The sequence below is a fragment of the Delphinapterus leucas genome, chromosome X (genome assembly GCF_059928025.1).
Source record: "Delphinapterus leucas isolate spDelLeu-1000000601 "Yukka" chromosome X, BTC_Dleu_Yukka2, whole genome shotgun sequence".
Classification (NCBI taxonomy): Eukaryota; Metazoa; Chordata; class Mammalia; order Artiodactyla; family Monodontidae; genus Delphinapterus; species Delphinapterus leucas.
Window position 1 is genome coordinate 65,329,339 of NC_143150.1, and position 144,179 is coordinate 65,473,517.

General features: G+C 36.2%; 1 protein-coding gene across 6 annotated transcripts; it reads right to left on the reverse strand.

Moving 5' to 3' along the window:
* Positions 1–43,761: 43,761 nt before the first annotated feature.
* GPR174 (G protein-coupled receptor 174) lies at positions 43,762–84,512 on the reverse strand. 6 transcript variants are annotated; one of them, XM_022580830.3, is made up of 4 exons: positions 83,856–84,512; positions 71,690–71,782; positions 65,532–65,597; positions 43,762–52,415 (listed from the first exon to the last, which is right to left on the reverse strand). In XM_022580830.3, the coding sequence occupies exon 4, from the start codon at positions 51,879–51,881 to the stop codon at positions 50,880–50,882; it is 1,002 nt and encodes a 333-aa protein (XP_022436538.1). In that variant the 5' UTR covers positions 51,882–52,415; positions 65,532–65,597; positions 71,690–71,782; positions 83,856–84,512; the 3' UTR covers positions 43,762–50,879. The 6 variants fall into 6 exon arrangements, with proteins under 6 accessions (XP_022436538.1, XP_022436537.1, XP_022436541.1 ...); XM_022580829.3 differs by having other exon boundaries at positions 43,762–52,441; XM_022580833.3 differs by lacking the exon at positions 65,532–65,597.
* Positions 84,513–144,179: the final 59,667 nt, after the last annotated feature.

Consider the following 144,179-nt stretch of genomic DNA (forward strand, 5'->3'; position numbering starts at 1 on the left):
AAGAAATAAAAGGAATCCAAATCAGAAAAGAAGAAGTAAAGCTGTCACTGTTTGCAGATGACATTATACTATACATAGAGAATCCCAAAGATGCTACCAGAAAACTACAGGAGGTAATCAATGAATTTGGTTAAGTAGCAGGATAAAAAATTAATGCACAGAAATCTCTGGCATTCCTATACACTAATGATGAAAAATATGAAAGTGATATCAAGAAAACACTCCCATTTACCATTGCAACAAAAAGAATACAATATCTAGGAATAAACCTACCTAAGGAGAAAAAAGACCTGTATGCAGAAACCTATAAGAAACTGATGAAAGAAACTAAAGATGATACAAAGAGATGGAGATATATACCATATTCTTGGATTGGAAGAATCAATATTGTGGAAATGACTCTACTACCCAAAGCAATATACAGATTCAATGAAATCCCTATCAAACTGCCACTGGCATTTTTCACAGAGCTAGAACAAAAACTTTCACAATTTGTATGGAAACACAAAAGACCCTGAATAGTGAAAGCAATCTTGAGAACGAAAAATGGAGCTGGAGGAATCAGGCTCTCTGACTTCAAACTATACTACAAAGCTACAGTAATCACGACAGTATGGTACTGGCACAAACACAGAAATATAGATCAATGGAACAGGATCGAAAGCCAGGAGACAAACCCACGCACATATAGTCACCTTATCTTTGATAAAGGAGGCAAGAATATACAGTGGAGAAAAGATAGCCTCTTCAATTAATGGTGATAGGAAAACTGGATAAGTACATGTAGAAGTATGAGATTACAACACTCCCTAACAACATACATTAAAATAAGCTCAAACTGTATTAAAGATCTAAATGTAAGGCCAGAAACTATCAAACTCTTAGAGGAAAACATAGGCAGAACACTCTATGGCATAAATCACAGCAAGATCCTTTTTGACCCACCTCCTAGAGAAATGGAAATAAAAACAAAAATAAACAAATGGGACCTAATGAAATTTAAATGCTTTTGCACAGCAAAGGAGACCATAAACCAGACCAAAATACAACCCTCAGAATGGGAGAAAATATTTGCAAATGAAGCAACTGACAAACAATTAATCTCCAAATTTTAGAAGCATCTCATGCAGCTCAATAACAAAAAAGCAAACAACCCAATCAATAAATGGGTAGAAGACCTAAATAGACATTTCTCCAAAGAAGTTATACAGATTGCCAACAAACACATGAAAGAATGCTCAACATCACTAATCATTAGAGAAATGCAAATCAAAACTACAATGAGATATTATCTCATACCACTCAGAATGGCCATCATCAAAAAATTTAGAAACAATAAATGCTGGAAAGGGTGTGGAGAAAAGGGAATTCTTTTGCACCGCTGATGGGAATGTAAATTGATACAGCCAGTATGGAGAATAGTATGGAGCTTCCTTAGAAAACTACAAATCGAACTACCATATGACCCAGTAATCCCACTACTGGGCATATACCCTGAGAAAAACATAATTGAAAAAGAGTCATGTACCAAAATGTTCATTTCAGCTCCATTTACAATAGCCAAGTGATGGAAGCAACCTAAGTGTCCATCATTGGATGAACATATAAAGAAGATGTGGCACATATATACAATGGAATATTACTCAGTCAGAGGGAGAAACGAAATTGAGTTATTTGTAGCGAGTTGGATGGACCTAGAGTCTGTCATACAGAGTGAAGTAAGTCAGAAAGAGAAAAACAAATACCGTATGCTAACACATACATATGAAATGTAAGGAAAAAAAAATGTCATGAAGAACCTAGGGGTAAGACGGGAATAACGTCACACACCTACTAGAGAATGTACTTGAGGATATGGGGAGGGGGAAGCGTAAGCTCTGACAAAGTGAGAGAGTGGCATGGACATATATACACTACTGAACGTAAGATAGATAGCTAGTGGGAAGCAGCCACATAGCACAGGGAGATCAGCTCCGTGCTTCGTGATCACCTAGAGGGCTGGGATAAGGACGGTGTGAGGGAGGGAGATGCAAGAGTGAAGAGATATGGGAACGTATATATATGTATAACTGATTCACTTTGTTATAAAGCAGAAACTAACACACCATTGTAAAGCAATTTTACTCCAATAAAGATGTTAAAATATATATGTATATATAATAAAAGACTAAATAAATAAATAAATAAAATGGAATATAATAGAAAGCCCAGGTATAAACCTATCCACTTAAAATTAATTCATCTATGACAAAGGATTGAAGAATATAAAATGGAGAAAAGACCGTCTCTTCAGTATGTGGTGCTTGGTAAATTGAACAGCCACATGTAAAAGAATGAAATTAGGACATTCCCTACCACCATATACAAAAGTTAACTCAAAATGGATTAAAGATCGAAATGTAATACTGGAAACTGTAGATCTCCTAGAAGAAATTATAGGCAGAACACCCTTTTACCTAAATTGTACCAATATATTTTCCAATTGTTTTCCTAAAGCAAAGGAAATAACTGCAAAAATAAACAAATGGGACATAATTAAAAGCATTTGAAAAGCAAAGGAAATAACTGCAAAAATAAACAAATGGGACATAATTAAGAGCTTTTGAAAAGCAAAGGAAACCATAGACTAAATGAAAAGACAACCTACTGAATGGGAGAAGATATTTCTATATGTGACCAAGAAGGAATTAATATCCGGATATATATACAGCTAATCAACTCAACATAAAAAAGATAAAAGAATTAAAAAATTGACAGAAGTCCTGAATAGACATTTTTCCAAAGAAGACATACAGATGGCCAACAGGCACATGGAAAGATGCTATACTTTGTTAATCAGTGGAGAAGTGTAAGTTAAAATCCCAATGAGATATTACCTTACACCTGTCGGAATGGCTATCATCAAAAAGAACACAAATAACAAATGTTGGTGAGAATGTGGAGAAAAGGGAATCTTCATACACTGTTGGTAAGAATGTAAATTAGTGCAACCACTGTGGAAAACATTATGGAGGTTTCTCAAGAAACTAAAAATAGAACTACCATATGACCCAGCAATTCATTCCAGTCCTGGGTATCCATGAGAAAGACCAGAAACACTGATTGGAAAAGATACATGCACCTCACTGTTCATAGCAGCATTATTTTCAATCGCAGAGATATGTAAGTAACCTAACTGTCACTTATGCAACAATATGACTGGACTTGGAGCATGTTATGCTTAGTGAAATAAATCAGAGGAAGATGATTACTATATGAAATCACTTATATGTAGAATCTAATAAACAAAACAAACTAGTGGATCTATAAAAACGGAACAGACACACAGATATAGAGAACAAACTAGTGGTTACTAGTGGGGAGAGGGAAGGGCAAGGGGCAAGATAAGGATAGGGGATTAATAGTTACAAACCACTATGTATAACATAAGCTACAAGGATGTGTTGTATAACACAGGGAATAAAGCCAACATTTCATAATAATTATAAAGGGAATGTAACTGTTGGAAGCTGTGAATCACTATGTTGTATATCTGAAATTTAAATAATATTTTACTTCTACTATACCTCAATAAGACAAACAGAAAACAACACACACACACACACACAGAAAGAAACTGTTTCCTAATACAAAGTGAAAAAGATTTACTTCTGGGCTTCCCTGGTGGTGCAGTGGTTGAGAATCCGCCTGCCGATGCAGGGGGCACGGGTTCGTGCCCCAATGCGGGAGGATCCCACATGCTGTGGAGCGGCTAGGCCCGTGAGCCATGGCCGCTGAGCCTGCACGTCTGGAACCTGTGCTCTGCAACGGGGGAGGCCACAACAGTGAGAGGCCCGCGTACCGCAAAAAGAAAGAAAAAAAAATTACTTCTATCTTTTGTTATAAGAGTTTTATAATTTTAGCTCTTACATGTAAGTATTTAATCCATTTTAAAATAATTTTTGTATTTGTTATAAGGAATAGGTTCAACTGTGTTCTTTTGAATGTGGATATTCAATTGTCCTAGCATCATTATTTTGAAAATACTGTTTTTCCTCTATTGAATTGTCTTGTCACGCTTTTTGAAAATAAATTTACCACAAAGTTGTAGGATTATTTCTATTCTCAATACTAATCTGTCGATCTATATATGTATCTTCATGCCTGCATCACACATTCTTTATTACTATAGGCATGTATTAAGTTTTGAAATCATAAAGTATGAGACTTTCACCTTGTTATTCTTTCTCAAGATTGTTTTAGATTCATTTTAGGATAAGCTTAACATTTTATTAAAAAAATGGAATTTTGATAAGCATTGTGTTGAATTTGTAGATAAATTTTGGGAGTATTGCCATCCTGATAGTATTACATTTTGCAATTTAAGATCATGGAATATTTTTCCACTTATGTAGGTATTAATTCTTTCAATGACTTTTTTTAGTTTTGGGGGTACAAATCTCACAATTCTTTTGCTAAATATATATCTAAATATTTCTTCTTGATGATCTATGAATTGTTTTCTAATTGTTTTCAGGTTTTTCATTGCTAGTGTATAGAAAGAAAATTAAAATTTACACATATGTATTGTATTCCACAACTGGGCCGAATATCTTATTTACTCTAATAAATTCTTTTTTATTCTTTGGGATTTTCTACATACAAGATAATGTTATCCACAAGGAGAGAGATTTTTACTTATTCTTGTCCTATATGGATGACTTTCTTTTCTTTTCTTTTCTTTTTTTTGCTTGCTTAATTACCCTGCTTAGAACCTCTAGTACAATGTTTTGTTGTTGATGGGTTTTTCAGTTTTACTGAGGTATAATTGATAAATGAAATTGTAAGATATTTAGATGTACAATGTGACGATTCAATATATGTATACATTGTGAAAGGATTACCCACATTGAGATCAAGATATTCACCTCACATATTATTTTACTGACAACATTTAAGTTCTACATTTTTATCAAATTTAAACTTAGACAGTTTTATCAAGTATAACTGTCATGTTATATATTAGCTCCTCAGATTTCATTAATCTTATAACTGAAAGTTTGGAAATTTTTACTAAACTCTTCTAATTTCCCCCACTCCCCAGCCCCAGCATCTACCTTTCTACTGCCTTTTTCTATGAGTTTGACTTTTTTATAGATTTCATATAAAATAATACCATGCATTATTTGACTCAGTGTAATGCCTCCCATTTTCATCCATGTTGTCTCAAATGGCAAAATTTCCCTCTTTTTTATATTTTATTGAAGAATAGTTGATTTACAATGTTGTGTTAATAAGACGTCCCTCTTTTTTAAAGAATGAGTAATATTCTACTCTGTATATATACCACATTTTCTTTATCTATTCATTCATTGACAGACGGGTTGCTTCCCTACTTTGGATAGGGTGAATAATGCTGCAATGAACATGAGAGTACACTTCAAAATAATGATTTTGATTCCTTTGTATATACCCAGAAGTGTGACTGCTAGATCACATGCTTCTATTTTTAAGTTTCTGAGGAACCTCCATACTGTTTTCCATAATGGCTACACCAATTTACATTCCTTTTGTGGGTCTTTTTTGATAGTAACCATTTTAAGAGGTGTAAAGTAATATTTCATTGTGGTTTTGATTTGCATGTTCCTGATCACTAGTGAAGCTGAGCACCTTTTCATATATCTGCTGACCATCTGTATACCTTCTTTGGAGAAATGACAATTCAGGTATTATGTCCATTTTTAAATTGGGTTATTTTCTTTCCCACTGCTGTGTATAGGAGTTGCTGTATATTTTGGATATTAACCTCTTACCAGATATATGATTTCTCAATATTTTCTCCCATTCCACAGATTGCCATTATATTTTTAATTGTTTCCTTTCACATGTAGAAGCCCTTTGTTTTATACAGTCCCACTTGTTAATTTTTGCTTTCATTGCCTGTGCTTTTGGTGTCATATCTAAAAAATCTTTGCCAAGTTCAGTGTCTAAAATCTTCTCTATGTTTTCTCCTAAGAGTTTTAGTGTCTCAGTCCTTACAATCAAGTCTTTTTGCCATTTTGAGTTGATTTTTTTCTGTATGGTATAAGGGTCCAATTTCATTAGTTTGCATGTGGATATCCAGTTTTCCCCAACACTGGTTAAAGAAGAAACTATTTTTCCCCATTGTTATTCTGGCACCCATGCCAAAAATCAGTTAACTATATATGCATGGCTTTATTTCTGGTCTGTCTATGCTGTTCCTTTTGCATATATGTCTGTTTTTAGGCCAACATCATACTCTTTTGATTATTGTGTCTTTTTATTATATTTTGATATCAGCAGACTGATACCTTTAGCTTTGCTTTTCTTGCACAAGATTGTGTTGGATATCCGTGGTCTTTTGTGGCTCCAAATGAATTTTAGAATTATTTTTCTTAAATGTAATTGAAATTTTAAAAGGGATTGGATTAAATCTGGAGATTTCTTTTGAGTATTACAGGCAATTTAACAATATTATTTTTTCCAGACCACAAATAAAGGATGCACTTCAATTTATTTGTGTCTTCTTCTTTTTTTTTTTTTTGTTTGCAGTACGCGGGCCTCTCACTGCTGTGGCCTCTCCCGTTGTGGAGCACAGGCTCCGGACATGCAGGCTCAGCAGCCATGGCTCATGGGCCCAGCCACTCCGCGGCATGTGGGATCCTCCCAGACCAGGGCACGAACCTGTGTCCCCTGCATTGGCAGGAGGACTCTCAACCACTGCGTCACCAGGGAAGCCCTATTTGTGTCTTCTTTAATTTATTTTATCACCATTTTACAGTTTTCAGTGTATAAGAAGTTCACCTCCTGGGTTAAATTTATCCCTTATACTTTATTCTTTTTGATGCTATTGTTAGTGGGATTGTTTTCTTAATTTTTTTCCAGATAGGTCATTGTTATTTTATTGAAATGCAACTGAGTGTTTTATATTGGTTTGGTATCCTGCAACATTACTGAATTTGTGGCTTAGTACATAAAGGTTTTTTGGGGTTTTTTTAATTTTGTTTTTGTTTTTTTGTGGTATGCAGGCCTCTCACTGTTGTGGCCTCTCCCATTGCAGAGCACAGGATCCAGACGCACAGGCTCAGTGGCCATGGCACATGGGCCCAGCTGCTCCGCGGCATGTAGGATCTTACTGGACCTGGGCATGAACCCGTGTCCCCTGCATCAGCAGGCGGACTCTCAACCACTGCCCCACCAGGGAAGCCCCATAAAGGTTTTTTTTTGGTGGAGGTTTTAGGATTTTCCACTACATGATCATGTAGTGGGTAAGCAGAGATAACTTTGTGTCTTCCTTTTCAATTTGGATGTCTTTATTTTTCTTACTTAATTTCCCTAATAGATCTTCCAGAACTATGTTGACTAAAAGTGACAAGAGTGGGCATCCTTGACTTTTAATGGATCTTAGAGGAAAAGCTTCCAGCTTTTCATCATTGAGTATGATGTTAGATGTGGGCTTTGAGAAATAGTCTTTATTGTACTGAAGTAGGTTCCTTCTATATCTAATTTGTTGAGCCTTTTTTTTTATTAAATTTTGTTGGATTTGGTCAAATGCTCTTTATACATCTATTGAGATGATTATGTAATTTTTGTATTTCATTATGTTAATGTGGTGTATACCACTGATTGATTCCTTTATATTGAAAATACCTTGCATCCCAGGGATAATCCTACTTGATCATGGTGTATGAACTTTTAAATGTGCTGTTGAATGTGGTTTGCTAGTGTTTCATTAGTGATTGCATCTATTTTCATCAGGAATATTGGCCTGTAGGTTATTTGTCCTTTGTTGCTTTTTTCTGGCTTTGGTATCAAGGTGATACTGGCCTCTTAGAATGTTTGCAAGGCTTCTCTCTTCTTCAGTTTTTCAAAGAGTTTGAGAAAGCTTGGAATTGATGCTTCTTTAAATGTTTGGTAAAATTCACCAACAAAGCCATCTGACCCTGTGCTTTTTTTGTTGGGAGGTTTTTTATTAATGCTTCAATATCCTTATTCATTATTTGTCTGTTCAGGTTTTCTATTTCTTATTGATTCAGTCTTGATAGGTTGTATGTTTCTAGGAATTTATCAATTTCTTATAAATTGTTTGATTTCTTGGTGTATAATTATTTACAATAGTCCCTAATGTTCCTTTTTATTTTTGTGATATCAGTTATGTCTCTTATTTCATTTCTGAATTCATTTATTTGAGTCCTTTTTTCTTATTCTAGCTGTGGAATTTTGAAGTTGTGTTTGTTTTTTCAAAAAACTCTTAGTTTTGTCAATTTATCTATTTTTCTATAATATTTTCTATTTCATTTATTTCTACTTTCATCCTTATCATTCCCTTCCTTCTTTTGATTTAGGTCATAGTTTGTTCCTTTTCTTAGTTTCTTGGGGTATAAATTTAGGTTGTTTATTTGAAACCTCTATTCTTTTTTAACATAGGCATTCAACATTATAAACTTTCATTTTAGCACTGCTTTTGCTGAATCTCATAAGTTTTACCATGTTGTGTTACCATTTTCATTTCTCTTGATATATTACCTAACTTCCCTTTTGATTTCTTTGATCAAATGGTTTTATGAGTGTGTTGTTTAATTTCCAATTCTTTGGGAATTTCCCCATTTCTATTATTGATTTCTAGTTTCATTGCACTATGATTGGAAAACATATTTGAAATGATTTCAACCTTTTAAGATTTGTTAAGACTTGTTTTGTGTCCTAGCATGTGATCTATACTGGAGAATGTTCCATAGACGAGTGAATATTCTGCTGCTGTTGGTTGGAATGTTCTGTATATTTCTTTAGGTTCATTTGGTTTATAGTGTTGTTGAGTTCTGCTGTTTTCTTTCTGTCTGGATGATGTATTCATTACTGATAACGGGGTATTGAAGTCTCCAAATTTTATTGTATTGATGTCTATTTCTCCCTTCAGATATGTCAATGTTTGTTTTATATAAATTAGGTGCTTTGATGTTGAAAGCATATCTGTTAAATTCTTCCTATTTAAATGACCCTTTTATGATTAAATAGTGACCTTTGTCTCTAGAGACATTTTTACTTGAAGTCTACTTTATTTGATATGAGTATAGCAACTACTGCTCTCATTTGGTTATCATTTTCATGAAATTCCTTTTTCTATCCCTCAACTTTCAGTCTATGTGTATTCCTAATCCTGAAGTGAGTCTCTTATAGATAGTATATAGCTGTTTCTTGTTTTTTTCTCTATTCAGCCACTCTTTTTTCAATCGACATATAATTGACATGTGACATTATATTAGTTTCATGTGTACAATATAAAGATTCAATATTTGTAGATATTGAAAAATGATACCAAAATATGTCTAGTTAACATACATCACCATACACTGTTAAAACACTTTTTCTTGTGATGAGAACTTTTAAGATCTATTCTCTCAGCAACTTTGAAGCATGCAAGAGTATTATTAACTATAGTCACCATGGTGTACATTAGATCTCCAGAGCTAATTTATTTTATAATTGGAAGTTTATAATTTTTGACCCCGTTTACCCATTTTCCCCATTGTCTACCCCTGCCTCTGGCAACCACCAATCTTTTCTTTGTATCTATAAGCTTATTTTTTGTTTGGTTTTGTTTTAAATTCCACTTATGTGTGTGAGCATATGGTATTTGTTTTTCTCTGTCTGATGTATTTCACTTAGCATAATGCCCTCAAGGCCCATCTATGTTGTCCCAAACTCTATGTCTTTTGATTGGATAATTTTATCCAATTATATTTAATGTAATTACTGATTGATAAGAACTTACTATTGCCATTTTGTTAATTGTTTTCTGACTGATGTTTAGTTCCTTTGTTCCTCTCTTGGTGTCTTCCTTTGTGATTTGATGATTTTCTGTAGTGGTACATTTTGTGTATCTACTATAGGCTTCTGCTTTATCTTTATATTTTTATCTTTTCTCTTTATCTTTTGTGTATCTGCTATAGGCTTTTGCTTTGCATTTACCATGAGGCTTACATAAAACATATTATAGTTATAACAGTCTTTTTAAGCTGATAACAACTAAACGTTGATCACATACAAAAACTGTACATGTTTATTCCTCTCCCCACATTTTATGTTCTGATGTCACAATTTATTTATTTTTATGCCAATGTATACATTCACAAATTATTGTAGCAATATTTCCTTTTAATACTTTTGTCCTTTAACCTTTATACTAGAGGTGAAACTACCTACAAATCATCACTACACTATGGATATTATGAATTTGACAATATACTTTCCTTTACCAATGAGTTTTTTTTTTTTTTGCAGTACGCAGGCCTCTCACTGCTGTGGCCTCTCCCGTTGCCAAGCACAGGCTCTGGACGCGCAGGCTCTGCCACTCCACGGCATGTGGGATCCTCCTGGACCGGGGCATGAACCCACGTCCCCTGCATCGGCAGGCAGACTCTCAACCACTGCACCACCAGGGAAGCCCTACCAATGAGTTTTATACTTACATATGTTTTCTTGTTACTATTTAGCAGCCTTTCATATCAGCTTGAAGAACTCTCTCTTCTCTCTCCTGGCTGTGAGGTTTCTGCTGGGAAGCCCATTGATAATCTTCTTTTTCGTCTTCTAGTCTTATCGAGATATAATTGACATACAGCCCTGTATAAGTTTAAGGTGTATAGCATAATGATTTTACTTACATATATCATGAAATGATTACCACAATAAGTTTAGTGAACATCCATCATCTCATATAGATGCAAAATGAAAGAAAAAAGTTCTTTATGATGAGAACTCAGGACTTACTCTCTTAACTATCATATATAACATAGAACAGTGTTAATTATATTAATCATGCTGTACACTATAATTATATCTTATTTGTCTTATAAGTGGAAGTTTGTACCTTTTGACCACCTTCATCCAATTCCCCCTTCCCCCAACCCCTGCCTCTGGTAACCAGAAATATGATCTCTTTTTCTATGAGTTTGCTTGTTTTTTGAAGTATAATTGACCTACAACACTATGCTAGTTCCAGGTACACAACAAAGTGATTTTACATTTCTATACATTACAAATAATCCCTACTGATAATTTTACGGGGCATTCCCTTGTATTTGGCAATTTTATTTTTTTCACTGCTTTCAAAATTCTCTCATTGTCTTTGATTTTCGTCAGTTTAATTATAATGTGCCTCAATGAAGTCTTTCTTGGGTTCAATATTTTTGGAGATTTTGAGCTTTGTGTTCCTGGATGTCCATATCTCTCCACAGATTTGGGAATTTTTCAGCCATTATTTCTTCTTTTTATTTAACTGCAGTATAGTTGACTTACAATATTATATTAGTTTCCTGTGTATAACATAGTAATTTGATATTTTTATAGATTATACTCCATATAAAATTATTACAAAATATTGGCTATATTCCCTGTGCTGTACATTACATTCTTATTTCATTTTGCCCCTTTCTCTTTCTCTTTTCCTTCTGGGACACCCATAATGCTTATATTATTTGCTTTGATAGTTTCCCATAAGTCTTATATGTTTTCTTAATTCCTTTTCATTCTTTTTCTCCTCTGATTAGATAATTTCAAATGACCTTCTTGGAGTTTTCAGATTCTTTCTTCTGCTTGATCAAATCTGTGTTGATGCCCTCTATTGCATTTTTTAAAAATTTTCATTGATTGTATTTTTCAGCTCCAGAATTGATGTTTGATTTTTTAAAATAATTTCTATCACTTTATTGAACTTCTTGTTTTGTTCATGTGTTGTTTTTCTAATTTCGTTGAGTTGTCCATCTGTGTTCTCCTATAGCTTGTTGAGCTTCCTTAAGATAAATATTTTTTTTTTTTTTGGTCAGGCAACTTGTAGATTTTAATTTCTTTTGAATTTGTTACTGCAGCTTTGTTAGTTTCCTTTGGGTATGTCATGTTTGCCTAATTCTTCATCATTTGTGTAGCCTTGTATTGATTTTTGTGCATTTGAAGAGATAAACACCTCTTCCTGTCCTTACAGACTCAATTATGCAGGTAAAGGCCTTCTCCTGCTGAGTTCTGGACTTCCTCTGTTATCACAATCAAGTGGGGTGGGAGCCAAGCCACATGGCTTTTACTAGCTTTATAATTGAGTCCACTGTTGGTAGGCCTGTTACCAGGGTGAAAAGTGGATGTGGTTCCTGCCAGATCCCCAGATCATGGGTTCCTGCCTCCATGGTTGAATAGAGCTGTGGCCAGGACGTGGGGTCTTTTCAGGCATCACAGTTGAGTCTGCACACTGTGGACCTGTTATTGTTGTAGATGGATATGGCTTACACCAGGTCCCTGTGCAGGGTCCCTGGTGGACAAGACTGTCTCCAGTATCACAGCAGAATGGAGGTGGAGCTGAATCATAGGGCTGCTTCATGGTATGCAACCAGAACCAAGGTCAGTGGGCCTGCCACTGAGTGCTTGGTCAGTGGTGCTGCCCACCAGTTCCGTGGGTAGGCAGGACTTCCCTTGGACTGCAGCAAAGCAGGGCTCTAACCAAGTCTTAGGGTCACTTCAGCATTCATTGCCAGGACTAACTTCAGGGTCCACAGCTTAGACTGGGTTTGGCAGGCCTCCTACCAGGTGCATGGGCATCAATGAGTCCCTGGGAAGGGAGACTGACAGCAGGACTGCAGCCAGGTCATAGGACTACTTTAGGATTCACAGTCAGAAACAAGTTTGGTGGGCTTGACACTGAGGGCATGTATGAGCATTTATCTTACCAGGTCCCTATGCAGGCACACTGACTCTGTACTGGTAATAGATTTGCCTGGAGCTAAGTCACAGGTTGCTTCCTGATCTATAATTGAGTATGTGTCTGATGGGCCTATTACCAAGGATATAGATGTGTGTGGCTCCTCATGATTCCCTTGGCAAGTAGGGCTGCTTGTAGGATGATGGCCAAGTGCTACTAGAGTCAAGTCCATAGGGGAACGAGACTGCTTTCTGTCTGCATGTGGGACTATGCTTGGCAAGACTGCCACCAGTGCGTGGGCTTGCCTTAGCAGCTATCCTTGGTCTTGGGCTTTACTGTGGTTTTGAAATCTTCTATCTGGATCTCAAAGCTCCCACAAAGACACTTTTGTCTATGGATGGCTACCAGATTGTTGTTTGTGTGGGGGTAGTAAGCTGGGAACCTTCTATTCCACCATCTTGCTGATGTCACATCTGCATCATCTCATTTAATCTCATGACAGCCCTTTTAGACTTTCTTGTAAGGAAAGTTCACTAGCAACACACTCGTATAGCTTTTCTTTATTGGAGAATGTCATGAATTCTTTTTTTGAAGGATAGTTTTGCTTTTTTAGTTATAGAATTCTTGCTTAACAGGCTTTTTTTCCTCTTTCAGTACTTTGAATATGTAATCTGAGTGCCTTTTGGCTTTCTTGGTTTCTGGTGAGAAACCAGCTAGTAATTTTATTCGAGAGATTTGTATATGATAACTTACTTCTCTCTTGCTGCTTTCAAGTTTCTGTCCTTGACTTTGTCTTTTGTAGGTTTGATTATGATATGTCCCAGTGTGAATCTCTTTGATTTTCATCCTACTTGGAGTTCATTGAATTTCTTGGTTAGGTTGGGTCATGCCTTCAACACTCAAACAGGCAGTTTATACCTCTGCCTTAGCCTTTACTTTCTGCTTCTGAATAGCCCGAAAATGTGTCAAAGATGAGAGTTTAGGGCCTTCTCCAGTCTTTCTTGGGTATACACACATCACTGGACATGTGTACACTCCTACACATGCACATGGACTTTGTTTGAGCTTGTTAGAAACATCTTTATTACTAGGCTTGTTAAATGCTCCACCACATGCATTACAGAATGCGGGTCACTTACACTCACTGAAAGACACTGTACTGAAAGTAGCTTGAAATTAGCTTGTTAGAAATGTATCATCGCTAGTGCTCTTAAACATTTTATTGTGTGTATTACAGAATGGGTATCACTTCCATTTACTGAAATAACACTAGTACATGGAATTTTAGATTCCCAAGAATATGTCCAAGTGTTGAAAAGGCTCTTTTGGTCATCTTATTTCCCAGATTTTTCTTTTACACTTTTGATAAGCTTGCTGTTTCACTCAACTGTTATCTCTGCCCCAGGTAGCTGCATTGTTACACAGTTGCCAGTGATTACTTTCAACAGATGCCACTGGAAATAAGTTTGTATGCGCCCAGAGAGCTCTGAGCCAGGTCAAAAAAGACAAGCCTTGCAAGTGGGCTTTCCAGGGAACTGCAAGACAGGTCAAATAATGACAATTTTCTGAAAATAGGGCTTTGAGAGAGCTCCAACTCCTTTCTGACCCCTCTTGTGGCAGCCAGGTTACTGGTTTTCACCATAATTTCAGGCAGTTGGTTTTCATGGCTACCATGAACTTGAGTAGATGGGGATAGACATAGGGCCACAAAGCTCACTGTTCTGATTCAGCTATTTTTCATAAATAAATGTAACTGAAATTATTGCAAGTCTTTTGTTAACTTTCAGAGTTCTGGAAAATTAATTGTGACAATATTTGCCAGTGTTACCATTGTTTTTATGGAGAGGATTTTCAGAGGTACTTACTCTGCTTTTCGCTCTGACATTACACCTATTATGATACATTTGATAAGATAAAGAGGATGAAGATACTAATCCATGATAGTGGAGATGATGGGAGCAGAGGTAGAAAAAGTCAGAGATATTTTAGTGATAATGAAGGGTGAGTAGACTAGTTTAGCAAAATTACACTAAAAGATTGGAAATAAACTTATGGGGGGGGTTAAGAAGTTAGAACTATATTCTATCAGATGTAGGAAGTTGTGGCAAAATTTTGAGGAGGAGATAATAAGAACACTGCAGATTTTACTTCATAAACAGGCTCTACAAAGCCCTGAATGAGTTGATTTGGCTTTAAGTCACATTTTGAAGATCTGCAGGGGGAGAGTAGGTTATATTTAAATTAACTATTTCAGAATTATTTACTAAGATCAATAAAATGACAGAGTCACAATTTTGATTTGGTGAACCTACATAAGACCAGCAACCGTCAGAATTGTAGGGTCCCCAAGCTTATTTAGTCCTTACCCCTTATCTTATGAATGGTAACACTGAGGTCCAGAGAGGGGAAAGAGCTTTCATAAGACCACTTAGTGAGACAATGACAAAAAAATACAAAAAAACCCAAAACAACAACAACAACAAAACAAACCTTGATGACTTTGAAGTCTCTAAGGCAGAAAAATATCGCTGTTCCTGTTATTTAATTTTCAGACTCAAAATCCACTTTGGCTTATGTTCTGCTGCATTGAAAACTGGGCATCACAGGTATGGTATGTGAGTGGTATTTAAAATGAAACTTGTAACTACCCATGTTTTCTGAGACTCCGCCATAATTCCAGCCCTAGTACTTTTTTGCTTCCATTTCAGGATGGCAGCATAACACAGCTCTCGAAACATCTCTGTGCTCTGGCATGTGACCTCAAGCCCCAGGTGGACATGCACAGGGTTTGCATGTTTCTCTGGTTCAAGTGCTTGTGAAGGAATTGATTATGAAAGCATGGAAAACAGAGCTGAATATCCATATTTGGGATTATATAGTTTACCAAGAATATGGATGACTATAGATACTGCTGGGTGAGAGAGGCAAATGGACGCTGGATGGGGGGGATGACTGTATAGCCCTGGCACTCTCAGCGTTCCCCAACTCATGAAAAAATTCTAAAAGAATTCAGGCTTGAGGTCAGGGCTTACCTCCAATATTCCCTTTATACCCCTCTCATGATAAGAAAGAGTGGTCTGATAAACTCAGTTACTCTGATGCATTTTTCCTCCAGGTGACTAAACTTGCAAAGAGGCATCTGGGCAAAGGCAAGAGGTAACTCAATGAAATGGCTCTCTAAAGTGCATTTTAGGTACTATGGAGTGAGGTGTTTGGAGGCAGGGAGATCTTTTCTTTGAATCTTAAATTGATTTTGACAAGATGCAAAACCAGTTATGTTTGGTATAACCTTCAGAGTCAGTATGTTCCAGGGAGGGGAGATAGTGTCATGTTCCCAACCTTATGCCATTTTTTTCTATTACCATTGCACTTCCTACTTTGTCTCCTGACACCTCTGCCCCAAATGCTGAGGGAATATAAGAGGAAGAAGTCCTCTTGCCTGGTGGTTATAGGAATGCAATCACAGTGTAGGCTGATGAAAATGTTTGCTGTAAATGCTAGGACACCGTAATAGGATTGCCAAGTACTTTGTGCTGAATCAGTCTTTTCTTTCGGTTTTCTGTAGAGTAAAACAAAACATCCTTAAGTGTTATTTTAATTATTGTAATTTCATATTTTCTTAAATGGCATGAAAAAAATTAAGATTTAGTTTTTCCTATTGTCAAGTATTTGATAATCTATAAAAAAGAATTTGAGAAGGTGCTACTTAAAGGGATACAGGGATATATTTGTATTGTGATAGAATCATTCTTCCTTCTAGCATCTACCTGCCATTAAAATGCTCAGCTACTAAAATTAACTGTTCAATTTAAAACCTATGGAGGTGGTCAGTGGAGGTATATTTCTGCTTAAATATTTGTTTCTTCTACTCTGCTCTAGTGGCCTAGTATTTTTGTGATAGTCCTATAAGCTGCGACCTTTCTGCTCCATGAAATGGTATAATTGAAGTGTTTGTAGTTCCTCTTGACTTTATTTTCCATCTTGAAAATATTGGAAGTTTTGCACACTGGAAAGACAGACAGTAAAGTGAACTTATGCTTTCCAATGTAAATAAAATGATAGAGTTAGGCTTAGGTAATGGCTTAGGTAATGATGGTTGGTGTTTTGTTATAAAAATAGCAAAAACAAAAATCTACCTTTTTGCTATCTTGCCTATTAGAAACATCATAATGTAAAATCCGCAGAAATGAAGTTTTGGGGTTTCCTGTTTACTCCTGAAACCTCACTATCTACAGTAGTGCTAAGCTGAGAATAAGCATGCACTCAATAAATATTTATTGACTGAATATTGAAGAGGTGGTCACTTTAGGCTTTTGGGAAAATTTTAAATAAGAATATAATCAATTATAGCATAAATAATTTAGTTACAAATATTATTTTCCTCTCCTGGGTCTCAGGTTCCCCATTTAAGGCATGTTGGGTGGAACTAGTTGATCTCTACAACTCTGACATTCTGTGGCTTTCTGAGTCTGTAACACTTTCAGACCAGAGACAGTAGAGTATAAAGCAGGGGTCATTCTCTGTGAAATGTGGTGAAGGTTGAGGGATGAGTCCTAGGAGTACTTCTAATTCAGCTATCAGCATTCCCCTAGTGTGTTTAGAAAAGAAAGTGAGGTCAAAATTTGTAGGAAAACTATTTTCCAAGTCAAAATATCCTAATGTGAACATCAATGTCCTAGACTGACACCTGAGAGTAACACCTCCTGCTTGTAATGCATTGATCAATTTTGCACTATAGGATCCACTTTGGATCTTCAAAACATTTTAATAAAGGGGAGAGGAGCAGTAGTGTAGTGGGGGACACACATTAGGAAGTGTTTTTCAAGGAGTATAGTCCAAATTAGGAGTTTACAACATATTTTGATCATATATCTCTATCAGTTAAAAAAAAATGAGCAAGAGGAAATGAAGATGCCCATTAGGTACATGAAAAGATGCTCAACATCTGTAATCATCAGGTAAATGTAAATCAAAACCATAATGGGATATTAACTCACACCTGTCAGAATGGCTATCAGCAAAAAGCCACAAATAACAAGTGTTGGTAAGGATGTGGAGAAAAGGGAACCCTTGTACACTCTTGATGAGAGTGTAAATTGGTGCAGTCACTGTGGAAAACAGTATGAAGATTTTTCAAAAACACTAAAAATGGAACTATCATATAACCCAGCAATTCCACTCCTGGGTATATATCCCCCCACAATAAAAACAAAAACACTGGGCTTCCCTGGTGGAGCAGTGGTTGAGAGTCCACCTGCCGATGCAGGGGACATGGGTTCGTGCCCCAGTCCAGGAAGATCCCACATGACACGGAGCAGCTAGGTCCGTGAGCTGTGGCCACTGAACCTGCGTGTCCAGAGCCTGTGCTCTGCAACGGGAGAGGCCACAACAGTGAGAGGCCTGTGTACCGCAAAAAAAAAAAAACAAACCACTAATTCAAAAAGATACATACACCCCAATGCTCATAGCAGAATTATTTACAGTTGTCAAGATATGGAAGCAACCTAAGTGTCCATCAAAAGACAAAGGGATAAAGGAGATGTGATTGATATATATATATATATATATATATATACACACACACACACACACAAAATGGAACAATGAAATACTACTCAGCCATAAAAAAGGAATAAAATTTTGCCATTTGCAACAACATGGATGGACTTTGAGGGTATTATGCTAAGGGAAATAAGTCAGAGGAAGATAAATACGGTATATCACTTTTATGTGGAATCTAAGAAATACAACAAACTAGTGAATATAACAAAAAAGAAACAGACTCACAGATATAGAGAACAAACTAGTGGTTACCAGTGGGGAGAGGGGAGGGGCAATATGGGGGTAAGGGACTTGGAGGTACAAACTGTTATGTGTAAAATAAGCTACAAGTATATATTGTACAATACAGAGACTATAGCCAATATTTTATAATAACTATAAATAGAATATAACCTTTAAAAATTGTGAATCACTATATTGTACACCTGTAACATATAATATTGTACATGAACTATACTTCAATTTAAAAAACATTGGAACATTTACCCTTATAGGATTATATTTATTTATAATACATATAATCTTGCTAATTCCTATATTAAATATAATTAAAGTTTATTTTCTTTATTATTTTTAAATAAAAATAAATACATATAGAAATTCTAATATTTTCTTCCCATTCCCAAAAGACCATCATATGTATTCCCCCTGGGTGTATATCCCCCACTTTGAAGATCTGTGATTTAAAGGACATGCTCAGAATCCATCCTTCTAGATATCTTAAACTTTACCTCTACATAAAATAAGATATTTGAAAGTTGCACATCTGATATGAATTTCTATGCCCTATTCTCATAATTTATCCATTACACAATTATAAGTTGCCATTGTGTTCCAACAAGCTCCGAGCTCATATTTGTCCAGCTTCAGGTGTAGAGGAAAGTTTCAACAACGTCAGTATTAAATCTCATTGGTATGGCTTGTTAATGTAACTACTCTGAATTAAACGCCGCAGCCTGGGGATAGAATAAACTGATTGACCAAAATTGGATTCGTGCTCTCTCCTGAAAATAGTGAGAGGCTGGCAGCCACACTCAAAACACAGAATAAGAATGGAAGGGTGTTTTCCAAAATAACAATCAGAGTATTCTTACATTAAAAAGAGCAGTGGTGCTAGGGTTTTAAAAATGCCCACCAACATTTGGTTTGGTTATTTTTTTTTACAAAGGAGCTATAGAACCCATCATATTTCACCTTTTGCCTTGATTGGAAGAAAGCTGAGGACAGGTTCTGTGCTATAACTCAAAACTTAGCCTAGATTTTCTGGCAGTTCTTCTTCCCTTTTACCTTCCTGAGCAAGCCATTCACACATTCCTGCCATACCCACACACTAACCTATTGTCTTTTGACTAGTGATTTTGTAGTGTCTTGTTTTATGGTGTCCATTTTATTTTAAGCTGCCTTAGTGTCTTTGACAACTAAATGACTTATTAATAAATAACAAATAATATTGCTACATGATCTGTTACTACATTTACCTAACCAAAGAAGAGAACAAGCCTAGGTCAACGAGAGGAATACAAAATGCTGAGTTGCAGAATTTAGAGACTCAAATTATTATCCCTAAGTCAAGTATTAAGGTGCCCCTTAACTCTTTCAGGTTCCTAACTTTGGATATTACCTCAGTTTGCAAGAATATTCTATTCTTTGTTATAAAAGTTGTTTTGTCTCTTCCTTAATGAGAACCAAAGTTCAAGTATTCTGAAAGGAAGCTGTGCATGGGAAGGGCAGGCACTGAACATGGACAGCATAGGTTGCCTTTAACATAATGGATTTGAGTGACACTAAACAAGGGCATCTTGCATACACAAGGAGCTTGCATTCTCTTGAAATTATAAGAGTGCCATGTTTCCTCCAGTGTTCACAAGTAACAATCTCCTTTGTCTTACTGTTGCCTGAAATGTTATCATTAGTCAGTTATAAATGTGTGTTAAGCATTAGCCCCTCTTTGACATCCTCTTAAATGCAAACAACCTTGAAGGTTAGTTCTGGGTTTTTTTTTTCCCCCTTAGCCTTAACACAAAGTAGTTTAGTGCATGTTTCTTTTCCCTCTGGCAGGAGGGAATTAATGTCCTTCACTGTATATTCCCTTTAAAACCCTGCTTGTTAGCTTAGCAATACTCAACAGGACCTATCCAAAAGAAATAATTGGTAAATGCTCAGTGTCCATGACCAGAGTTCTGAATCATCCCTCTTGGCTTCTTTTCTTACTGTCTCACTTTACTTTGCATGCTTTCTTACTGCCAGAGATGGACCAAGTCTGTATGAAAACATGTAGGTAACTGACGCAGATTAATATCAGCTTTTCAAAATAACACTCTATGTGTTTCAATATGTTTAATGGTGATGTGCTTTGCATGGGGGAATGTGAAGGAGGACAATTATGAATACCTCTTCCCCTCTCCTCTACCATTTAAAATAATTCAGCTCTTGTCCCAAACTTGCAAATACTATTCAGCAAAGCAACAGACCTGCAGTTAACAAGTCCCATAATGACAGAGACGTTAGTGCTCACTAAATATTCAATCTATTTCCCTATATTTCTCAGTTCCCCTAGTTATTATGTTGGGCTATGTGACTAGTTCTGGACAACTGACTCTGACTAGAGTTTATAATTTTTACTTCTGAGTTGAGGCAGTTAAGGACCAGTGTGTCTAGTCCATCCTGACCTCTTCTTTCTGTGGTGACCTTAGAGGTGAAAAGCCCCAGAGGGTGCAGCTACATGGTGGCAGAAACTTCATCAGGCCAGGTCCCTGACTTTATGGAGCATAACCTTTCCACCCCACCATCACTGCCAACCCACATTAGCCACTTAATGTGGGCATAAATAGCTGTTACTGTGTTAATACATTCACCTTCCTCAGAAGACAGTTTACAGCCATCTTCTGTTATTTAAACTTGCCCCTTGATAAAGGTCTTTCTGCTCAAAAATACCTCATTATTAGCTCACCACATATATCTCATATTACAGACTTTCCTTAGATATATATTTAATTTTAAGGCATTGTGTTATGTGGCTCATTATGTATTAACTGAATTCATTTATCTGGTTAAGCCATTGGCTACTACTATTTCTCCAGGGAAAACAAAAGAAAGGGCCCTGAGGAAAACAAACTTAAAAGGGACAAACTTTGTTGGGAGTGGATGTGAGAGAAAACTCTAGAGCATGGTGTAGGACAGAAATGTAGTGGGTAAGAATATTATAGCTGGAGGCTCTGGATACTCTGGGGTCAGTATGAGGGGGAACACTTACTGAAAATGAGAGCAAGTGTTGGGTTTTTATGTGTACATTGGCTTGAGTCCCCATTTCCTATTTTCCCTTTCCTTTCACCCTGACACCTTCATACTTCCTTCCTAATTTCATAGGTTACTAAAAGTGCTCTGAGGAATGTTTGACCTGAGTGGGGATTGGGTTACTTTCTATGTGTCCTAGAAACCATGAATTTTATAATAGAGGAGACTTCCTCCTCTGGCCACCACAGGATATGGGTACTATAAGGGAGGAACTAGCCCTCTGTCATAAAAAATAAAGGGTAAAGTGACTGAAATGTGGACAGGTAAGTTTCATTTATTATTTTAATATGAGTGAACATTGTCAAAAGCAACATAAAATGAGCTTTGTAGGAGTAACCAGAAAGTCTGAAATCTATAAGTTATCTATGGAGTAGCCAATGTGAAGGTGAGGAAGTACATGTTTTTCCTATAATAAGGAAATTCTTGCAGGGAACCTGGGATTCAAAAGAGGGGATGAGGAAATTGGAATCTAAAGCTGTAGATGCCAGGGGCCCCTCAGACAGTCAGCTAGCCCAGGCTGGCCAAACAAAGTAATGTATCTGATATCTTTGTTCTCAACAATATGATTCTATTCTCTGTAGTATCTGTATAGTACCTCTGGGTTACTAGACTTTTAGTGGTGACAGGTATTATCTACAAGGTAAAGTCTTTAGCCTGGCATAAAGTCCTTCACAGTCTGGCTCCAGTTGACCATTCCATTCTCATCTACTGTCACTCTTCTCTACACCCAGAACTCAAGCCAGGCAGAACTTATAGTTACTTTAACATGTGTTGGATATATTATATTTGTCTCTCAAAATTCAATCTCCATTCTTCTCCACCATGATTTTTGCTAACAGACCCTTTATGGAGTACATTGATGGGCATTCTTACCCTTGACTTCCTGTTGGGTTTAGCCAGTGGGAGGAATCAGCAGATCAGGAGTAGGAGAGAGATTGAGATCAGGATATATATTCTTCTATCTCTTTTCTTATTCGTTAGCTCTTTCTGTATAACAAACCACCCCAAAACGCAGTGGCTTAAATGGCTTACATATCTGCATGGTTCAGTTTACTTGGACTGACAGTAGCTTGGTGGATATGTTTTTCATTGCAGATTTGTGAATCATCACCTAAGAGAGTTATTACTATTTTCATTTGATGAATGAGGGCTCTAAAGACACTGCTAATAAGTGTGAATGATAAGATTCAAACCCACTCAGCCTTACTCCAAATTCACTGATATTTTGTCTATACAATATGTTATTTTCAATTTGTGCTCAAAACTTAGAAAGCAAATTTCTTCTGGGCGCTGAACCTAGGCTTGTGCGTTCATGATAATTTGCAAGAGCAAATAGTCAGTCATGAGTACCATCACTACTCTACTTGAAACCTGAAAATAGAATCACTTCTTTTAGGCCTATGGAACAGTAGTTCTCAAATACCAATTGACAATAACATTTTTAGAAAAGGGAAAATATAAATAATACAGTGCATTTTCAGAAGGCTAAATGTATTCTACTTAAATAAATAAATAAATCTTTTATTCTGGGTTTATGCTTTTTCTTTAGAGGAGGTTGGGAGATTAAAATGTCCTTTTTAAAATAGAAATATTAGGGGAGTTCCCTGGTGGCCTAGTGTAGGATTCTGGTTTTTCACTACTGTGGCCCAGGTTCAGTTCCTGGTCGGGGAATTGAGATCCTGCAAGCTGCTCAGCGTGGCTAACAAACAAACCAATAATAAAAAAAGCAGTTCCTTTAAAAATAAATAAATAAGTAAAATTGAAATAGTGGTAATAGTATGTGTAATTGGTTGGTGATTTGCTTTAATGTACTTGGCAAAACACAACCTTTGTCAGTCCCACCTACGTTTTACTTTATGGAATATTTTCTGGACTGTGAAATCCAAGTCTGGGACACCCTTGCTGTGGTGACCCATGAAAATTTGCCTGAATACTTTCTAGGGATTGAGAACCCTTAACTGAGAAGGAAATCAAAGATGAACATAATAGCTCTTTGCATTTTTTCTTTCTAAACTGTTAGTGGTGGTTACCCATTGTATCATAAAGTGCTAATCATGACATAAAATACTAAACTCTGAAATGCCTGTCTTGTGAGCTTTGCCTGCACTGCCAAACTTTGCACTGGTATTTTACAATCTAGAGTAACTGTGGTATCCTAAAGACAGGGATATTTTTACCTTCATACATCATGGTATAAAGACCTTCAGTAACATTTCTAACTTTACAGGCGATATAGATAATTTCATAAAATTACAAAACTTTAATACTGGAAGGGTCCTTAGAAGTCATAGTCTAATAACCTGAGTTTACACATTAAGAAACTGAGGTCTCAAAGACAGAGAGTTGAGTTTTTTAAGGCTATAGTATAAAGCTATTGACTGTAATAATAGCAGTTTGGAAACATTAATTTATTTGTCCAAGGACAAATATTATATCAAAGATAACCAAACTGTAGACGATAATTTAAAGGCTTTCCTGAATTTTACTTTGCTTTCCTGTAAAAGAGTGATGGTAAGAAAAAAAAAAAAAGGCCTTAACCTAATTTGTTCATATAAGCTTGTTTATTACTACAGTGATCCAGCTAACTGGTATAAATCTCCATTTTTGCTCAGACACATGCCTAGAAGAATACAGAGAATGAGCTTTTACTCCTAATGAAACTTACCCTCAGGATCAGAGACTCAGTAACCCACTTCAATGATATCTTTTTAAACTCTTTTTAGACTCATGTTTCTCTTTAATAAACAAACAAAAGCAGACTCATGCTCTTTAATGTTATTTAAAGTTTAAAATACATTAAATATTATTACTAGAAATGAATAAAAGCAATAGTGATTTTAGAATAAAATGTATTTTACTTCAAAAACTAAACATAGAATTATATCTATAAATATAAGTAATTGTGACCACAAGTTATCTAGATGGTAATCTCACAGTACCCAAATAGTACCTGGCACTAGTTGGTGCTCAAAAAAATATTTGTTAATGGATGGATAAATAATAAAACAGTGATAGAATAAACCAGATGAAGATGGTCTGAGAGGCAAATGGAAGGTAAAAAAGTTGAGACCATCCATTAAGCTAACCTATTGTTATTTTCTTCATATCCCTAGTGCCTAACACGAATCATGTTACATGTTATACATTCAATGTTTAACTGCTTAATTACTGCAAGTATTAAGACAAGTGGATTTACAAAACTTTTCTATCCTAGCTAATGTTGAAGCTACAGCAAAAGCACATTGTAGATCACCTTACTTATCTAGTCTACTAATTTGTTTTATTTTCATAGCCATAAAAAGAAAAAAAAACACCTTTGCAAATTATTTATATTAAATATATTATATTATTAGAAATCACTTTTCCAAATACATATGCTTCTTCAACAGTTCTAATGATCCTTACTTCCCCTCTTGCCTCCCAAACCCATATTTCTTCCCCTACCTCTTCATCCTTACGACAGTGATTTTAGAGGAAACTGTTTATTCATTCCCAGAAGTATCTGCAACTAAAAGATCTAAAACATAGTCAATGACACAGTTGTGATGAGTCTAACCAGCAGTCAAGGAAGAAACTCAAAAGGGCTCAACCCACAGTCCCATCTCTTATTCTGGCTACATTTTCTTTCCCAAGCCTCTCTTTAGGTATGAACTCTTTCATCATACTGCTAAGTAAAATCCAAATTATACTTCCAAGACTATTATATACAAGCTACTGATTTGGAGTAAACAATCTCAGTTTAGATGATTTGTTAGCAAATAATTGTCTTGCTTAACTTAGAGCCTGAGTTGGGCAGTGGCAGGGGTACTGATGGGAATTTCCCTACTGCTACTGTAACAGGGAAGAGCCAAATCTGACTACATGACGGATCTGTTTCTTTTACTTTAACCTTTGCTTCCCGTTGCTTTTGTTCAATAAAAGGATACTGTCTATACACAATGACCTACCTCAGGGAACACTGGCCCTCTGCCTGAATGTTAAACCAAACTGCCTTTGTTCAGGGAAACATCCTGACCCTGTCCACCTGCAAGAGAGGTGGCTTGCAGGATGGCTGCAAGAAAGAAGAAATTAACACATCACTTCCCTGAGGCCGGCCATTCCAGAGGACATTTGCAAATCTTATGGCCTTTTTACTTTCTCATCTCTTCCCCCTATCTATTCTATAAAAGAAACTGGCATCCAAACCCCGATACGATGGTTTTTTGGAGATATTAGTCTGCCATTTTCTCAGTCTGCTGGCTTGTCGGCAGCGAGCAGAGTGACCTTGGACTCGGTAACACTACCAGGTCACGTTCAGGCCGCAAATCCTGAGCACAATACACTTTGTATTCGATGAGAACAAGGGAAAATTGTGGAGTATTTTATACGTATTCAGAAATGATTGGTTAGAATTATAGTTGGTAAAGAAAGAGCTAAAATTTTCCATGATCCTTACCTTAAGACCAGCATTGACTGTTGTTGGGTTTTTTTTAATGGTTTTTAAATGCCTCTGGCAAGGTCCCATGGGAGCACTTATCAGGTTGGATGGATTAGAAGAGGACTAGTAAATTTCCCTCCCAGGCAACATTTTTGGGGAAGCACATCCTCTCTTTTTGTTTGAGTTTCTGTTTAATATTGGTAGATACATTTGTGATGCTCTTCTTGGCCTCATTCTCTAGAACACATTTTGCCTCAGGTGTGGGCTTTACTGAAGCTATGCTTAAACAGATTTGGAATACAACCAAATAGGACAGCTTAAAACTAAGACAAAGGGCTTGTTTTCAATGAGAAGATATTAAGTTTTTGAAGTATGCATAATTCAAGTATCACCCTCCTTTGTAAGACTAATATTTTGATCCAGAGCTGTGCTTATTTCAAGGAAGCAAATTTGGATTTTTAAATACCACTGGATCACCTGGTAGTTTTAGTTAAACTACTGGTTACTGGTGAAACTACTGGCTTCATTTTCTTTTTATTTTATTTATTATATCCATTGACTTGACTAATTACTGGCAATGATCAAATCAACTGGATCTTTTAATTTTTGCTCTTTGCATTAGAAGGACAATTTGTCTAAGAATATAGCAATTGTTCTAACAAGCTGTCTGCTAGCTGTCACAAATAAGTTAATAGGGATGGTCTCACTATTGAAAGTCCTATGTGATTGAGAGTGAAAATATAACGATATCAAGATTTCCAGTATTGCTCTGACACCAATTTTCTGACACCAACAAGTTATCCTACTATTCAATTCAATTCTGACACTACATGGAGTTAACAGAGATCCCACAAGAGCAAGTCTTCATAAGACTGCCACCACTTCAGGGGCCAACCACAAGTTTCAGATATGCCCAAGGCATCCCCACTTCTGTCCGCTGGCTACAAATTTGGGGCTTCCAACAATGCCCTTAGGCTAAATAATTCACTAGAATGACTCACAGAACTCAGGAAAGTTCTATGCTTACAATTGTCATTTTATTATAATAGATACTTATGTATATCCAGATGGAGATACATAGGGCAAGTTCTGGGAGGGTCCTGCGTGCAAGAGCTTCTGTTCAAGTGGAGTTAGGGAGTACCAGTATCTTAATATGTTTACCAACAAGGAATCTCCTCTGAACTTCAATGTCCATAGATATTTTTTCCAGTTTTCATTATGAAGGTGTGTCTGAATAAATCATTGGTCATATGATTGAACTCAATCTGCAGCCCCTCTTCCTTCTCTGGACAATAGGCTGGCTCAGAATTCCAACTTTCTAACCATATCATTGGTCTTTCTGTTGACCCACCCCCCATTATGAAGCTCTCTAGGGACTCCTCCATGAGTTACCTCAACAGCATAACAAATATACTTGTATCACACAGGAAATTCCAAGGGTATTTGAAGTTCTGTGCAAGGAACAAGGAGCAAAAACCAGATATATTATTTTTATATCACACCAACACAAGGAAGTGTACAAAATACGAAAAAATAAGATGAATGTGTTTCCTCTTAAATGATTTTGATGGCACCTGAAGATCTTGTATTGTTTAGGTTAAACAATAAATCTGAACTGTTATTGTATGCTATAAAGCAAAAATTGTCAATTGATATAGAATTCCAAACAGTAGAATACTGGATAACAGTGTTCAATTTATTTACCCTCATTGTTTCTTCATCCTTTCAAAATATATATTTTTATTGATGTATATCTGACATATAACACTGTGTAAATTTAAAGTGTACAACATAGTGATTCGATACATTAAATTGCAATATAATTGCCAGTAGCATTAACTAAAACCTCTATTGCATCACATGATTAACATTTCTTCTTGTGGTAAGAACAACTAAGATGTAATCTCCTAGGAAGTTTAATGTTTTTAATACATTTTTGTTGTCTCTAATCACTATACTGTGTATAGGTCTCCAGGACTTACTTATCTACTAGTTGCAAGTGTGTACCTTTAAACAACATCTCTCCCTTTTCCCCACCTCTCAGCTCCTGGTTCCACCATTTTACTCTCTGACTTTATGATTTTAGTTTTCAGTTATCTTACATTCTACATACAAGAGATGTCATATAGTATTTGTCTTCCTCTGTGTTACTTATCTCACTTAACATAATGTCTTCAAGGTCCATCCATGTTGTTGTAAATGGCAGAATTTCCATTTTAATGGCTGAATAGAATTATATATATATACATATATATATGTATATATATATGTGTATATATATATGTATATATGTATATATATATATATATATATATATATATACTGCATCCTCTTTATTCATTCAGTTGTTGACAGACACATGTTGTTTCCGTATCTAGGCTATAGTGAATTATGCTGCAATAAACATAGGATTGCATATGTCTCTTTGATAACCAGTTTTCATTTAATTGGGGTATATACCCAGAAGTGGGCTTGATGTATTATATGGTAGTTCTGTTTTTAATTTTTACAGTGTGGAAATATGTATTCCACACTATGGAGAGTTTCCACTATGGAAACTCTCTGTAGTGGCTGAATCAGTTTACAATCCCAACAACTGTGCACAAGGATTTCCTTTTCTCCACATCCTCACCAACCCTTATCTCTTGTCTTTGTGATGATTGCTATTCTTACAGGTCAGAGGTGATATCTCATCCTGGTTTTCATTTGCATTTCTCTCATTATTAGCAAAATTAAGTACTTTTTCATGTACTTGCTGACCATTTGGATGTCTTCTTTGGATAAAAGTCTATTTAGTTCCTCTGCCTATTTCTTAATCAGATTTTTTTGATATTGAGCTGTATGAGTTTTTATAAATTTTGGATATTAACCCCTGATTCAATACATAGTCTGTAAAAATTTTCTCCAATTCTGTAAGTTGCCTTTTCATTTTGTTGATCGTTTCTTCTGTTTTGCAGAATTTTTTTTTATGTCGTCCCAATTTTTTTTCTTTTGTTTGTGTTTTTTGATGTCATATTCAAAAAAGCATTGCCAAGACCAATGTCAAGGAGCATCTTACCTGTTTTTCTTCTAGAATTTTTACAGTTTCAGGTCTTACGTTTAAATCTTTGATCCATTTAGAGTTAAGATTTGTGAATGATGTTAGATAGGGTCTCAAATTCATTTTTTCTTTCTGTGGTTAGCCAGTTTTCCCACCACCATTTCTTGAAGAGACTGTCTTTTCCCCACTAGGTGTTCCTGGCTTCCTTATCAAATATTAGTTGACCATATATGTAGGGGTCTAATTCTGGGCTTTTCTGTTCCATTGATTTATGTGTATATATATATATTTTTTGCCAGTACCATATGACTTTAGTATTTTGAAATCAGGCTGTATGGTGACACTGGTTTTCTTATTCTTTCTTATGATTGCTTTGGCTATTCACGATATTCTGTGGTTCCATACAGAATTTAGAATTGCTTTTCTATTTCTATTAAAAACATCATTGGGATTTTGATAGGGATTGCATTAAATCTATAGATGGCTTTGGTAGCATGGACATTTTGAACAATATTAACTCTTCCAATCCATGAAAACAGAATATGCTTCCATTTGTTTGTGTCTTCTTCAATTTTTCTCAGCAAGGTCTCAAACTTTTTATTGTACAGATGTTTCACTTCCTTAGATAAATTTACTCCTAAGTGTTTTATGTTGTTTGATGCTATTTTGAATTGGATATTTTTTAAAAATTTCTTTTTCATATGTTTTATTGATAGTGTATAGAATATCACCTAATTTCTGTGTATTGATTTTACATCCTGCAAATTTTCAAAATCCATTGATTAGATCCAACATTTTTTTAGTTGAGACTTTGGGATTTCAACATAAGATCATATCATTAGCAAATAGTGATAATTTTACTTCTTCCTTTCCAGTTTGAATGCCTTTTATTTATTAATCTTACCTGATTGCTCTAGCAAGGATTTCTAGTACTATGTTGAATAAGAATGGAGAGAGGGTACCCTTGTCTTGCTCCTGATCTTAGAGAAAATGCTTTCAATTTTTCTCCATTGAATATAATGTTAGCTATCGGTTTGTTGTATTCAGCCTTTGTTATGTTGGGGTGTGTTCTTTCTATACCCAATCTGTTGAGAATATTTATCATAAAAGAATGGTGTATGCTGTCAAATTATTTTTCTGCATCTATTGAGAAGATCATATATATTTTGTCTTTCATTCTATTGATGTGGTGTATCACATTTACTCTTAGTCATGGTGTATAATTTTTAATCAGTTCTTGAATTTGGTTTACTGATATTTTATTGAGATTTTTTTCATCTACGTTTATCACTAGTGTTGCTCTATAGTTTTCTTTTCTTGTAGTGTCATTATCTGGCTTGGTTATCAGGGTATTACTGGTCCCATAGAATGAGTTTGGAGGTGTTCCCGCCTCTTCAGTTTTTTGGAAGAATTTGAAAGATAATATCATTAATTTTTTATATATATATAAAACAACTTTATCAGTACATCCATCAATGGACACTTAGGTAATTTCCACATCTTGGTTAATGTAAGTAATGCTGCTATGAACATTAGAGTGCAGATATCTTTTTGAGATACTGTTTTTATTTTCTTTGGATATATTCCAAGAAATAGACTTACCAGATCATATCATAGTTCTATTTTCATTTTTCTGAGGATCCTCCATATTGTTTTCTATAGTGGCTGCACCAATCTACAATTTCACTAATAGTGCACAAGTGTTCCTTTTTCACCACATCCATGTCAGCATTTGTTTTGTCTTTTTAATGAAGGCCATTCTAAGAGACATGAGGTGATATCTCATTGTGGTTTTAATTTGCATTTTCCTAATGACTAGTGATGTTGAGCGTTTTTTTTTGTTTGTTTGTTTGTTTTATGTACCTGATAGCCTTTCATATACCTTCTTTGGAGAAATATCTATTCAGGTCCTTTGTCCTATTTTTTTTAAAACTGGGATGGGCTTTTGTTTGTCTTTTTTTTATTGTTGTTGAGTTGTATGCATTCTTTATATATTTTGGTTATTAACCCCTCATCAGATATATGGTTTGCAAATATTTTTTCCCATTCTGCAGAGTTTGTTTTTTTTTTTTCATTTTTTTGATGGTCTATTTTGCTGTGCAGAATCTTTTTAGTTTGATGTAGTCCCACTTGTTTATTTTTATTTTGCTGCTTCTGCTCTAGGTGTCATAAAAAAAAATTACAAAGACCCAGGCCAAAGAGCTTTATTCCTGTGTTTTCTTCTAGAAGTTTCATGGTTTCATGTCTTACATTTAATTCTTTTATACAATTTTAGTTATTTTTTGCAAGTAGTGTAAGATATTGGTCCAGTTTCATTCTTATACATATGAATATCCAATTATCCCAGCAACAATTATTGAAAAGACTGTTTTTTCTCCATTGAGTATTCTCAGCTCTCTTGTCAAATATTAGTTGACTATATATGCTTGGGTTTATTACTGTGGTCTTGATTCTGTTCCTTTCATCTATTTGTCTGTTTTATAACAGCACTGTACTGTTTTGATGACTCTGTATTTATAGTATAGCTCCAAATCTGGAAGTGTGATGCCTCCTGCCTTGTTCTTATTTTTTTCTCAGTATTTCCTTGGCTATTCAGGGATTTTTGTGGTTTCACATACATTTTGGGAGTGTTTTTTTCTACTTCTATAAATATTCCATTGGAAACTTGATAATGATTGCATTGAATCATAGATGGCTTTTGATAGTATAGACATTTTAACAATATTAATTCCTCCATTCCCTGAACCTGGGTACCTTTCCCTTTCTTTTTGTCTTCTTCAATGTCTTGCAGTTTTTAGAATAGAGATCTTTTACCTCCTTGGATAAATTTATTCCTGAGAATTCTTGGTGCTGTTGTAAATGTGATTAATTTCTTTATTTCTTTATTCAGAAAATTCATTTTTGGTATATAGAAATGCTACTGACTTTTGTATGTTAATTGTGTATCCTGAAACTTTACTGAATTGATTAGTTGGATCTAACAGGTTTTTTCTGGTGGAGTCTTTAGAATGTTCTATATATATAAATCATGTCATCTGCAAATAAATTCTATTTTACTTCTTTCCTTCCAATTTTGATGCCTTTTATTTCTTTTTCCCTGTGTGATTGTTCCAGCTAGGACTTCTAGTACTGGGTTGAATAGGAGTGGTGAGAATATGCACCATTTTCTTGTACTTGATCTTGGAGGAAAAGCTTTCAATCTTTCACCATTGAGCATGATGTTAACTGTGCACTTGTCATATATGGCTTTTATTATGTTGAGATATGCTCTTTCTATGCCTAATTTTTAAAAAGTTTTTATTATGAATGGATGTTAAATTCTATTGAATGCTTTTTTCTGCATCTATTGCAATGATCATACAATTCTCTACTTTAATTCTGTTAAAGTGGTGTATTGATCGATTTGCATATGTTGAATCATCCTTGCATCTCAGGGATAAGTCCCACTTGATCATGGTGAATGATCCTTTTAATGTACTGCTGAATTCAATCTACTAGTATTTTATTGAAAAATTTTCCACTGGTATTCTTCAGGGATATTGGCCTATAATTTTTGTTTCTAGTAGTGTCCTGGTTTTGGTATCAGGATAATGTTGGACTCATAAAATGAGTTTGGGAGTGTTCCATTCTCTTTGATTTTTTGGAAGAGTTTAAGAAATATTGGTGCTAATTTTTCTTTAAATGCTTGGTAAAATTCATCATTGAAGCCATATGGCCCTGTTCTTTTCTGGGACACTTGTTTACTGATTCAACCTTCTTAGTAGTAAATGGTCAATTCAGATTTTCTATTTCTCACTGATTCAGTCTTGTAAGTTGTATGTTTTTAAGAAGGTTTCCATTTCTCTTAGGTGGTCCTGTTTGTTCTCAAATTGTTGTTCATGTTTCAAGGTTTTTGATTTCTTCTATGTTATCTACTTTGTTGGCATATAACTTTTTGTAGTGGTCTCTTATAAGCCTATGTATTTCGTTAATGTTAGTTATTGTTTCTCCTCTTTTATATCTAATTGCATTGATTTGAGTCTTCCCTCTTTTTTTCTTAGCATCACTAAAGGTTTGTTGATTTTATTATCTATTTGAAAAATCTGCTTTTAGTTTCATTGATCATTCTTCTTTTTTTCTGATATCTATTTTATTAATTTTCACAGTGATCTTTACTATTTCCTTAGGTCTCCAAACTTTGAGCTAACTTTGCTCTTATTTGATTAGTTCTTTAAGGTGTAATGTAAGGTTGTTTATTTGAAATCTTTCTAATTTCTTAATATATGCATTTACCACTATAAACTTTCCTCTCGGAACTGTTTTAGCAGTGTCCCATAGGCTGCGGTGATTTGTGTTTTTATTTTCAGGTGGTTTTAGATATTCTTTGATTTTCATTTTAATTTTTTCTTTGACACATTGGTTGCTCAGGAATGTGTTGTTACATTTCCACATATTTGTAGATTTTCCAGTTTTCCCATTGATTTCTGGTTTCATACCAGAAATATGTGGTCAAAAGAGATACCTAGTATTATTGTGGTCAAAAGATATATGAGGAGTTGAAGAAGATGGCAGAAGAGTAAGAAGCAGAGATCACCTTCCTCCCAACAGATACACCAGAAATACATCAGCACGTGGAACTGCTCCTATAGAACACACACTGAACGCTGGCAGAAGACCTCAGACCTCCCAAAAGGCAAGAAACTCTCCACGTACCTGGGTAGGGCAAAAGAAAAAAGAATAAACAGAGACAAAAGAATAGGGACGGGATCTGCACCAGTGGGAGGGAGCTTTGAAGGCGGAAATGTTTCCACACACTAGGAAGCCCATTCGCGGGTGGAGACTGCGGGTGGTGGAGGGGGGAAGCTTCGGAGCCGTGGAGGAGAGTGCAGCAATAGGGGTGCAGAGGGCAAAGTGGAGAGGATCGGTGCCGCACAGAGGATCGGTGCCGACCAGCAATCACCAGCAAGAGAGGCTTGTCTGCTCACCCGCTGGGGCGGGCGGGGGCTGGGAGCTGAGGCTCAGGCTTTGGTTGGATCCCAGGGAGAGGATTGGGATTGGCTGCGTGAACACAGCCTGAAGTGTTTAGTGCACCACGGCTAGCTGGGAGTTAGTCCAGGAAAAAGTCTGGATCTGCCGTAGAGGCAAGAGACATTTTCTTGCCCGTTTGTTTCCTGGTGCATGAGGAGAGGGGATAAAGAACGCTGCTTAAAGGAGCTCCAGAGATGGGCATGAGCCACGGCTAACAGTGCGGACCCCGGAGACAGGCATGAGACACTAAGGTTGCTGCCGCCGCCACCAAGAAGCCTGTGTGCAAGCCCAGGTCACTCTCCACACCTCCCCTCCCGGGAGCCTGTGCAGCCCGCCAGTGCCAGGGTCCCGTGATCCAGGGACAACTTCCCCGGGAGAATGAACGGGGCATGCCTCGGGCTGCTGCAACATCACACTGGCCTCTGCCGCCGCAGACTTGTCCCGCATTTGTACCCCTCGCATCTCCGGCCTGAGTGAGCCAGAGCCCCTGAATCAGCTTCTCCTTTAACACTGACCTGTCTGAGTGAGGAACAGACGTCCTCAGGCGAGTTAAAGGCAGAGGAGGGGCCAAATCCAAAGCTGAACACCAGGAGCTGTGAGAACAAATAAGAGAAAGGGACAGGCCTCCCTGCAGCCTTAGGAGCAGTGGATTAAATCTCCACAATCAACTTGATGCACCCTACAACTGTGGAATACCTGAATAAACAAAAAATCATCCCAAATTGAGGAGGTGGCCTTTGGGAGCAAGATATATTCTCTTTTCCACTTTTCCTCTTTTTGTGAGTGTGTATGTGTATGCTTCTGTGAGACATTTTGTCTATATAGCTTTGTTTTAACCATTTGTCCTATGGTTTTGTCTGTCCTTTTTTTTTTCTTTGGTTTCAAAATTTTTTTTTCTTAATATTTATTTTATTTTTTTTATCTTACTTTACTTTATTTTAATCTCTTTCTTTCTTTCTATTTTTCTCCCTTTTATTCTGAGACATGTGGATGAAAGGCTCTTGGTGCTCCAGCCAGTAGTCAGCGCTGTGCCTCTGAGGTGGGAGAGCCAACTTCAGAACACTGGTCCACAACAGACCTCCCAGCTCCACGTAATATCAAATGGTGAAAATCTCCCAGAGATCTCCATCTCAAAACAAAGACCCAGCTTCACTCAAGGACCAGCAAGATACAGTGCTGGACACCCTATGCCAAACAAATAGCAAGACAGGAACACAAGCCCACCCACTAGCAGAGAGGCTGCCTAAAATCATAATAAGGCCACAGACACCACAAGACACAGCACCAGATGTGGACCTGCCCACCAGAAAGACAAGATCCAGCCTCATCCACCAGAACACAGGCACTAGTCCCATCCACCAGGAAGCCTACACAACCCACTAAACCAAACTAAGCCACTGGGGTCAGACACCAAAAACAATGGGAACTACGAACGTGCAGCCTGCAAAAAGGAGACCCCAAACACAGTAAGATAAGCAAAATGAGAAGACAGAAAAACACACAGCAGATGAAGGAGCAAGGTGAAAACCCACCAGACCTAACAAATGAAAAGGAAATAGGCAGTCTACCTGAAAAAGAATTCAGAATAATGATACTAAAGATGATCCAAAATCTCAGAAACAGAATAGACAAAATGCAAGAAACATTTAACAAGGACATAGAAGAACTAAAGAGGAAACAAGCAATGATGAACCACACAATAAATGGAATTAAAAATACTCTAGGTGGGATCAATAGCAGAATAACTGAGGCAGAAGAATGGATAAGTGACCTGGAAGATAAAATAGTGGAAATAACTACTGCACAGCAGAATAAACAAACAAGAATGAAAAGAACTGAGGAGAGTCCCAGAGACCTCTGGGACAACATTAAACGCACCAACATTTTGAATTATAGGCATCCCAGAGGAAGAAGAGAAAAAGAAAGAAAATATTTGAAGAGATTATAGTTGAAAACTTCCCTAATATGGGAAAGGAAATAGTTAATCAAGTCCAGGAAGCACAGAGAATCCCATACAGTATAAATGCAAGGAGAAACAGGACAAGACACATATTAATCAAACTATCAAAAATTAAAAACAAAGAAAACATAGTAAAATCAGCAAGGGAAAACCAACAAATTACACATAAGGGAATCCCCATGAGGTTAACAGCTGATCTTTCAGCAGGAACTCTGCAAGCCAGAAGGGAGTGGCAGGACATATTTAAAGTGATGAAGGAGAAAAACCTACAACCAAGATTACTCTAACCAGCAAGGATCTCATTCAGATTTGATGGAGAAATTAAAACCTTTACAGACAAACAAAAGCTGAGAGAGTTCAGCACCACCAAACCAGCTTTACAACAAATGCTAAAGGAACTTCTCTAGGCAAGAAACACAAGAGAAGGAAAAGGCATACAATAATAAACACAAAACAATTAAGAAAATGGGAATAGGAACATACATATTGATAATTAACTTAAATGTAAATGGCCTAAATGCTCCCATCAAAAGACACAGACTGGCTGAATGGATACAAAAACAAGACCCATATATATGCTGTCTACAAGAGACCCACTGCAGACCTAGGGACACATACAGACAGAAAGTAAGTGGATGGAAAAAGATATTCCATGCAAATGGAAATCAAAAGAAATCTGGAGTAGCAATTCTCATATCAGATAAAATAGCCTTTAAAATAAAGACTATTACAAGAGACAAAGAAGGACACTACATAATGATCAAGAGATTGATCCAAGAAGAAGATATAACAATTGTAAATATGTATACACTCAACACAGGAGCACCTCAATACATAGGGCAAATACTAACAGCCATAAAAGGGGAAATCGACAGTAACACATTCATAGTAGGGGACATTAACACTCCACTTTCACCAATGGACAGACCATCCAAAATGAAAATTAATAAGGAAACATAAACTTTAAATGATTTATTAAACAAGATGGACTTAAGTGATATTTATAGGACATTCCATCCAAAACAACAGAATACACATTTTTCTCACATTCTGCTGGAACATTCTCCAGCATAGATCATATCTTGGGTCACAAATCAAGCCTTAGTAAATTTAAGAAAATTGAAATTGTGTCAAGTATCTTTTCTGGCCACAACGCTATGAGACTAGATAACAATTACAGGAAAAGATCTGTAAAAAATATAAACACATGGAGGCTAAACAATACACTACTTAATAACCAAGAGATCACTGAAGAAATCAAAGAGGAAATCAAAAAATACCTAAAAACAAATGGCAATGGAGACACGACAACACAAAACTTATTGGATGTCACAAAAGCATTTCTAAGAGGGAAGTTTATAGCAATACAATCCTACCTTAAGAAACAGGAATCATTTTAAATAAACAACCTAACCTTGCACCTAAAACAATTAGAGAAAAAAGAACAATAAACCACCAAAGTTAGCAGAAGGAAAGAAATCATAAAGATCAGATCAGAAATAAATGAAAAAGAAATGAAGGAAACAATAGATAATATCAATAAAACTTAAAGATGGTTCTTTGAGAAGATAAACACAATTGATAAAGCATTAGCCAGACTCATCCAGAAAAAAAGGGAGAAGTCTCAAATCAATGGAATTAGAAATGAAAAAGGAGAAGGAACAACTGACACTGCAGAAATATGAAAGATCATGAGAGATTACTACAAGCAACTCTATGCCAATAAAGTGGACTACCTGGAAGAAATGGACAAATTCTTAGAAAAGCACAACCTGCTGAGACTACACAAGGAACAAATAGAAAATATGAAGAGACCAATCACAAGAACTGAAATTGAAACAGTGTTTAAAAATCTTCCAACAAACAAAAGCCCAGGACCAGGTGGCTTCACAGGTGAATTCTATTAAACATTTAGAGAAGAGCTAACACCTCTCCATCTCAAATTCTTACAAAGCGTAGCAGAGGGAGGAACACTCCCAAACTCATTCTACAAGGCCACCATCATCCTGAGACCAACACCAGACAAAGATGTCACAAAGAAAGAAAACTACAAGCCAATATCACCGATGAACATAGATGTAAAAATCCACAACAAAATACTAGCAAACAGAGTACAACAGGACATTAAAAGGATCATACACCATGATCAAGTGGGGTTTATTCCAGGAATGCTAGGATTCTTCAATATACACAAATCAATCAACGTAATACACCATATTAACAAATTGAAGGAGAAAAACCATATGTTCATCTCAATAGATGCAGAGAAAACTTTTGACAAATTTCAACACTCATTTATGATAAAAACGCTGCAGAAAGTAGGCATAGAGGGAACTTTACTCAACATAATAAAGGCCATGTATGGCAAACCAAAGCCAACATCGTCCTGAATCGTGAAAAACTGAAACCATTTCCGCTAAGATCAGGAACAGGACAAGGTTGCCCACTCTCACCACTATTATTCAATATAGTTTTGGAAGTTTTAGCCACAGCAATCAGAGAAGAAAAAGAAATAAAAGGAATCCAAATAGGAAAAGAAGAAGTAAAACACTCAGTGTTTGCAGATGACATGGTACTATACATAGAGAATGCTAAAGATGCTACCAGAAAACTACTAGAGCTAATCAGTGAATTTGGTAACATAGCAGGATACAAAATTAATGCACAGAAATCACTGGCATTTCTATACACTAGTGATGAAAAATCTGAAAATGAAATTAATTAAACAGTCCCATTTACCACTGCAAAAAAAGAATAAAATATCTAGGAATAGACCTACCTAAGGAGACAAAAGACCTGTATGCAGAAAATTATAAGACACTGATGAAAGAAATTAAACATGACACAAATAGATGGAGAGATGTACCATGTTCTTGGATTGGAAGAATCAACATTGTGAAAATGACTCTACTACCCAAAGAAATCTACAGATGCAATGCAATCCCTATCAAACTATCACTGGCATTTTTCACTAGAAGTAGAACAAAAAATTCACGATTTGTATGGAAACACAAAAGACCCCAAATAGCCAAAGCAATTTTGAGAACGAAAAATGGAGCTAGAGGAATCAGGCTCCCTGACTTCAGACTATACTACAAAGCTACAGTAATCCAGACCATATGGTACTGGCATGAAAACAGAAAGATAGATTAATGGAACAGGATAGAAAGCCCAGAGATAAACCCATGCACATATGGTCACCTTATCTTTGATAAAGGAGGCAAGAATATACAGTGGAGAAAAGACAACCTCTTCAATAAGTGGTGCTGGGAAAACTGGACAGGTACATGTAAAAGTATGAAATTAGAACACTCCTTAACACCATACAGAGAAATAAACTCAAAATAGATTAAAGACCTAAATGTAGTGCCAGACACTAACAAACCCTTAGAGGAAAATATAGGCAGAACACTCTATGACATAAATCACAGCGAGATCCTTTGTGATCCACCTCCTAGATAAATGGAAATAAAAACAAAAATAAACAAATGGGACCTAGCGAAACTTCAAAGCTTTTGCACAGCAAAGGAAACCATAAACAAGACCAAAAGACAACCCTCAGAATGGGTGAATATATTTGCAAATGAAGCAACTGACAAAGGATTAATCTCCAAAATATATAGGCAGCTCATGCAGCTCAATATCAAAAAAACAAAAACCCAAGGCAAAATTGGGCAGAAGACCTAAATAGATATTTCCCGAAAGAAGATATTCTGATTGCCAACAAACACATGAAAGGATGCTCAACATCACTAATCATTAGAGAAATGCAAATCAAAACTACAGTGAAGTATCACCTCACACCGGTCAGAATGTCCATCATCAAAAAAATCTACAAATAATAAATTCTGGAGAGGAATCCAGGAAGGAACACTCTTGCACTCTTGGTGGTAATATAAATTGATCCAGCCACTATGGAGAACAGTATGGAGGTTCCTTAAAGAACTAAAAATAGAACTCCCATATGACCCAGCTATCCCACTACTGGGAAAAAACCCTGAGAAAACCATAATTCAAAAAGAGTCATGTACCAAAATGTTCATTGCAGCTCTACTTACAATAGCCAGGACATGGAAGCAACCTAAGTGTCCATCACTGGATGAATGGATAAAGAAGTTGTGGCATATATATCTACAATGGAATATTACTCAGCCATAAAAAGAAATGAAACTGAGATATTTGTAGTGACGTGGATAGACCTAGAGTCTGTCATACAGAGTGAAGTAAGTCAGAAAGGCAAAAACCGGTACCATATGCTAACACATATATACGGAATGTAAAAAAAAAAAAAAGGTCATGAAGAAGCTAGGTGTAAGATGGGAATAAAGACACAGACCTACTAGAGAATGGACTTGAGGATATGGGGAGGGGGAAGGGTAAGCTGTGACAAAGTGAGAGAGTGGCATGGACATATATACACTTCCAAATATAAAATACATTGCTAGGGGGAAGCAGCCACATAGCACAGGGAGATCAGCTCGGTGGTTTGTGACCACCTAATCGGGTAGGATAGGGAGGGTGGGAGGGAGAGAGACACAAGCAGGAAGAGATATGGGCACATATGTGTATGTATAACTGATTCACTTTGTTATAAAGCAGAAACTAACACATCATTGTAAAGAAATTATACTCCAATAAGGATGTTTAAAAAAAAGAGATACTAGATATTGCTTCAATCTTTTACATTTGCTAAGACTTGTTTTATGTCTTATATTATCTATCCCTGAGAATGTTCTGTGTACACTTGAGAATAATATTTCTTCTGCTGCTCTTGGATGGAATATTCTATAGATGTCTTTTAGGTCCATTTGGTATATTGTAAGGTCTGCGTTCATTGTTTTCTTGTTGTTTCTCTGTCTGGATGATTCATCCAGGTTTGAAAGTGGGGTGTTAAAATCCTTTATTATTACTGCATTTTTGTCTGTTTCTCCCTTCAGATCTATTAGTATTTACTTAATATATTTAGATGTTCCAATGTTTGGTGTGTACATAGTTATGGTTGTTATATCTTTTGGTTTCCACTTTCATGACTTATCTTTTTCCATCTCTTGACTTTGAATTTACACATGTCCTTAAATCTGAAATGGGCCTCTTTTAGGCGGTATATATTTGGGTCTCATATTTTTTAAATCCATCCCGTCACTGTGTGCCTTTTGATTGGTAAGTTCAATCCATTTATATTTATACTAATTATTAATATATAAGGACTTATTTATATCATTTTATGAATTACTTTCTGATTGTTTTGTATTTATATTGTTTCTTTTTCTCTCTGTTTCTGCATACTTTTGTAAATTGGTTAATTTCCATGGTGGTATTTTCTGTTTCCCATTTCTTTGTCTTCTGTGGATCTACTCTAGGTTTCTGAACAGTCTATTTTAGATTGATAGCAACTTATATTTGGATGCCTATAAAACTCCACCCTTTTACTCCTCTTTTTTGTGTAATTGATGTTATAATTTTCTTCTCTTTATGCCATGTAACTGTTAACAATTTATCGTAGCTGTAATTATTTTTACTACTCTTCTCCTTTAACTTCTTTTTACTATAGTTGAGTGGTTAACACACCATCCTAATATAGAGTTATAGTTTTCTGAATCTGACTGTCTATCTTTCATCTTTACCAGGGTGTGGTGTACTTTCATAGGTTTTCCTGTCACTGATTAGTGTCTTTTTATTTCAGCTTGAAGAACGTTCAATATTTCTTGCAAGGCAGATCTAGTGGTGGTGAACTCCCTCAGCAATTGTTTGTCTAGGAAAACCTTTATTTCTCCTTCTTATCTGAAAGATACCATTGCCAGATAAAGTTTTCTTGGTTGGCAATTTCTATCCTTCAACTCTTTGAATATATCATTCCACACTTTCCTGGCCTGTAGAGTTTCTGCTGAGAAATCTGCTGATAACCTAATGGAGTTTCTTTTGTAGGTTACTTTCTTTTATTCCCTGGTTACCTTTAAGATTATTTCATCATTATTTTTTGACAGCTTCATTATAATGAGTCTTAGAGAAGGTCTTTTTACATTGAGATTACAGGGCGTTCTATTAGCTTCTTGGACTTACATGTCCAAGTCTTTTCCCAGGTCTGAAAAGTTCTCAGCTATTATTTCTTTAAATAACCTTTTGCTCCCTTCTCCTTCTTTTCTCCTTCCTGAAGCCCAATTATTCTAATATCTGCCTTTCTTATTGAATCTCATAGCTCTGGTTGGCTTTCTTCACTCTTTAACTCTTAGTTCCCACTCCTCTTCTAACTGCATTATTTTCATATTTCTACCTGCAAGTCACTTATTTTTTCTTCCATCAAGTCTGCCCTGCTACAGATGCCTTTCATTGCATTTTTAAATCTCATTTATTTAATTCTTCAGCTCCAGAATTTCTGTTTGGTTCTTTTTCGTAATTTAATCTCTTTAGTAAATAACTTCTTTTTTTATTTCTAATTTGTTGAATTCTTTCTGAGTTTTCTTGTAGCTCATCGAATTTCTTTATAACAGCTATTTTGAAGTCTATATTAGTTAGATGAGTTTGGTTGCTGGAGAAATGTCATTTTGTTTTTGTGATGCCATATTTCCTTGAATTAAAAAAAATTTGTAGCTTTGTGTTTCTGCTTTCACATTTGAAGTAGCATATGTCTCCTTAACTAAGCGTTTATGTCTTCTTTGGTTCTTATAATTAACAAGGCTGGCTATTAGAAACCTCTCTTTTGTATTTCAGAAAGTAGTGCTATAACGCATGTTTTTGTTTCTCCCTTGAGAAACAGTTGCCTATTTTCAGAGCACACTATCTGTGTCATGAGCTTGCTCTTCATGATGTATTTGGGAGCACACACAAGGAACTGGCAGCAGACTGGTGGGAGGTCTGGGTCTAACACTTGTTGAGGTGTGTTTAGGGGGTCTGAGGAACTAGTAGATAAATCTCCAGTTGTGGCACTCCTAGAGACATGTGGATGGACTTTCTGCTGAGCCCAAGTCCCTCAAAGCCATTTGAAATTCTAATCTGCTTCTTTTTTTTTTTTTTTGTGCTACGCAGGCCTCTCACTGTTGTGGCCTCTCCCATTGTGGAGCACAGGCTCCAGACGTGCAGGCTCAGCGGCCATGGCTCACGGGCCCAGCCGCTCCATGGCATGTGAGATCTTCCCGGACCAGGGCACGAACCCGTGACCCCTGCATCAGCAGGTGGACTCTCAACCACTGCGCCACCAGGGAAGCCCATAATCTGTCTCTTTCTTAATATGCTCCATTCCCCCAGAGTACCTTAGTACTCTGGGTGCTGGTGGAGAGAACTTGTTTTCTCCAGCAGCATCCCATTTAGCTGGCATAAGGGGAAGCCCTTTCTTTCTCCACAGGAGAGGTCACCTCCAGCAGATAAACCAGCCACAATCAATACCTTTTGGGGGATGGGACGGCACTGAGAAAGTTTCTTTCACCATCTCCACTGTGACAAAATTCATGTTTTTTTTCTTTTTTCTTTATTTCTTATCCAAAGTTGTTTTAGATTCTCCCTTCAGGAGGCTGGAGTTCTGCAAGTCCTTTCTTGAGAGTAAGTGTCTGCTGAATTCAGTACTCACCCAATTCTTGCCCAGCAATAGCAAGAGGGGTCCAGGCAGTCATACTGGTTATGCTGTTTCTGCAACCCATATGGTGATCTGTCTATATCCTACTATCTGCACTGGTGGACAACTTGGGTCCTTTAGAGCAATGTATAAAGTCCAGAAGTTCCCACAAATGTGTTCTTCTTGGTGTATGGATGTCTAATTTGTTGATTTAAGAGGGGTATACAAAGGAGGAATGTCTTATGCTATCATGTCACTGATTTCACTCTCCCAACATATATTTTTTTTATTGTCTACTATGTTGCAAGTAGTGAGGTAGGCATTGTATATACAAAGGAGAAAAAAATCTTATATTCAAGTAGGGCAGGTGAACAATAAACAAATAAAATAAGTACAAATAATAAGAAGCCATGAGAAAAAAATCAAGATAACTTATTAGAAATGAACTTGTGTCTAGAGGGGTGGGGAGCTCTTTAGTTAGGGTGGTCAACTTTGAGAACTGACAAACTTTAACTGAAGGAAGGGAAAAGATAACTGTTGGAAGAAGATTCTAGGCAGAAGAAACAGGTACTGCAAGACACTTTTTGAAGCAATTTTAATTCCTTGGACCAATCAAGTTTGATGGCAAGCCTATGCTTTGCATCTGAGCTGACTGGTGGGAAGTCAGGAAAGGGAAGTGTTGCTTCCTCTCTGGGAACAGAGTAAAGAAAGTATAGGTGGGATCCTGACCAGTGCAATCACTTCTCATAACCTTGTTTGATCCCCCATGTTGCAGGTTTTAAGTGTTGTCCATACACTCCCAGAGCACCACCACTATAACTCTTTTCTGGAGGTTGCCCCTCCTTTTGCTGTAGGTAAATGTGCCATTGGATGATTTAGAAAACCTCAAGAAGGAAGAGAATTTGCTGCTCCATTAGAGGGAAGTGATGATTTTATAACATGGAATGAACATACAAGAGACTACTGGGTTTTATGGTTTGTATGGAATTCTTGGGGCAAAATGACATCCCTAGTACTTCTGATATCCATGGAATGATAGATAATACACGTTGTTACATCATATTTGTTTTTCTTTTTTTATAATAAAAGAATTTTTAGCTTAGCATATGGCAACCCGTAATAATGACTACATATTCTAGTCTCCTGTGCAGCTTGGCAGGGCCATGTAGCTGATTTCTAACCAGTGAGTTGCAAGCAGAAAGGATTTTCAACACTTCCAGTCACCCCCTTAAAAAAAAAGCATGTCTCCCTTTCCCCATTCCCCCATCCGACTAGCTATAATGTGAATGTGATAGGAAAACTTGCACCATTCAGATTGAGAAAACACCCCAAATGTGTTGGAATAATAAGACAGGAAATGTATATCCAAATATCTTTCAAAAAAAAGCCACCAACTGGCTAAGACTTTTACATGAAAGAGAAATACATTTCTATCTAGTTTAAGTCACATTTCTATTAATCACAGATAAAACTATAGCCTAACCAATACAGCTTATAAAAAAAGATTCAAAGGAAGAAAATGTGAAATATCTGAGGGAAATTTTAGAGAAATATAGCCACCTAACTATGAGCAATATTCACAGAGTTTACATAACAATTACATAGGTCTCAGAAAAATTTCAGAATGTACATTTACATGGATGCATTCTAATACTGCTCTAGAAGTATTGTTTAGTAGACGATTTTGACAAAAATGTAGAAATTTAAGCTGTCAGCAGTGGTATTTTTACTTTTAGTCGACCTGAATGTGCTGGACTCCTTCCCATGAGAGTCATAATAAATTTGGATCGAGGGATCCCTGAACTGAAATCAACATTATTCTGTATCAAACTTCTGCAGTAGAAGGAAGGCTTAGCTAAGGCAAACAAGATCAGGTTAATAGATGATTTTATCTAAGTTGGAACTTGTTCAGATTGATAAAAAGTAAATTTTTATACTTGTTAGAATTTAGTGTTTGATGTCATTACTGAAAAACATCTAAAACCGGTTCTTATTTCTTACCCCTTTTGATCATATATTAAATAGTTCATTTAAATGGTACTATAACTTGTTAAAATTTTGAATTATATAATGTATGAAATGTACTTTTATATAATCTGGGGTAAGGAGAGTGGGTACAGACATAGAGGAAAGAAGACTGGCCATGTGTTGCTGTTGGTTGAAGCTGAGTAATGGGTACATGAGGGTTTCTTATACTAATTGTTCTTCTTTTCTTCTTTTGAATATATTTGATTTTTTCCATAGTAAAATACATATATATGTTATACATATTATATATATATATATATATATATACATATCTATCTTTATGTGCATCTGAGTGAAAAAGTTAAACTTATTTAGTGACACTATTTTGAACCCATTATTACAATGTTTGTCTTTATCCAGGTATGGTGTAGGAAGTTTATAGTAAGATTACTTCCTTCATACTTTCATTCCCTGAGCCTCAAACTTGGATCGTTATTGTTTCAAGCTGTTTTTGTTTATTTTTTCTTCTCATTAGATTGGCATTTTAAAAAGTATAAATGATCCTGGTCTTTGTTCAAGTTGTGAATATTCAACATTATTTAGGAAAGGCTGAAAAACATCTTTCCATTGTGGGACAGAATCAAACTTGAAGAACAGAGATCCTAGATCTGCCTCTCAGCTCTGCTTCTGAAGCTCCTGTAAAAAGGAAGATATTGGGGTCAGAGTGATAGGCCTAATTACAGCCCACTTCCCACCAATGAACAGTTGCTCTATTATTCCTTGAAGAGATCCAAGAAGGAAAGTGTAAGGCCTTAAATAAGGACTATGCCTATAGATGAATAAGCAGATGTTCAGTAAGTAGTTAGATGAAGAGAACTTAGTCAACAAAAAATAGAAGAAGAAATAAGGTCTTGGAAAAATCAAGTAAGTGTTTAAGTCTGAGGAAGTTCTGCTGAAGAAATTATCTGTGAAGTTCAAAAGAGATACAGCTCACTGCCTGCCTCTCAAACACTCATCACATCCTTTAATTATTGAGGAATAAATAAGTTGAAAGAGCCACATTTACCTGAGAGTTTATCTCTCACTTCTTCCCTCTCAAAATAAGGTACAGTGAAGGCAGTGAAATTACTTGTGAGGTGGCTTCAAGAAGGCATGTAGGAGGGATGTACATTATTTGAGAACATTTGATGTGTGGGTCAAATTCCATATTTATATCCCATTATTTTTTTCAAGTCTACCAAAACATCAGAAATTTCTCCTTAGGAAAGCCTTTACCACTTCCTAGGAACATTTTTCTGTAGCAGTCAAAATGTGTAATTCAAAAAAACTTGGTTATTGCAGAAGATACTGAAAGCATTAGGAATATAGGTGAGATGAGGAGGGAGTTGCTAAAGTGGAAGAAAGATAACTAGGATGAGGGGAAAGCCAGAGACAATTCTCCTGACTTTACTATTTGTTTTGTTTTGTTTATGTAGATCTGTTTTGAGAAGAGCAGAGGGAGACAGTGAAGGATAAGACTTTTTCCCTGCTAATCTATAAGAAAAATCAAACTATTGGGTCTTAAAAACCCTTAAGATTAAAGAGAAAATATTCTTTCTGTTCCCTCATCTCCTTTTCTGCCCAAAGACTATACTTTAAAAAGTACAAGTATTTAAGTCATTTGGGTAAACTTGGTCAACAAGTGAGGATGGGGAATAATCTTAGTAGGGTGTGAACAGTATGGGAAGAGTGGATGGCAGGTGTAGGGTAGGATGGGGAAGTGGTTCATCTTTCCATTTGAAAATAGAATGCACCACTCCAGAGAGAAAGGGAGAGTAGAGCCTCTGGGGACTTACATCCATGTATGTGAGAACACTGGCAAAGATCATCAATTACATCAGTTTGCTGAAAAAGTGACATTGAATTCTGGAGGCAGAAATTTTCTATGCAAATAGAGAGACCATCTTTATTACTAAAATGCATATTATAAATTATAGACATAAATATATTCCAAGTGCAACATTTTCACAGTGTTTTGGGAGTAAAAACAAAAAGATGACAGAAAAATTACGTTGCACAGGAGTTCCACTTATTCATAGTTTCAGACCAAGGTAATTTGATCTGTTGTTCCTAGAGCAGATGGCTCCTTTTCATGGAATTACAGGTTAACAGAATAAGTTCCTAAACCAAGAGACAATAAAAACATATAAACCATTTGAATATAATAATAATAAAAATAACAATAATGACAATAATAATAACATGGAAATCACTCCATATTAAAAATATCTGTTGGGGACTTCCCTTGTGGTGCAGTGGTTAAGAATCCGCCTGCCAATGCAGGGGACACGGGTTCGAGCCCTGGTCCGGGAAGATCCCATAGGCCTTGGGGCAACAAAGTGCATGCGCCACAACTACTGAACCTGCACTCTAGAGCCCATGAGCCACAACTACTGAGCCCACGTGCCACAACTACTGAAGTCTGCGTGCCTAGAGCCCATGCTCTGCAACAAGAGAAGCCACAGCAGTGAGAAGCCCACGTACTGCAATGAAGAGTAGCCCCCACTTGCCACAACTAGAGAAAGCCCATGCTCAGCAATGAAGACCCAATGCAGCCAATAAATAAATAAATAAATGAATAAAAATTTTTTAGAAAGCCACTTTAAAAAAATATTTGTTGGAATAATTGTGTGTACATTTTACAATCAGAATTCAAATAACTTTAATAGAAAATGTGAGTTCATTTATCTTGAATTGTATATTGCTGTAGTTGATGGTGTTTACTTTTTGAGGGTTTTACTTTTTTCATTAAACCCGGAAAGTGACAAATGGGAGGTTTGGAGAGAAAATTCTCCAAGGAAAGGAGACACTCAAGAGGCTGCTGTCTGGATGGTAGCTGCAACAGTACTTCTCTCCTAGTTTAGACTTTTCCCTGGAAATCAGATCCAGAGTTGGAAGGGGAAAAAGGCAAAAAGAAAAAGAAAACAAGCAGAGATCTGAGAAACTGATAGTCATGTTTGTAGATATATTTCTTAAAATTTAGCATCCCCATTATTGTAAGAAAATTAGGTGATCACTTACTATATGTAACCTGAAAGGCACTGCTGTAAGACTCACTTTCTTCAAAATACCTTCCTTTCCAGTCTGCTTCAGTGTCTTTAATCCCTCCATTAAAAGTGAGAGATTTACACTTTGAGTTAAAGTTCATCCCTAAGGCCTAGAATTCAGATATCCTTTGGCAAATTAATATTAAGCTAACATTAGTCATTAGTACATTAGTGTGAATAAATTTATCAGTTACTGACTAGAACAAGGGAATAAGACAGAAGACAAAACATACTGATGATGATGAGGGCTTGATAAAGTAAATCACAGCATTGAATACAAACTTAGATGGGCAGGCCTGAAGAGAAGGTGTGGTCCTAGCTAAGCAGCATAAAAATACTGGACACTTGTTCTCTCTGTCTTTTCCTCAAATGATATAAATAATTTTCAAGGGCTTCTGGACTGCCTAATAAATGGGCTATAACCTCAACATTTCCTCTAAGAATGAGGAAATATATCTCCTGGATATATTTCCCTCCTGTTTAACATAATAGATATGTTTAAAGTGAAATTAATATGTTAATGAAATTAAATCACTGGTCTCCCAAAATGACCCTAAAAAGTGTAATTCATGCTAATATAGAAAATAATAGACACATATAGTATAGACAAGGCCCTTTCGTTACAAGTACCCACAAAATTATTACTTCTAATCCCATTACAACACTGAATTATGTTCAAACACAAATCACTTTAAAGCAAAGAGACCAGGCATAATTACAGTTACTCATTTTAAAACACAATTTAACACTCATTTGGAACTCATTTAACACATCAAAATATGTACCTTATGATGAATAATTAGGATATAAATACATACACTATTGCTAGCAGCACAAAGTCAATCTTCTAGCAGGGTATTATCTTAATAACAAAGTACAAGCAAATCAACACTTGCCTAGAGAAAACATTAGAAAAATTTCCATTCATCTTAGATATTAGAATTCATTTTGATTTCACCAGTTTTTTTTCCCCAAATATATTGGTATTATAACTGTGTGCTTAAAATAACTCCTTTTCTGTAAATATGATGGAGCTCTTCCTTGATTTTCACATTCCTTCCAGATAGGAAGTAGCATGTTTCTTCATTTTAAAGCACACAGATTTTAATTAAAGCACGCTTTGAAACTTAGAGATTTTTGCCAAAGTATTTTTCAAAGTATTCTAATATTTAGGACCTCAGGTTAAATTACTACTCATATCCTGGGTCTGTTTCCTTCATACTAGTACTAAACAGGTAGGAGGCAAGGCATTTTAATGGGCGTCCAATGTGGCCAAAATTAATCTTCTGCACTTTTCTCAAAAGGGGAAAATATTGACTTCCCCAGATGCTGGGAGGGAGGCTGTGCTGGCCTTACAATGGTATGACTGGGGCAAAGCTGGGCAGTAACCTGTCAGAGGTACATTGATGTCACTCTAGAAGCATGGTGGACATTTCTTTTACTTGGCAGATCCGTACGCCTTCAGAGGTGTTCTCTGTAAAAAGTTTAAGAGAATCAGAACTATGATTATCACCTATCTGCTTTCTCCTGGACCTTTAAAGGCAATTTGGGTCACATTGTATGAACTTTGACAAGCCACCTGCCCTGGTTAGATTAAATATGGCAATTTATACAGTCATAGAGAGTATGTGAATTTATTTCTTGTTCTTATTTTAAACATACCAGAGGCCTGAGTTCAGATTTTCATTCTATTAATAGATGTGACAGATGATTTTTCATACTGATATTGAAATGAAGGAAATAGCTATTTGAGTCTTCAAACACTAGAGTGTAATCACATATGGAGATAAAAATGGTCCGTGAGGACTTCCCTGGTGGCGCAGGGGTTGAGAGTCCGCCTACTGATGCAGGGGACACGGGTTCATGCCCTGGTCCAGGAAGATCCCACATGCCGCGGAGCGGCTAGGCCCGTGAGCCATGGCTGCTGAGCCTGCACGTCCAGAGCCTGTGCTCCACAACGGGAGAGACCACAACAGTGAGAGGCCCACGTACCACAAAAAAAAAAAAAAAAGGTCCATGATTTTAACACTGTTTTTGCAGAATAATATAATGTCCATCCTACTTAAAGACAACTAAAATATGATATTGGGATATAAACTGTGATTACTAGTATAAATAGACAATTACATTGCTTCTAAATACAAGGAAACTCAATGTCCATTGTAACAAAACTAAGTGTTTATAATGACTTCAACCTAATAGTCTCTCTTTGTCTTAGGTTCACAGATACAACTGCTGGCTCTAGTTGAGATCATATGTGTATAGTATGTCACTGAAATTTTATAGCTTAAGTTTCAGTCCACATCCAGTTTTTTTTTTAACATAGTTCAGTTGTCAAGGTAGAAGTGGTATGGCTGCTCACAAATGATTTTGCATGGAGTTTTATGTTATCATGCAAATCTTGTCTTGAAAGCCGTCTTCTGAACTCATCAGTGGTAAAGTAGTATATGATTGGGTCAAGGCAGGAATTCAGACTAGCAAGACACAAGGCAATAGAATGAAATATGAGAATCACCCTTCTGGCTAGGCAGCTTTTAATTTCATTGGACTTGACCAGGAAATCTAAAGGAAAACTGAAGTGATAAGGTGCAAAGCAAATTAGGAAAACTCCTGCACAGGTTAGAATCATCTTCAAGGCTTTCTTTTTCTCTCCAAGGTCTTGGGCCACAGGATATTTATCCTGCAGTGATAAAACCGTCTTCCAGGTACAATACAGGACAGTCAGAAGAGGAGTGACAAATCCAATCAACTCGCCAATGGTCATCATGACAACAGACTGGGCTAGATTGACATTCCTGGTAGGAAGATCCACAAAGCATTTTGTTCTGTTGCTAGGGGTGTCATCGCTGCTTCGGAGGAGTGGAAATAGCAGACAGGCAAGGCAGATTATTAGCCAGCCAGCAATGCTGATGTATAGGTCATATTTCTGTTTACAGTCGTGGAAGCGAAAGGGGTAGAGGAGAAACCAAAATCTTCGCACACTGATGCAGACCAAGAAGTAGATGCTTGCATACATGTTGACATACTTCAGGTAGAAACAAAACATGCAGAGGCCAGGCCCAAATGGCCAGTCATGATTCAAGTAGTAAAAGATCCTCAGTGGCAAGGAGAGGACTTGTAATAAGTCAGCAATGGCTAGGTTTATCATGAATATCACAGCCCGTTTGGTTTCTTTCATATAGCCATAAAATACCCACAAGGCTAATATGTTCCCTATGAGACCTGGCACAAGAATGACAGTGTATGTCACTGCATAGATGAAGTACCGAAAATCTGTATTGGATCCATCTGTCCCAGCACATGTGTCATTAGCAGGCATGTTTCTTTCTAGAGAAACTGCCTTTGCTAAATGGTGGTTAAAAAGCTGAATTTATAATCTACTGCTGCTCTTTCTAAAAGACTGATCATCGATGGGCTGGGGAGACTGAATATAGAATAACCTCCTTTTTATTGCATTGGTCTGGGCTTATATACATGATTTGGGTTTTTTTTCAAGTAACTATCTGCATGTTTGCTTTGGATTTGTCTACATTAACTACATTGAAGTCTAATGTGCAAGCACAGATGACAAGCTGTTATAATTTTCCCTTCTTCTTTACTCAGTTAAAAGGCCTCTGGGACATCATAACAGTTGATCCTCTCCCATTTGATCATAAATGTGCCATATAGTAGCTCTTCAAATTCCCATATGATGACAGTCATCTCTTTACTGGTGTTTGGCAGGCTGTTTTTCATTTTTTTGGCTCACATAGAAGAAAGGTTTGCTTTAGTACTCAGTGGGTCCACAACTCTTCACAGATGATTAACTTGGATGGATCATCTTTCTGGGACATTTTCAGTTATGTGTCGTAAACTAAAAAGTGAGAAACAAAGTCAGAGCTGCAAATGAAAAAAAGTTAAGCCAATTATTGTCTAGAAATTTTTGAAAAAAAAGCCTATGTGTAGAAAAATCTATTACCTTTAATGGAAAGTTCTGATGTGAATGAGTGTGATTAGTCACAAGTTCCATAAGACACTTTAGAATCACAAGACAGTATAGCTAGAAGGAACCTGAGAAGTAATCTAGCCCCTTACTACTCAAAATGTGATCCACGAACCAGCATTACTGGAGAACTTTTTAGAAATGCAAAAGAATCTCAGATCCCATCTGGGACTTGCTGCAACACAATCAGCAATTTAAGAAGAACCACAAGTGATTCTTAGGCATATTAACATTTGAGAGGCTCTGATGTAGACCACAGCTTAACAAACATCACTGAGGGTCACACTCATCTGGGGAAGTTTAAAAAAATTACAACTTTCCTTAGATTTTCTATTGTCTCCTGTAGAGATTCTTATTCAGTACTTAGGGCCTGAAATTTGTATTTTTAAAAAGATCCCCATATGATTCAGATATAGCCAACCCAGCCAGCATTTGTCCTTGAACCATCATATAGGGGCCACTGATTTGTTTCATATCTTCCCCAGATGTCTGAAAATTAGTGGGCAACCACCCTCTCTTTAATTACTTGCAATAACAAGGGTCATTTAGCCACTTCTCAATTATCCAAGACAAAAGACCATGACATCAATACGGAGAATCAAAATCCCCAAAAAGTTGACCCAGCTAGGTCCATGACCTCTGTTCTAAAACAAATTTTAGCTTAGGCACCTGGATAGTTGCCTCAAGGCTGCTGAAATGCAGGAGGAGTTAATTGACTTTAAAGATATGTGGGAAGAACAAAAATGAAGTAGGAATTATAAAACATCCTGCTATGGATTATCAAATCCATGTAGATTATCAAATCCATGTTTGAAGTTGGCTTGATTCAACCCCTGAAGGAATTGTAATTGTTATTATTTTGCCTCAATCACCTGGTAAGTAAAATAGCACATTTGTTCAAAGATACAATGCACACTTTATTTAAACATGCTGATAAATAGTATGAACTATGCATTCAGATTGAAGGGGTTAAATACTTGAGATTTCTCAGATAAGGAAGTAGAGAGACGGTGTTATAAAATAACAAGAAGCAAGACTGTAAAGAATAACATCGATGTTGAAAGAGTGGTTAAAATTAGAGGTTGTTCAGCTCCCAAACTGAAATACATCTTTGAAATATTTTCACAGGTAGTGATTTTGATTAGATGACAGGCAAAATTAGGTGGCAGACCAAAAAGTCACAAGCCCTGGGTTTTCAACCTCCTTTTAACTATTTATATAAAAGTCATCACCTGCTAACGTCACTGATAAGAAATCAGAACTATACAAATAAACACCCAGTCAACTTCTAATGAACATTCACCTCTCCTATCAAAGCCAATGACTCTTAAATCTATGTCAATCCTGAGCTGTAACTCTCTTTCCAACTATATATAACACCTCTTCTTTTGGATATTTCATTACCATCTTAAAATTCAACATATGAAAGTGAAGCCATCTTTTCTATTTATTGAAAATATGTCATATCTTGTCAGATAATGTCACCTCTTTGACAAAAAAATCTCCTAATGTCTTCTCATCTCACTCAGAGGAAAAATAGAAGTCCTTACAACAAATGGCCTATTTAACTACATGGTCTGGCCCCTGGTTACTCTTCTGATCTCACCTTCTAAGATTCTCCCCCTTGCACTCTGCTCCAGCAACTTTACCATTCTTGCTGTTAGGTGAACAGACCAAGAACCTTCCCTCCTCAAAGCATATGAATTGGCAGTTCCCTGTGCCTGAAATGCTTTAGCCTAGTTATTTATCTGTTTTACTCCCTTGCCTCCTTCAGATCTTTACCCAAGTGGGTCCTTTTCATGAGGCTTTCCCTAATCTTCCTATTTAAAACTGCAGCTCACCTCCAACACTCCCCATCTCCTGTCAGTATTTATTTTATCTATTGCCAGTTGTAACTAACATACTCTTTGATTTTTACTTATTTATTTTGTTTTTATATATTTTCCCTACTAGAATGTAAAGTCCATGAGGACAAGGATTCTTGTGTGTTTTGTTTACTTGTTATAAAACAGAACTGAGGACTGTGGAAGACACAAATAAGTGCTCAGTATTTGTTGAAAGAAATAATTTCAGTAAATAAAATCAATATATCTCACACAAAAATGATCATCCCTCAAAACTTCAAACCAGATTCTGCTCCTGACTTCTTCATTGCTATTAAGTTCACTAATGTTTTCCTAGGTTGTCTCAAAGTCTTGGAGGTATTGACTCTTTGTCATTTATTTTCCACTTCCAAACAAGTTAGGGAAGATAGCTTACTATGGGGGAAATAACATATGTTTAGGAGTCAGGATTACCTGGGTTTAAATTCTTGCTCTTTTAATTAATAGCTGTGTGACTTCAGGTATATCACCAAACTTCTCTGATTCTTTAATTTCTCATAGATAAAATGAGAATAATCATAGTACCTAACTTAGAGTCAGTGTGAGAATTAATTGAGCTGCTGTATATAATTTATTTAGCATAGTGTAAGGTACATAAATGCTTAATAACTGATATTATTATTATTACTACTTTCTGCAACTGCGTTATTTCTCATAATATTATTCTTTAAATTTGCATTGTTTATGCTCTAGTTCAGGACCTTATTACTTAATTTATTTCCCTATCCCTTATCATTTTCTACTCCATACTCTATAATGCTGTCAGATATTTTTTTCCTTAAAATGAGCTCTTAAAAAGCATTAATGGATTCCTATTGCCCAAAAAATCACAAAATACAGTCTGGCAGTCAATGGCTTCCTTAAATACAGTGCCATCTACCTTTAGGATTTTGTCTCCCAGTGCTCTCCTAACATGTCCAGAACTCCAGCCAAACTGAGCTCCATACTATTCAAACTGACTTTTTCTTCCCCCACAAATAGCTTTTTCCATTTTTTCATTCTGCTACCTCAGCTTGGAATATCTTTTTTTGTTTTGTTTTATTTTTTTGCATACCAGTCCTACTTATTTGTGAAGACCTTTCTCAAATTTCCTGTCCTTCGTGAAAACTTCTTTAACTCAACACTGTTGTCCTAACTCCTTTTTAAAACCCTCGTGTATACCTCTTTTAAAGCACATACTTCTTCTGCTTTTTGGTTAGTAACTTATGTCTGTGTCTTATTTATGCCTCTGCTCCCCTTTTCACCCCACTCCACCACAACTATGCCAGAAAATTGTTGAAGTCAGGGGCTGAGTCTTATATATCTTTATACCCCCCGAAGCACCTAGAACTATGTTTGGAATATGTTGAGATCATCCAATATTTATTCAGCATTTATCATTTGCCAGGTGCATGCTTGCTACTGGAGGTATAGGCGGTGGAAAAAGGCACAAAATCTCTGTCTTTTTAGACCTTATAGTCTAGTGAGGAAGAATGATAATTGGTGCACAATATGAAAAATGTGATCATAGGCAATGTACAGTGTTCCCTAAAAACACAAAAAAGGGGAACCAACTAAATATTAAGAACATTTTTGCTTAAGTGATGTGAACTTAAACTCAAGACTATCTTCCTGAAGTCTGTATTTTTCCTGTTGGTTGTTCCCTCACTGGCCACATTTTAATGCTTTTTCATCTGTATATCCTAAACTGCAAACTTGAAATGCTCTTGAATACAGAATCTCCCTTAATATTCTTCTGACTTCCTTCTGGGAGAGCTGGTAATGTTATCCCTTTGTTAAGATAACATTATTTTCTAGTAGGAAAAGTTGCTTGGGATTGTTGGAAAGGCTTTCAAACATGGGGAAAAAAAACCCTAGTCAGCTGTGCTGTAATGAATATAAATATTCCTTTATCTAAGAGTGATGGACACAAAAGATGAAGGAGGCTTTTTTTTCAGAGTATATTACTATTTTTTTTGAGATTTCCCTTTCTCAGGAAAGAATCCGTATTGTAACAGACACTGGAACAGACTCCAATTTTAAATGAGCTATTTATTTGAAGCAACATGCCAGATTCCTTGATCAATTTTTTCTTGCTTCAGGAGCCTATCCTTACTTAATTTTACTCACTTCCTTGGGAAGAAGAAAAACATAAGAGAAAAAGTGAAACTGATGGCCTGAGTTTAGTCTGATTTCCAGCAATATACCGTCCAGAAACTATTCCATATATAGTTCTTGTGGGAAGTTAGTATTTTTATTTATGAATATTTATCAGTTTACATGAACCTGAAGCTTCACTAAATTTTACTCGTGATATGGTTCAAGAGTATTTTCAGCAATATTATGTATTTGGTTGCTTATTTCTGGGAAAACCTGTTTCAAATGAATATCAGGGATAGCTTTCTGTGTATTTTACTGAGACTTCTTAGTAAAATCTCAGCAAAATGTGTTTCTGTATTTTAATAAAGGGAAGTGAATTATTAAAATTATTAAAATACCTAATTTATAATGGTGATCTTTGAGACATATTAGTGGCAAGTAGAGACTATATTTTGGGATGTGGAGCTCTGCTCAGCAACCATCCAATCACAGGTCAAATGCAACTGCTTGCTCAAAAGCCAACTTTATTTTAGAGTTCTGGTTATGTACACACTTTAGTAAGCCAAGAAAAAGCAGACCTAGTGCTACAAGTGACTGCAAATAATGTGGGACAGAACAAGGAGCGTACATGTGTGTGGGAGGCAATTATACTTTTACGATACATGAGTAATCACAAATATTGAATAGATGAGAGCAGAACAATTTCTTCCTGATTCTAATCAGCACACATAGCAAATCTCAGGGCTTCTTTTTCACTTTTGAAATTCTTCAAAGTGAAATAATTTACAGTATTTCCAGAAAACCTGTCCAGCAACTATATCTAAGAGCTGACTACAGCTCAGTAAGCAAATACTTTAGAAAGTCTTTACCTAGTTAATTCTCCTAGGAAGAATGTTCCATCAGAATTTTTATTTTAAAGAGGGGTGGGGGGCTTCCCTGGTGACACAGTGGTTAAGAATCTGCCTGCCAATGCAGGGGACACAGTCTCGATCCCTGGTGTGGGAAGATCCCACGTGCCGCAGAGCAACTAAGCCCGTGTGCAACAACTACTGAGCCTGCACTCTACAGCCCACAAGCCACAACAACTGAAGTCCACACACCTAGAGCCAGTGCTCCACAACAAGAGAAGCCACTGCAATAAGAAGCACATGCAGGACTTCCCTGGTCGCGCAGTGTTTAAGAATCCAACGGCCAATGCAGGGGACACAGGTTCGAGCGCTGGTCTGGGAAGATCCCACATGCCGCGGAGCAACTAAGCCCATGTGCCACAATTACTGAGCCTGTGCTCTAGAACGTACGAGCCACAACTATTGAGCCCATGTGTCACAACTCCTGAAGTCCGCGTGCCTAGAGCCTGCGTTCGGCAACAAGAGAAGCCACTGCAATGAGAAGCCCGTGCACTGCAACAAAGAGCAGCCCCTGCTCATCACAACTAGAGAAAGTCCATGCACAGCAACGAAGACCCAGAACAGCCATAAATAAATAAATAAATAAATAAATAAATAAATAAATAAAAGAGGGGTGTTCTGTATAGATACCACATCTAATCATGCTCCCAACTCCTCTTATCTCTGACATCTATGATTCCTTGATAGGCCAGCTCCATGAAGGGAGGAAATACCTATGTGTGGACAAAGTAGTTATTTAGAGTTATTATTTTGCTAGGAAGTTTCACTTAGCTGAATCTAAATGTCTCTTCTGAGATCTGAAGCACATTTTCTCTTCAGCAGATTCTGTATCTTGTTGCTCTGCTCTGAGTAATACGCTTTTAATTACTTGGAGAAAGAAGGAAGGTCATCACTCAATCTCACATCAGAGTGAATAATGCCCAGACATGTTGCCTTTCCTCAGATATCCTAGTTCACAATCATTTTGTATCCCGCAGACCAGCACATGCCAATTGGTATTGGAAATGGGTTACTGCAGAAGCTGTTGAAATCTGTACTGATAACTAAAATTACTTTAGCCACTATCCACTTTCTTGCTCCTACCATCCGTTAAAAAAAATTAGTTTGTTCTTACATGGCTCCCACCTCTCAGGGTCTCCTTCTTATCCACATGATTTATAGGTGTCTATTTTTATTCTTTCCTTTTTTCTTAAGCAGGGCTTCTCAAAATGTGGTCTCTGGGCTAACATGGTGTATATAATAACTTTTTATTCAAAATACAAGTAACCATTTTACAAAGTTCCATTTTACACGTTACATTTAAAATATTTTCACTTTGTAGAAGTGATGAGAAGATCACAAGTTATGTTACAGTGGGAAAATGGTACGTATTTTCTGTTCTCACTGCTGACACGACTGTGGAGATTTTCCTCAGCTCTTTTGAATGTCACCTTGTGTCTCAGACCAGACATGAGCATTTGGACAAGAAGGGGGATTTTTTTTTAAGGAAAGTTATAAGCTTCCAAGCTTACATAAAATAAACTAAGGTCCAAGATAATCAGGTCCTTCTGGCCCTTTTTACTTTTTTGCAGTTGTTTTTCTTGCAATTTTCTCTTTGAGAGTGTACCCTATCCACTGCTTCACAGGATTAATAGTCTGTGAAAGTGGAGGAGTAAACCAATCTTAAGGGTTCTGGTAAAAAGAGCAAGGGTGAAGTGGAAAATTAAACCAGTCTCCAGGGCCTCATTCCGTAGCTGGCCTTGATTTGGGGTGTAGGTAGCTACCTAATGTGGTGTAAATTCATGGATTGCCAAAAAGCCCTCCTTTAAGGAAAAAGAAAGGAAAAGTCCTTTCCTACTTGTTGGCTGGGGCCCAAACTCCTTTTTCTTAAGGATAAGCCTTTTGCCTTATAGGGAGAGTTTAGGCTTGGGATTTCAGCCTCCCACCCTTAAAGATGGAGTGCAGTAATTTAAACCTGGTAACTTTTCTTGGGGAATGTCAGTACCTCAGACAAACTCAGAATTTCTGGATCGTGTGTAATAGACCTCAGAGCTTTTGCATCCTTTGTCTTTCTGCTCATTGTATCAGATCTTTCTGGTGTTGGTAATCAGTGGTTACCCCCCTCTCCACAGTTACTTGTGTTTTACTTATAATTTGGAGCCATTTTCTCCACACTATATTATCCAAGGTGTATAGCATTTTGTTTTTAAAAAGCAAAGCATAATATAGAAATGTCTCAGCAGATATTGGGGTCTTCAGAAACTGCATAAAGAATCCTGATGGAAAGTTATTTAAATTGAATTTTAAATACTAAAATGCAAATGGCAAAAAGGAATTGTTTAGCCCTCAGTAATTACCCTTAAAAGTGGTCATAGAGCCTTCAGTAATTACTCTGAAAAATTCCCAGGGAACATTTGATATCCAAAGAACAAGACAATTAATCTAATAAAAGGGGGTTGTCTTGAATCTTACTTTTTTTTTTAAAATCTTTTGGCCTCACTGCACGGCATGTGGGATCTTAGTTCCCCGACCAGGGATCAAACCTGCGGCCCCTGCACTGGAAGCGCAGAATCTTAACCACTGAACCGCCAGGGAAGTCCTATTCTTGAATTTTAAATGACAGATAATATATACTGTTCTTCAATCAGGCTTTAAGGGAGGCATAGGAAAGGGGTACAAGACACTGAACACTGTTATCCCAGATGACTGAATATAAGCCTCTCCTAGTGGTGGTTTTGTCTTTGCTGGACCTGTTTTATTTTATGGCTCTTGGTAGTATGTCTTCTCTCAACAGGTTTCTAGTTGGTTACTTCTCAATCTTCTACCATGTTTTCTATACTTAGAAAGTAGATCCTATAAATTAATCAAGATTCTCACTTCAAAAAATAAGTCCCAAAAGTCCTTTAAGTCACTGTCTAAAGAGTAACCACATACCAGGAACCATTACTGTGGTCCTACAGTTCTTCCAGCATCAACAGCCCTCCTGACTAGTAGAAGCAAACTGAGTCTTCTGGAAACTCTTGGCTCTTAGAGGTATTTTTCTGATTACTGAGACTGAAGTGTCATTGAAAAAGATGACTGTATTCCTTGACTAATTTTCCACCAGTGATGGGAATGCTGTGACAGACGCATGGCCCTTGGCATAGGTGGAAGCAGAGAGGGTGGCACATCCCTGCTAATGTTTCTTCTTCCCAGACTCTCCTTTTTTATAAGCCACCATATTTGAGAAAAGAGCTATGACTGTAAAGTGTTAGGAGTGGAGGGTTCTCTTTCCCTGGATCTGTCTCCAAAAGGAGGGTTATAGGGGGTAAGGTGGGGAGAGTCCTAGACTAACCTCAAAGACCCTTGTTCTAAATCTACTGTACCCATGGATCCAAGAACCAGATAATGACATATTCACTTGGAGATCACTCTAGCCCAAGTCTGGAATAAGGATGTCCCAGGTATGAAACATCAAACATCAAATTAGATTGTAGGTCCTCACCAGAACTGTTGTCACATTTGTCTGAGATGACATCATATACATATTGATTGAAAAGAGGTTGTGAAAATTGTCATATGGGACCCTTTCTTATGACACTCTCTTCATCCCACACTAATAATTTAGGTACTAGATTCACAAATACCGAGAAATTTTACTCTTCTCTAGGACAGGGCTGAAGTGTCCTAAAGAATCACAGACCACATCTGAAGTCAAGCCTGGGATTATGTTAGCCTCTGGAGCTTGATACATGTGCAATATTTGACTGGAATTTTGTGTATTTGTTTTTACTGCATACTGCTCTGTTAGCAAATAAAATAATTTTTCAGTGAGTGTCTTTATTTGTAATAGTTGGGCCATTTCTGGTGACATTTCACTGGAGTGAAAGGTAATATAGTTCAAGATTGGGATATAATGAAGGACAAGCCAATGTTGTCCTTCACTGATCTTGTTCTTTGGCTTTAAAAGCAGATATATATCGGGACTTCCCTGGTGGTGCAGTGGTTAAGAATCTGCCTGCCAATGCAGGGGACACGGGTTCGAGCCCTGGTCTGGGAAGATCCCACATGTCGTGGAGCAACTAAGCTCATGCACCACAACTACTGAGCCTGCGCTCTAGAGCCCGTGAGCCACAACTACTGAGCCTACGTGCCACAGCTACTGAAGCCTGTGTGCCTAGAGCCCACGCTCTGCAGCAAAGAGAAGCCACCACAATGAGAAGCCTGTGCATCTCAATGAAGAGTAGTCCCTGCTCGCGGCAAGTAGAGGAAGCCCGTGAGCAGCAACAAAGACACAATGAAGCCAAAATAAATAAGTAAATAGATAAATTTGTTTTAAAAGAAGCAGATATATATCATCTACTGTTTTCTTGCAGTCTGTAGTATGAGTTGAAAAGTATCTGAGAAACCCAGAAAATCCCTTCATCTAAAGTCTTTTGCAGATGTTCCTACAGAAAGACTATGAGCTTCTATTCTGTTTTGACTCAAAGGATAGAGTGTCATCTTCCACCTAAAATGAATAGGCAAGCAAGTAAAGAATACCGACCAGCAATTGCAAACTTTTTGTACATTTCCAGCATAGTATCAGTAACACTCAGCAATATTTCAGGAGGAACAGACATTCATATTTTATCTCTGTTTACAACATTTTGACATGAGCAATAGCTGTACTTCCTTTCTATTATGTTAAATATCACAACTTTATTATTTTAGACTAACATATTTCTACAGATGTCTTTATCAGATACAGGTTGAAGCATATCATGCACTTGTGCAAAATCCTTCAAATATTCACACTTTGATGATGTAAATATCTGACATTCAAAGCTCTATTTTCTCTCTTGAGCCCAATCTCTTATTACACTCTTCCAAATGTCCTAGGCTTCCACCATGCCAGGCTTATCTTGAATACATCATGTACCTTTTAATGTCTCTCTCTCTTTTAATTTAGTCGGAATGTCTTCAAGGTCCAATCCCCTATCCCCACTTTCCCACTTTGATAAGAAAATTCTTGATAGAAAGGAGAATTTCTATAACCTCATTTTTTCCTCCAAGACTCTCTTGAGTTCACCCAAACTGGAATTAACTCACCTTCCTTTGACTTCCCACTGCATAGTGCATATACCTCTATTATAGTCTGATGTGTTTCATCCTGTCTGATAGTACAGTTAGTTGTCTATATAACCACTAGATTGTAAGCTTTCTGAGATTAGGAACTCTGTCCTAATCATCTATGTATTTCTCACAACACTTAGACCTGTACTAAATGTTCATTGGTAGACCTTCAGTAAATGCCTGTTAAATTTGGATACAAATGTCCCTGCAAGTCTGTAGAATATTTTTTTCCAATTATCCAGTTCTGTATAAATTTTGAAATATGTCACTTAAAGGCTTTTCAAGTTATAAAATCTAAAAACATATTTAGTAATTTCTAGCTATTGTTTTAATCATTGATATTGGCTACTGCAAAGTATTTGGAGATTACAAAACCACTTTTTAAAGAGTTTTTCTTTTTTATTTGCTGAGAATCACATCTGAATTATTTTCTGTATGAAGTTGTCTTTTTTGCGGAGGACAGGCTCCGGATGCACGGGCTCAGCGGCCATGGCTCACAGGCCTAGCCGCTCAGCGGCATGTGGGATCTTCGCGGACCGGGGCACGAACCCATGTCCCCTGCATCAGCAGGCGGACTCTCAACCACTGCGCCACCAGGGAAGCCCTATCTTTCTTATTGGTCACCTGCCAATGGATAAAATAAGTGCTCTGGATGCCATACCATTGAACTGATTACAATTTCCTCCATGGTTTCCTCAAAACAATCAAATGTATTCACTTAAGTGTTTGGGAATCAAATTGAAGAAATTTCAGAAACAATCAAAAAGAAAATTCCTCCTTCACAGCAACAGTGGCCCCCACAAGCTCCATGCTCACTTAACGTTTAAAAAATTATTCAACTACAATTTTACCATATTTATCAGCAAGCTCTGAACTAAGGCAGAGTACACGACTCAAAACACACTAATTGCCTTTTTAAAAATTCTCAACTCTTAATGTACATATAAACAGCCACATTGTATTGCAATCAAGTGAAGTGCAAATAAAAGGAAGTCAGGTTTTAAAAGTATTACCCTCCCACCACACACACACACACACACACACACACACACACAAACACACACACCCCAAAATGGAGAAGAGCACACTTCTTTGTGGTAATGTGGTGCTATTTTTACTTTTTTTTTTTTTCCACCACCTGCTACCTTCTTATGGCAGGAAATGACAACTCCCTCCCCCACCATAGTCAGGGAACTCACCAAGTACCAAAAGTGTGTTGAACAGGCACTTGTTCCCAAAATCTGCAGTTGAGAAAAGATTATATTTGCTTCCTATTACATTTACCTGCTGGTTCGCTCACTTTTATATCTGACATAAGCCAATTGTTTACGTCTCTCTCTCATTATCTACTCAGAGAGTACAGCTGGACTTCTGGATACCTAAGTAATTTAGGCATAAGCTTGCTATTTATTTATTTCCAATGCCTTTCCCTTAAATGTATCTTGTGAAAGGCTAAAGGGAGAAGGTACTTTGAAACCAAAACTGGTGACAGTAAATAAAAGGATTTTTTTCAGTGAATGGCATTATTTGCAGTATTTGGTTGGTTTTTGATGACTCTTTATATCACTGGATTGAAAACTAAGTGACTAGCCACTTCTTGAGATTCATTGCAATTGAGTTCATTGCATTTTCTTCCTGCTTTATTTGTAACTTTTTAACAAGTGTTAAAGCAATGACATTTAGCTCTAAGTGATGGCAAAAAAAAAAAAAAACTTGAATTCAGATGTTCCCCCACCTCATACTTACCAACTTAAGTGTATGTCAGGGTAAACGAGATAGGAGAAACAACTCTTTGACAGTTTGGAATGCCAATCGGTTGTTTCAATGATTGACATCAGTGACAGAGTAATTGCGAACATGAGAAATATGGTTATTTTTTATTTTAAGATGATCATCAAATGGTAATGTGCTTCCATCATTTGTTCGTGATCTATCTAACTGTCCATCGATCATATCAACAAGGCTTCACAGACAGGATAAAAGGAAAGTTGAAACAAATGGCTAGCAATCTTAAGGGCAAATTTATCTAAAACTGGGACCCTTCTCTTTCACTGTTCTTCCCAATACTGGGTATGTCACTGATACACTAATAACTCAAAGTTTTGACTTTAAATTTTTCTTTGATCTCCTTCCTCCCTCTGTCCTGTTCCTCTTCTCTTCCTCCTATTTAGACTGCAGCTTCCTCCATCTGACCTTCTCTGCCACACTGTTGTTATCTACATTGTTTTTTCCTTAGCTCTATCTATCTGACTATTCTATTCCTTATTACTCTCACAACCTCTTCAACTATGTCATCAACATGTCCTACATACCACACCAAGGTATTCATCTCCAATAAATTTCCTTTGCCTGGGAGGATAGATGGTATTCTCCATGTGAACTTATTTATCTGGGAAAAGTCACCCAAGAGATACAATACAGCACACCTGCACACACACACACACACACACACACACACACACACACACACACACATTACCTTTCTAGACTCCATCAATGAGTTGAAACATTTAAGACACTGGGTTCCTCACAGTGATAATATTTTTTTAAAAATAAAGTTATTGGAAACAACAAGGCAGAACTATAGTCAATATCTTGTAATAACCTATAATGGAAAATAATCTGAAAAAGAATATATATATATATATTCTTAAATCATATTTAATGGTGAAAGACTGAATTCATTCCTCCTAAGATCAAGAGTAAGTAAATAATGTCTGCTTTCTTTCCTTCTATGCAACATTGTACAACTTTCCAGGGCAACCAGGCAAGAAAAGGAAAATAAGGTATCCAGACTAGGAAGGAAGAATCAAAATTATCTTTATTTCTAAATGACATGATTGTCTATGTAAAAAAATACAATGCAATCTTCAAAAAAAGAACTACCAGAACTAATAACTGAATATAGCAAGGTTTCCAGAAAAATGTCAATAAAGAAATATCCACTGTATATCTATGTACTAGTAATGAATAGTTGTACATTAAAAATTAGAAAAATATAACCTTTACAATACCATCAAAATATGAAATACTTAGAAATATACCTGGTAAATGATGTCGAAAAAACTGTACACTGGTATTCACAAAATCTTGCTGAGAGACTAAAAGACCTAAATAATGGAACAACATATATTAAAATAAATAAATAGATAGATAGATAAATGAACAAACTTATCAGGAAGCAAGCAATCAAATGAGTTTGTCTTTCCTGAGCTGTCACTTTGAAAAGCTATAGGCTTATTCCAATTACATTCCTTATTGCTCAGGAAAATTTTGGAGCTCTCCCTTAGAATTGCACTCAGAGTCTGCCTCATATAATTTAGAATAATCTCTGTGGTGAAAAACCTTTGTCTTTTAAGGGTAGTTGAATTTTGGAAATAGTCAAAAGCCATTCAGAAATAAGTCTGAACAATGAAGTTAAGGATCAAGTTAAACATGCCATTTTTGGCTCAAAGCAAGGTATGATAAGGTATGACCATAGTGTGTTATGACATATTTCTCTTGATTAGCTCAAATCCAGTCTCAAAGATAATTTCAAAGAACAAGTTATGAGACTATTTGGTGAAACACAGCATCACTACTGTAAGCATATAACTTTGCATTTGAGGGTGACATTTATTCAAAAATATAAATAGTGATGTATTTATTTAAATTAGTAATAGCAAAGTCAATTTAGTGTAATGAAAATAATATCAGATTGAGAGCGAGAAGACTTGAGTTCTTGTTTCACCTCTGCCATTGAATATCTGTGTAACCTCGAGCAAGTCAATTTATCTGGACCGCTATTTCTTCTCTGAAATGTGTAGGTTAAGCCAAATAACTTTTAATAGCATTTCTAGCTCTAATATTTTGTCATTTTATTTCTGGATTTTATTCATTTTATTTTTATTTATTTATTTATTTATTGGTGCACCACGCAACTTCCAGGATCTTAGTCCCCTGACCAGGGATTGAACCCATACCCCCTGCAATGGAAGCACAGAGTCCTAACCACTGGGCTGCCAGGTAATTCCTCTACATCTGGGTTTTAAATAGCCTGGCATTCCATTTCATATATATGTTTTCATGTACATGCATTATATAATTATTGTATAATATGCAAACATTTTATAAATAATGAGGCATGATTTGTAGTTGGCAAGAAAACGGACTCTGGAGCCAGTGTTCCTGTATTCAAATTGAGGCTCTGCAACTGACTAGCTGTGTGACTTTGAGCAAGTTACATAAACATTTCTACATCTCAATTGCCTCATCTGTAAAATGAGATAACAGTAAGTTCCTCTATGGGTATTTAATGAGTTGTTATTTGTAAGATTCTATACCAAGTGCCATATAAATTATTAAATAAAATGAACAAATTCTTAGCATTTTCAACAGTGTAAAATAATTATATGTATGCATAAATGCTATCGCTAAAGACTGAATGCTCGTTAATGTCTCAAGGAGGAAATCATTTAAACAAATTACATAGATGACAAGTTACATACCTATTAATACAAATTATAAATTGCATACCTATTAATACAAAGGTTTTACTGTTGTTGTTCATCTTGTTTAGCTTTTTTGTTTGTTTGCTAGTTGTAATAGTTGAGTATTTCTCTTTTTCTCTCTTAAGCCTGAGGTTTTATCTTGACTATGGACTTTCATGGCTATTAATAAATGAAAATGCATTTGAATTTCCCCTAGTTAATTTGAATTTTATATCACAATGGAGATTCAGGCTCAACCAGCACTTTCATTTAATACTTCCAATGGAAGTATAGTACTTTAATTGAGCCAACAGATATTTATTCCACAGAAGACTACAGAAATATATCAACTGTGTAACCTACTCCACCTATAATTAATCACAAATTTACGTGTGTTACAAACATAATATGTTTTGGACAGATGCCTAAATTTTTCTCCTTGTCTCACTGAGCTCTCCAGCTATTGTCATCCTGTTTACCTCAGGAAAAATCTCAAGTGATCTTGAGAAGAGGCTCTTTCCCTTTTTACAAGAAAGTGCAACTAGAAAGAAAGGATGGAGTGGCTTCAAGTTGGCTTTCATATATCCATAAACCCATACACTAAATACTTAAGTTAGACATGCACACATTCACATACAAAGGATATTTTCACTACAAGGTATTGTATTATTTATTAAAACCCTGACCTCATGGTAGGAATATAACTGAAAATGACTATATTTAGGGTCTTTTTTTCTCCATGTTTTAGTGATCTGCATAGTCATTTTGCTCATGGTTTTTTATTATATAAGTTTCAGGTGTACAGCATTATAATTAAACATTTGATACACTACAAAATATCACAACTACAAGTCTAGTTACCTTCCATCACAATAAAGTTGACCTTCTTCATCCATTTCACCCACTCCCCAAAACCTCCTTCCTTTCTTGTAATCACTAATGTTTGCTGTATCTATGACTTTGTTTTCATTTCATTTGGTTTTTTTGTTTTGTTTTTTAGATTCCACATATGAGTGAAATAATAAGGTATTTGTCTTTTTCCATCTGATTTATTTCACTTAACATAATATCATCAAGTTCCATCCATGTTGTCAGAAATTGCAGGACTTCATGTTTTTTTATGGCTGAGTAGTATTCCATTGTGTGTGCATGTGTGAGTGTCTGTATAATCTTTTTTAACTGAAGTGTAGTTGATTTATAATATTATATTACTTTCATGTATACAACATAGTGATTCAATATTTTTATAGATTATACTCCATTTAAAGTTAGCCATAAAAAAGAATGAAATTTTACCACATCTTTATCCATTCATCCATTGGTTGACACTTTGGTTGTTTTCCTATCTTGCCTATTGTAAATAATGCTGCAATGAACATTTGTGTTTAAATATCTTTTCGAATTAGTGTTTTCATGTTTTTCAGGTAAATACCTAGAAACGGAATAGCTGGGTCATATGGTAGTTCTATTCTTATTATTTTGAGGAATATCCATACTGATTTCCATAGTGGCTGCACCAATTTACATTCTCATCAACAATGTAGGAAGGTTCTCTTTTCTCCATGCCCTCTCCAACATTTGTTATTTCTTGTCTTGTCAGTAATAGCCATTCCAAAAGGCATGAGGTGGTATCTTATTGTGGTTTTGGCTTGCATGATGATTAATGATGTTGAACATCTTTTCATGTCCCTGTTGGCTATCTGTATGTCTTCTTTTGAAAAATAAATAAAATGTCTATTAAGATCCTCTACAACTTTTTAAATCAGATCGTTTTCTTGTTGTTCAGTTGTGTAAATCCTTTATATATTTTGGATATTAACCCCTTATCAGATATATTGTTTACAAATATCTTCTGCCATATAGTAGGCTGCCTTTTCATTTTGAGAACAGTTTCCTTAGCTGTGCAGAAGCTTGTTAGTTTGATGTAGTTCCATTTGTTTACTTTTGCTTTTGTTTTCATTACCTTTGGAGTAACATCCACCAAAACATCACTAAGACCCATGTCAGTGAGGTTACCACCTATGTTTTCTTCTAGGAATTTTATGGCTTTAGATCTTATACTCAAGTTTTTAATTCATTTAGAGTTAATTTTGTATGTTGGGTAAGATGGTTTCATTATTTTGCACATGGATGTCCAGTTTTCCCAACACCATTTATTAAAAAGACTGTCATTTCTCCATTGCATGTTCTTTGCTTGTTTGTCGTAAATTAATTGTCCATACGTGTGAGTTTACTTCTGAGCTCTCAGTTCTGTTTCATTGATCTCTGTGTCTGTTTTTGCACCAGTACCATACTGTTTTGATTACTACAGATTTGTAGTATAGTTTGAAATCAGGGAGCATAATACCTCCAGTTTTGTTCTTTCTCAACGTTGTTTTGGCTGTTCAGGATCTTCTGTGGTTCCATATAAATTTTCGTATTAGTTATTCTAGTTCTGTGAAATATGCCATTGGAATTTTGATAGGCATTGCATTGAATCTGTAGATTGCTTTGGGTAGTATGGACATTTTAACAATATTAATTCTTCCAATCCATGAGCATGGAATACCTTTGCATTTATTTGTGTCTTCTTCCATTTTTTAATCATTGTCTTATAGTTTTCAGTGTAAAGATCTTTCACCTCCTTGGTTAATTTTATTCCTAGGTTTTTTTGTTTTTTGTGGTTTTTTTGATGCAATAGTAAATGGGATTGTTTTTTTTTAACTTCTCTTTCTGATAGTTCACTAATAGTGTATAAAAACACCACAGATTTCTGTATATTGACTTTGTATCCTGTGACTTTTGTGAATTCACTTATTTCTAACAGTTTGAGGTGCAGTCTTCAGTGTTTTCTATATATACAGTGTCATTTCTTCTGCAAATAGTGACAGTTTTCTTTGTTTCCAATTTTGTTGCCTTTAATTTCCTTTTCTTGCCTAATTGGTGTGGCTAGAATTTCTAATACTATGTTGAATAAAAGTGGCAAGAGTGGAATCCTCATCATGTTCCTAATCTTAGAAGAAAAGCTTTCAGCATTGAGTATGATTTTACCTGTGGGTTTGTCATATATGGCCTTTACTGTGTTGAGGTATCATCCTGCTATACCTACTTTGTTGGGAGTTTTTTTTTTTTTTTTTTTTTTTGCGGTACACGGGCCTCTCACTGTTGCGGCCTCTCCCATTGCAGAGCACAGGCTCCAGACGCACAGGCTCAGTGGCCATGGCTCATGGGCCCAGCCGCTCCGCGGCATGTGGGATCTTCCCAGACCGGGACACGAACCTGTGCTCCCTGCATTGGCAGGTGGACTCTCAACCACTGTGCCACCAGGGAAGCCCTGTTGGAGTTTTTATTGTAAATGGATGTGATTTTTTTTTCAAATGATTCTTATTCATCTATTGAGTTGATCATATGATTTTTACCCTTCATTTTGTTAATGTGATATATCACGTTGATTGATTTGTATGTGTTGAAACATCCCTACATCTCTGGAATAAATCCTACTTGATCATATAAGCCTTTTAATATATTGTTGGATTAGATTTGCTAACATTTTGTTGAGGATTTTTGCATCTATGTTTATCAAGGATATTGTCCTGTAGTCTTCTTTTTCTGTGGTATCCTTGTCTGGTTTTGGTATCAGGGTAATGTTGGCTTCATAAAATGTGTTTGGAAGGATTTCCTCCTCTTCAGTTTATTGGAAAAGTTTGAAAAAGATAGGTATCAAATCTTCTTTGTATGCTTTGCGGAATTCATGAGTGAAGGCATCTAATCCTGGACTTTTGTTTGTTGGGAGATTTTTGATTACTGTTTCAATATCCTTACTAGTAATATGTCTATTCAGATTTTCTATTTCTTCATGATTCAGTGTTGGAAGATTATATTCTTCTAGGAATTTACTGTTTGTTCTCAGTCGTCCAATTTTTTTGCCATGTAATTGTTCAGAGTAGTCTCTTATGATACTTTGATTTTCTGTGCTATCAATTGTAACTTCTCTTTCATTTGTTTTCTTTGAGTCCTCTCTCTTTTCCTTGTCTAGCTGAAGGTTTGTCAATTTGGTTTATACTCATGATTTTTTAAACTGAGCTTAAGTATTAGGCATCTATTAGTCATGTCCACTTCTGGTTGTTAGATATCTAGGCTGGTTTTTCAGTAATACACTTCTTCTAAGAATAGGCATCAAGACAAAGGAGCCAAAAGCAAGCATAGAAAACACCACCCCCATCTCCAAAATCTGTTCTTAACCTACATTCATTGACCTTTAAGCTTAGTAATCAGTGAATAGATGCTTGCCTAATATGCATGAATCACCTACAGCTACTGTAGTCTTCTTTTTTAGCAAATGGCATCCCTTTTCTCAACAAACACATGTCCTCTGTTGTATGACTAGGGTGGCCAATATGTGCTGAGTGATATATCTATATCTATATCTATATCATCTATATCTATATCTATCTATATCTATATAAGTTAAACTAATTCTTCCTTTGGTCTCAGGCTCCAGTATGACTCAATGGGACACTATTAATAAAAATCACATTCTACCAAATACTCCATAAACCGCAGCTTTTCATGTTCTATAAGATTACATTTATTGACTGAGATAAATGTAATTTAACTGGCCATTACCTGGTAATCTATCAAGTGGACCAGATGTGGGACAGGCTCTCATTGCCTTCCCAGGGACCACAGAGTGAAAGAGCACTCTTTTAGGGATGATGCCAAAAGAGAAGTCAAGATAATATTTTAGTACATACTGTTTTCTCCAGTGTTGGGGAAATTCTTTAATCAGAGTGATAGGGTCCCCTGAAGAAGCCATAGGGATTCTGGCTGGTTTAATTCATTCATGCCTGAAAGAACATAGAATAACAGTGATCAAATGCAGCGTGAAGAAGATGCTCAGGAGGGCTGGAAAATTTCAGCAAGTAGATGCTGAAACCCCAGAAACAGATTACCACTGGGCAAAGAGCGTGAAAAGAGTTACACTTAGCCCTTAGTGGTAGCAAAGTAGGGTGAGTGGGAATCCCTTTACTGCCATCTGACATCTCCTTTTGACTTAGCAGCTTTTAGAAAGGGTGAGAGTGGATAGGGATGTCAGTGGCAGGGTTCACAGTCCCTCCCTGGTCATAAGGAGCTCTTCATTATAATGAGCTAGCCCAGGAAAATCTCACAGCTTATAGTCAAACTCAACACAGTTGGAGTGTAGAAACTGATTTTTTCTCAGTTAGGGATTTTTCTGAGTTCTCATGACCACAACTGTTTAATTAATTAGTGAATACACATGGAAGGAGACCCAGCTGGCCACTGGCTGTCAGCATAGCTGGTGCTAAGAAGATAGACTAACTTCTGTGCAAAACTACCTTACAGGTACCCTTTCAATGCTTATAGATGGCTTTCTATGTGTGGTGATTTGAGGGCATCAAAAAACCACACTCCACACCTGCTCTTCTCTGCCTCACTTTACCCAGGGATCTCTTGCTCAGGCTTGCCACTTTGCCTGAAATATACCATTATAGATTCAATCCTTTAAGGCACTTTGTCTTTAACGCACTTTGTCTCCAAGAATCTCCTATTAAAATGAAACTACTACAAGAAGGATTTTCACTTTAACCCATTAACTGTAATCAATCAGATAAGGTAGTTCACCTTAAAAATGAATGGGATGAAATATAAAGAGAGATACGTTTTACTTGGTAGAGGAAGGGAAGTAAAGGAATGTAGAGGCAGATAGCCTTAGGTGGTGCAATATAGTAGGATTACCTGAGAAGCCAGATTGTATCATAAGTTTTGGCAGAGAATTCTACAAAGGGGAGAAGAGGGCAGGAAAGATAGAAGGCAGGTAACTAACATAGCAGCTGCCACCTAAACAAGTTTGCTTCAAACCAATCATTTTAACAATCTTTTCTCAGCTAGATTGCCAGCTCCTTGGGGAAGGGGATCCTTTCAAAGAGACCAGAGTTCAAATGCCAGGTTCAGTTGGGGAAAGTCTCTCTCTCTCTCTCTCTCTCTCTCTCTCTCTCCCCTCCCCTCTCCCTTTCTCCCTCTGTCTCTCTCTCCTCTCTCCCTCTTTCTCCCTCTTGTAAAATGGTATAATAAACAATGTCTACTCCTGGGGTGTATTGTTAAGATTGCGTGGGGTATCCCAAGTAAAAGCCAGTAAGACCATGCTTGATACACGATAGATGGTCAATACACATTATTTGTCCTTTTCTTCTTGCCTCTAAGACATAGCAAATAGGGTGCTAGGCACACAGGAACCTCTCAATATATGCTTTAAAAGGACCTGATGAAGAAAATTAATGGTGAAAATAAAGTAGACTAAAGTTCTTTCTAAATTGCTTTGTCTTTAAAAGAAGGTAACAATGCTGAATAAATAGACCTGAGAAGAGAATGAGTAATGTATTCTCGGTTCCCCAGTATCCACAGAAGTCTGTCATGGAGGCTAAGAAAGAAAGCCCAGACAGTAAGTTACAGACAGTTATAATCTCTACTGGTAGTTTGCTGTGTGTGAAGGTAGAACAAGAATTATCCAAGTACCACCTAAATGGGGCAGATATGTGAGGACAAACTAGAGTAATAAACCATAGGGACAGAATTCAATGACTGAGTAGGGCCGCAGATTAATCATAAACTCTACCAGGCAAATACAGCTGACTAGAAGCAGATTCTATTAAGATGGTGAATATTCTCAGTAATTTTTTTAGGTCATTTAATTTATTGTATTTCATGGACAGGACTCAGGCAAGATATCAACAAGTGGATTTTGGTTTGGGAGTCACTTCATCAATTTCTTCTAGAACAGTCATATACCATAAAATTACTGTTTTACTCGCTGGCTTTTTCAACTCCCAAAACAGGCCACTTAACCTGAGAGAAAGCAGGACGTAGGGGAAAGAGCACTGGTTAGGCATAGGATACCTGGCTTCTAGTTTTGGCCATATCACTAATTAGTGGTATAACCTTAGGAAAGTTCCTTCCATCTCTGGTGCTCAGTCTCTCATCTGTAAAATGAAGTACTTTGTAGACTAAATTATCCCTAAGGTTCTGATACTCTTAAGTCTAGTAGAAAGTTTGATTTGGCAGATAGGTCCAATTCTAGATAAAAATTGGAAAAATATGAAGAAATTTTGTGTTCTTATTTTTAAGTGCTTCATCACCTCAGGTCTGATCAAGAGTCCTCACATCACAACCTACCTGCCTGGAGTCCATATCCAATCCAAGACCCATAATCTTAGGCAGACTTTCGTGATGTGCACAAACTTATTCCTTTCATGGACTGCTCCTCATCAAAACATTTTTAGGGCCAGTGTCTCTACTTTTAACCTCAGAAAATAAGTAGATTTAAGCTAATGCATTAAGAACAGAGGACTAGAAGATATTATCCAGGACCTTCACAAAAAGCATGCAGACATTTTTCCAGCAGCCTATTTTTAAATAATTCATGGGAACTATTGCAGACCTAAGCAAAAAAGAGCATGGTACAGTACCATAGGAGGAGAGTAAGGGAGAGGTTTTAATCAGGTTAAACCCCTCACATCATACACTGAAGCCTGCTCAGCAGCCTACATATGGAGTAAATAATTCAACAAGTTCAGACAGCAAATACTTATTGAGCACTTGGGGCAACATGCTGCTTTCATTAATAAGCCCAAAGATGACATCATGGTGATTCAGTGAGCCTTATTATAATTTTTAAATTTCTGGAAGACTGATTGAGTATTTAAAATAAAGATTAGACTATTAATCTTTATTATGTCTCTATTAATAACCTTCTAATCTCTACTGATGCTTTAGTCTTTACAAACAAGGTAACTGAGGGCTAGAGAAAGCAGGGGATTCGTCCTGAGTTACATAGCAAGTTAATAACAGAGCCAGGACTAGAATTTGAGTTTTAATTCAAAATCCTTGTTTTTTTATCCACATCACATTTCCTTCCAATTACACATTCTGTAGTATGTGTGTATCCACACATATTTCTCTCCCCCTCATATAGTCCAACTATTTGGATGAAAGATTTGTTTATGTTATTAAGGCTTTCAACTTTCTAAATCACCACAGCATACAAATCACCAGAAACAAGTATCCCTCATTTTTCTTTTTGCAATGACATGGAAACCAGTGGTCTTTACTATGTGCGAAATATCGACATCTATTCTTACCTCTTCCTCTTCTCTCTCTCTACCCCAGCGCCCACACATACAGAAACACAGACACTCAGACATCCATTTCTACTGACATAAAAGACTGGAAATTAACCAAAATGAGACAAATGTTCTTTTTACCTCCTTTTCTGCTGCTACAATTTGCTAAATTATCAGTCAAGGACAAAGGAATTAAGTGATGAGCAATGCCATGTAGTAAATCAAGTCACCATGTTAGATCTCACTGGAGATAAAAAGAAAGGAGACATGGCCTCTCTCCTTGAAAACTTGTAGACTGGTAGCAGTGACACAATAGACAAAACAAAAGAGAAATGAGTAAAATCAAATGTTAAATTGAGCAATTCAAATGCCCAGCTCTGTAAAATTTGCCATGTATTTAGGGTACAAACCCACAATAGTTTTTAATGTGTTAGGCCATTCCATAAGGAATTTATAAAAGCAGTGATTTCACTAATCCATAAAACTCACGCATCTCTTTCTCATTTACTCTGCTGCAAGCCTTATAACTATTACCCTTCTTATAAGCATTTAGAACTGCAAGCCTGACCAAATGCAATGCTCCTATGTACTGAAGGAAACCTATCATGTGAAAGACAGGTGCAACTTAATTTTCCCAGAGTGATTTCAATCCAATTTCACATGGCATTTTACAAATTGTATAGAGGAATTCTGACCAAAGGAGTGCAAAGTACCCAGTAAGCATTAGCATTATGATCCATACCCTATAGAAAGTGGTGTCCTTAATCACACTCTTTTCATAGATAGAGAAACTGAAAAATGAGAAATCTTGCTGTCTTTTTCAAGTTTATACCCCAAGTCAGTCCCAAAGGAGCACAACTTGAAGCTCAAGCCTGTAATTGATACCTGCTGAAAGTATGATTTAGAACAGAGTTCTAAATCAGGGATGGATGTCCCAAGTTCCTTCCTTTACTTCCTCCTGGATAAGGAAACATAAACATGGGCGGGGGGTGCGGAGCATTGCAGAGACCAGGAAGATATGGGGTAATAACCAACATTATCAGGAGGTGAACTATCTTAAAACCCTGTTACTGTATTTTTGGTTTTTGCTTTTAATTTTTTACCCAGAGTTCTGTAACTAGGTGGGTTAGATGTTTACAACACTGAGCTCCTAAACTTAAGTATGTGAGTCAGATTCTGGTTAATTCTTTCTGAAATATAGCCATAGATTGTGTTGTGAACCTGGGACAGGCATCCTGTAACTTCAAGGCCTTGGTCTTAAGGGAAAAAAATGACTCACAAATATAAATATAGCTCTACTTTCTCTTCTGATGGTTGGTATGTAACATCAGTTTTTTATATGAAGGATCTCATGCTTTTCCCTTCAATTCTGATGCCCTAAACCCAATAAAGAGTGTAATAGGAGGTTGGCAATCAAGTATACACATAAATTATTTTATTCCCCGAGGCTTATTTAGGAGAGTCTCTCTGTAAATTTTTGTTTGTGCCCTTTCCTTGTTTTTATTTTAACTTGCATCTAAAACCACATATTCTGTCCTAGTCTCTAATATGGCCTTATATCTGAAATTCAGAACCTTTACTCTAAACTTAGCATGACATAGGTTAGGTTAGGGATAAAAAAGCAAATCTTTTGTAAAAGCTCTAATATGATTTCCTTTTTGCATCACTTCAACTTAAATGTGAATGGGGACAGTGATTCTCTGTTTAAGGAAAAATATGTCATGAAGTCACATATCTTCACATATGTTTTGTATAGTCAGGTTTAATATGTGCTACTTTATCTTCCCCAAGTAAATAAGCTCCATGAGGGCAGGGGCTTTAACTTATATGACTCCTATTATTACCCATACTATGCTGGAAAAGTAGTAATCACACCATATAGATTGGTTAAAGAGAATTAAAGTACTTCATCTATACTTTCTATGATCCCCATTTTTTATCCATTTTTATTCCTCATGTTATGTGTTTTACCCCCTTATTTCCTAGTTCACCCAGCCTGAACCTAATAAAATAACAAACTATTTTTAAATTGGTACATCTTGACTCCTTGTATTATAAACTCTCTTGATTCTCAAGTGGAAAGGGTCAAAGTAGTGTGATGTGACTTTATCATATAGGGATAGTATAGCATAAAGGAAAAACTTTGGCAACCAACGGAATTGGGTTTGAAATTCAAACAAGACAGTTATAAAACTTTGGGAAACTTATTTAATTTCTTCACATTGTTTTTTTATCTATAAAATGTGTGAAATAACATAGTTTTTTTCAAGAAATAAGATATATTGCCCAATGCTTAGTACTTCATAAGTGCACAATAAATCATAATCATTATTATTTTTATAGCAGAGAACCCAAAGCCAAAGTTAGAGCTAGTAGTAGATAAGCTCCAAAAACCTGGTAAATTCTAGACTCTAGGTAGCTTCTTAAATATTTAATAGCTTTTTCTGGAGTCATTACTAGGAAGATACATGATTTCGAATAGGGCATAAGTTCTTAGGGGGAGAAAACAGCTCAAGGATGACCTGAATCTGATGTTGACCCTTAGTCCATGGTGAGGACTTTGGCCCTGCCTTGAAGTTCACAGCTTGAGCTTTGAGGAGGATTTGGGAACCACTAAATATAGATCTAAACCCATAAATCATATTGGAAAATTCTGATTATTTTTCCTTTCCTATAAAAGCTAGACTGGTTTCCCAGAGTTGTGAGAATAGAAAAAGGCCAAAAATTCAGAATTTTCCATAAAGAAAGTGAAATCAACACACTTAGCAGTGAGACTGAGCAAATCAAAACTAATTTATATTCCACAATGAATTTTTCAAACCTAAAAATAATTCCATACCCACAAAAAGGCTATGTGAAATTAAAATCTTATTTTGAAAACACACTATTAAACATGAAAATTAATTCCATTGTTTAAATAAACATGCTAACAGTTTATGGGAAAAGATAATGAACTGATCATCACGACTTAGAAGTATTTTATATTATTTGGCCCAATAAGACAAGGGGGTTAATGCATGAATGCATTACTAGATTAGACTTAAAATCTCTAAAGCAACATCATACAGTTTTTGGAGGGGAGTTTATTAGGGTGGTTCACCATCAATTTTCATTTTATAGTGTCCAAAATATTTCCTTCAAGTTCACAAATGTGTCACTAAATGAAAATGCTGGGGAACAGACTGCATCTCTATCCAGTGTATTAAAGCATCCTGCATACTGGAGATCCCACTGCATTTGGATAGGAGCTAGCATGATTAACCATCACGCCCATATTTTCCAGATACTGGTTTAGCATAGGTTTTTATTCTAGCTCTGTATGTTTGGCCCAAGTCCCAGTCAGGGAGCAACTTATAACCCACGGTAATCAACCTTAATGTCTCTTCCTTATTGAATGATGTCACAGGGATTTTCAAATTTACTGATTCCCAGAGGTCAGGCAGCTTTAAATTTCCTGAGTAATTTTATTCCCCTAGGAAAGACAAACAGGCACACAGATGACAGTTTTCAATGTTCAATTACTACAACTGTAACTTTGAATCAAGATGGTTTTAACAAGTAATTATATGTAAAATATAATCCAGGTCATACTCTGTGAATGCTGAGAAACAGCACTCTTGTCTCTGCAGATTGCTAAATGTCTTTACAGTGCTTTGCTTAATCAAATTTCATGGTCCAAAATTGGGGAAAGTTTATTCTACTTTCTGTGACCAAAAGGACCCTTCAGCAAATGGCCAGAGCAAAGCTGGGCAGACCATAATTTAATGGATTATCCCGAACTCTGGATAACTAGGGCCCAAAACTCTATTTTCCCTACTTAACCTGGATTGGTTACGTAGACTGACAACTTCACAGTCTGTCATATTCATATTGTGCTTCAGCTAGGTATATCATCATCAGGATGAACTTATTATATCCATTGATGTGAAATTAACACAAATTGTTTTTTTCGTCCTGATAAGATTTGGAAGTCATAGACTTTCAGAGGGAAAGATTTTACTGTACCTGATGTCTTGATATGGACTGTGCCTGATTTTGACAACAAAACCAGGTATTTCTATCATCAGTGGCTCTTTCTCAGAGAGATTAATGTTAAGTCTAGTGACTGAAATTTCCTTTATTATACTGAATTAACTTTATGAAGTATTAAAAATTAGTACCACCTAGCTTTAAGCTTAGCATCCTTAGAAAAAAAGAGAAGTCTGGTTGTACCTTCAGAGATAAAAAATATTAGAATGAAGGGGAGGAAAAAAAGATTAAGCAACAACTACAACAAAACAAGAACAAAATCAGGTCCCAGTCAAAGCTGGACCCAAGAAGATAGAAGCAGAATGCTATAATTATTATGGAAATGTGGGAAGAAACTGCCAAATAAATATATCTTTAGAATATTAAATGAGTAAAATCTTTAGTTATAAAAATTAATAAGGGGCAGGAAAATATAGATTTAAAAATCCCCTTTGCAGGTCCCTACCACCTAAGCCAAACAAAAACAGACAATTTTCTAAATTATTTCTACACTTACAATTTTAAGCTAACCAGGTAAATTGGACAAAAAGAGTAAGAGGACAACACTGTGTCTACTAAAGAAAAGTTTGTTTATTGGACCCGGGTTATATTCTTTCTCTATCGACATTAACTCAATTATTTGGATAATCATTCAAGTTTCCACTGCGAGAGGAATGTATAAAGATAACTTCATATCTTAGAGTACCTCTGATAGAATTTTTGATAAAAGTTATCTAACTTTGTCATATTATTGTGTTTAAAGGCAACACCAGTCTTTCGTTTTAGACTCTTTACAAGAAAGTCTAGTGCATATCCTTGATTCTCTAATATGCACAATATATGTCAAGTTGCTAAATGTTCATTAATTTCAACAACTTCAATTTTCCAGGAAGAAGAAAGGGAAAGAGATCTTCAACGTTTTATAGTTAATCTAGAACAGAAATTGTTTCTGTAGTTTGGAGCCACTGTCTTACATCTGTATTCAGGGTGGCTTAATTATATCCGTTGAAGTGACCTTAATAATAAACATCAAGAAAACATTTCCTTTTTCAGTTTTAGAATTGAAAGGATTTTAAAAACGAACACATCTGATAAATAATAAATCAGTCTATCTTCCACATGTCATTCATTTTCCAGCATACCATTTGGTCAGACACTTCAGAGTAGCTACCCAAAATAACAAATTTTTAGTTTTAAAGATTCAATTCATAGGTCACTTTGTGTCATTTAAAAAAAGATTTAATACTTCAGACAGTATATCATCATCAGTACTGTTATCCTATAAATAACTTGTAAGAATTATTTTATCATATAAAAATAAGTCATTAGCTTTTAAGAAATATCTGGTAGCATCTCATTAGCTTTTGAGAAATACCTGAATCTGATCTGCCAAGTAAAGCTGAAAAGAATCTTAGCTAACTAATTATAACAATATTAAAACCTTTCTTCTGCTGCTAAGAATGTGGACAAAACCTTGTCATTGTCTGCCATAAATAGTGTAACACTGAGCAAAAGCTCTTGGAAGAAACAAATAGATTGTCAATAATTAAGGAAGAAATTGAGGGGCTTTTGACTTGGGGTAGACATTTGCATATATTTTAGGTACCTAGTGAGATAGCAATTATGCTGTCTGAGATACAACTGAGCCTGAATAGGCAGCCTTGGCTTATGTGCTGGACATAAGTCATGCTTCTATGTGACCCACATACTGATCATGGCCAATGGTGTAAACTTTGGTTTCCTTACTAGGTAATCAGAGTTAGTGAACTTCTTGGCCCATACCCAAATATCCAGGGTCTATACAGACTTGGTTTTGGTTAAGATCATGCACTTCTGATTATTTCTCAAGAGCTCTATCTGCATCTGGCTGATGCTAATGCAGTTGTTGCTGCAAACGAAAGTGATGTCTGTGAAGCACGCTCTACTCACAATTGTCTTCCAATGACTATACCAAAAGAGACCACTTTAATTTTCAAATATAAGATTATCACCCTCTTATATGATAAATATTAGTGATAGTCAAGCCACTAACTACTGCATCCTCTTTGGGATTCACATACCAGCAATTATTACAATATTTAGCTTACTCACAGTTTATCCTAAGCCCCATATACCTGTTTCTGCAAGTCAGATACCCTGTAATCTTGATCCCCTTCTCAAATCTGGACTCTCCTAGACCTCGACACTTTCTTAATACTCTCTCTTACAGCTTTGCCAAACTTACGCCCTGGATCTCAATATAGCACATAAGCATCCAGTCCACGGTCAAGTCTGTGGTAGTATTATATTACGGCACCTAGTGTACATCAATTTTCATTTTGGGATTTTTTTCTGTCAGCACAGTAGGAATAATCATTTCCTATTCTTGCAAGTAAACAGTGGTAAAGCCCAGCAAATCAAGGTTTGTTACATTATCAGGGCCCTTGGGAGAAACCTGAATTGTGCCCTCGGTATTGAGAAGTCCTTGAATGATTTCAAAATGACATCTTTTAACATTTCTCAATGAATAATGCATGTGTCTGTTAATCCTCAAGCCTTGTTAGGCAGTAAAATGAAATGAGCACTGGACAAAGTGTCACAAGACCTAGGATCCAGCCTTTTCTCTGTTATGGACTCACAGAGGTACTTAACCCATTCACTTCAGCTCTCTGGGCTTCAGTTCAACTGTAAAATGCAAACTGACGATCTGTCACTTCCCAAAGCATAAAAGAGTCTCATATGTTCGACACTGCTCCTGTGAATGACAAGATTTGAATCTGTCTCTGATAATTTCATATTCTCTTACTAGGGTTCTGGTAACTGATTCTTGGGACCTACGGCATAAGAGGAAGGCTTTGGGGACGTCACTTTAATGGGCAAGGGAAACAGGACTGTCTATGGTCTCTCCTCTGGGATTAAGTAGGAGTCAGAAGAAGGAGTTAAATTCCTTGTTTGGTTTCAAGCATCTGATTGGTGCCAAAAGTGTCTATCAGAGGAAGACAGAAAGCATGCTTATTTCTCCTTTTAATTTCAGTTACTTAGTGCAAAGGGGGATAATTGAGTCCATTGATTCCTAAAAATCCCTAAGTGGAAATTCAGTGAGCTTTTTGGAAGAGTCAATGTCCCTCTTGTATTTATTCACCTTTACAATATTCTGTACTATATTACACTGGCTCCAACAGAATAGATACAATAGATGGTTCCTGTCTCACATAAATATTACTGCAAACATGCAAGGTAGAGTAGTACATGTGTTAACAAGTGCAAAGAAAATTTTATAATTAAAAAAAAATTTCCCCTTTGGCACAGACTTCTTGGAGTATGGCATTTATGTATTCCAAAACTTTGCTAGCTCATAATCTTTCCCTGGGCTAAAAAAAATGAATCCCATCTAATAAACAAGGTCTTTATGTATACCACAGGGAAATATATTTAATATCCTGTGATAAACCATAATGGAAAAAATATAAAAATGTTTATATGTGTATATATATACAAATTCTGCGCAGCAGAATTTGGCACAACATTGTAAATCAACTATACTTCAATTAAAAAAAGTTGAATCCCATCTATAAGATTGGTACCTTTGCCACCATACCTGAGACTTACAGCAACTAAAACATTCAGAGAGATATACTCCTTGCTGAATGACCCAAAGCTCTCTAACAAATGTAGCTTTCCTAGTTGAATAAAATTATAACTTTTTTCTTCCCTGGAAAGATTACAGCAGTATAATATGAAGTCCCTGCACACCACTGTTGATAGCAGAGAAGGGAGCAGGAAAGTCATTTGGGATTTAATCTTGGGTCATGTTGCACCATAAAAATCTATCATTTCCTTTCTGATAATCTCTGAATGGAGTTTCTAACAGTTTCATGCTATAGATAGCCTCATCATTTAAAGTTTGAAGGTACCTTCCTTAATATTTCCTCTTCGAGCACAAAAGAAAAACAACATGCAAACCAGAAAACAATTTCACTTACATTTTTTCAAAATAAGTTGTCAGTTATGTGTCTAAAAATGTAAATTTAATTCAAAATCATTTTATCCATTGTTGACTTTTTAAATGTACTGATTATTTATTCTGTTAGATGCAGCTTATCTATGAGCAACTGTTTCTATTATTTTATTTCCTCTCTCTCTCATTAAAAATATGTTTTGTTTTGTTTTGTTTTTCTTTCTGGAGTGTTTTCTTTGAAAGCAGACTCTCTATCGCTAACATTAATTATAATTCACTTTTAAAGTGAAAGTATGTAACTTATATAAGCTAATAGGAACACACATTCATGCTGGTAAGGGTCCTGAGATATTATAGCTCTTTTTATTTTTTAATCATAGCTCATTTTGAAAATAACACAAATCTAATTTAATATTTTGACAGATAAAAGTATCATCTACAAAGAATTATAGCAAAGATTAGCTAAAAACATCCTGCACATTCATACAAGTAACTCTGCTTAATAAAAAGTTGGTTAAATCATGAATGTTCACAAGGCTATTTTATTCAATATCAATTGAGGGAAACACATTATGAAAAACCTCTCCATGTCAAACTTATATTTCTCCAAGTTCAAAGTTGCCTGCTCCCTCTCACCTCAGGCAACCAACTGTATAATTATTTTTGTTTGTGCAAATACCAAGGAAATGACATACAAGGATGGTCCATATTTATTATATCCATACCACCCTCAGATCTGACAGGTTACCCAGAATCTGGTGTGAAGACGTCAATTCAAGACAGCAAGGGTGAAAGGCACAGATAATAGCTAATATGCATTTAAAAACTAGAGCTTACCATTTCAATTTCTTTCTGTTTTCTCCAGAGATCTCCAAAAAATTCATGTGACAGCCACTCCAACAAGGACACTACTGATCTGTGCATCAATTCCAGCTCCCTGTTCTGAGAACAACCAATCCAATCCCCCTTCACTACCACCCCAGAAAAGGAAAGAGAGAAAGAAAGAAAGGAAGGAAAGAAGGAAGGAAGGAAGAAAGGGAGGAAGGAAGAAAGAGAGAGAGAGAAAGAAAGAAAAGGAAGGAAGGAAGAAAGAAAGAAAGAAAGTAAAGAAGGGAGGAAGGAAAGAAAGAATGAATGAAAAAATGAATGAAGGAAAGAAAGAAAGAAAAAGAAAGAAGGGAAGGAAGGAAGGAAGAAAGAAAGGAAGGGAGTAGGGAAAGAGGTTGGAAGGAAAGGGTAAAAAGAAAACAAAATAAAAGAAAGCTGAAAGAAAAATGAAGAAAGCAAGAGGAAAAAGAAAAATAAAATAAAATTCTTAGCGTTATCTAATCACTACCATGTTGAACAACATGGTAGTGAGATGTCAGAGTGAAATATGCAAGCCACTCTGTGAACACTGAACATTTCCGTTTTCCAGGGGTAACTTGAGCTAATGCTCACTCTCTCTCTCTCTTCCTCTCTCTCTCTTTCTCTCTCTCTCTTTCTGATTAATGATGCAGGGCTACCACTCCAGCCTGCAAAGCTTCACACAACACAGAAATTCTCGTTTCTATTTATAGGGCCACAGTGTATTGTCTTCCAATCCTGTGGTTGAACTCAGCTTTGAGTTTGTGGTATACAGCCTATTTGCTTATGAAGCCCTTTGCTGAAACTAGGTGCCCCTGTTCCCATCCATAGACAGTCAATCACTGCAATCTTCACTATTATCCTTTCTCACAGACTCTCAGTTATTGTGTTCAAGTATGAAAGTGGACACACCCTATCTAAGGATGTCCCTTAGGTAGCTCCCAATAGGAGAGGTCAAGGTGGGGAAGACATCTGCCTAGGGTATTCTTTTATGTTTAAACCTCCAAACTCCTGATAATGAAATAAATATTCCTTAAGAGGTTTGGAGATACTTAACTAACCATTTCCTATCCACCAACTCCCCATTCCCCTCAGAGTCCTTGTGACCAGGAAGTACAGGAAAGCACCCATTTCCTCTCAGTGTTTAGGGAGGACTGAGTGAAAAGGGGCTGGTTTCCTGTAGCCCAGACTCATAGCCACAGCCTCTTAAAGATGGTGTTCCAAGTAGCTTCAGAGTCCCAGAGCACAGCACCACACTGTATTAGGCACCTAACACCCCACCACCACTACCACCATCAGCACCACTGGAAGATGAACAAGAGGCAGCTGAAGGCAATTCCCAAGACTTGAGTAGTATCTTTAGATCAGAGTGAGGGAAGTTTTCACAGTGGCCATAGGAGAAAGAAGTATGTTAGTGCAGATCCAGCCTCACACCAGGACATACCTGTATGATATACAGAGCACCTGTAGGGCTCTCTGTTTCAAAATGCTTCCTTCACAAATGCCTGAAACACCAGCCCTTTGGAGGTAAGCATTCCCTTCTTCCTGAAGTCTTGATTTTCAAATCCTGATGCTCTCTTACAAATATACTGACTTAAAAACCTTGGTGTGAATGAGTTAATTAGAATTCAAAAGACAGAAGTAGATGGTGGGAGCAGGTCACAAAGGAAAACTGAAGAGACACCAAGATGGGAAAACTGAACTGCCAAAAGTAATCTTTTTTTTTTTCATAAACACTTCAGTAAGAACTGAAAGTAATACACTCATTTCAACTGGTATTTAGAGAAAATCTTTCAAAACTAAATGAATGGATATTTTTAACATCTTTATTGGAGTATAATTGCTTTACAATGGTGTGTTAGTTTCTGCTTTATAACAAAGTGAATCAGTTATAAATATACATATGTTCCCATATCTCCTCCCCCTTGCATCTCCCTCCCTCGCACCCTCCCTATCCCACCCCTCTAGCTGGTCACAAAGCACCAAGCTGATCTCCCTGTGCTATGCGGCTACTTCCCACTAGCTATCTATTTTACGTTTGGTAGTGTATATATGTCCATGCCACTCTCTAACTTTGTCACAGCTTACACTTCCCCCTCCCCATAGCCTCAAGTCCATTCTCTAGTAGGTCTGTGTCTTTATTCCCATTTTACCCATAGGTTCTTCATTACATTTTTTTTCTTAGATTCCATATATATGTGTTAGCATACGTTATTTGTCTTTCTCTTTCTGACTTACTTCACTCTGTATGACAGACTCTAGGTCCATCCACCTCACTACAAATAACTCAATTTTGTTACTTTTTATGGCTGAGTAGTATTCCATTGTATATATGTGCCACATCTTCTTTATCCATTCATCCAGTGATGGACACTTAGGTTGCTTCCATGTCCTGGCTATTGTAAATAGAGCTGCAATGGACATTTTGGTACATGACTCTTTTTGAATTATGATTTTCTCAGGATATATGCCCAGTAGTGGGACTGCTGGGTTATATGGTAGCTCTATTTGTAGTTTTGTAAGGAACCTCCATATTGTTCTCCATAGTGACTGTACCAATTCACATTCCCACCAGCAGTGCAAGAGTGTTCCCTTTTCTCCACACCCTTTCCAGCATTTATTGTTTCTAGATTTTTTGATGATGGCCATTCTGACTGGTGTGAGATGATATATCATTGTAGTTTTCATTTGCATTTCTCTAATGATTAACGATGTTGAGCATTCTTTCATGTGTTTCTTGGCAATCTGTATATCTTCTTTGGAGAAATGTCTATTTAGGTCTTCTGACCATTTTTGGATTGGGTTTTTTTTTTGTTATTGAGCTGCATGAGCTGCTTGTAAAATTTGGAGATTAATCCTTTGTCACTTGCTTCATTTGCAAATATTTTCTCCCATTCTGAGGGTTGTCTTTTGGTCTTGTTTATGGTTTCCTTTGCTGTGCAAAAGCTTTGAAGTTTCACTAGGTCCCATTTGTTTATTTTTGTTCTTATTTCCATTTCTCTAGGAGGTGGGTCAAAAAGGATCTTGCTGTGATTTATGTCATAGATTTTTCTGCCTATGTTTTCCTCTAAGAGTTTGATAGTGTCTGGCCTTACATTTAGGTCTTTAATCCATTTTGAGCTTATTTTTGTGTATGGTGTTATGGAGTGTTCTAATCTCATACTTTTACATGTACCTGCCCAGTTTTCCCAGCACCACTTATTGAAGAGGCTGTCCTTTCTCCACTGTACATTCCTGCCTCCTTTATCAAAGATAAGGTTACCATATGTGTGTGGGTTTATCTCTGGGCTTTCTATCCTGTTCCATTGGTCTATATTTCTGTTTTCTTGCCAGTACAATACTGTCTTGATTACTGTAGCTTTGTAATATAGTCTTAAGTCAGGGAGCCTCATTCCTCCAGCTCCTTTTTCTTAGTTCTCAAGATTACTTGGGCTATTCGGGGTCTTTTGTGTTTCCATACAAACTGTGAAATTTTTTGTTCTAGCTCTGATCAAGTGGGGTTTATTCCAGGAATGCAAGGATTCTTCAATATATGCAAATCAATCAAGGTGATACACCATATTAACAAATTGAAGAAGAAAAACTATATGATCATCTCAATAGATACAGAGAAATCTTTTGACAAAATTCAACACCTATTTATGATAAAAACCCTGCAGAAAGTAGGCATAGAGGGAACTTTCCTCAACATAATAAAGGCCATGTATGACAAACCCACAGCCAACATCGTCCTCAATGGTGAAAAACTGAAAGCATTTCCACAAGATCACAAACAAGACAAGGTTGCCCACTCTCACCACTCTTATTCAACATAGTTTTGGGAGTTTTAGCCACAGCAATCAGAGAAGAAAAAGAAATAAAAGGAATCCAAATCAGAAAAGAAGAAGTAAAGCTGTCACTGTTTGCAGATGACACGTTACTATACATAGAAAAACCTAAAGACTCTAACAGAAAACTACTAGAGCTAATCAATGAATTTGGTAAAGTAGCAGGATACAAAATTAATGCACAGAAATCTCTGGCATTCCTATACACTAATGATGAAAAATCTGAAAGTGTAATCAAGAAAACACTCCCATTTACCATTGCAACAAAAAGAATAAAATATCTAGGAATAAACCTACCTAAAGAGACAAAAGACCTGTATGCAGAAAATTATAAGACACTGATGAAAGAAATTAAAGATGATACAAATAGATGGAGATATATATCATGTTCTTGGATTGGAATTATCAACATTGTGAAAATGACTCCACTACCCAAAGCAATCTACAGATTCAATGCCGTCCCTATCAAACTACCACTGGCATTTTTCACCAAACTAGAATGAAAAGTAATCTTTAGTGGCTTTGTATGAGGATAGCTATGGTGAAAATATTCCTAAGCACGTTGGGGAAAATATAAGGGGGAAAAGAGTAAATTAATCTTAATTTGCATTAAGTCAGGCATGTTGACCACAGACCAAAATAGATTACCTCTGCTTTATCTTTTTATTCTGTACTCCAAGGTCTGGCAGAATATGGGGGTAATGCTTTGTTTGTTTATTTTATGAAATTTTTCCTATTTGCTTTTGGTTTCTCTAGAGTTTATCATGATGCTCTTTTCCCTCACACTCCATTCAGCAAACATTTATTGAATAACTGCTAAATGAAGACCAGTGCATCAAATACAGATTAGGAGGAGACAATGAGGGGAAAAGTGTGGGAGGGGGCTGATAGTAAAGGCATTGGTGCCACCTCCCAACAGCTTTTTAGGATCTAGTTAACCAGCTAAGACAATGTGCAGTTGCCTCAAATATGTGGCAACATATATGTGATAAGGGTCTAAGAATGCCATATTTAGAGTCACAAGATTTCATAACAGAAGTTAGGGATCCTGCAGGGCTGGGGTAAGGAATGGAGTTTCAGGATGGAAGTCAGTCAAGTATTCCAGGAGAAGGAGAGAATAGGCTGGGCCTATTAATAATGGCAAGATTCTAATAAGTAAATAATAGAAAGATATGATTTGGATTTCTAAAAACCCATAAATTTTGATGCTTTAAACAGGCCCACCTTTTAGTATCCTCATTTTCCTCCTGTCTTCTTCCACAAAATAAGGTTTAGGTGTAAGCATATCAGTCTCTTTGAGTGTTCAGCCTGCTAGCTCAGATAGAATTCATAAGAGCCAATCTTCATTTTGAAATAAAACAACCGGTGGCAAAATTTCCTGACCTGGGCTGTAATTTTCCTATCTAGGTCAAGGAACTTTAGACTGATTAGAATCAAAGGAATACTCATATAGGAACATTGCTAAATTTCACTCCACTTTGGTCAAGTAAAAATTGTATATCAGAGCTGAAGGGGATATGAGTGATGCTTTAGTCTAAGCTTTCATTTTAAAGATGAAGAAGGTAAAAGAGAAGGAACCCATCTCATGTCTCGCAGTCAATTAATGATAAAGCTGAAACCTAAACCTGGGTTTCTTGACTTTTATGACAATGTCCCCAGCAAAGTCATTTCTATCTGGACCACATCTAATGGCATCTCTGAAATGGTTGATTTATTTGCAGTTATGTCATCTGTGGCAAGGCTTAGTCATTCAATTGCAGAAGAAAGGTCAAATATCAAATAGAGTAAAAAACTAAGTTCTATGGCTCTGCCTTTATATATACAAGGGGTTGATATTTTAAATCATTAGATTGACTTAAAAAAAAAGGTCAAGCCCACTCAAATTAAGGATACAAATCTACAGATCAAGATAATTCTTTATCCTTTCTCAAAATTTGAATTATGAAATATAAAATATACTACAGTAGAAATAAAGGAAATGTTTGAGCTCTTATTATTAATTTGAGGAGAGAATTTTCTTTTAAATAAATGTTTCATTATGATCTAATGTTTACCTCACAATTCTAAAATTACTGTTTTAACTTAACTTTTTTTGTTGTGTTGTATATAAAATATTGCATGTTATAATATAGATTATCATTAATATAGTTTTTCTAAGCATATTCATACCATCAGACCTGCAATTTAAATACCAAGAGTTCTCCCTTTCCAATAATTTTCTATAGCTTAAATTTTCATTTGTTGTGATTTAATCATGACTAGCATTTGTTCTATAATCTGCAGAGTGCTTACACCTTTTTATGTAATTGTACAGAATTAATACATCATCATTCATAAAATATGAGTGCTGCAATTAACAGATTAAAATACATTAAAAATAAATTACCTAAACTGTTTTCCTTGGGAAATTACCAGTTAAAGTACTAATTATACTCATTCCTTGTTTAAGTAGAGCATTTTTCAGTGTGAAAGGGGAGGGTATTTCATGGCCTGAGATTTGGCAATGCTCCAGTCACTGTGCTACCTCTTTTACATTCATTATCTTACTTACTTATCAAAACAACCCTATGTTTTAGGTGCTATTTGTCCCCAGTTTATATTGAAAAAGACAAGTTCAGAGATGTTAAGTAATTTTCCCCAAGTTGCACAGCTTTGATAGTCAAGAAATGCTGAGGATTGATTTGGAGTTTTGAAATTAAGATTTCAATACAGAGAATATCATTATTGATTCTCAGACTATAGTGGTACCAGTTGGTAATGTATAATATTTTAACCAAATTCTATTAATTATTATAAATATACATACAATAAAAAAAGAACTTATAAATGGAGATTCAGGAGATGTTCAGGGCCAAAAGAAAAACTCTCATAGTCTTGGGATTATGAGGTTACAGCATAAGGGAGATTTCATATTTAGGGACCTCCCACATAGTCCTAAATGGACTGCAATATATCTCTAAATACGAAACCTTCAATCAGTCCCAGGGTAGATCACCTACACAACTCCTTCTTTCTTTGCCAAAGTTTTCATTTATATCTGATACCTGTATGTTTTGTGTTTCCTTAGGGTATAGTCTCTTACAGGATCATGGAAGAAGGTGAGAAAACAGAATTCACTTTACAGAAATTTACTGAATCCAGCAAGAAAGTGTGTGGGGGGAATTAGTGGAAAGTTGTTTCTATTCCAGACAAGTAGTCCAGTGGCCACATACAAAGAGCTAGTTTGTTCAAGATCATACTCATTTACAAAGCCAATGTAGTAAAGTTTAATTTGTTCATTGAATTTTCATTCTTTATCTAGAAAATAAAGATAAATGGTCCAGAACACAGTGTTAAAACTAATAAATAGTGGTTATCATGTATTAGGACATGTTTAGGGCCTGACGGGAGCCTATTTTGCTATTTTGAAAAATATTCAAGAACATTATACTAAAAGTCACAGTGTAAGTGCAAATGAGCAATGGATTTCCCAATCAAAAATATCACTCAAGGGAATACAGCAAAGGATCTACATACTCAGACCAGAATTCAAGGCAGAAGTGATTTTGTTGTTGCTTATTTTAAGTCCTTATAATTAGCATAAGTAGTTAGGAAGGGTATCTACTGTACTAGACCTTTGGTAATAGGGGATTCAGCTGCAGCCACCAAGGTTACTTTATACAGCCTGTATTCGGGTATACATCTGTGGACAATGCCCTACAGAGAAAGAAACACCCTTATCCATAGACAGACTAGAAGGTCACTTATTGTACACAATATAACACTCAGTGCAAGTGTTATAACCCCTAAAACCCACTCACATACCTGCCACCAGGTATGAAAAGTCAGTATCTCAGAAGTGGGTTTTATTTTTTGTTCTTCCCCTTCTGTGTCCTTTTTGCAAAAACAAACTCTGTTGAGAAGTGTAACATGTATAGCCTCAAATTCCTTACTTAGTGTAAGTTTATCAAGTAAATCTGCTCTCAGTAGAGACCCTGGCAGTTTCAGGACAATTAAAAGGAAAGGAAATCTGAAGAGGAATGGGAAGGGTGTGGGGAGGTATCCACCACATAATTTGCCTTGGGTCAAACATACTGATCACATAAGAGACAAAGTATTGGAGTAAAAGAATTCTTAGACATCTTTCTGTACATGAGTTTTTATTGGTAAGCCATGCATTGAGTTCAGAAATTCGTGGAATCTCTGAAAGCATTTATAAAATTTTTGTGTGCAATCATATGTGCAATTTTTGGGGGGAGAAAGTCCATATTTTAATCTGATTCTTGTACGGGACTGGGGCCACCTCAGACTATCTGCTCTCAGGAAGTGCAACCTGGCAGGAAGAGCCTAGTGAGTGAGGATTTTCAAATAATAATCCCTCAAATGGTTACAAGCCACTGATCTGTCCAACTTCCTCATTTTACTGGTGAGGAAATTGAAGCCAAGAGAGTTACAAATCTTGTCCAAAACAGTATAATCAGGATGAGTTCAGTGGAAATTATTTTGAGTCTAATGAGAAATGATCTCTCTTAACCTCTATTTTCCTTGATATTATCTTTGTGAGGGGCACTGTGAGTGGAAAAGAGGATGCTCAATATGTTGGATAAAGGCTTATGCTGGTATTTTCTGACCTGAGTAATGGCAGAAGAGGAGAGGTGGCAAAAAGGGAAAGGAAATGTTGAATAAAGCAGATTTTTCAGCCTAGAGAATATCTGAAATTGTATGAAAATGTTAGCTTAGCAAGATGTAAATGATGTAGTACTGATAAGCTGCTTCCCTCACCACTATGTAGGGAGTAGGTGAGTCCCTGGTCCCCCATCCCAAAAGGCCATGCTCCCTCCCAAGTAATTAATCAAATACCTAATAGTTGAATTCAAAGCCATCTGCCCTTTTTTGGAGCCTCCCCATTTGTCTCGTTACTATTTATTTTCCTCCATCTTCCATATGCCTTGGTTAAGGAAAAGAAGTGTAGGCATTTGAAATTTCAGGGATTATCATCACATTAACCAAATCATTCTATGCCCTACCCTATATGTTTTAGTCAGGGCACTTTCATATGCAAAGGACTGAAACCCACTTAAACTGGATTTTTAAAAAATGTGTTAGCTCACGTACCTGAAATTTCCAGGACTTCAAGCACTGCTGTACTTAGGTTCTCAGACAATCAAAGCAGAGATATGTTTTTGTTTTTGGTGTTTTTTTTGGTCATATCTTGTCTCTTATTTCCTCTGGTTTGGCTTCATTCTTAGGTAGACTTTCCACAAGTTGTGATAAGTTGTGCTCCCAATAGTGGAAAATAAGTAGAGCAGGTATTATTATACTCTTCTTATCCATGAAGAAAATGGAAAACAGATGATTTAAAGATGTAAAAGGATTGCTCAAGGTAACAAAACTAGTTAGGTAGGTGACTGTATCAGGCACTTCACATCATTTCAGACCTACATTTTACTCCAGTTGTTGCTTAAGCAACTAGCTGTGGACCAACATAACCTGACAGCATCATATCTCAAGTGCACCATATATATCTCTCATTTTGGCTCAGGATTTCTCTGTATAGAATGGATGCCTTCTGGAAAACTTGAAACTGTGACAGAGCTTTAGAAAAGGTTCATCACTGCAGATCCAATAGGATCTTAAACAGGACTGGCTCTAACAAGATGGGTTTTAAATAGGAAAAAATGCTTTGCCTTACTCTATATCTAAAAATGTAATCAGCCACTTAGAGAACAGGAGCGATGTGGATAAGCAACATAACATGTAGAAAAGACTGAGGAATTTCAGCTTACATTTAGCTCAGACTCAGTGAACAGTGAGCAATAATCAACAGCAAAAAGTAAATGCTGTCTTAGGCCGAATTAATGGAAATAAGCTATCTAGAATGATGGAGATGATAGTTATATTCTACTCTGAGCTAGTCACTCCTAGCTACTAAAGTACTTTATAAAGTTCAGGTGGTCATAACTTGAGGAGAGAATATAATAAGAAAAGAACACCTAAGATAATAAAAAGGTATTTACAAGATAAGACAGTTGAAAGAACTGAGGAAGTTTAGTGTGCAGAATCTGGGAGTTTGGAATGGAGCACATGCCCTCTACTTTTAAATAACTCAGTGGCTGTTATACAAAAGAATAACAATATCTTATTCAGAAACCACTATGCGCCCTTTACATGAGCAGATTAATCAACGCAATCCTAAAGGGAGGATAGGAAGCTGTAGATGCAAACTACCAAGAGACATATGATTCCTGAATGTTAGAAAAAGAAATATTCAAGCAATTATCTATGACAAAAGTTTAAAAAGACAGACTAGGCAAGCAAATGAGTTCCCTGTCCCCATAAAGTTATGAAAGCAGAAGCTAGACTATTCATAATGGAAATTACTATGTACTGAATCATAGCCTTTACAAAATTCATATATTGAAGCCTTAATCCCCAATGTGACTATATTTGGAGATAAGGCTGGCCTGTGAAGGGATGATAAAAGTTAAATGAGGTTATAAGGGTGGGGCCTTTATTCAATGGAGCTGCTGCCTTTATAAGAAGAGGAAGAGACACTGAGTGTGCCCTCTTTCTCTCTTTCCCTTATGTGAGGACACAGTTGGAAGGCAGCTATCTGGAAGCCAGGAAGAAAGCTCTCACCAGAACCTGAATCCTGAATCCTGCCAGAACCTGGATCGAGATTTTCCAGGCTCCAGAACTATGAGAAAATCAAGTTCTATTGTTTAACATACCCAGCCTATTCTGTTATGTCAGCCTGAGCAGACTAATGCAGAGATGCTGCATTAAGCAAAGGAAGAAAACTTAGGCTACACCAAAGATTCTAAAATCGTTTGAAAAAACCCCAGGGGATCTGCAAAAGCATGAATCTAGGCACACAATTCAAAGAGTTCCATGTCAAAATGCTTTATATATAGAATTTCTATGTAAAAAATCAGTTAAATAAATAATTTGAGTGCTTTAAAAATATTTGGAAAAATGATTGAGCCCATTAATCATTTTGATCCTTCCCGTACTTGAGGTAGTATGATCACATAGCACAATAATCAAAAGCAAAGTCTCTAGAGTTCCACCTGGGTTCTAAACTTGATTCAACTGCTCACTAGCTCCTTAATCTTGGACACACAATTTAACTTCTCAGTGCCTCAGTGCCCTCATTTGTAAAATGTGGATAATAATAGAACCCACTATGTGGGGATGTTATGAGGTATAAATAAGTTAATATAAGCAAAGCGGTAACTAAGCATTCAATTTATGTTATCTATTATTATCATTAACATTATTATATGAAAAGACACTATGAGAGTTTGTAATAAGTTCCAAGTCCACTCTCAGTATGGTTACAAACTTTCTCATTCTTCAGGTATCCAACACTAGCATAATATTTTGCTGCCATATACAGAGGTCTCATCATCTTCCTTCTGACAAAGACAAGGCTTGTATTTCAGTGGCTCAGAACTGTTAAGGAACTAAAAAAAAAGCTGATAAGTTTAATGTTTGAGGTATATTTATTGAGGGAAAGTAAGAATATTTACTTGACTTCACTCCCATTTCAGATTTGTATAGATTTACATATGTGGTATGTGTTAGAAAAAGACTAAAAAATTAACTTCTCAGCTTAATCTTCCCTCTCCCCATGTCCTCAAGTCTGCATGAAGTGAGAGAGTGGCATGGACATATATACATTACCAAATGTAAAATAGGTAGCTAGCGGGAAGCAGCTGCATAGCACAGGGAGATCAGCTAGGTGTTTTGTGTCCACCTAGAGGGGTGGGATAGGGAGGGTGGGGGGAGACACAAGAGGGAGGAGATATGGGGATATATGTACACATATAGCTGATTCACTTTGTTATACAGCAGAAACTAAAAATTAATTGTAAAGCAATTATACTCCAATAAAGATTTAAAAAAAATTAACTTCTCCAAACCATTGCCCCATCTCTAGCTACCATTCTCCCCTATCCAACAAATTGGAATTCTACCACTTAAATTGGGAATTGGCAAGGTATGACATGCAGGTCAGATCTAATGTTTATATGCCATTAACTTCATCTGTTTAGAGTATTTTCATAGTGGTACACTATCACTATAATCAAATTTTAGAACCCTTTGAACATTATCAGAACCCAAAAAAGAAACCATTAGCAGTCACTTTCCAGTTCCCTCACCACCCCTAAGCCATCACTAATACACTTTCTGTCTGTATAGATTTGTCTGTCCTGAATCTTCTATATAAATGTAATCATAAAATATTTGGCATTTTGTGACTGGCTTCTATCAATTTGCATAATATTTTCAAGATTCATCCATGTTGTAGTATGCATCACCACTCCAATATTTGTTTATTGCCAAGTAATATTTCATAGTGTGGATATATCACATTTTGCTTATTCATTCATTAGTTGATGGAAATTTGGATTGCTTTGAATTTTAAACTATCATGAATAAGGCTTCTACGAACATTTGTGTGCAAATTTTTATATGAGTGTAAGTTTTCATTTCTCTTGATTAAATATGTAGGGTTGCTAGATCCTGTGGTTAATTCCATGTTTAATCTTTTGAATAACTAACAGACTGTTTGCCAAACTAGCTACATCATTTTACAATCCCACCAACAATATATAAGGGTTCCAATTATTACTCCATATCCTTGTCAACACGTTATTTTCGTTTTTTTTTTATTATAGCCAATCTAACTGGTATGAATTGGTCTTGAATTGCATTTACCTATTGTATAGTGATGAACATTTTTTCATGTGCTTATTGCCTTTTTGGTCATCTTCTTTGAAGAAATATCTATTAAGATCTTTGGTCCATTTTTAATAGGTTTGTCTTTTTATTGAATTATGAGAGTGCTTTATATATTCTGGATACAAGACGTTTAGCAGATATATAATTTACAAATGTGTCCCCTTAGTGTATGAATTCTTTGCACTTTCCTGGTTGTGTCCCTTAAAACACCATAATGCTCATTTTTTATAAAATCCAACGTGTAAATCCTCTCTTTTATTGCTTATACATTGTTTTTGTGTGTGTGTGGTATGCGGGCCTCTCACTGTTGTGGCCTCTCCCATCACGGAGCACAGGCTCTGGACATGCAGGCTCAGCAGCCATGGCTTATGGGCCTAGCCGCTCCGTGACATGTGGGATCTTCCCGGACTGGGGCACAAACCCATGTCCCCTGCATTGGCAGGCGGACTCTCAACCACTGTGCCACCAGGGAAGCCCTTGCTTATACATTTTTTGTAACCAACATTGCCTAAATTAAAGTCATGAAGATTTATTGTATGTTTTATCCTAAAACTTTTATAGTGTTAGATCTTACATTTAGGTATATGATATATTTTCAGTTAGTTTGTGTATATGGTGTGAGGTAGGGATATAATTTAATTCTTTTGCAAGTAGATATGTTATCTTAGAAACATTTATTAAAAAAGACTATTCTTTTTACTTTTCTTGACCATAATTAAAAGTTTATATTTGAACTTTAAAATCTATCCATTTATCAATTTCTCTATCCTTATACTAGTACCACACTATCTTGATTACTGTTGCCTTGTATTAGGTTTTGGAATTGAAAATTGTGACTCCTCTAAATTTCTTTTTCATTTTCCAGATCATGGATGTACTTCCATTATTTAGATCATCTTTAATTTCTTTCAGTGATATTTTGTAGTTTTCAATGTACAAGTTTTCCACTTCTTCATTAATTTATTCATTTTATATTAATATAACTATAATAATTATATATTGATATAAAATATATATCATATTATTATAAAATGAAATTATATTACTAATTTCATTTTCAGGTTGTTTATTCCTAGGGTATGGAAATAGAATTGATTTTTGTGTACTGATCTCATATGCTGTAACCTTACTTTTTAGTTCTAATTTTAGAACAATTAGCTCTAATATTAATTCCTATAGCTTTTTAGTAGATTTCTTAAGGGTTTTTTTTAACATGAGATTATGTCATCTCTGAATATAGATAGTTTATTTCTCCCTTTCTAATTTAGATGAGTTTTATTTCTTCCTTCTTATCTCTCTGCCCAAGTTAGTACTATGTTGAATAGAAGTGGTGAGAATGAATATCTATGTCTTGTTCCCAATATTAGGGGGGAAACACACACAGTTTCACACTTTCACCAGAATATGATGTTAGTTTTGGATTGTTGATAGATGTCCTTGAACAGGTTGGGGAAATTCCTTTCTCTTCTTACTTTGTTGAACATTTTTATTATGGTAGGGTGTTGGATTTCATCAAATGATTCTTCTGTGTCTACTGAAATAAGCATATATTTTCCTCTTGAATTAATACAATGTATAACATTGATTTTGGCTGTTCAAACAAACCTTGCATTCCTAGGATAAGTCTTACTTATTAATGGTATATATTTTATATTTTATTGGATTTATTTAGTGTTTGGTTAAAGAATTTTGCATCTATATTCATGAGGTATATTAGTGTGTTGTCTTCATTTCTTGTGGTGTTTTTATCTGGCTTTGCTTATAAGGTACTACTGACCTCATATAATGAGTTGGGTAGGAAGTGTTTTCTCTTCTGTTTTTCTGGAAGACTTTGAGAAGGATTAGTATTAATTCTTCTTTAAATGTTTGGTAGAATTCACGAGGGAAGCCATTTAGTCCTGAGCTTTTCTTTTGGGGAAGTTATTATTATCATCATTATTATTATTTATTAAATTTCTAAATTTGTTACATAGGCCTATTCAGATTTTCTATGTCATCAAAAGTTAGTATACTAGTTTATTTCCTTCTAAGAATTTGTCTATTTTGTCTAAGTTATTAAATTTGTTGGCATCCTGAAGTGGGTACAGAGGGAACATATCTCAACATATTAAAAGCTATTTATGACAAAACCACAGCCAACATAATACTCAATGGTGAAAATCTGAAAGCCTTCCCAGTAAAATCTGAAATTAGACAAGGATGTCCATTCTCACCACTTCTATTTAACATAGTATTGGAAGTCCTAGCCACAGCAACCAGACAAGAAAAAGAAATAAAAGATATCAAAATTGGAAGAGAAGAGGTAAAATTGTCATTATATGCAGATGACATGATACTACATATAGAAAACCCTAAAGACTCAACAAAAAATCTACTGAAACAGATAAATGAGTTCAGCAAGGTAGAAGGATACAAGATTAACATACAGAAATCTGTTGCATTTCTGTATATGAACAATGAAATATCCAAAAGGGAAAGTAAAAAAAAAATACTTTACAAAATTACATCGAAAAATACTTTTGGAATAAACCTGACCAAGGCAGTGAAAGACTTATATGCTGAGAGCTATAAAATATTGATTAAAAAAATTGAAAATGATTCAAAGAAAGGGAAAGATATCCCATGTTCTTGGATCAGAGGAATTAATGTTGTTAAAATGGCCATACTGCCCAAAGAAATCTACATATTTAATGAAATCCCTATCAAATTACCCATGACAGTTTTCACAGAACTAGAAAAAATAATCCTAAAATTTATATGGAAACTTAAAAGACCCAGAATTGTCAAAGCAATCCTCCAGAACTAAGCTGAAGGCATAACCTTCCAGACTTCAGAGAATACTACAAAACTAGAATAATAAAAGTGAATGGCATTAGCACAGAAACAGACATATGGATCAATGGGACAGAATAGAGAGCCCAGAAATAAACCCACACACCTACAGTAAATTAACATTTGACAAAGGAGGAAACAAAATATAATGGAGAAAAGAGAGTGTCTTCCACAAGTGATGTTGGGAAAGCCAGACAGCCACATATAAATCAATGAAGATAGAATACACCCTCACACATTACACAAAAATAAAGTCAAAATGGCTTAAAGACTTAAATATAATATATGATGCTGTAAAACCCCTAGAAGAGAACATCAGCAAAACATTCTCTGACATAAATTGTATCAATATTTTCTTAGGTCAGTGTCCTAAGGCAATAGAAATAAAAGCAAAAATAAGTCTGACCTAAGCAACCTTATAAGCTTTTGCACAGCAAAGGAAACCATAAACAAAGTGAAAAGACAACTTACAGACTGGGAGAAAATATTTGCAAATGATGCAATACACAAGGGCTTAATTTCCATATTATAAAAACAGCTTTGACAACTCAATAACAAAAATACAAATGATCCAGTCAAAAAAAAAAAATGAGAAGACCTAAAAAGACATTTCTCCAAAGAAGACATACACAGAAATCTCTTACATTCCTATACACTAACAATGAAAAATCAGAAAGAGAAATTAAGTAAACAGTCCCATTTATCATCACAATAAAATAAAATAAAATAAAATACCTAGGGATAAACCTGCTTAGGACACAAAAGACCTGTACTCAGAAAACTATAGGATACTGATGAAAGAAATCAACGATAACACAAACAGATGGAGAGACATACCACGTTCTTGGATTGGAAGAATCAATATTGTGAAAATGACTATACTACACAAAGCAATCTACGATTCAATGCAATCCCTGTAAAATTACCAATGGCATTTTTCACAGAACTAGAACAAAAAAAATTTCAATTGGTATGGAGACATAAAAACCATGAATAGCCAAAGCAATCTTGAGAAAGAAAAATGGAGGCGGAGGAATCAGGCTCCCTGACTTCAGACTATACTACAAAGCTACAGTAATCAAGACAGTATGGTGCTGGCACAAAACCAGAAATATAGATCAGTGGAACAGGGTAGAAAGCCCAGAGATAAACCCACACACCTATTGTCATCTAATCTATGAAAAAGGAGGCAATAATATACAATGGAAAAAAGACCATCTCTTCAATAAGTGGAGCTGGGAAAACTGGATGGCTAAATGTACAAGAATGAAATTAGAACACTCTCTAACACCATACACAAAAATAAACTCAAAATGGATTAAAGACCTAAATGTAAGGCCAGACACTGTAAAACTCTTAGAGGAAAACATAGTCAAAACACTCTTTGACAAAAGTTGCAGCAAGACCTTTGTTCACCCACTTCCTAGAGCAATGAAAATAAAAACAAAAATAAACAAATGTCCCCTAATGAAACTTAAAAGCTTTTGCACAGCCAAGGAAACCATAAACAAGATGAAAAGACAGCCCTCAGAATGGGAGAAAATATTTGCAAATGAAGCAACTGAGAAGGGATTAATCTCCACAGTATACACACAGTTCATGAAGCTCAATATCAAGAAAACAAACAACCCAATCAAAAAATAGGTGGAAGAACTAAATAGACATTTATCCAAAGAAGACATACAGATGGCCAACAAACACATGAAAAGATGCTCAACATCACTAATTATTAGAGAAACGCAAATCAAATCTACAATGACGTATCACCTCACACTGGTCAGAATGCCCATCATCAAAAAATTTCCAAACAATAAATGCTGGAGAGGATGTGGGAAAAAGGGAATCCTCCTACACTGTTGGTGGGCATGTAAATTGGTACAGCCACTATGGATAACAGTATTGATGTTCCTCAAAAAACTAAAAATAGAACTACCATATAACCCAGCAAACCCATTCCAGGGCATATGCCCAGAGAAAACCATAATTCAAAAAGACATGTATAACAATGTTCATTGCAGCACTATTTACAATAAGCAGGACTTGGAAGCAACCTAAATGTCCATCAATAGAGGAATGTATAAAGAAGTTGCAGTCAAACTCTGAGCTTCTAGAGAGAACTCGATCTATGTCTGTCTTGTTCCCTACCAAAGCCCAAGCTTAAAGCACAGGACTTGGCAGAGAGTAAGTGTTCTACAAAGTCTCATTAAACTATTGAATAATCTGGAAAGAGAGAATAGATTAATATGGAAGCAGGAGGGTTCTGGCATCCAGGGACAAAAGGGGAAATGAATGGACAGATGAGGGAACGGCTACTAGTTTCTCTTTTTCTGGACCAATGATGCTTGAATATTGCTGTGGAACACAATGGTACCAGAATTTTTGTGTTCTGCATATATTTCAGGTAACCACTGAGTTCAACTGGGAACTCATTCTGGGGAGAGTAGCAATGTTAATGCAATGAAGGACAATGGGGGAAAAATACCTCACCTCCATGTGGGTAGCACTGTTTGCATCTGGCTTTCTTACCTGATTAGTCCCCATTGTCCCTCCACATCCCCCAAACACAGGCTGAGTGTAGGTCTGTCTCAGTACAGAGGGAGCTCTATGTTGTCATGCTAAGGACAGGGCTTTGTAAAGTTCTGTACGCATATGTGCTGCACTGGGGTTAGAGAGTCCCTGTAGAACCAGCAGGCTTAGCTTGAAGAAAACAAATAAGTTAAAAATAGCAAGCTGGTAATTCGCTTTCTCATTTTATCAGGTTGTCAGGAAATTTGTGTGTGTTGTATGTGTTTTTCTAATTTGAAAAGAATATCTGAATCTTTCTTGTCAGAATTGATTATTTTGGGACTTTAAAAGCAATACACTCAATCAGGGAGCAAAACTGTGGAAAATCCTAACTTGAAAGCAGATGGTGAGATTTCTTACTCATTTGGTAAGAAATCCTGGCCCATTATTCCCACTCATTTGGTAGGGAATCCTGGCACATTACTGATGCTCCAGAAAGAGAGAGAATGTTATTAGGGTCATTGTGTCAATTTCTTTTCTCCTGAGAAGGACACAAGAGGAAAATGTAAGCAAGGCTTAGCTTAGCTAAATCTCTGCATGACCCAAGCTCCAGAAGTTGGCGGCATGTTATTAGCTTTGGAGCTTGACATCACGGAAAAATCCCTTGTATGATAGATTCAGAGACCAGGAGAGACCTCTACGACCAGTGACCTGACTTTCTTATTTCATAGATGAGGAAACTGAAGCCTAGAGAAGTTAGTTGACTTGCTCAAGTTGACACAGTTAATTAATGGTACAGCTGTGATATGATGGCTTAAACCACTGCTTCTCAGACTTATATTTTCATACAAATCACATGGAGATCAAGTTAAAAATGCAAATTCGATTTAGGAGGTTAGAGGCAGGGCCTGAGAGTCTGTATTCTCAGATGCTCTCAGGTGATATTGATGGTCCTATTTCCTGGGCAGCACAGATTTTTTAGGGAGCACATATTTAATCCTAAACCATTCCTGAGTACCCCCTTCAGAGGGGATGCTGGGTTAAGGCATGGAAAGAGGCTCAGGAGCACTCGTCCAGCAGAGGCTTTCCTTGGGGCAGGCTGAGGTAATTTCAGCAAATAGGGGATGTTCTGTAAGGTGAGGTTTATGGGGCTCTGACTGTTCAGATGACTTTTCTTTCCTTCATCATTGACTCTGTCACTGTTTTCTTGCTTCTCCCATAGGACAGGGCCTTGGAAAGATGGGATGCCTTTAATTAAGGGAAAATTATGGAAAAAAATACTGGGTATCCTATGCAATTTCAGGTGTTGTCTATCACACCAATCTGAATTATCTGATTTTATAATGGTCTACTCCCATTGTCTATGAGCTGCTTTTTTTAATCTCTGTAAATTGTAGAATTCTAAATGTAACACAAATGGTTCTTGTCTGTAGAAATGCAAATAAAATTTTTCCTATGAAACAAAATAAAAAAGAAGTTGTGGTACATATATACAATGGGATATTACTCAGCCATAAAACGGAACAAATTAGTGACATTTGCAGAGATGTCAATGGACCTAGAGACTGTCATACAGAGCAAAGAAAGACAGAAAGAGAAAAAAAGGTATCATATAATATCACTTATATGTGGAATCTAGAAAAATGGTACAGATAAACTTATTTGCAAAGCAGAATAGAGACACAGATGTAGAGAACAAACTTATGGATACCAAGGGGGGAAGGGGAGTGGGATGAATGGGAAGATTGGAATTGCCATATATACACTACTATGTATAAAATAGATAACTAATGAGAACCTACTGTTTAGCACAGGGAATGTGACTTAATGCTCTGTGGTGACCTAAATGGGAAGGAACTCTAAAAAAGAGGGCATATATATATATATATATATATATATATATATATATATATATGTATAACTTATTCACTCTGTTGTACAGCAGAAAATAACACAACATTGCAAAGCAATTATACTCCAAAAAAAATTTTCAAAAAGATGCACAGATGGCCAATGGGCATATAATATGATGCTGAATATCGCTAATTATTAAGGAAATGCAAAATAAAACTACGAGGTACCACCTCATGCTGGTAAGAATGGCCATCATTAAAAAGTCTACAGACAGGAAGATGGTGGAAGAGTAAGAGGTGGAGATCATCTTCCTCCCCACAGATACACCAGAAATACATCTACACGTGGAACAACTCCTAAAGAACACCTACTGAATGCTGGCAGAAGACCTCAGACCTCCCAAAAGGCAAGAAACTCCCCATGTACCTGGGTAGGGCAAAAGAAAAAAGAAAAAACAGAGACAAAAAATAGGGACAGGACCTGCACCAGTGGGAGGGAACTGTGAAGGAGGAAAGGTTTCCACACACTAGGAAGCCCCTTCACGGGCAGAGACTGCGGGTGGCAGAGGGGGGAAGATTTGGAGCCATAGAGGAGAGCACAGCAACAGGGTGCAGAGGGCAAAGCAGTGAGATTCCCGCACAGAGGATCACTGCTGACCTGCACTCACCAGCCCAAGAGGCTTGTCTGCTCACCCGCCGTGGCGGGTGGGGCTGGGAGCTGAGGCTCGGGCTTCAGTTGGAGTGCAGGGAGAGGACTGGGGTTGGTGGCGTGAACACAGCCTGCAGGGGGTTCGTGCACCACGGCTAGCCAGGAGGGAGTCTGGGGAAAAGTCTGGAGCTGCGGAAGAGGCAAGAGACTCTTTCTTCCCTCTTTGTTTCCTGGTGCGCGAGGAGAGGGGATTAAGAGCGCTGCTGAAAAGAGCTCCAGAGACAGGCGCGAGCTGTGGCTAAAATCGCGGACCCCAGGGACAGGCATAAGACGCTAAGGCTGTTGCTGCCGCCACCAAGAAGCCTGTGTGCGATCACAGGTCACTATCCACACACCCCTTCCGGGGAGCCTGTGCAGCCCGCCACTGCCAGGGTCCCGAGATCCAGGGACAACTTCCCCAGAAGAACGCACGGCACGCCTCAGGCTGGTGCAATGTCCCGCCGGCCTCTGCCTTGGCAGGTTCGCCCTGCACTCCATGCCCCTCCCTCCACCCAGCCTGACTGAGCCAGAGTCCCCGAAGCAGCTGCTCCTTTAACCCCGTTCTGTCTGAGCAAAGTACAGAGGCCCTTCGGTGACCTACACGCAGAGGCGGGGCCAAATCCAAAGCTGAGCCCCGGGAGCTGTGAGAACAAAGAAGAGAAAGGGAAATCTCTCCCAGCAGCCTAAGAAGCAGCGGACTAAAGCTCCACAATCAACTTCATGTACCCTGCATCTGTGGAATACATGAATAGACAACGAATCATACCAAATTGAGGGGGTGGACTTTGAGAGGAAGATTTATGATTTTTTTCGCTTTTTCCACTTTTTGTGAGTGTGTATGTGTATCCTTCTGATAGAGATTTTGTCTGTATAGCTTTGCTTCCACCATTTGTCCTAGGGTTCTATCAGTCCATTTTTATTTTATTTTAATTTTTTCTTAATAATTATTTTTATTTTAATAACTTTATTATATTTTATATTACTTTATTTTATTTTACTCTATCTTCTTTCTTTCCTTTCTTTTTTCCTTCCTTTCCACCTCCCTCCCTCCCTCCCTCCTTTCTTTCTTTCTACTTCTACCAATTCTTTCTTTCTACATTTTCCCCCATTTATCCTGAGCCATGTGGATGAAAGGCTCTTGCTGCTGCAGCCAGGAGTCAGTGCTGTGCCTCTGACGTGGGAGAGCCAACTTCAGGACATGGGTCCACAAGAGACCTCCCAGCTCCATGTAATATCAAACGGCGAAAATCTCCATCTCAACACCAGCAGCCAGGTTCACTCAACAACGAGCAAGCTACAGTGCTGGACACCCTATGCCAAACAACTAGCAAGACAGGAACACAACCCCACCCATTATCAGAGAGGCTGCCTAAAATCATAATAAGTCCACAGACACCCCAAAACACACCAACAAATGTGGACTTGCCCGCCAGAAAGACAAGATCCAGCCTCATCCACCAGAACACAGGCAGTAGTCCCCTCCACCAGGAAGCCTACACAAGCCACTGAACCGACCTTAGCCACTGGGGACAGACACCAAAAACAATGGGTACTATGACCAGCAGTCTGCAAAAAGGAGACCCAAAACACAGTAAGATAAGCAAAATGAGGAGACAGAAAAAACACAGCAGTTGAAGGAGCAATATAAAAACCCACCAGACCTAACAAATGAAGAGGAAATAGGCAGTCTACCTGAAAAAGAATTCAGAATAATGATAGTAAATATGATCCAAAATCCTGGAAATAGAATAGACAAAATGCAAGAAACATTTCACAAAGACCGAGAAGAACTAAAGATGAAACAAGCAATGATGAACAACACAATAAATGAAATTAAAAATACTCCAGATGGGATCAATAGCAGAATAACTGAGGCAGAAGAATGGATAAGTGACCTGGAAGATAAAACAGTGGAAATAGCTACTGCAGAGCACAATAAAGAAAAAAGAATGAAAAGAATTGAGGACAGTCTCAGAGACCTCTGGGAAAACATTAAACACACCAAAATTTGAATTATAGCAGTTCCAGAAGAAGAAGAGAAAAAGAAAGGGACTGAGAAAATATTTGAAGAGATTATAGTTGAAAACTTCCCTAATATGGGAAAGGAAATAGTTAGTCAAGTCCAGGAAGCACAGAGAGTCCCATACAGGATAAATCCAAGGAGAAATATGCCAAGACACATATTAATCAAACTGTCAAAAATTAAAAACAAAGAAAACATATTAAAAGCAGCAAGGGAAAAACAACAAATAACACACAAGGGAATCCCCATAAGGTTAACCAACGATCTTTCAGCAGAAACTCTGCAAGCCAGAAGGGACTGGCAGGACATATTTAAAGTGATGAAGGAGAAAAACCTGCAACCAAGATTATTCTACCCAGCAATGAACTCATTCAGATTTGATGGAGAATTTAAAATCTTTACAGACAAGCAAAAGCTGAGAGAGATCAGCACCACCAAAACAGCTTTACAACAAATGCTAAAGGAACTTTTCTAGATAAGAAACACAAGAGAAGGAAAAGACCTACAATAACAAACCCAAAACAATTAAGAAAGTGGGAATAGGAACATACATATCGATAATTACCTTAAATGTAAATGGACTAAATGCTCCCACCAAAAGACACGGATTGGCTGAATGGATACAAAAACAAGACCCATATATATGCTGTCTACAAGAGACCCACTTCAGACCTAGAGACACATACAGACTGAAAGTAAGGGGATGGAAAAATATATTCCATGCAAATGGAAATCAAAAGAAAGCTGGAGTAGCAATTCTCAAATCAGACAAAATAGACTTTAAAATAAAGACTACTAGAAGAGACAAAGAAGGACACTACATAATGATCAAGGGATCGATCCAAGAAGAAGATATAACAATTGTAAATATGTATGCACCCAACATAGGAGCACCTCAATACATAAGGCAAATACTAACAGCCATAAAAGGGGAAAACAACAGTAACATATTCATAGTAGGGGACTTTAACATCCCACTTTCACCAATGGACAGATCATCCAAACTGAAAATAAATAAGGAAACACAAGCTTTAAATGATACATTAAACAAGATGGACTTAATAGATATTTATAGGGCATTCCATCAAAAAACAACAGAATATGCATTCTTCTCAAGTGCTCATGGAACATTCTCCAGGATACATCATATCTTGGGTCACAAATCAAGCCTTGGTAAATTTAAGAAAATTGAAATTGTGACAAGTATCTTTTCCAACCACAACACTATGAGACTAGGTATCAATTACAGGAAAAGATCTGTAAAAAATACAAACACTTGAAGGCTAAACCATACACTACTTAATAGCGAAGTGATCACTGAAGAAATAAAAGAGGAAATCATAAAATACCTAGAAACAAATGACAATGGAGACACGACGACCCAAAACCTATGGGATGCAGCAAAAGCAGTTTTGAGAGGGAAGGTTATAGCCGTACAATCTTACCTTAAGAAACAGGAAACATTTTGAATAAACAACCTAACCTTGCACCTAAAGCAATTAGAGAAAGAAGAAGAAAAACAACAACAAAAGCCCCAAATTAGCAGAAGGAAAGAAATCATAAAAAACAGATCAGAAATAAATGAAAAAGAAATGAAGGAAATGATAGCAAAGATCAATAAAACTAAAAGCTGGTTCTTTGAGAAGATAAACAAAATTTATAAACCATTAGCCAGACTCATAAAGCCAAAAAGGGAGAAGACTCAAATCAACAGGATTAGAAATGAAAAAGGAGAAGTAACAACAGACACTGTAGAAATACAAAAGATCATGAGAGATTACTACAAGCAACTTCATGCCAATAAAATGGACAACCTGGAAGAAATGGCCAAAATCTTAGAAATGCACAACCTGCCAAGACTGAATCAGGAAGAAATAGAAAATATGAACAGACCAATCACAAGCACTAAAATTGAAACTGTGATTAAAAATCTTCCAAGAAACAAAACCCCAGGACCAGATGGCTTCACAGACAAATTCTGGCAAACATTTAGAGCAGAGTTAACACCTATCCTTCTCAACCTCTTCCATAATATAGCAGAGGGAGCAACACTCCCAAACTCATTCTACAAGGCCACCATCACCTTGATATCAAAACCAGACAAGGATGTCACAAAGAAAGAAAACTACAGGCCAATATCACTGATGAACATAGAGGTAAAAATCCTCAACAAAAAACTATCAAACAGAATCCAGCAGCACATTAAAAGGATCATACACCATGATCAAATGGGGTTTATTCCAGGAATGCAAGGATTCTTCAATATAAGCAAATCAATCAACGTGATACACCATATTAACAAACGGAAGGAGAAAAACTATATGATCATCTCAATAGATGCAGAGAAAGCTTTTGACAAAATTCAACACCCATTTATGATAAAAACCCTGCAGAAAGTAGGCATAGAGGGAATTTTCCTCAACATAATAAAGGCCATATATGACAAACCCACAGCCAACATCATGCTCAATAGTGAAAAACTGAAAGCATTTCCACTAAGATCAGGAACAATACAAGGTTGCTCACTCTCACCAATCTTATTCAACATAATTTTGGAAGTTTTAGCCACAGCAATCAGAGAAGAAAATAAAATAAATGGAATCCAAATCGAAAAAGAAGTAAAGCTGTCACTGTTTGCAGATGACATGTTACTATACATAGAGAATCCTAAAGATGCTACCAGAAAACTACTAGAGCTAATCAATGAATTTGGTAAAGTAGAAGCATACAAAATTAATGCACAGATATCTCTAGCATTCCTATACACTAATGATGAAAAATCTGAAAGTGAAATCAAGAAAACACTCTCATTTACCTTTGCAACAAAAAGAATAAAATATCTAGGAAAAAATTTACCTAAGGACACAAAAGACCTGTATGCAGAAAATTATAAGACACTGATGAAAGAAATTAAAGATGATACAAATAGATGGAGAGATATACCATGTTCTTGGATTGGAAGAATCAACATTGTGAAAATGACTCTACTACCCAAAGCAATCTACAGATTCAATGCAATCCCTATCAAACTATCACTGGCATTTTTCACAAAACTAGAACAAAAAATTTCACAATTTGTATGGAAACACAAAAGACCCCGAATAGCCAAAGCAATCTTGAGAACGAAAAATGGAGCTGGAAGAATCAGTCTCCCTGACTTCAGACTATACTAAAAAGCTACAGTAATCATGACAGTATGGTACTGGCACAAAAACAGCAAGATAGATCAATGGAACAGGATGGAAAGCGGAGAGATAAACCCACGCACATATGGACACCTTGTGTTTGATAAAGGAGACAGGAATGTACAGTGGAGAAAAGACAGCCTCTTCAATAAACAGTGCTGGGAAAACTGGACCGGTACATGTAAAAGTATGAGATTAGGTCACTTCCTAACACCATACACAAAAATAAGCTCAAAATGGATTAAAGACCTAAATGTAAGGCCAGACACTATCAAACTCTAACAGGAAAGCATAGGCGGAACATTCTATGATATAAATCACAGCAAGATGTTTTTTGACACACTTTCTAGAGAAATGGAAATAAAAACAAAAATAAACAAATGGGACCTAATGAAATTTAAAAGCTTTTGCACAGCAAAGGAAACCATAAACAAGACCAAAAGACAACCCTCAGAATGGGAGAAAATATTTGCAAATGAAGCAACTGACAAAGCATTAATCTCCAAAATTTATAAGCAGCTTATGCAGCTCAATAACAAAAAAACAAACAACCCAATCCAAAAATGGGCAGAAGACCTGAGTAGACATTTATCCAAAGAAGATATGTAGACTGCCAACAAACACATGAAAGAATGCTCATCATTATTAATCATTAGAGAAATGCAAATCAAAACTACAATGAGATATCATCTCACACCAGTCAGAATGGCCATCATTAAAAAATCTAGAAACAATAAATGCTGGAGAGGGTGTGGAGAAAAGGGAACACTCTTGCACTGTTGGTTGGAATGTGAATTGGTACAGCCACTATAGAGAACAGTATGGAGGTTCCTTAAAAAACTACAAATAGAACTACCATATGACCCAGCAATCCCACTACTGGGCATATACCCTGAGAAAACCATAATTCAAAAAGAGTCATGTACCAAAATGTTCATTGCAGCTCTATTTACAATAGCTCAGAAATGGAAACAACCTAACTGTCCATCATGGGATGAATGGATAAAGAAGATGTGGCACATATATACAATGGAATATTACTCGGCCATAAAAGGAAACAAAATTGAGCTATTTGTAATGAGGTGGATAGACCTAGAGTCTGTCATACAGAGTGAAATAACTCAAAAAGAGAAAGACAAATACCGTATGCTAACACATATATATGGAATTTAAGATTAAAAAAATGTCATGAAGAACCTAGGGGTAAGACAGAAATAAAGACCCAGACCTACTAGAGGATGGCCTTGAGGATATGGGGAGGGGGAAGTTTAAGCTGTGACAAAGCAAGAGAGAGGCATGGACATATATACACTACCAAACGTAAGGTAGATAGCTAGTGGGAAGTAGCTGCATAGCACAGGGAGATCAGCTCGGTGCTTTGTGACCGCCTGGAGGGGTGGGATAGGGAGGGTGGGAGGGAGGGAGATGCAAGAGGGAAGAGATATGGGAACATATGTATATGTATAACTGATTCACTTTGTTATAAAGCAGAAACTAACACAACATTGTAAAGCAATTATACTCCAATAAAGATGTGAAAAAAATAATAAAAATAATAATAAAGAAGGTGAAAAAATGTTTACAAACAATAAATGCTGTAGAGGGCTTGAAGAAAAGGGAACCCTCCTACATTGTTGGTGGGAATGTAAATTGGTGCAGCCACTATGGAGAACAGTATAGGTGTTGCTTAAAAAACTAAAAATAGAATTTCCGTATGATACAGCAATCCCATTCCTGGAGAGTTATTTGGAGAAAACTCTAATTTGAAAAGAAGCTGCACTACTTACAATAGCCAAGACATGGAAGCAACCTAGATGTCCATCAACAGTTAAATGGATAACAAATGTTATATATATACACACACACACACACACACACACACACATACATATACACAATGAAATACTACTCAGGCATAAAAAAGAATAAAATAATGCCATTTGCAGCAAGATGGATGGACCTAGAGCTTATCATATAAGTGAAGTAAGTCATAAAGAGAAAGACAAATATCATATGATATCACTTATATGTGTAATCTAAAATATGACACAAATGAACTTATTTATGAAACAGAAACAGATTCACAGGTATAGAAAACAAACTTATGGTTACCAAAGGGGAAAGGGGGTGGGGAAGGTATAAATTAGGGGTTTGGGTTTAGCAGATACAAACTACTATATTTAAAATAGATAAAGAAAAAGTGCTACTGTATAGTAGAGGGAACTATATTCAATAACTTATAATAAACCATAATGTAAAAGAATATGAAAAAGATATGTATCTATGTATGTATAAGTGAATCTCTTTGCTGTACACCAGAAATGAACACAACATTGTAAATCAACTATACCTCAATAAAAAAAATAAAAAATTTTGTATCCTGTAATTTGCCTTCATACATGATTATCATATTATTCCTTTATAATCTTTTTATTTGTGTGAGTGGCAATTACCCATATTTTATTCCTGATTTTATTAATGTGTCTTTTATTCTTTATTAATTTAACTAAAAGTTTGTCAATATTGTTGATCTTTTCAGAGAAGCAACATTTTGTGTAAATTTTCTGTTTTTTAAAATTTTTCCATTAATGTCCACTTATTATTTTCCTCTTTCTGCTTGCTTTGGGTTTAATTTTCTCTTTTATCCTAGTGCCTTATGGGGAAGGTTAGGTTATTGATTTGTGAAATTTCGTTTTTAATATGATTGCCTATGGATAAAAATTTCGCTCTGAGCAGTACTTTAGCTCCATCCCATAAGCTTTGGAGCTTTGGTATTTTCTGTTTGTTTTGTTTTAATTCAATTCAAAATATTTTTAAATTTCTTTCACAGTTTTTCTTTGACCTAGTGGTTATTTATGAATCTGCTCATATTTGTAAAAACTTTGTTGTTTACAAAATTTTCTTTATTGTTCATTTCTAATTTAATTTCATTGTAGTCAAAGTGCATTTTTGTATAGTTTCAATCCTTTCAAATCTGTTAATTTTTTTTTATGGCCAACCATAGGTTTATCCTAGAGAGTACATTATGTCTACCTGGAAAGAAGGTGTGTTCTGCTGCTGTTTGCTGGAGTTTTCTATAAATGTCTATTATAGTGTTAACGTCTTATATTTCCTGGTTTATCTTCTGCCTCATTATTCTGTCCATTATTAAATGTGAGGTATTAAAGTCTCCAACAATAATTGTTGAATGGTCCTGTTCTCTTCAATTCTGTCAGTTTGTGCTACATGTATTTAGGAGCACTCTGGTTAGGTACAAACATGTTTATAATTGTTTTACTAATTAGATGACACTGTTTTCATTATAAATACCCGTCTTTAGTAACACTGCTTATAATAATGTTTACTTTGATCTTAGTACAGCCACACCAGCTCTCTTTTGGTTATTATTTATGATATATGTTTCCCCATCCTTTTACCTTCAACTGATTTGTAGCTTTGAATCCAAAGTATGTCTACTGTAGACAGCATGTAGTTGAATATTCTATTTTTTAATTAATTTTTATTGGAGTATAATTGTTTTACAATGTTGTGTTAGTTTCTGCTGTACAGCAAAGTGAATCAGTTATACATATACAGAGTTTTCTGTTCCTCTTCCTTAGTTGCACAGCCCCTGGGGCTCAGCTTTGGTTTGGGCCCCACCTCTGCATGTGGGCCACCCTCAGGTGTCTGTTCTCTGCCCAGGCTAGAGGGGGCGAAAACAGCTTTTGATTGGGGCTCTCAGGCTGATTAGGGCACTTATTCACTCAGGCCAGGTAGGGATAATGTGGCCACAACTGGGACGTGCTTAAAGTGCCTGCGGCAGCAGAGACCAAGATGCAACAGACTGGGACGTGCTCGTTCTGCTGGTAGTCCCTTTCTGTGCCCACGGAGGCAGGGGCCGTCAGTGGGGAGGGAGGATGGAATTGTGGCCCTGCCCCATGCCTGCCACTCAACAGTGGCGCCCCATTTCCAAGGCAGACCATGCTTCCTCTAGGAGCATTCCGGGCCACAGAGCCCTCACTCCTGTCCCCTCGGTTTGTCTCTGTGCAGCCGACTGTGTTCCTCTCCCTGGATCTGCTCTCCTAACCCCACGCTTTAGCACTCAGCCCCCGGTAGCATTGGCGGCTTCCTGTCTCAGGCTGGGGCACCAAGGGTTGATTCCAAAGGAGGCTTTGGAGGTGCCAGTGCTCAGGACCCCGGAACCTGTGTGGCTCAGGACTCTGGAGCCTGCGCAGGCAGAGGAGGCCTTGGCTTGAGGGGCAGGTGAGCCTGCTCAGTTAGGAGCCCCTCCCAGTGCCTGCGGAGGCAGGGGGCCAACGGGTGAGGAAGGGGATTGCAATGGCAGCCTCACCCCTTGCACACCACTCAACAATGGTGCCTAGCTTCTATAGTGCCCTGGGCTGCTTCTGAAAACTTTCCTTGTTGTAGGGCTCCTTCCTCCTGTCCCTTCAGGCTGTCTCTTCACAGCCAGCAGCTGGCCCGTACCTGAGTCTGCTTTCCAAACCCCACTTTCTATCACCCAGCCCCACTCCACACCAGGAGACACATGCCTCAGGCTGGGGTGTGCCGGGCAGTGGCACGGACCATGCACGCAGTTCCTACATTGTCCTGCCTTCCAAAGACAGGTTGCTGCATTTCCCTCCAATTCACCAAAGGTCCCTTTCTGCTCCAGCTGATTTCCCCACAGTGAATGGGCTTTTCTGAGTGCAGGAACCTCTCCTCACCTTCAGTTCCCCACCAGCGGTGCTGGTCCCTTTTCTTTCCTTCATCCGACCCAGTTTTATGAGGAATTCTCTTGTCTTTTTAGACGTCCAAGGCCTTCTGCTAGTGTTCAGCAGGTGCTCTATGAGAATTGTTCCATTTGTAGATGTATTCTTGATGTACTTGTGAGGAGAGGTGAATTCTGCATCCTCCTATTCTGCCATCTTGATGACTCCTCCTCGAATATTCTTTCAATTTAATTCAACCTGCCAATTTTTTCCTTTTGATTCGATCATTTAATCTATTTAAATTTAATGGTATTGACATTTGGATATTCGTCTTTGTTTCTTTTGTTTTCTATATGTCTTCAATATTTTGCATTTCTTTCTCCCTCTTTGTACTATGGTCTTTTGTACCAAGTGGATATTTTCCAATATACCATTTTTATTCCTTTAAGGGCTTTTCACTATATTTTTAGTTGTTTTCTTAGTGGTAGTTCTTAGGCTTAATATATATATTTTAACTTAGAATATGCTTCAGATTTACACCAATTTAATTACAGTAAGATAAAGGGAATTTATTCCTATATTGCTCCATTTTTGTGCTAGTCTACATAAGCACAAAATATATGGGAGAATATATCTCCAAGCTTCTTTGGAAGAAATAAGACTATATATATATATATATATATATATATATATATACACACACAAACATATAAACAAATCAACAATGCCCTGTTAAAATTATTACTTTGTATTAGTGTATTTCCTCTAAAGAAGTTAGGAGAAGAAGGGAGAGCACAATATGTTTATAGAGTTTTTTTTAAAAAAATATATTCACTTTCTTTATTATACCTGATTCTCTTTATCTCTTCCTGTGGATTCAAATAACCACCTAGTGTAATTTTCTTACTCTAACACTGTTATTACCAATATGTTAAATAAATACATATTATGAGTCATATAATGCAATTGTATACATATTGTTTTATGCACTTGTTTTTTAACTTATTTTACAGAAGAAAGGGAAAGATACATGTAATTATGTTGTCTTTTATTCTTACTTGAATAATTATCTTCACTTTCTTTAGTTTATCATGTGATTTTGCATTATAATGTAGTATCACTTCCTTTCAGCCTGAAGAAACTTTATTCAGTATTTCTTGCAATGCATGTCTGCCAGCAAGAAAATCTCTGTTTTAGTTTCTATGAGAATGTCTTAATTCCTCCTTCATTTTTGAAGGATGTTTCTTTTGGATAGTAAAATCTTGACTGATTTTTCCTCCCCTTTCAAGAATTTGAATATACCATCTCACTGCTTTGTGACTTCCATTATTCCTGATATAAAGTCAGTTGTCGATCTTATTGTGGTTCCTGCTAAGTTCTTTTGTGATTTTCTCATTTAAAAAAAAAAAAGGATATAGTTGCTTTACAATGTTGTGTTAGTTTCTGTTGTAAAAAGAAGTGAATCAGTTATATGTATACATATATGCCTCTCTGGGACCCCTAACACACCCCCATCCCATCCATCTAGGTCACCACAGAGCACCAATGAGCTCCCTGCACTATACAGCAGGTTCCCACTATCCATCTGTTGTACACATGGCAGTGCACATATGTCAATCCCAATCTCCAAATTCATACCACCAACCGGTCCCCCCTGCAACATATCCAAACATCCACTCTCTATGTCTGCGTCTCTATTCCTGCCCTGACAATAGGTTCATCTGTAAGATTTTTCTAGTTTCCACATATATGTGTTAACATACAATATTTAATTTTCACTTTCTGACTTACTTCACTCTGTATGACAGACTCTACATCCATCCACACCTCTACAAATGACCCAATTTTGTTCATTTTTATGGCTGAGTAATATTCCATTGTATATATGTACCATATCTTCTTTATCCATTCATCTGTCTATGGACATTTAGGTTGCTTCCTTGTCCTGGCAATTGTCAATATTGCTGCAATGAACATTGGGGTGCATCTGTATTTTTGAATTATGGTTTCCTCAGGGTATATGTCCAGCAGTGGGATTGCTAGGTCATATGGTAGCTCTATTTTTAGCTTTTTGAGGAACCTCCATACTGTTCTCCATAGTGGCTATATCAATTTCCATTCCCACCAACAGTGTACAAGCCTTCCCTTTTCTCCACACCCTCTCCAGCATTTATTGTTTGTAGATTTTTTGATGATGGCCATCCTGACTGCTGTGAGGTGAAACCTCATTGTAGTTTTGAACAGCATTTCTTTAATAAATAGTGATGTTGAGCATGTTTTCATGTGTTTGTTGGCAATCTGTATGTTCTCTTTGGAGAAATGTCTATTTAGGTCTTCTGTCCAGTTTTTGATTGGTTGATCAGGTTGTTTGTTTGCTTGGTATTGAGCTTCATGAGCTGTGTGTATATTGTGGAGATTAATCCCTTCTCAGTTGCTTCATTTGAAAATATATTCTCCCATTCTGAAGGTTGTCTTTTTGTCTCATTTATGGTTTTATTTGCAGTGCAAAAGCATTTAAGTTTAATTAGGAGCCATTTGTTTATTTTTGTTTTTATTTTCATTACTCTAGCAGATGGGTCAAAAAGATCTTCCTGTGATTTATGTCAAAGAGTGTTCTTCATATGTTTTCCTCTAAGAGTTTTATAGTGTCTGGCCTTACATTTAGGTCTTTAATCCATTTTGAGTTTATTTTTGTGTATGGTGTTAGGGAGTATTCTAATTTCGTTCTTGCACATTTAACCATCCAGTTTTCCCAGCACCACTTATGGAAGAGACGATCTTTTTTTCCATTGTATATTCTTGCCTCCTTTGTCATAGATTACATGACCATAGGTGTGTGGGTTTATTTCTGGGCTTTCTATCCTCTTCCATTGATCTATATTTCTGTTTTTGTGCCAGTACCACACTTTCTTGATTACTGCAGCTTTGTAGTGTAGCCTGAAGTCAGGGAGCCTGATTCCTCTAGCTCCATTTTTCTTTCTCAAGATTGCTTTTGCTCTTCAGGGTTTTTGTGTTTCCATATAAATTGTAAAACTTTTGCTTCTACTTCTGTGAAAAAATGCCATTGGTCATTTGATAGGGATTGCATTGAATCTGTAGATTGCTTTGGGTAGTATAGTCATTTCCACAAATTTGATTCTTCCAATCCAAGAGCATGGTATATCTCTCCATCTGTTTGTGTTGTCTTTGATTTCTTTCATCAGTGTCTTATAGTTTTCCATATATAGGTTTTTTTACCTCCTTAGGTAGGTTTATTCCTAGGTATTTTATTACTTTTGTTGTAATGGTAAATGGGAGTGTTTTTTTAATTTCTCTTTCTGATCACTTCTTGTTAGTGTATAGGAATGCAACAGATTTCTGTGCTATAATTTTGTATCCTACAACTTTACCAAATTCACTGATTAGTTCTAGTAGTTTTCTGATGGCATCTTTAGGGTTTTCTATGTATAGATTAATGTCATCTGCAAACGGTGACATCTTAACTTCTTCTTTCCCAATTTGGATTCCTTTTATTTCTTTTACTTCTCTGACTGCCATCGCTAGGACTTCCCAAACTATGTTGAATAATAGTGGTGAGAGTGAGCATCCTTGTCTTTTTCCTGATCTTAGAGGAAATGCTTTTATTTTTTTTCACCATTGAGAATGGTATTTGCTCTAGGTTTGTTATGTATAGCCTTTGTTATGTTGAAGTAGGTCCGCTCTATGACCACTTTCTGCAGATTTTTTATCATAAATCAGTGTTGATTTTTTTCCAAACTTTTTCTGCATCTATTGAGATGATCATATAGTTTTCTTTCCTCAATTAGTTAATATGGTGTATCACGTTGTTTGCTTTGTACGTATTGAAGAACCCTTGCCTCCCTGGGATAAATTCCAATTGATCATGGTGTATGATCCTTTAATGTTTTGTTCAATTCTGTTTGCTAGTATGTTGCTGAGGATTTTTGCATCTATGCTCATCAGAGATACTGGTCTGTAATTTTCTTTTTTGTGTGACATCTTTCTGGTTTTGGTACCAGGGTGATGGTGGCCTTGTAGAAGGAGTTTGGGAGTGTTCCTTCCTCTGCAATTTTTTGGAAGAGTTTGAGAATGATGGATGTTAGCTCTTCTCTAAATGTTTGATCGAATTCTCCTGTGAAGCCATCTGGTCCTGGACTTTGGTTCATTGGAAGATTTTTTTTTTTTTTTTTTTTTTGTGGTACGCGGGCCTCTCACTGTTGTGGCCTCTCCTGTTGTGGAGCACAGGCTCTGGATGCGCAGGCTCAGCAGCCATGACTCACGAGCCCAGCCGCTCCGCGGCATGTGGGATCTTCCCGGACCAGGGCACGAACCCGAGTCTCCTGCATCGGCAGGCGGACTCTCAACCACTGTGCCACCAGGGAAGCCCTTTTGGAAGATTTTTGATTGCAATTTCATTGCTTGTGACTGGTCTATTCATAGTTTCTATTTCTTCCTGGTTCAGTATTGGAAAGTTGTACCATCCTAAGTATTTGCCCATTTTTTCCAGATTGTCCAGTTTATTGGCATATAGTTGCTAGTAGTAGTCTCTTATGATCTTTTGTATTTCTGTGGTGTCAGTTGTAATTTCTCATTTTTCATTTGTAATTTTGTCAGCTTGAATCCCACCCCTCTTTTTCTGATGAATCTGGCAAAAGTTTTATCAATTTTGCTTATCTTCTTAAAGAACCAGCTTTCAGTTTCATCAATTTTTGCTATTGTTTCCTTCATTTCTATTTCATTTATTTCTGCTCTGATTTTTATGATTTCTTTCCTTCTACTAACTTCGGATTTTGATTGTTCTTCTTTCTCTAGTTGCTTTAGGTGTGATATTTGGTTGTTTATTTGAGATATTCCTTGTTTCTTGAGGTAGGATTGAGTTATTATAAACTTCCCTCTTAGGACTGTTTTTACTGCATCCCATAGGTTTTGGGTTGTCGTGTTTTCGTTGTCATTGTTTTCTATATATTGCTTGATTTCCTCGTTCATTTTTCTAGTGATCTCTTGGTTATTTAATAGCATATTGTTTAGCCTCCATGTGTTTGTGTTTTTTAATTTGTTTTTTCCTGTAATTTATTTCTAATCTCATAGCATTGTGGTCAGAAAAGACACTTGATACAATTTCAATTTTCTTAACTTTACTGAGGCTTGATTTGTGAGCCAAGATGTGATCTATCTTGGAGAATCTTCCATGTGCACTTGAGAAGAAAGTGTATTCTGAAGCTTTCAGATGGACTGTCTTATAAATATCAATTAAGTCTATTTGGTCTATTATGTCATTTAAAGCTTGTGTTTTCTTATTTATTTTCTGTCTGGATGATTTCTTTGGTATAAAGTGAGGTGTTAAAGTCCCCACTATTATTGTGTTACTGTCAGTTTCCCCTTTTATGGCTTTTGGCTTTTGTCCTGTATATTGATGTGCTCCTATGTTGGGTGCATATATTTTTATAACTGTTATATATTTTTCTTGGATAGATCCCTTGATCTTTATGTAGTGTCCTTCTTTGTCTCTTGTAATAATCTTTATTTTATAATCTAGTTTATCTGGTATGAATATTGGTACTCCAACTTTCTTTTGATTTCCATTTGCATGGAATATCTTTTTCCATCCTCTCACTTTCAGTCTGTATGTGTCTTTCTTTAGCATTTGTTCTAAAGTTGGTTTGGTGGTCCTTAATTCTCTTAACTTTTGCTTGTCTGTAAAGCTTTTGATTTATCCATTGAATCTGAATGAGATCCTTGTTGGGTAGAGTATTCTTGCTTTTAGGATTTTCTCTTTCATTTTTTTAAGTATATACTGCCACTCACTTGTGGCCTGCAGATTTTCTGCTGAAAGATCAGCTGATAACCTTATGGGGGTTCCCTTGTATGCTATTTTTTGCTTTTCCCTTTTTGCTTTTAATATTTTTTCTTTGAATTTAATTTTTGTTAGTTTGGTTAATATGTATCTCAGTGTGTTTTCTTGGGTTTATCCTGTATGCAACTCTCTGTGCTTCCTGGAATTTGTTGGCTATTTCCTTTCCCATGTTAGGGAATTTTTGGACTATAATCTCTTCAACTATTTTCTCAGATGCTTTCTCTTTCTCTTCTTCTGGGTTCCCTATAATTTGAATATTGGTGTATTTAATGTTGTCACAGAGGTCTCTGAGACTGTCCTCATTTCTTTACATTCTTTTATTTTATTCTGCTCCTTGACACATTTCCACCATTCTATCTTCCAGATCACTTATTCTTTCTTCTGGCTCAGTTATTCTGTTATTGATTCCTTTTAGTGTATTTTTCATTTAAGTTATTGTGCTGTTCATCACTTTTTGTTTGTTCTTTATTTCTTCTCGGTCCTTGTTAAACATTTCTTTTATTTTCTTGATCCATGCCTCCATTCTATTTCCCATATTCTGGATCATTTTTACTATCATTACTCTGAATTCTTTTTCACATACATTGCCTATTTCCTCTTCATTTATTTGGCCTTGGAGGATTTTACCTTGCTCCTTCATCTGTAACATATTTTTTTGTCATCTCTATTTTTTTTTGATGGGTGGCACTGTGTTTTTGTCTTGCTGGTTGTTTGGCCTGAGGCATCCAGCACTGGAGTTTGCAGGCAGTTGTGTGGAGCTAGGTCTTGGTGGCAAGATGAGGACCTCTGGGAGACCATACACTGATTAAAATTCCCTGAGACCTGAAGTTCTCTGTTAGTCCAGAAGCTTGGACTCAGAGCTCCCACCAGAGGAGCTCAGGCCCGACCTTTGGCCTGGGAACTAAGATCCCACAAGCCATGTGGTGTGGCAAAAAAGAAAAAGAAAAAACAAACAAACAGAAAAGAGCAGAACTATAGCAAAGAATAAAAAAATTAAAAAATATATTAGAGAAAATAACAATAAAAATGAATCAACAACAACAACAACAGAAAAACAGAACCACAACAGGAAAAAAAATAAGAAATAACATTAGAAAACAATAATATATAGAAAAAATTAAAAGTAAAATAAAATATAAAAATAAAAATAAATGAAAAAAAATTCCCCTGTACCTCCTGTATCTGTGTTGTTGCCCACAGAGTGAGCTATGACTTACTCTTGCCTCCACAATAGGCCTCCAAGACCTCTAGGTAGGTCTCTGGACATGCTGCGTGAGCCTCACTGCTGCATGTGTTCCTCTCACCAGTGTCTGTTCCTGGAGCCGTCTGGAGCACACAGGGGATTGCCCAGGCCTGGGGATCCCTGAAGCTGGAAGGGACCCTGTGGGGATCCTCACCATCCCCTCTTATCATCTCTGTATGAGGGGGCCCTGGGGAGTGGGGTCCCTGGCCCAGGACCCCAGCTGGCTCACAAGAGTCCTAGTTGGTGGGGGCGATGCTGACCACATTCCCCTCTGATCCCCTGATCCCCTGAAGGTCCCCCTCCATCCCCACCTATCCCCCTGCCACAAGTGGGCTCCTCTGAGCATGGGATCCTCTCCTCTCCCCTAACTCCCCCTCAGGGGCGCTGGTCCTGTCCCATCTCCACTCTTCTTCCCTCCCTTCCTCACTCCCACTTCCTACCTGGTTGCCTGGGAATCGGTCCCTTTAGGTGTTGAAGGACCTGCTACAGCAACCAGCAGTTGCCTCAGCTATGAGGAGATGTGAACTCCACATACTCCTACTCCACCATCTTGAATTTGCCTGGTAGTGATTTTCTCTTTATCTTTGTCTTTCAATGTTTTGATTATATGTCTGGTTGTGGACTTATTTGTGCTAATCTGATTTTAAGGGTTTTTTTTTTAATTTCTTGGATGTGAGGGTTAGTATTTTTCACCAAATTGGTGACGTTTTCAGCAATGTCTTTTGCAAATTCTTTTATGTCCCTTTATTCCTTTCCTCTCCTTCTGGTATTTCCATTATGTACATGTGAGTCTGCTTCATCATGTACCATTTTCTCTGAGACTATGTTCATTTTTCTTTCTGTTGTTCAGATTGCATAACCTTTATTAATCAATTTTCAATTTTGCTGATTCTTTTTTTAATTGAGGTATAGTTGATTTACAACATTGTATTAGTTTTAAATGTACAGCAAAATGATTCAGTTTTGTTTTTTTCAGATTATTTTCCATTATAGCTTATCACAAAGTTTGCTGATTCTTTAATCTGAAAACTAAATGTACTCTTGAGCCCCTCCATTGGATTTTTCACTTTGCTTATTATATTTTTTATCTCCAGAATTTTCATTTTAATCATCTCTATCTCTTTTTTTGAAATTGTTTGATGACATATCATTTTCATACCTTTCTTTAATTCATTAAATATGGTTTCCTTTAATTCTTTGTGCATATTTCTAATACCTGTTTTGATATTTTGGTCTGTTAAGTCCAACTTCTGGGCTTTCTTAAGCATCCTTTCTATCAGCTTGTTGTTTTTTTTTTTCCCTGTGAGTATGTCACATTTTCCTGTTTCTCTACATATTTTGAACTTTTGTTGAAAACTGGACAAATAATATATTGTAGCAACTCTGGATATTGAGCCCCATTGCTGGGGCTTGTTGTTTTTGCTCTTTACTTGTACATTTGTTTATTTGTTTAGTTACTTGGCTGTGCTGCTGCTCTTGAAGTCTATTTCTTCTGCATAGTGCTGTCTCTGATGATCCTTTTCAGATTATTTTTACCTTGGTTATATGTTTGTTTTGTTTTGTTTTGTTTTTTTAATCTTCTAGACTGGCTTCTCTGTTTCACCCCTAGTTCATCATAAGTCACTTATTGGTCAAAGGTTGTGCTTAATTCACTAAGCCAGTTACACTTTCCTCCTTTACCATTGATTGTGTATGTAGCTTGGAGACTGTTGCTATAGTTCAGGGAACTTGGATTTTGTTTCATTTTCAGACTGGGATGAGTTGCTCAGAAGTTTCCTCTGTGGCTGCCTGTGAGAGAAATCCCCTCTTTGGTAACACAACCTTGGGTATGTGCAGTCTTCCAGACCAGTAGAATTGAATGTGATCTTTTTTTTTTTTGCCTAGATTCTTAGGAGCTACCTGGGGTCAGGATAGTTTATTATTTTGCCAGTGTTTGGTCAGAGGCTGGGCTTAAACCTCTTGAGCCAAGAAGACTTCCACTTTTTGCTTATTGATCTGTATGTGGTTTGGGGAATGCTTTCAAGTCTGCCCCATGTCCTACTCTGACTGGTCATGAGAGTACATGCACATAACCTTACCAACCCTCAGAGTCGACTGTGATCCCAAGAGGGTTCTTTGTGGCTTTCTCTTTCTCTAGGAATCTCTACTACACTTCTGGCAGTTCTGCTGTTTTTCTTATATCAGAGCTATCAGCTACCTCTTAATTGCTCTCCACCAAAATCTCCATTGTTTTGATAATGACCTTAGGTATGGAGTTTTCCATTCTCTGTTCCAAAAAGTCCCTTCAGGTAGAGCTATCCTTGTGGCTTGCCTCTTCCCTTGTTCACATCTTTTATGCCATTGCACAGGAGTTACAAGTGGAAACAACATATTGTTTCCCTCAGAGCAACATCTCTGCTTTACCAGTGGGTTTTGGAGATGGGGGAGAAGTGTGGTAGCTCTTGATTTTTCTCAGTTTGTCTTTCCCAGAGTGGAATCTCTGCAAACTAGGATGGGGTCAATCAGGCTCCTGTACTTGCTGTCATTGCTTGGGAAAATTTTTAACCCTATGAGTAGAAGTTGGGTGGTCAGAAGAACCTCCACTCCTCTCAACCAGGTCTGCTGGGAATAGTGCTTGAGCAACATAGACCTAGGGGAGAGCATGAGATAAGCATATATCTTGCCCCTGTCAGGTGAAACTGTAGAATGCTTAGAGTAAAGCTTCTATAACACAGAGCTGGGGAGGGCAGAGAATGGAAGCTCATAGCTCAAATGCCACAGACTTTGACTCATTGCTGAGGTTTACTAGATTTAGTAGATTTTCTTGGATAAATGTTTCATCATTTCTTTTGTGCTGCTTAGATCAATTTTCATATAGTTTAAATGGTAGTTTTTTATCATTTTCACCAGTTAACTGCTTGTTGCTCTGGGGAGAAAATCTGCTGAGCTCCACACACTACCAGCCTGTTTTTATAAATAAAGTATTATTGTAATACAGCTATGCTTATTCATATATGGGCTCATTCATGAATATATTTATGTCTATGCCTACTTTTGAACTCAAAGTCAGAATTGAGTAATTGCAACAGAGGTTATATGGCCTACGAAGCCTAAATTATTTACTACCTGACCCATTACAGAAAACATTTTCCAACCCCTTACCTAAATAAACATTCTTTTCAGTCAATCAGCTTTTTCTTTTAAGATGAAAACCATCCCAGAGGGCTCTAGGTATAGTTGGGTTGAGCAGTGATCCAAATTATGTTATAAATTAGTTTGATCAGATGTTCCAAGGGAATGGAAATTCTAATTTGGGAACTGGTGGCTATGACCTGAGAACTACCTAGGGATTCTGGAGATTTTAGGGAAAGGCAGATGTGAATGGAGGGTTGAAGAAACAAATTTTGACTAGTGAAAGGGCAAAATGAGGATACAGAGTGTGAGTGGAGTGTTGGAAGAGAAGATTCACTGAAGTACTACAAGGATGTTGAGAGATATGTGTATCCAGGTTCTCCTGATGCAGTTTGAAACATTTTTGTTTGCTGACTTTAATATTTTCAACATTATGCTTCCTACCTTCAGGCAGTTTTAGAAAAAATGCACATTTTTAATTATTGGACTGGTAAAATATCAAACACAGCAAAAGCAGATATGTATTAGCTTTTTGGAAGGCTTCCTTCTCCCAAGCCTCTAGCTCTCTCCTACTTGGAGCTCAAGGCACACCAGGGTATGTTTCTTATGTTCTGCTCACTGTTCCCAGGATGGGATACAGCTTTTGTGAATTTGGCCCCAAAGCTGTGAAATTCCACACATAATTTGTAACTCTTTTGTTATCCCACAGCTGTGCACTGCTGTTTCCCTTGCTATGGAAGCTCTCTTATCTTCCTCCCAGGTATCTGTACTCTGTCCTTGACAAAATTCCCTCTGCACACAGGCACACCTATGTCATTCACTTTTCAGGCTCTCCAGGCAACTGGTGAGTAGAAAGTGTATTTTTTAAATAATCTATAAAGCTGAAATCAGACAGAAGTATTTTTTCTAATGGTGTCTCCCTTTAACTGCAAAGTGTCTCTGCTCAGACTGCTGTTTACTTGCTACAAGGTAAGAGCTGTTGTTGAAATAGGGTGAAATGGAAAGAAATACAGACAAAACGTGCTGAGCTGGGCTCTTGCCCCAGCTCTCGCATTAAATCTGTGTGTAACCTACTTACCCCTATCTCCATCCATCCAGGCCTGTTTCTTCCTCTATAAAAAATAAGTGTTAGAATAGATGATTTTTGAGGCCACTTCCAATTCTAAAAATTTCTGATATCTACTCTACTAAATATTTGAGTTTTTATTTTCCAGCTGTGTCCTCTGGATTTGTTTGGTCTGGAAGGGATTTCCACCTGGTGGGTGGGGGTAGATTTCTCTAGCAGCACATAAAGCCCAAGGCACATTCCCCATGCTCCACTACAGTCATCAAGTTTGAGCCACAGCCTCTGCAAATCTGGCCCCAGAGCTGTAAAATTCCAATTTTGATGCATAACTCTGCAGTTCTCCCCCAGCTGTGAGCTGCCCTTTATTTTCACTCTTGCAAGTTCTCATAGACCCTTCCTTTCAACTTCAGGATTTATACTCTTTGGGGGATGAAAACCTCACATATACCTCTGGATCAGCACCTTCTTCTTTCTGCTGCACAACAAGCATTCCTTTAAACAAAAGTATGTGGTTTTGAGGTCTTGCCTATTGAGCAACTGCAGAAACAATAGAAGAGACATACAATTAATTCTGATTACAAGTTTTTTAAAGATAGTATATAAAGATCTAAGCCATTGAGCTATGTAATAAGTTCAGATGTGCTGCTTATTTAACTTCTGGAATTGAAAAAAAAAAGGTATATGATTCTTTTGCCATTTTTTTCTCATCTGTCAAATGTAAATAATACCTGTTCTACTCACTTTATAGTTATGGGTGCTCACCTTAGTTAATAATGTGAATGCAATTCAAAAAGAATTCAGTACTGTATCCTGCATATAGTAAATGCTTTCAACATGTTTGTCAATGGTAATAAAATGAATTATCGCTATTGTTGTTAAAAATATTTTAAAGGGATTGTCTTGATCCCTATTGTGTATGTAAGATAGTACAGATAATTCTGGCCCCCTCAAATCATTACTAATTGGGATGATGGAGAGAGCAGTCCTTTCACTGGAGAATCCAGCCAATTTATCAGTACAGACAAAGGGCTTATTTTGGGATCTCAGCACATCCTCAGTATGAAAGATGAGGAAAACCTTGTTTCTGAGAAAGACAAATATTGGATTTTCAGTCTTCTCAATATAGATATCTTTTATAACTACTAAGGTGTATGGTCAGATTCACCCAAAGGCCTTACAACAAATATCTCTTCAACTTGACTTAAGATCTTGAATATTTCCAAGAAAGACTTTGTGTGTATGTGTGTGTGCCTGCATGCATAAGCACACACATGCACACGTCTGTGTCTTTGTTTAAAACCTTCATCCCCCTTCAAATGACTCAAGAGACCTTACACATAATAGATGTTAAGTAGAGATTTGAGTGTGTTGAAATGTCAGTCTTCTTTGATGGACAAGCTGTTCTTATCCATTAGCATCTTAGGGAATAGGTTGGAACTGAAATCAAAATAGGAGGACAAGAGTAGCTTAATGGGAAGAAGGAAGAAGAGATAAAAAGCTAAAAATTGGGGGAGGGCGAAGAAACAGTATTTTTGAATGGTTTTCTGTAGCACTGGCCAGAGCAAAGATATAGGTGTCAGCTTCTGAAATCAGGTTTGTTGTGACTGAGAAGGTAATGTGCCTCAAATGTCAGGCGTTGTACACTGAGGCAAAGCTAAAATTAATATAAATGCTTATTTTTTTGTTGTTTGCTTTTTATTTTAAATTTTTTTTTAGAAGGGAGATGGAGCTCAGAGAAAAGGCCCTGACTTTATTTTCTTAAAATTTTCTTCCAGTCTCATAATGGCACATTGAGTAACTGTAACTATTAGGATAATTTTTCTTGGATTTATTAAACTTAATTTTCAGAAATTTACAAAAAGTCCATTACCATGGAATTTACTTGGTTTCTCTTTATTACGCATATATAAAATTTTCCTTTGAGATACTACACTTGAAACCTTGAGATTTCAAGGTTTTGAAATTGATATTTAAAGCACTTACTAGGTTTCATATTCTGGTATGAACTCTCATGTCCTCTCTTAGAGAGCTCAGTTGGTTGATTGCTCAGAGTTCTCTAATTGCAGGCTTTAACCTCTGGGAAACAAGAGTTTGAAGTGTTGCAGCTTCTCAAATTGCAATCAGGTCTCTCTGAGTGCTCAATCTATTGTTAATTTTAAAATCAAAGAAGAAGAGATTTTTTTCTGAATTTAAGCTGTCTGCCAAAGTTAAAGAATGTTTAGTGGAGTGTCAGGCTATGCTTGAGAAAAAGGCTGATATAAATGCAGGTGGTGATTAGTGCTATAGAGAATGTTTTCAAGGGGTTCTATATCAACAATTGAACCAAAATTAAGTTAAACTCATTGCTTTGGAGAATGTGGTCAAGGTTTCCTTGTTCAGTTTTGTGTATTTGGAATTATATTTCAACATAAGTTGAATTCAGTTCACAAACTTTTGTGGCCTAGAAGATAACATTTTTTTCATTTGTCGATTAAGCTTATTTCTTTAGATTCATGGAGTAAGTACAAGGTAAATGAAGAGACATGGGTAGAAAAAACAGCTAGCGTATGTCCAGTGCATTGATCAACTAATCTGAATAGAAACACCAAAGTTGCCTGAAATGGGAAAAAATATGCCTTTCTGCCCATTCAAATCATAACTGTCCTTTATCCTTCAAAGGTCCTTTCAAATTTTCACTGGGTCCAAAAATTATCAACCTCTGAGGCCTCAGAATTATCTAATTCTCATTTGTAATGTTTGTAGTGTTCACTATTTTTTTCTGGGTATACTGCCTTTCCTAATTAAATGGTAAGTAAGCTGCTAGAGAACAAAACAGTCCACAAGAAAATCATTTAGAGCTAATTGATAAACCAAATGCCTGAACAAAGCAATTTGGTTTTTGTAATAGGTAAAAAGCAAGGAGGAGACTCATTTTGGGAGGTTACAGGTGCCAGATACATGGCATGTGTTTATACCAGTGGTCTGTATACCAACCTGCACATTTTAAGCTTTTGTGTGTATGGCAGGGATTTTCTTTGCTCTCCTGTTCACTTTACCCACTCTAGCAAAAGTAGGGTCAAATTCTCACTTTGAATAGGGCAGGTTGGCCCAGTAAAATAGGTTTGAGCAATCTGCATTATCACTTTATGATGTCATGCGTCTGGTAAATTTTTATCTGGTAAATTCCCAAGCTTATACTTTTCTTCATTAGCAGCTGAATACTAATGAGTTTTACATGGCTGGTCTACATATTCACTTTGATTTGTACTCTTGAAGGGGATTTTTATCTTAAACCCAAGGAAGTGATGTTATATCCTGTTTTTGCTAGTGGTTTATGAATAGCAACAAAAGTTCATTGCTCAGCCACATAATGAGTCTGTAACCTAAAACAAGTAAGATATTTGATTCAGAATTTCTTCCATATGGTACCACTTAATTAATTATAAGAAATGGAGAATGCAAATCATCTTGAAGCTAACAGGTTTAAAACAATGCAAAATAAAATATTTCTCTGCTTGTTATTGTTCAGGGTTAATCTATCATCTTAACAATGCTGTAATGATCTCACTGATAATAATTCCAGAATACAGAGAAATAAGGAATCTGCATCAACACCTTCATAGGGCTATGATTAATATAGTATATTGTTTGGATTAATCAATCATATCTTTATTGATAACTGAACTTTATACAATACTAATAATAGCTCCATTTTTAACATTTACTATGTATTGGTCACTATTAATACTTTTTATGCATTGTGTCATTCAACCTATGAGGTAGATACTATGTTATCTTCTCCATTTATAAAATGAAAAGTCAGGCTCAGAAATGTTAAGTGATTTGCTTAAGATCATACAAAGATAGTAGCAGCACCCTTTACAGACACTTTGCCCAACTAGTATGCTATATTCCCAACTCTGCATCTAGCTCCAGGTAGAATTCAAAGAGGCACAGGACAAGACTCTTGTTTTCTAGGAGCTTTCAAGCTAGTTGGTGAGTTTTGACTCACAGCTAGAAACGTTTCAGAGGCACTATAATAAATGTTCAGCTGCAGGACTCTAGCTTTAAGTGCTATAGGCATCCAGATATTCTAAGTCAGTCCAATATGCTTCTCAAAATCATGTGAATGGAATTTGAGCTGTTTTAACTGCACTGAAAAATCACCTAGGAATAGCAGAGGCAATATGAAAGCCACTAATATTGATTGCATACTTACTATTGTACAGGGACACATTTTCAACTAAATTCACAATAACCTTTGTTAAGAGTATTTTACAAAGGAGGAAGTTTAATTCAGAGAACTTAATTTCCCAAGATATCCCAGCCAAAAGTGGTGAAGCTGAAATTTGGATCCAGGTGTGCCTGATTCCAAAACACAGGAAGCAAATATTTTATAGTGAGAAGAGCATAGACATGGAACCTCACTCTTCCCATCAGTAAAAGTGGGATGATAATAATACCAACCACATTATTGTTATTGTAACATTGAATCACACAAATAGAATATCATTGCATATTCAAATTTTTTCAACACTTCAAATAAGGTTGTTACATGAAGTAAATGAAATGATGTATGAAGTCTCTGGTATGTATTAGGCAATTGATAAACTAAAGTTATTGTCATTTTTATTTTTGTAATGTATCAAGAAGAGCATTTATGGTGATGCACTGATTTTGAAGTATTTTAGATCTGATGCTTTTCAAAGATTTGAAGATGAAAGTGCTGAAACAGCTCTTAGGAGTATGCTTGGTTAGGTCTGTACAGAGATAAGTATTTTTAAAAATTGAGGTTTGTTTGTGCAGATAAAATTTGCCACAGAAAAATGGACAAGTTAGGACTTGATTTAACAAGATTAAGTCTCCTTGCAAACTGGTGCTATCAATAGTGCTTATTTCCATTACATTTTATTAGTTATGTATAATGGTGCTTATTGTCTTAGGCCCTAAGTTCCTTGCAACAGAAAACATACTGAGCCTAATACTGCAATCCTCAGCAAGAAGGGGTTTGTGTAACCCTGTCAATGATTTCTTGGTAGCAACACAAGAGAGTGTTCCTCACCCCCACTGTAGCATTCTTTGGTCCAGGGAACAAAAGAAATTCCCTACAGATCCTCTCAGTTGGCACTGTCCCATAAGATATGGGGATGCTACTCTGGAGCTAGACACACATTACAGAAAAAATTATAAGAGTGTTTACTAAAATGTGAAGTAGTCAGGTGTGACAAAAGCTCAGTATTAAGTGTATTGAATCACAGAGTTAGGAAAGCATTTCCTCCTCAGTTTTCTTTAAATACTTATGATTATATCAAAGATAAAAATTCTAGTATTAGTCTTTGGTGTCTCTGGAAGACTTGATAATTTCTCCTTCTATCATAAAGAGAACAGGTCTCAAGCTCAGAGCTTTGAGCAGGCAACAGTGTCTGGAAGTAAATTTTCATTTCAATGTTTTGATTTTACCATATTTATTTTTAACAATACCTTCTATTTGTGGTAAACGATAATTATTTTCCATCTATGGTAGTAATATAAAGTTTTAAAAATTAAGTTTTATTAAGAAATAAGGCATGAGTCAATGTAGAAAAAGTGAACTAAATGATAACTCATGGTAACCAGGTGTGGCAAAAATTTTTTAAAACATGATATGAAGTGTGGTAAACGGACACACAAAAAGATTTTATCATCCATAGAAATAAGAAGGTAAGCTCAAAAGAATCAGGAAGATTGATTTTTTTACTGAGGTATAGTTGATGTACATTATTATATAAGCTTCAGGTGTGCAACACAGTGATTCACACATTTTAAAGGTTATATTCCATTTATAGTTATTATAAAATATTGGCTATATTTCCTGTGTTGTACTCTATATCCTTGTAGCTTATTTATTTTATACACAGTAGTTCATACCTCTTAATCTCTTACCCCTATCTCACCCCTCCCCACTTCCCTCTCCCTACTGGTAACCATTAGTTTGCTTTCTATATCTGTGAGCCTGTTTCTGTTTTGTTATATTCTCTAAGTTGTTTTATTATTTTAGATTCTAGATACAAGTGATATCATACAGTATTTGTCTTTGTCTGACTTATTTCACTTAGCATAATACTCTCCAAGTCCATCCATGTTGTTGCAAATGGCACAATTTAATTATTTTTTATGACAGTATTCCATTGGATATATATACAACATTTTAATTATTCATTCATCTTTTGATAAACACAGGTTGCTTCCATATTTTGGTAATTGTAAATAATGCTGCTATGCACATGGGGGTACATGTATCATTTTGACTTAGTATTTTTTTGGATAAATACCCAGGAGTGGACTTGCTGGGTCATATGATAGCTCTATTTTTAGATTTTGAAAAAAGTTCATACTATTTTCCAAAGTGGCTGCACCAATTTACACTCCTATCAACAGAGTACAAGGGCTCCCTTTTCTCCATATCCTTGCCAACATTTGTCATTTGTGGTCTTTTTGATGATAACTATTCTGACAGGTATGTGGTGATATGGTTTTAATTTACATTTCTCTGATGACTAATGAAGTAGAGCATTTTTTCTTGTGCCTGTTTGTCATCTGTATGTTTTCTTTGGAAAAATGTCTATTTAGGTCTTCTTCCCATTTTTTAATCAGATTGTTTATTTTTTTTGATTTTGAGTTGTATGAGATGTTTATATATTTTGGATATTAAACCTTTATTGGAAGGATAGATTGATTCTTAAAATTTTATATGAATATTAGGTTTACATAGAATTAAGTAGACAAAAGTAGTCCAGGGGGTTTGATAGAAATTAATTACCACTTATTTTTTTTAATGTAGCCAAACTCATTTTTACATTCATATACCTTTGCAGCCAAAGAAGTGGACCCAAGTGGTCTGGGTAAGAATAAAGTTGCTCATTAAAAAGTTGCTCACTAAAAATTAAATTTGCTCAATAAAATCGTTCACTTACCCATCTAGAATCAACATTCAGCTAGCTACACATTTGATCATTCTGCAAAAGAATAACATGCACAAGCACAAATACTGAATACATACCACACACACACGGACACATATGCATGTATTTAGAATATGATAATTTGTACCTGAAATCCTTCTGCTCAATTCATAGTCTCTGAGATGTTGGAATGGTAATTTCACTCTTTTCTCATGACCTGAACCATGACTAAAACAGTTAAGATTTTCCAACCAGATAGTGTTATCTTTAAAGTTCTAAAGGTATCTTTAAAGTTCTAAAGGTAAGATGAATTTTAAGTGAGACTAAATAATAAAGAGGGGATTAACTATAAGATAAGAAGATGGGTATGGAAGATACGATAATAAAAATAAAATGAAGCTCATGGAAATTTATTCCATCATTGAAATTTGTAGAAACCATGTTTTATAACAGAAATAATAGGTAACATTTATTGAGTCTTACCATGTGACCGTTATGCTGTACATTAGGAATACAAGTTGAAGAATAAGATGTGGTCCCTGTTCTCAAGCTCCAAATAGCTAAGAAAAAAGGATCTTTAATTTAATGAGATTTTTAAAAGTACTGAATGGAATGATACATTCCCGGATAGTAAATTTGGGGTCTAGAGAGATACATCAGTTTTTTGGGGATTATAAAAATCTTCACTTGAGGCATCAACATTCACTCAGAATTATTTATTAAGCACTAGGTAGCAATTTATTTAGACAAAGAGTTGGATCACATTGACTAAACTGTCCATTTGATTACTGGAAATCTATATTTTCAAGCCCTTGAATGTGTTGGATACTTACCTTTCAGACCAATTAGTCATAGCTGCAACAGTCTTAACTCACCTCAAGCAGGGCCTTAGAGATTTGAGGACAGGGACTTTAGAATCAAAAACATTTGGAATTGATTCTTATCTTCACCATTTATAAGTTGTGCAGCCTTTAATTTCCTAAAACTTCGTTTCTTCACTTAAAAATTGGAAATAGCTTTGATTTTCATTAGTCTAGTAATTAGCAAGGTTGAGCATCTTTTCATGTGCCCATTGGCCATCTGCATGTCTTCTTTGGAGAAATGTCTATTTAGGTCTTCTGCCCTTTTTTTGATTGCATTGTTTGTTATTTTGAAATTGAGCTGTTACGGCTATTTGTATATTTTGGAAATTAATCCCTTGTCAGAGATTACAGTGAAGTACCACCTCACACCAGTCAGAATGGCCATCATCAAAAAGTCTACAAATAATAAATGCTGGAGCAGGTGTGGAGAAAAAGGAACCTCCTACATTGTTGGTGGGAATGTAACTTGGTGCAGCCACTATGGAAAACAGTATGAAGTTTCCTTAAAAAACATAAAAACAGTGTTGCCATATGATCCAGCAATCCAACTCCTGAACATATATGTGAAAAAGATGAAAACTTTAATTCAGAAAGATACATATACCCCAATGTTCACAGCAGCACTCTTTACAATAGCCAAGACATGGAAGCAACCTAAGTGTCCATCGACAGATAAAAGGATTCTTATTCCCAGTGTAATATTTCTCAGCCATAAAAAAGAATGAAATAATGCCATTTGCAACATGGATGGATCTAGAGATTAACATACTAATTGAAGTAAGTGAGACAGAGAAAGATAAATATCATATGATATCACTTATATGTGGAATCTAAACAAATGATACAAATTATTTAAAAAGCAGAAGTAGACTCACAGACATAGAAATAAACTTATGATTACCAAAGGGGAAAGGGGGGGAGGGAGGTATAAATTAGGAGTTTGGATTTACAGATACACACTACTGTATATTAAATAGATAAACAACAAGGACCTACTGTATAGCACAGGGAACTATATTCAATATCTTTTAATAATCTATAATGGGAAAGAATCTGAGTAAGAATATACTCACTCACTTTGCTGTACACCTGAAACTAACACAATATTGTAAATCAACTATACTTCAATAAAAAATGAAATAATGATAATATAATATAATCCACATTCTAGGGTTTTGATGAGGATTTTCTGACATAAGCATGAAAAGTACTTAGTGCAGTGTCTTAAGTATAACTCTTGACAAATGGTAGTTTTATTATTATTAAGCAGCATTTCCAAAAGCTAGTTTCTCTGAATACTAGTCTGAAAACTAGTCCACATAAATAAATGAATAAACAAGTAGCGTTATTGTTTTTCTAAAAGGGACCTGTAGACAAATACTTTTGGAAAATGCCATGAGATAACTACCTCCATTGGAAGGTAAACAAAGCAAATAGCATATTAAAGCCTTTGTAAATTTCTGTAGTAAAGAAACCTACTAAATTTTGTTTAACTCAGTCAGGATCTTAGAAGGAAACAGTTCACCTCAAGTGGTTCACATAAAGATACTTTAATCAAGCAATGCCATACAGAGTCCTGGTAAGGGTTAATGGGACAAACAAGGGATGATGAAGCACCCAAATCTAGCAACAAGCCATTTTTTACCCCTAGGGCTATAGGGGTCAGGGGAGTTAATAGTGTCTTATTTCTCTTTGAAAAGCCAACTCCTAAACCTTCAACACTCAGCTCAAATGTCATTTCATAGGTGAAGGCTTCAATTATCTCCACCAATCCTCTGATATCCTATAGATATCCTTCATTGGCCAAAGGACAAGGGACTCCCAGGTTACGAAATCCTCAGGAGTTAACTTTCAGGGATGCAGATCAAGATATAGAAAGTCAGGAAAATGGTGGAGATGGAGGTCAAATAGAATATCAAATGCCCTCAATGTTTCCTAAATATATTTGACTAAAAATCCTTTTTTTAAAAAGCTGTGGCATATCAAGTAACATACTAGCTTTCTGTGAAGCACACTTTACAAAAAATTATTATTGAGGCAATGATCTTCCTCAAGGGTCTGCTTTGTCCAAGCAGCTGCAATATAGTGATATTTTGTCAGAAGACCTGGATTCAGTGAATAACATTGAGGAATAACTCATATATTAAATGAGACAAACGTATTTTAAGCTACTAAGTGCAGTGTATTCTAATTTCCATAATAAATATGCATGAATTTGTATGGAAACTTCAAAATACAGCCAGAGACAGGCTAAAATAACTTTATAGGAGCTCTGGAAAGAGTCTATAGGTCTATAGCAATCAAGCAAATACCCAATAAAGGAAAAACCAAATTCAAAACTGTAGGAAATGTCATGATGATTTTACTCACTCTTGTCCTACTCCCTCACCTTATCCTTGGTGAGGGGTGATGTGACTTTGAACTGTAGGAGGTGGGAGCCCAGCTCTTGATCTACTTCCAGGAACCAGAAGCAAAAGAGTCGACCTATCTTCAAATTTTAACCAGTCTATGAACTGCTTGAAAGACTGGTATCTGTTTTTCATAACTTGAATCTCATGCAGGGATAAACCATGTAACTCAGATGTCATGTGGGGAAATTGTTAGAAAGCAGAGAGCACTGGTTGGAAAAGCTTCTGGGAGACTACAGAAATTCAGATGCCTGAGACAATAGATTATGGATTTAAACATACAATAGACTATCTAAGAGCTCAAGGAGAAGCTGGAATAAGATGGTTTGTGAAACTAAGACATGCAAAAGCTGCTGTGTATACATTGGAAGCAAAAAGCCACATGCAGGACTCAACAAGATGCACACTCAGAAGAGACCTGAGAAGATCTTAAGCTTTCATTTAAGGTTGACCTCAAGCCTCAAAGCATGCCCAGCTACTCAGTAGATACTATTTAAGAAATCACTGTAAATACAATACTTCACCATTAAATTAATAGAACACAGATTTTAGTGGCCACACTGAAAAACAACACAGACATTACAAAAATGATTTATAAAAGATACTAAACAAACAAACAACAACAAACTATAGCAAGTCACAAAATTAAATTCTGAAGAAGGGGGAAATCCTATTTCCAGAAGCTGATTTCCAAGAGTTGCCACATTATAACATTAAAAATGTCCAGTTTTCAACAAACAGTTGTAAAACACAAAAAGTCAGGCCCAGTCACAGGGAATAAAATGAATGAACAGAAACTGTCTCTGAGGAAGCACAAGCAATCTACTTAATAGACAAAAACTACTATCAACTACCTTAACATACTCAAACAGCTAAAGAAAACCATGGTTAAGGAACTAAAGAACCAGAAGTAAAATGTATTACCAAATAGAGAATATCAATAAAAAGATAGAAACTATAAACAAGAACCAAATAGAATTTTACCAGCTGAAAAATATAACTGCTAAAATGAAAAAAAAATCACTGGAAATGGTCAGTGGATTTGACTAAACAGAAGAAAGAATCAATGAACTTAAAAAATAAGTTAATTGAGATTATCCAATCTGAAGGAACAGAAAGATAAAATAAGAAGAAGAAAAAATTAAAAGAGCCCAAGGGACTTTTAGGACATCATCACATGTACTAACATACACATAATGGAGTTCCAGAGGGAGAGAAGAGCCATAAAGAGGCAGAAAGAATATCTGAAGACTAATGGTCAAAAAACTTCCCAAGTTTGTTGAAATACATGAATCTATACATCCTAGAAGATTAAAAATACCAAGATGAATAAACATAAAGAGAGTCACACTAACATACTACAGTCAAATTGTTGAAAGACAAATAATCTTGAAAGTGGCAAGAGTGAAGTGACATAGTACTTAAAAGAAGTTCTCAATAAGATTAACAGCCAATTTCCTTCAGGAACTATGGAGAAGAGAAGGCTGTGGGATGACATATCTTAAATGCCAATAGAAAAAATTGAATATGCCAACCAAGAATTTTATATCTGGAAAAACTCTCCTTCAGAAATGAAGAAGAAATTAATGAGTAAATTCCCAGATAACTGATTTGTCATCAGTAGCCTTGTCCTACAAGAAATTCTAAAGGGAGTTTTTAAGGCTGAAATGAAAGAACACTGTACAGTAATTGGAAGTCATGGCAAGAAATAAAGAACAATGCTAAAAGGTAACTACATATGTAAATATAAAAACCAATATTATTGTATTATTGGATTTAGACTCTTCTCTTTTTTTCCTGTATGATCGAAGACACAAATGCATAGCAAAACAATTATAAATTTATGCTAATGGACAGTGTATAAAAATTTAATCTGTAACAAAAACAACATAAAGAATGAGGCAATGGAAATATAAAGTAGCAGAGTTATTGTATAACATTAAAACTAAGTTGATATTCATTCAAACTATAATGTTTTAAGTTTAAGAGGTTATTGATAAAGGAAATTGAAGATAATTCAAAGCAATGGAAAGATATCCCATGCTCTTGGATCAGAAGAATCAATATTGTTAAAATGGCCATACCACCCAAAGCAGTCTACAGATTTACTGTGATCCCTATCAAATTACCCATGATATTTTTCACAGAACTAGAAAAAATAATCCTAAAATTTATATGGAACATAAAAATACCCAGAATTGCCAAAGCAATACTGAAGAAAAAGAACAAAGCTGGAAGCATAATGCTCTCAGACTTCAGAGAATACTACAGAGCTACAGTAATCAAAACAGCATGATATTAGCCCAAAAAACAGATGTATGGATCATCGGAACAGAATAGACAGCCCAGAAATAAACCCACACACCTATGATCAATTAACCTTTGACAAAAGAGGCAAGAATATACAATGGAGAAAAGACAGTCTCTTCAGCAAGTGGTGTTGGGAAAGTCAGACAGCCACATGTAAATAAATGAAGTTAGAACACACTCTTACACCATACACAAAAAATAAGCTCAAAATGGCTTAGACTTAAATATGATATGATGCCATAAAAATCCTAGAAAAGAACATAAGCAAAACATTCTCTGACATAAATTGTACCAATATTTTCTTAGGTCAGTCTCCCAAGGCAATAGAAATAAAAGAAAAAATAAACAAATGGGACCTATTCAAACTTAAAAACTTATGCACACAAAAGGAAATCATAAGCAAAATGAAAATACAACCTACAGACTGGGAGAAAATATTTACGAGCGATGCAACTGACAAGGGCTTAAATTCCAAAATACAGAAACAGCTCAGACAACTCAATAAGAAAAAAAATACAAAAAACCCAATCAAAAAATGGGCAGAAGACCTAAATAGACATTTTTCCAAAGAAAACATACAGATGGCCAATAGGCACATGAAATGATGCTCAATATCACTAATTAGTTTTGATGCAAATCAAAACTACAATGAGGTACCACCTCATGCTGCTAAGAATGACCATCATTAAAATGTCAAGAAACAATAAATGCTGGAGAGGATGTAGAGAAAAGTGAACCCTCCTACACTGTTGGTGGGAATGTAAGTTGGTGCAGCCACCATGGAAAACAGTATGGAGGTTCCTCAGAAAACAAGAAATGGAATTACCATATGATCCAGCAATCCCACTCCTGAGCATATATCCAGACAAAACTGTAATTCAAAGAGATACATGCACCCCTAAGTTCATAGCAGCATTATTCTCAATAACCAAGACATGGAAACCACCTAAATGTCCATCAACAAATGAATGCATAAAGAACATGTGAGATATATATATATACACACACACACACACACACACACACACACACAATGGAATACTAAGCCATAAAAAATATGAAATAATGTCATTTGCAGCAATGTGGATGGACCTAGAGATTGTCATACTAACTGAAGTAAATCATAAAGAGAAAGACAAATATATGATATCACTTATATGTGTAATCTAAAATATGACACAAATGAACTTATTTACAAAACATAAACAGACTCACAGATACAGAAAACAAACTTATGGTTACCAAATAAGAAAGGGGGTGGGAGAGGGATAAATTAGGAATTTGAGATTAGTAGATACAAACTATTACATATAAAATAGATAAACAATGCCCTACTGTATAACACAGGGAACAATATTAAATATGCTGTAATAAACAGAAATGGAAAAGAATATGAAAAAGTATATATATAGCTGAATCACTTTGCACTACACCAGAAATGAAGACAACATTGTAAATCATCTATAATTCAATAAAAATAAATAAATAAATAAAGATAAGATGTTAAATGTAATCCCCAGGGTAACTACTAAGGAAAATACAAAATATATGGGGAAAAATGAGAAGGCAATCAAAATGGGAAAGTAGGAAAAAAAATCACAAAGGAGGAAGTAATGAAGGAATTATGAAACAAAACAGAAATAAGACATATTGAAAAGAAAATACCAAAATGGCAATAGTAAGTTCTTCCTAATTGCAATTACTTTAAAAATGATTATTTACTCATTCAATTAAAAAATGTAAAAAGTAGTTACTTTATATATACATACAAAACTTTAGATTGACAAAGATAAAAAAGAGAAGCTTCATATAACTAAAATCAGAAACGAAAGTGGGGACATTAATAAGAGATCTTACAGAAATAAGAAGGATTATGAGAATACTATGAACAATTATATGCCAATTAGATATTGTAGATGAAACAACTTCCTAGAAACACACAAACTATCAAAACAGATTCATGATGAAAAAGAAAATAGAAACAGACCTAAAAAAATGTAGAGATGGACTCAGTAATCAACATATCCTACTAAAACACAAAACAAAACAACAACAAACAAAAACTAAACTAAACAAAACAAACGAAAACCTCAGGACCAGATGATTTCACTGATGAATTCTACCAAACATTTTTTTAAAAGAATTAGCACTAATTAACCTATTCCAAAAAATAGAAATGGAATGAACACTTTCTAACACAATTGTTTGAGGGTATATTATGCTGATACAAAAGCCAGATAAAGAAATCACAAGAAAAGACAGCTATAGTCCAACATCCCTTGTGAACACAAATGTAAAAATCTTCAACAAAATCCTAACAAACCAAATCCTTCAGCATATGAAGTGGGTTATACATCATATCCAGTGGGATTTATCCCCAAAGTGCAAGGCTTATTCAATATAAGAAAGTCAGCAAATGTAATAAACTATAATAATAAAACAAAGAACAAGTTTTAAAAATCATGATCACAAGTGATGCAGAAAAAGCATTTGATAAAATCCAGCATGATTTCATGATAAAGCACTAGACAAATTAAGACTAGAAGGGAACTTCCTAAGCACGAGAAAGAGCATTTATGAAAAACCTATAGCTAACATTTATAATTCAATGGTAAAATACTGAAAACTGTCCCTCCAAGATCAGAAACAAGTCTAAGGATGCTGGCTTTTACCACCTCTGTTCAACATTGTACATAAAGTTCTAGTCAGAGAAATTAGGTAAGAAAAATAAAGACATCCAAATTGGAAAGGAAGAAGTAAAATTATCTGTATTTTCAGATGACAGGATCTTATATATAGGAAGTCTTTAAAAATCCACAAGAAAACTAATTATGTTTAATCAACAAAGTGACCAAAGTTGCAGGGTACAAGATCAATATGTGAATATCAGTTGCATTTCTACACAATGGCAATGAATAAACTGAAAATGGAATTAAAAAAATTTTATTTACAAGACAATTACAAAAATAAAATACTTAGAAATATGTTTAAGCAAGGAGGTACAAGGCTTCTACAGTGAAAACTAGAAAATGATGCTGGAAGAAAATAAAGAAAACATAAATAAATGGAAAGGCATCAGATGATCATGAATTGGAAGACTTGATATTTTTAAGATGGCACTATGCCCCAAAGCAATCTATAGATTCAATGCAATCCTTATCAAAATCCCAATGTCCTTTTTTGTAGAAATGAAAAATCTGATCCTAAAAGTCATATGGAATTATAAGTGACACAGAATAGTCAAAATAATCTTGAAGAACAAATTCAGAGGACTCATGCTTCCCAATTTCCAAACTTAGTACAAATCTATGGTCATCAAAACAGTGTGGTATATTGACATATACACACTATTGTATATAAAATAGATAACTAATAAGAACCTGCTGTATAGCACAGGGAACTCTACTCAATACTCTGTAATGGTCTGTATGGGAAAAGAATCTAAGAAAAAAAAGAGTGGATATGTGTAAATGTATAACTGATTCACTTTGCTGTGCACCTGAAACTAACACAACATTTTAAATCAACTATACTCTAATAAATTTTTTAAAATGTGTGGTATTGGCATAAGAATAGACACATATATCAATGGCCTGGAATTGAGAGTTCAGAAGTAAAACTCTGTCTCTATGGTCAATTGATCTTCTCATTCCGTAGGAGAAAATAGTCTCTTCAACAAATGTGGCTGGGAAATGTGCTATCCACATGTAAAATAATAAAGTTAAACTTCTACTTTACACCATATACAAAATGTACCTCAAAATGAATCAAAGTCTTAGATGTAAGAGTTAAAACTCTTAGAAGAAAACTTAGGGTAAACCTTCATGACCTTGGATTTACCAATGTATTCTTGTATATGACACCAAGAGCTCATGAAAGAAAAGAAAAATACATAAATTGAACTTCATCAAAATTAAAATATTTTGTGCATCAAAGGACACTCTCAAGAGAGTGAAAAATAACACACAAAGTGGGGTAAAGTATTTTCAAATTATGTCTGATAAAGAACTTACCTCTAAAATAAAGAGCTTTTACACTCAATAATAAATAGACAAATAACCCAATTAAAAATGATCAAAGGATCTGAATGAACATCTCTCTAAAGAAGATACATGAATGGTCAATAAACACATGAAATGATGCTCAACATTATTAGCTTTCAGGGAAATGCAAATAAAAATCACAATAAGTTACTTAATAACTGCTAGGATAGCTATATTTAAAAAAAAGAAAATAACAAGTGTTGAAGAGAATGTGGAGAAATTGGAACCCTCATAGATTGATGGTGGGAATGTAAAATGGTGCAGCTGCTCTGGAAAATAGTTTGGCTGTTCCTCAAAGTGTAACATAAAATTCCAAATTCCACTCATTATATACCCAGAACAATAGAAAATGTGTGCTCAAACAAAAACTACACACAAGTCATGAGTGTCCATAGCAGCATATTCACAATAGCCAAAAGGTGGAAACAACCTGAATTTCACTGACTTATAAGTGGATAAACAAATTGTGGTACATTCATACAATGGAATATTATTTGGCCATAAAAAGCAATAAAGTAGTACAACATAGATGAACTTCAAAAACATTATGGCAAGTGAATCAAGCAAGACACAAAAAGTCACATATTGTATTATTCCAATTATATGACATATCCAGAATAGGTATATCCATAGAGACAGAAAGTGGATTAAGTGGTTGCCAGGGCTCGGGAGTGGGAGTAACAGAGAGTGGCTGCTTAATGGGTATGGGTTTTCCTTTTGTGTAATAAAAATATTTTGGGACTATATAGATTTGATGGTTGCACAATAATGTGAATATAGTAAATGCCTATGAATTGTACATATTAGAATGATTAATTTAATTGCACAAAAAAATTCATAAATAGAAACCTCAATTAGACAGTTGGGAATCCAGAAGGGGGGGCTCTCATGCCCTGATGATGATAGAAGATCCAAACAAGAAGAACAAAGACTCCACTTCCTTCCTAGCAAGGACTCAGCCAATGAAAAGCCATGTACTCTTTGTTTACTATAGCCATCCCAACTACCTCTTCCTCTCCATAAAAGTGTTGTCCTTCCCTTGTCATTTGGAGGACTTGCACATGGTTCACCATGGTTGCAGACTCCAAATTGCAATTTTCTGTTGATCGAAATAAACGTATCTTTACTGGGGAAATATCTGGCAGTCTATTTGTTTCAGGTCAATGTTTCGGTGGCCCGTACACGGACCAGAGAAGACTCCCAATGGCTCCAGCACTGGTGAGCAAACGGGTGTGGTACTCAAAATTGAGCCCATTGTCACTCACTGCTTTTCTTGCCCACCCTAGAATTTGAAGGTATGTGTTTCTCTTGTATCGGAGCTCACATTCTCTTTACATTTGAATCTCTCCAGGCTTTATTCAGAATCTTTGGAAAGACTGTGTATGTGAATACTAATTTTCCACAATGGTCTGAATTTGAGATCAGATTATTTCACTGAAACTGGCTAGCCTTTGGCACATTTCCTTTGGAATAGGGTGTGCGTCTCTTAAAGCTGGCTAGCCTTTGACCCATTCTTTTATGAACAGGGTTTCTTTCTCCAAAATGATGCTGGGATTTTCAGACTTCAGCCTACTTCTTTGGAAGGGCTGCTCTCTGGAGACTGACTAAAAAAAAAAAAAGAAGAAGAAGACTATGGTCTGGCTTCTCCAGGAGCAAGCTGTCATTTTAGGACTGGCTGGGCTTAGTTTGCAAGCTGTTTTAATTGAGTTGTTTGTGCTGTAAGCTATTTAAGCTGTTTGAAAATGTTTTTTACTATAGAAAAAAAACTTCTAGGAAATATGATCCCAGTTATCTAAGTATTTTGAGGGTGCCTGTCTACAAGGACTCTGGCCAATTTTATGTTTAAAAACCACAGTCGTACTTCATGCGCATTTCTATCTAAATGGACCAACCTGACCAAAGTCAATTTAGGATATAAATGGCCATTGTGGAAAATTTTTGAATTTCCCAAGTTTAATTTTCTTAAAATTTATTTGTACTAAAATAGCTCAAAACTTTCCAGAACTGAGTGGAACTCTTAGTTTGCTTTTTTGAGGTTTCCCAATATTATCAGGAATCTAAAATCACCTCTCTGCAAAACAGATTTTAAGATTAACTGAGGCAAAACAAATGATAAAGATAAAATGGCTCCTTAACGCCTCAGGCTCTTCTTTTTGGGCTTCTTTGTCT

What these genes read in the sequence shown, in the direction of transcription:
- GPR174 (XM_022580835.3), bottom strand. Translation starts at nt 51,881, where the DNA reads ATGCCTGCTAATGACACATGTGCTGGGACAGATGGATCCAATACAGAT.